Below are 144,179 nucleotides of genomic sequence, written 5' to 3' on the forward strand. Positions count from 1 at the left end.
AGTGCTGCTAATGGGGGAGGAACGTCTGCTTCCTTGGCAGTGGTTGGGAATGTATGATCCTTGTGCAGGGAAGGGAGGTAAGAGTTGGATATAAAATCGTGGCGGATGAGTGTATAATATGCCACAAGGGGGCTAGGTCACGTGTAAGGACGTGGGCTTTTACTCTGAAGGAGGGGGCAGCCATTGGATGGTTTTGAGCTGAGGAGTTACTTGACTTGATCTGACTCCCTATGGCCAGTGTAGTGAAGACTGCAGCGAGGAAAGAGCTGAAGCAGGGAATCCAGCTGGGAGACATTCAGTAGTCCGAGGGGGAGGTGAGTGTGGAACGGAAAAAGTGGGGCGCCTGGGTGGCTCAGTTGGTTAAGCGACTGCCTTCGGCTCAGGTCATGATCCCAGGGTCCTGGGATCGAGTCCCGCATCGGGCTCCCTGGTCTGCGGGAAGCCTGCTCTCCCTCTCCCACTCCCCCTGCTTGTGTTCCTGCTCTCGCTGTCTCTGTCTCTGTCAAGTAAATAAATAAATAAATAAAATCTTTCAAAAAAAAAGTGGCTGGAGTCTGCATATGCTGTTCAAGCCCAGGTGATAGGATTTGCTGACGACTTGGATGTAGGGTCTGACAGAAAAAACAGGACCAAGGAGGACTTCAACAGGTTTTACCTAAGGACTTGAAAGCATGGGGTTGCTATTTATTGAGATGGGGATCCCAGGGAAAGAGCAGACTTGAAAGGGAAAGGGAAAAATTCCATTGAAGGCATGTGAAGTGAGACTGTACAGTAGGCAGTAAACTCCAGAACTGGCACAGTGTACGTGCTAAAAAAAAAAAAAGAATTAATGACTCCTTGGTGTCCCCTTTCCTTCTGCCATTCTTAGCTTATGCATTTCCAGTCTGAACAAAAGTCTTTTGTTTTCATTTTCTATTGCTGCTCCAACAAATTACCAGAAATTCAGTGTCTTAACACAAATTCATTCTCTAATGGTTCTGTAGTTCAGAAGACTGACATGGCTCTCACTGGGCTAAAAATCAGGCTGCCAGCAAGGTGTCAAGAAGGCTGTGTTCCATTCTTTCTAGAGTTCTAAGGGAGAATCTGTTTCCTTGCCTTTTCGTCCTCGAGGCCACCAATATTTCTTGGCTTGGGGGCCCTCTTCCTCCATCTTCAAACAACCCAACAGTAGTGGGTTAGATCTTTCTCACAGAATATACTCTGACCTTCTCTTCTTATTCCCACTTCCACTTTTTAAGGACCCTTGAGATTACACTGGGGCCCACCGAGATAATATAGGATACACTCCCTATTTTATTTATGGTCAGCTGATTAGCAATTTTCATTTCATCTGCAACCTTAATTCCCGTTTGCTATATATGTTAACATATTCACAGTTTCCAAAGATTACGAGGTGCTGCATTGGTGTTCAGTTTGAATAGATAGGTATCAATCGAACACAGTCACCCCAAGAAATAGTCAAAGTAATCACATGTGCCCAGTTCTTTTCAAAGGCTGCTATAAAATGATTTGTGGGCAATCTGGTTCCATTTCCAAAATTCAGGGGAAAACAAAGTCCATTTTCCACCAGTACTTTAGAAAACAAAATTGGAATAAACATTAAACGTGTGCTTCCTTATCAGAATAGCTCACTTACTATTTTCACAAATATTAATCCCTGTGTCTAAGATGTTGACTAGTGACCGAGGAAAAAGGAAGACCAGGTTGTTCTACAGGCTTTTAGAGGTCCCAATTATTCTTGATTGAAAGCACAGTATTTAAGTTGCTAGGCATCATAGATGTAAAAAGTCATTAGCTGAGGTCAGCCTGGTGAATATAGTCTAAACTGAAAAGAAAATGATTACTTTGGGAGTAGCTACTTTACATTGTATTTGTGTTTCAGGCAAAATTTCATAGTTTATTTTAGTAAATTCGAATAATAGAAACCCTACCAATGTCCTGTGTCTAGAAAATAAATCACTTTTAATTGAAGATATCTAGATCAAATGAATAATGTACTCTATGGAATTTCAATAAGCCCACTTACTTATTCACCGTTTATTTTTTACGCTGATTTTCTTTGAAAAAGCAAATCCCAAATAAAAGATGTTGCTTTAAAATTACAGCAGGTCTTACTAAGATTTTTTTCATAAAATCAATTGCATATTTCATGCAATGAATGTGCTATATCATATTTTCCAATTCTTTTCCCTACTAAAAGGTCATACGAATTTTTCAGTACAGACACCACTTTATTTATTATTTAATTTTATTTATTTATTTATTTTTAAAGATTTATTTGAGAGCGAGAGTGTGGGGGGAGGGAGGAGAGGTGCAGAGGGAGAGAATCCCAAGTAGGCTCTATGCCCAGCATGGAGCTGGACACAGGGCTCAATCCCACCACCCTGATATCATGACTGGACCTGAAATCAAGAGGTAAATGCTTAACTGACTGAGCCACCCAGGCGCCCCTAGACATCACTTTATTAAGATGTCTCTGAAATACTCACATTTTTCCTGTTCTCAACTCTTATTATTAAGAGCAGAAGAGATGCTTCATCTATCCCTAGAAAAGGGTTAGCCTCCTCCAGTAGCTTGTATTACATTTGGTTTTCAAAGCCACTATAACTGATTGAATTTCAAAACCGAATGTGTGAACTATAATACTGATAAATATTTAAGCATTCCATTTAAATATATTTTTTTAAAGATTTATTTATTTATTTGAGAGAGCGAGAATGAGAGAGAGTACATGAGAGTGGGGAGGGTCAGAGGGAGAAGCAGGCTCCTCGCTGAGCAGGGAGCCCGATGCGGGACTCGAATCTGGGACTCCAGGATCATGACCTGAGCCAGAGGCAGTCGCTTAACCAACTGAGCCACCCAGGCGCCCCCATTTAAATATTTTTGATATTAAAACCACTTATATTCTTTGTAAATGAATCTACCCATTCCAGAGTATCTTTTTACTACCAGTGTACCAAAGGACACATTTTTTACCTTTCTTGTTAGGAGCAAAGGCAGTAGGGAGTGATAAGAGAAGCAAGTGCTGAGTAAGTCCTCCATGTAACAGTCCAAGACCTGTGACGGCACGCCACTGATTCTGAGGACACTGCATTCAGAGCTGTCTCTGACCTGGTTCCAAACTAACTTCCAAGACTTGTTCATGACTGTATCTTTTTATGACATAATGCGGCAATTTAAACGGTTATTAAGCTCCCTCTCTTCACTCTATTCCACTGTAATCCATGACACCTGTTTACACATTCTCATTTGTTTCCTGTGTGGATGTGTGGCTTACGCCCAGCCATGAGATTTTTAATTCTGAGAAGACCTGTGGCACTGGCACCTCTTGACCTAGGGTCTTCCTTAGAAAGTATTACTTCTCCAGTGTACTTCAATTAGCTGACCTTGTCCGGGTGGTCGGAATCCTCTTTTCTCTTCCTGAAGTATTTGTAAGCTCATCATGCTTGTGTCCCATTTTTTTAAAAAAGACATTTAGAATAAGATCCAGAACTAACATCTTGGGAGCCTGGTAGATGTGTCTCCAAGAACTGCTGCTTCCTGGTCGATCTCCCCCAAGACCCTGACTAAGCTTTAAGATTCTCCTCGGTGCTTCAGCCTTCTTCTGACGAGTTCACAGCATGCACCCTCCAGAGATGAACTGTTCCCACAGTGCTTCCCATTAGTCTACTACTCTGGTTTCTCCCCTTCCAAACTACTTTTACCTCTTCCCAAGATTAGATATTTACTTACTAAAGTCCATGCTCTCCCATCACTCTGCCTTTGAAATTTCTCCTGAATTCCATGCCCTCCCCTCCATAGCCTCCTCTGGTTCAGGCCTTCAACATGTCCTCCCATATCAGTAGCGCCTGTTTTGTGCCATGAACCCCTTTGGCAGCTTGGTGAAGCCCATGCATCAAATAAAAAACATGAGCTTATAAGGGGGACAGTTATCAAGCTGTTTTGTTTTTTTAAAGATTTTATTTATTTATTTGACAGAGAGATAGAGAGCACAAGTAGGTAGAGAGGAAGGCAGAGAGAGAGAGAGAGGGGGAGAAGCAGGCTCTCTGCTGAGCAGGGAACCCGATGCGGGGCTAGATCCCAGGACCCTGGGATCATGACCTGAGCCGAAGGCAGCCGCTCAACCAACTGAGCCACCCAGGTGCCCCTCAAGCTGTTTTTTAAATTATGATATAATTCATGTGCTTGTTTATTAACACATAAATAACAAGGCCTAGCAGTGGTTCTAATTACTACCTTGAGTTTGAAGAAGTGATGAGCATAAATAATACATCTATAATATCCATAATGTATATGAAAAGAACCATAATTTCCTTTGGGGATAGTCACATGCCCTGCAAATACTGCTGCGGTTTGTTACCAAATGCATACATCTCAATTAGCGGTTTGGAAAAAGAAACAGGTAATTTTTTTCTATCCATGGATTCTCCACCTCCCACCCCCTGACTAGGTTATGAACATTTAACTTGCCTCCCTGCCTCCGTTCCAGCCAGAACGGTCACCCACAGGGCAGGCCTTCAGAGCTCTCTTTCTAAAATGCAGATCCTAACAAGTCACTTCCCTGTATACTGTGGAAGATAATGTGGGTCCTGATTGTCCACAGTGGCATTCTCCTCCAGTAGTGTAGAAATGGAGCTCATCTGAAAAGCAAACTTTCCGGACCTACTGTGATTCTGCATGTTGGGGTGAGCCTGGGACGCTGCATGTTAAAAATCACTACGAGGCAGTCTGGTACTAGTGGTCTGCAGATGAGACTTTGGCAAACAGGATAGAGCCCAAATGTGTAAGTGTCACCTTGAACACCCTTCACGGTCTGCCTCGCCACATCCTCCCTTCCAGTTCTAGTCCAGCCTCCCAGGATTACTATCATTCCCCAAACAGTCCACATACCTTCCCATCTCCCTCTCTGGAGTCCTGTCCCCGCTGTCCCCCACCTCGCACACATTTCTCTGCTTGCTTAAATCCTACTCATTCCTCAAGGCTCATCTCCAATATGACCTTCTCTCTGAAGCCTCCCCAACTTTCTCACTCAGGCTGAAACAATCTTAGTTCACCCTGACACTTTCTAATCAAGTTCCATGTAATTATACCAGGCCTCTGCAAAGGCAGAAGGCCTCAAACTCAAGAGCTTCCTGAAGGATTGCTGTGAATTCATTCAGCATGCAGCATACACCGTGGAGAAGGAGAGAGAAATTACTGAGCAGCAGTTAGGCACTGGTGGTCATCAGGAATTAGACAAGGCCCTTACTTTCAAAGATGTAATGTTCTCCCATTCATCTTCACTCTTCAACTACTCCAGCCCTTTTGTAACAGTCCTGAAGTCAGCTCCCCAACTACGATAGCCCATGCTAATCTTTTCTTCTTCCATCCTCTGTGCCAGAATCATGCTGTTTTCCTTCTCCTCCCTCCCTCCCTCCCTCCCTCCCTCCATCGTATTTACCGAGCTCCTACCATTGCACCGCAATGAGCTAGACAATGCTCTGTACAACCTGTGAACGAGTCACAGTACCGGCCCTCACAGTTCTTAGACTGTCGTTAACTGCTCTCTCTCCTTGCTATTTTTGTCTCCTGGCTAGGCTGGACATTCTTTGAAATCAGGGAAAGTTTTGTCGTTTTTTGCAGTCTTCACTGTGTCAAGCACATCGCTGGCCCAGGGAGTGTTCCAAACGCCGTTGGAAGAAGTAAAATATTTGTTTTCCAAGCCTCCTTTCCCATTCAGACCTCCCCTTACCTGATACTGCTAAGCTGAAGGGAAAAGAAGCCTCTTTGCCGTACCCTGGAGAAAGCTCCTCTGGGAGCTGGAGATGGAAGTTTGACTCTCCACTCAGAAAAGCAGGTCCCAAGAGCTCAAACGGCCCCTCCCCCGCAAGCTGTTGCTATGACACATCCGTTGCTAAGAGGAAAGAGGCGGCTCCTCTGCTGAGAGTGACAAAACACCACCACCAATACAGTGTCCGCTCTCTAGCCGCCTCTTCAAGAACGCACTTATGATTGGCTGCCATGATGCTGACGTCACGCAACGTGAGCAGCGGCGAGGGCCTGTTTTCCGCTAGCTAGAAAGGAGTTGTGCGCTTCAGGTTCGTGTATGAGAGGGCGGTGGCTTGGCTTGACCCCAGGACCGACAGCCATGCCTCGCACCCAAAGATGCGACAGTGCCACGGTACCCAAAGATGAATCCTTCTAGGGTGTGGTCTCTAGCAGCAGGGGGTGAAGGATGAAAGGACGATCGAGGGCTTGAAACCCCTTAGGGACAGCTCTGCTTACCCCATTTGCCGTCTGGGGGCAGTCCCGGGAACCTGTCCTAGATGCCAGTGTGAAGGAGAGAAAATCTGGCTTGACTGGGTGTCGTGGGTGTCCTGGAATTCTGGTGTGTTACATTTTCCTCTTGCCAAAGTAATTTTTGTATACTTTGACTCATACTGGAAGTCTCAGGGGGAGGAGGATTAAATCCCTTAGTAACTCTGGTTCATTTTATCTGTGGTTATGGGTCCTATGGGATTCATACAGTGAAGCTCATCTCCCTGAACACTGTTTCTCCCTTTCCTTTAGAAATTAATTAAAACTGCCTAATTTGTAAGCTGGCAGAATTTAATAAAGTATGCAACTGACTGCTGTAAGTGGTCCAAATTAATTTTTTACACCCAATTTGAACGAAAATATTTAATTGAGAAGAGGCTTACAGATTCATGGCATATTTAAGATACGGTCCTAAATAGCATGACTTGACATGGTGTGCAGAAAGATCACATATATTCTTCAAAATTTCTGAAGAATTTGTTTGCAAAATGCAAATAAATTTTACTGAAGAAATCATTAAAAAGAAAAAAAACAACCTGTAAGGAGGACTTACCATTCTGACATTTTGGCAACCTTTTCCCAGGCTCTTCTACTCCCTGACACCGAAAGGTTAGTTTTCCCTGGGCTCAGTGCTGAGTCTTCTTTTCTTACTCTGCACCTTGCTGGTGGCATATTCAGTCCCTTTAGCTTTAGCCATCCTGCAAAGCACATCAGTGACTTCCATTTGTATATTTTCAGCCTCATACATCTCTTAAATTTCATTCAGACCTGAATTTCCGCTACCTACTGGATACTTCCAAATGCATGTCTCACTTAGTTCATGGTGTTTAATAGTTGCCAGATAAAGATATTGAATGAATAATTACTGTACCACAGACATTGCAGCTTAGCAGAGGCAAAAGTCAATTCGTTGTATTTCAGATATCTTTCAAATATTTTTTGGAAACTTTTTTCTTCCTTTATTTTCTACCTTAGGTGATAATATCCACTGTCTATTGGTCTGCAAAGCTAGAAATCTGAGAGTCATCCCTGACTCCTGCTGCTCACAGTGAACAGGTCACTAAGTCTTGTCATTTTCCTTTCCTAAATTATCTCTCAAATAGTTAATCTCTTCTTAGCCATCCTCACTGCCTCTGCCTTATCTCAGGAAGGCCTCATTTCTCACCTAGATAGTGGTAATAGTCTCTTGATTTGTTCTGTTTCCTCCTCTCTCATTTATTTTCCATGTTGCTACAGAGGGTTCTACAACAGAGATTCAATCTGGACATCAGCTTGCTTAAATATTTTCAATCTGGCATATGAAACCCAGTACAAATAGGGTTCTGAAAGATGCCTTAAGGATATCTAGGAGATAATGAGTTATTTTTCTAACCTCATTTCCTGTTCCTCATTTCCCCCCATTCAACCCATGTGTTAGTCCAATGCTTCTCAAGTAAAGCCCCTAAGAGCCGAGGGGCATAACGACACAGGGGTTGGTGATGATAGGCTGATGGTAAGAGAGTTACAGCTTAAAACAGACTTCTGAAACTCAGGCATATTCGTTTCATATAAAGAATTCATGAAGTTTTTGCATTCTTCTTCACAGATGTATTCATGTTTATTTTCATTTTTAAAATGTCTAAAATCCCTACTCAATGTTGTATGTCAACCATATTCCAATAAAACTGGGGAAAATGTCTAAAATCACTATTTATTAAAATTGACATGAAGTTGAATCAACGCAAAGAAGCCCCAGGCAGCTGGGACATGCTTGTCCCATGGTGGGACAAGGCCCAGGGACTTGTCCCAGGATGAGAGGCAGAGCCCTGCAGAACTCTCTGCTGCTCCCCCGATCTGCCATGCCCTTTAATAACTGGGCATCTGTTCATCCCACACCTCCACTTCTAGCTCTACCTCAATCTGTGGTGCCTTTTTTCATCTTCATTACCTGGTAAACTCCTGTTTATTTTTCAACACCCAGCTCAAATATCACCTTCTCTGCAAAGCCATTCAGGCACCCAACAGAATTAGTCACTCTTTTCTCTCTTTTTCCATTATAGCAAGTATGACACTGTGTTGCAATGACTTGTTTACACGGATATCTTCCCCAATGGACTTCAGGGTGGAGATGGTGTCTCTTTCTTTCCTATCTCCATTGTCTAGCACAGTATCTGACATGGGTATTTAGTAAAATAGATGTGGAATTTTTTAATTGATTGACTACTCTTGAGAACCCATCTAGAAAAAGCTACCTAACAAAAGTGTCTTTGCATTCTTCCAAAGAATTTCCTTTTCTTAAAAAAAAAATTCATAATCCTTTGCAGTCAGATTTAAGGAAGTAAATACTATGACCTTGTGATTTGGATGAGACATCAAGACTTCTTGTCATCTTTTCTTTAGAGACACCATAAGGGGATGACCATTGGAGGAATGAGTCATAAGTCATGATACCGAGAAAGTTAGAAATTAAATGGAAAATGCTTAGTAATTTCTTCATGTTACAAATTTAAGTTACAAATGATTGACTGAACATCTGTTTTCTCATGGGAGTGGTCAGAAATGAAACATCCGCATGGTGGCTAGTGAACACTTACATGCTCTTCCAGAGGATGCTGAATTAAATTTGCTTAAAATTTGAAGATATTTAAAAATTAGTTTCAGTTTTACTAGTTGAGTGAAAATGTAATGAGTCAAGAATTTGTAGTTGAAAATACTTCTCTGATTATTTAAGGACATCTTGATAAGTTTCAGATTGGATTTATAGAAGGGTAATCTGACAAATTAGATATGAGGTGGCTCTTTACTAATTATTATTTTAGTGAATGACTCCCCCACCCCTTTTAAGAATTTTTTTTAAAAAAAGAGTTAAGTTAGCTCAGAGACTAGGGGCTGAGGACTCTAGGAGTCATTATGCCTTTTTTTTTTTTTTTTTTTTTGCCTGCGTCAGTATGCCTGGGAGGGAGAGAGTGGCAGGGAAGGAAGGGTCCTTGTTTGAACCCTAAACTGCTGGGATTCGACATGTTCAAAAAGTGCTTGAGAAAACTATCACACCTATTGCATGAGGAACTGAGGAGCACCCTAGTAGAATACTCAGCTTCCAAAATGAGAAAACAAAACAATCTGACCTGGAGACAAAGCTTTAGCTTTTGGAGGAGAGGACCAATTGTGGCAATTTTCAAAAAAATGAGCTAAAACTTCAATAAGAAATTGGAATATATGCAACATTAAATGAGGAGATAAGCATTTCTGATGACTTCTACACAGAATAGCTTGAGTCTAACGGGGACTGAAGAGGATTACCACCCCCTTCCCCCGCCACCGCCCCCATCAGAATTGCTGGTAGGCTGCAGGCAGCAGATATTCCTGGAAGAACCAATGCAGGAGCTGAGAAGGAAAATATGGGGCCATGTGGTAACAGAGTGGTCTTATTTGTAGGTATAGATGCGACTCCATTCTCTACACCCAGAAAGAGTTGGTGGTGGGGGAGTCTTTGGTGGTGATAGTCCTACAATATCAATGGGTATCAAGAGCCAGTGAAATATCAGCTCTAGATGTGTAATGATTATTATTATTAAGCACTTTAAACATTTTTAAAAGTAGAATCATTCAAATAATACTGTCTTTAAAGTTAGAAAATTATGTTGGAGACTAAATTTGGCACTTTCTGGATGAGTGACATCAGACAAGCTATTAAACTCTATATCTCAGTTGGTACCTCTGCAAAATCTGGGATGACAATGCTTTCTTCAGAGCCAAGCCAGATAAAGGTTGAGAGCAACTACATTGCTGCCATAGTGGGGCATTTCTCAAGAGACGAAACTTCACAGTAGTGAATTAGAAATAGGTTGTCAGTTAGTTCAGCTTCCCACAAGGGACTTCTTCCCTACCAGGAGAGGGAGAAAATTGTTTCTTCTGTCCGCCAAGAAGACAGCTTTAGATTTGAAATAAAATCTGTGTGGAATATTTTTGTCACTTGGTACAAATCACAAGGTTTGACCAAAAGGTAATGTTCCCATCTCTGAGTTCAGCCGGTTTGAATGTTTAAAATTTGAACAGTATAATATGCTCTCCAGAAGTTGTTTAGCTTGGAAAATTGTGTTTAGTAAGTTATTTCTACTGTAAAGAAAAAGTATATATGTTTGTTAACAGAAATCAGTTTTTTCCTATTTCCATTAGATATACGGTGAATAAATTTTTAAAGAATATTATTAGTATGGGGGCACCTGGGTGGTTCAGATGGTTAAGCGTCTGCCTTCAGCTCAGGTCGCGATCCCAGGGTCCTGGGATCGAGTCCCACATTGGGCTCCCAGCTCGGCGGGGAGCCTGCTTCTCCCTCTGACCCTCTCCCCTCTCATGCTGTTTCTCTCTCGCTTGCTCTCTAAAAAATAAATAAAATCTTAAAAAAAAAAAAGAATATTATTAGTATGAAGGGATGCCTGTCCAGATTGCCCCACAGATCTTAATCTGTCCCTTCCCTTTGTCACTGCCATAAAAAGGCCAGCATAGTGACTCAAATGTGGTGCATCCTCAATGAATAGTTGTTGAATCAGAATTGATCTTAAATTCCATTCAATTTATAGACATTGCCTCTGCCCTTTGGTGATGATTAAAGGTAGATTTGAATATTCAATGATCTGCTAGACATTTCTACTTGAATGTCTAATACAGGGTTATCTAAAGTGTGGCCCCTCAGATTACAGCTGGCCAGGAAATACTTGTTGCTAGTCCACTAGTCCATGAAAAATTTTCACCAACAAAAATTTTCTGCAATAAAAGTACAGAGATTAAAAGCACTTAAAAACTTTAGAGCAATTTGATGGAGTAACTACTTATGTTACATACGAACAAAATTGAAGTTTATATTTTAAATGTCTTTATTTCATTTTCTAGCAACTTATTTGTGCTGTGTATTCTGGAAGTATCAGCCTGTGAGAGAAATGGAAACAAAAGCAAATTAAGTAGCCTCCAGCAGTCTGAGAAGCACTGAGTAGACATCTCAAACACACATTCGAAACCAACTCCTGATTCCCCCCACCAACGTGCTGGTCCTGCAGTTGGCTTCCCCTCCACGGATGGCTGCTCAGGCCAACATCTGTGAGTCATCCTTGACTCCTTTGCTTTCATCTTTCACCCTTTTAGGACATATTTTTAACACTGCAGCCAGAGGGATACACTTTTAAAACATAAGACAAATCATGCCAGTCCTCTGCTTAAAACCCTCCAATGGCTCCCACTTCATGCTACGTGAAAGCCAAAGTCCTCACAATGGCCTACGAATGTGGTCCAGCATAACCTGGTCCCTATGGTTAACCTTGTTTCCTACTAGTCATCTCTGGGGTTCCCACTGCTGCAGACACACTGGCCTCCTTAGGGTTGCTCAAGCAGACCGGGCCCACTCCCGCTGCTGGAATACTTAAAGCAGATAGCTTTCAAGTTTTTGCTAAAATGTTAACTTCTCAGTGAGGTCTGTCTCCATGCTATTTAAAATGGCATCTTCTCAACATTCCTCATTCTCCTTTCTCTGATCTGTTTTTATTTTTTTTAAAGATTTTATTTATTTATTTGAGAGAGTGTGTGTGCAAGTGAGGGGAGGGGCAGAGGGAGAGGGAGAGAATCTCAAGCAGACTCATGCACTGAGTGTGGAGACCATGGTGGGGGGTATGGGGGAGCGATATCTCATGGCCCTGAGATCAAGACCTAAGCTGAAACCAAGAGTCAAGGGCTTAACGGACGTGCTTCTGAGTTATTTTTTCCCCACAGCATTGATCACCTTCTAACATACTCTATAACTTACTTATTATGGTCATTGACTGTTTTTGTCCACTAAAATATAACTCTGCAAGGGCAGAAATTTTTGTCTTTTTTTACTGCTGATCCCCAATGCCCAAATCTCTGCCTGGCATATAGATGATACACCCTATAATATTCAATAAATGATTTGGAACAACCACTTTGGACAGTAATTCGGAAGTACCTATTAAAACTGAAAATGTACATATCCTACAATCCAGCAATTCTACTCCTGGATATATACCTTAGAGGAACTCTTACATACGTGTATGAGGGAATGCGTCATAGATGTTTACAGCAGAATTTCTTTGTAATGGCAAAAGATAGAAATAACCTAAATATCCCTCAGTAGGAAAATGGATAGTGTTTTGCTTTAGTCAATACATTACCATAAAGCTTCCAAAATAAACAAACTTGTGTGGATATAGCTCAGAACCAAAACGGTGAGGTAAACAGAGCAATGCCATCATTGTGAACAAAAACATGCACAAATTATTTCTACTTAGTATGGGTACATATGTGAGAAATATCACAAATGAACTACTGCAATGATTTATACCAATTTATGACAGAAGGTTACTTTTGGGGAGGGATGGTTAACTTTATAAAGTTTTATTTGTTTGTAAAATAAAAAGACTGGAAATAAATCAAATGATGTGTAAAATTTGTTGAATTTGGGGACCGTGAGTATTTTTGTGATTTTTTTGTGCTTTTTGGTATTTGAAATTTTCATAAAATTAAAAAATTGTCTTCTAGACTATAAAACCTTTAAAAGCAGGAGCTATGTTTTATTCATATTTCTATCCATCGGACCTAATATTCTTACTAGAATATAGAAGATTGTTGAATATGTATGTGTTGATAAGTAAACATTTTGAAGATTCATTTATTTATTTTAGAGAGAGAGTGAGCATGAGCTGGAGGGGCAGAGAGAGGAACAGAGGGACGAGGAGAGAGAATCCCAAGCAGTTTCCATGCTGAGCACAGAGCCCAACATGGGGCTTGATCTCACAACCCTAAGATCATGACCTGAGCCAAAACCAGGAGTCAGATGCTCAACCAAATGTGCCACCCAGGTGCCCTATAAGTAAACATTTTAATTTAAAGAAAGAGAGAGAAGGAATTAAGGGGGAAAGAAGATAAGTGGTATAGATATAAAGAGAAAGGTGAAAAATATTTGGGGTTGACATATGTGTGACTTAACACTCATGCTACCTGAGACTTTCAGCTTGGCTATGTTACTCTGAAACAGGATTTCTAAGAGAGTAAGAAGATAAAGATGAGAAAAAGCTCTCTTTTATCCATCAGATACAAAGAATGCTATTAGGATTCATTGGTTATTGTGGTAATGTTTCCCAATTCCCAACAGATATTAACCTTTGGGATTCAGGAGAAACGATTTCTGGAATTTTGATTGAGATTGGGTTGAAACTGTAAATGAATTTGGTGAGAATTGATATATTAACAATATTGAGTCTCATAATCTGTGAACATGGTTGCTCTTTTCATTAATTTAGATCTGCCAAAAATAAAAAATTTTTAAAAAGACCAATATTTATAAGCACATAAAGTATTCCAGGCACAGTATTGGGTGCTTTACATGTATACTATTAATTAAAATTTCTCATTCCTTTCATTAGACAGATTAAACACAGAAAGAAATAGGGAGGCGGAAAGGCTCAGTAATTCTGCAGTGTAAATGGAATTAAAGGGAATGTAGGCCCCATTTGTCAGACTCAATTTTGTATTCTTCAGTTTACTTAACTCGGTTCCAACGAGGGTTAAGTGTGGGCCATCAGTTATGCCTGTGAACCTCTTCAAAGCTCAGATTGTTCCTGAACAATCAAGCATTTCAAACTCCCACTGTCATGAGGACTTCACTGTTATGGTAAGGAAATAGTGTTAAATCATTGGCGGCATACAGGCATTAGAGATTAAATTATATTTTCCAAATTACACGAGAATCAAGTGTGCCAATTGCATGCTTTTTAATATCTACCATGTTCACAGCACCTGGGATTCATTTCTTGCCCCAATGCAAGAAAATATATTTCTATTTATAAATTATCCATGCAAACTGGTTTAGGCTTTTATCTCTCTCTTTTTTTTTTTTTTAAGATTTTTATTTCTTTATTTGATAGAGAGATAGCGAGAGTAGGAACACAAGCAGGGGGAGTGGGAGAGGGAGAAGCAGGCTTCCCGCGGAGCAGGGAGCCCGATGCGGGGCTCGATGCGGGGCTCGATGCGGGGCTCGATCCCAGGACCCTGGGATCATGACCTGAGCCGAAGGCAGACGCTCAATGACTGAGCCACCCAGGCGCCCCTGGTTTAGGATTTTAAAAAGTTTTTATAAAAGATCTGACAGCTCTGATGTAATTTGGGGGGAATTACCTTTTATGGATATTCGGTGACCTTTACAAACATCCATGGCCCCCAAAATAATAAAAAAATCAATTAAAACAAAACTGAAGTGGTTGTAATTAAAATTAATCAAAGTTCCTGACCTATTCCTGATAAGAAGTAAGCTTAGGTTTAATTTTTAAAAAGAATTCATGAAGAGAAACGTTATAATTGAAGAGCTACTCTTAAGGGAAAAAAAAGAGTGGATGACACTATTAAGATGGTAAGGCAGGAAAAAAAAAAAGATGGTAAGGCAGAGTTTATTTAGGACAATCCAGATAGTTATAGGAACGCCTGCAATGGGATTTTACCGTGGGGGAGAGAGAGGAGGCTCAACTCATAATACAGCATGGGCAAGTGGAAATAGATAGCCCAGGAGCAGAGTAGGGGTCAGTGAATGGAAAATTACTAAGAGCAAAGAACAAGGTTGTTTTGACTAAACCCACCTAACAGGATTCTTGCTGAAAAGAGCCCAGGGTGATCAGACTTCACCCCGGGGGTGGTGGAGGATAGGAACCTAAATACATATTGAAGATGATCAGATATTGAGGGGTGTATGGGGGGGAGTGTTTTGGTCAAACTGACTTAGGGTTCTTGCTAAAACTGGATTTTACAAGAAAATGCAGAGATGAGCCTAGGAGGTTTAGCAGCATGGCTAATGTTTGGTCAAGCAAAGAATCTTTGTCACTACCTCAAGTATATCCAGTCACATTTCTCCTAAGAGCTTTCCAGGGCTTTCTGTCCCCAGCACCCGGTCTAGAGGAGTCTAGTTAACGGTCTACAGGCAATTCTGCAAAGCCTGAAGGCCTAGAGGAGGTACAAGGCTCGGGCCTGCAAAGTCTTACACTTGATGATTTCCCCTGTAGGCAGACATGAGAACGGACTGCCGCTGGAGAGGACTGAGCACCCCCCGCAGCCAGGCTCCTTCCAGGCTCCATCCTCGTGTCCACCCCCCACAAGCAAGTGAGAGGCCTGGGCCGCGAGGGTTGCCCCTTTGCGGTCGGAAGCGCACAGCCCACGCACTTGCACCGCACAGCGCGTCACCTCGGAGCACCGGAGAAACGCGAGTAGGGCTATGCGGGTTGTTTACGCGAACAGGGAGGGGCGTGAAGGGATGTCCAGAGACGCGGACAGCGCCGGGCTCAATCGGAGGCCTCCTTTGCCCCACCTGGCCGGCTGAAAGACTACCCAGAAAGGGCGTGGAAAGGAGTGGGAGGAAAGGGGAAGCGGGTCACGAGTCAGAGCGGCCGAAGTGGGGAGGATGCCACCGGCGGCAACTCGCGGCCGCCGGGCTCCGGTTGGACGGGGTTGAGCGGAGTCTCAGGCTTGCGGAGCGGCGCGCCGACCTGCCGCGCCCCCTGCAGCTGCGGAGACCCGGCGCCCCCGCCCCGCTGACGCTGCCCCCGAGCCGCAGGTGAGTCGAGCCCGGCGCCGCCCCGAGCATCATGTGTCGTGGGAGCGGCGCCGGCGGCGTGCGGGGAGGGACGGCGATGGGGCGAGCCGTCGTTGACACAAGCGGGCGGATCAGGCCCCCGGACGTCGGCGCCATGGAAGGGACACAGGTGGGAGCCGGGTGCGAGCTGCAGCGGTTCGGCACGGCGCGCGCTCCGCCGCCCGCGCAAGGTCAGTGGCGGCTGGTGGCGGCTGGTGGCGGCCGGGGCTCGGGCGGGGGCCCCGCGGGGTGGGTGGGCGCTCGGGCTGGGGTGGCCCGCACCTCTGCCGCGCAACCCCGCCCGGACCGTCGCCCACCCGGAAGCCTGGGGCAGGGACCCCGAGAGCAGAGAGCCACCTGCGGCAGAGTCTCGCCCTGGAAGGCCCGGGCGGGGGCTCAGAGACGGTCCTGAAGTTGCTCAGCCAGCCTCTCTGGACGCGAGTGGCCTTTATTAGAGGCGGGGGGGGGGGGGGGCGATGGAAATGGGGGCCAGAGCCAGGGTCCCTGGACTGGGCGAAGGCGGCCTCCAGCCAGGCCCCGCGGTGGAAGTTGCCCGCGGCGCGGAGGCCGGGGAGGGGGCGCGGCGGCCGGCGGGCTCTCGGGAGAGCCGCTGCACCTCCTCCCCGCCCCGGACCGCAGCGCTTCGCGCGGTCGGTCCCGACGCCGGTGAAACGAGGAGGGAGGCAGGGAAGGAAGGAAAGAAAGGAGTTTCGTGTCTGGTGAAGTGAGAAAGCGCTTCTGAAGAAATTAGGTTGTGTTACTTTATCAACTGTGAGGTTTTTCTAAATATACATATTCCCTGGTTTTCTCTAACTTTCTGCAGCTCAGTCCAGTAAAGCCTCTCGTCGCCGTGAATAAGTAACCTGTGTGTGTCAGTCTGTAGATTCTAAGAGCGCGCCTAGTCCCTCGGATGGACTCTCCTGACCCGCGTCTCCGCCTACCGTGCATCCCGCGCACAGCTCCGGGGCTGTGTGAAGGGTGGTTGGCACTCCCTCAGCGGCTAGGGGTCCCGACACTTTGCTGTTTTTAAAGTGCACCCCCCGGACGCCTGGGTGGCTAGTCGGTTAAGCGTCTGCCTTCGGCTCAGGTCATGATCCCGGCGTCCTGGGATCGAGTCCCGCATCGGGCTCCCTGCTCCGCGGGAAGCCTGCTTCTCCCTCTGCCTCTGCAGCTCCCCCTGCTCGTGCTCGCTCTCTCTCTGACAAATAAATAAATAAAATCTTTAAAAAAAAAAATACGGTGCACCCTTCCAAGGGCCTCTGTGACTTGGTAAAGCTAAGCGCTTGCAGTGTAGTGGTCAGTCCTTGTGAATGAAATGCCTTGCTTCGGGGACAACTTGATGCCATGTGCTGAATAAATTAATTGTGGTTGGCTCATTTTCTCTTTGTTCCTGTGGGTTACTGTTACACGGCGTGTGTTGTTTGTTTAAAGTTTACTTTTCCCTGTTCAAAATAGAAAGGGCTTAATGTGTCCTCAAATCTGTAATTCACCAACATGCCCTCAAATCTGTAATTCACCAACATGTTTTGTTATTACCAGCTTCATTACTGTTGTTAGTATTCATGTGCCAGTTTTGATTAACATAAAATCACCTTCATTTTACATCCCATAGATAATGTCTCTTTAAACGCTCGTTTTTGAAGAAGGAAATAAAATGTTCTTGAATGAAAATCCTAAGGGATTAATAACTTTTTTTCTCTCCCTTATGTCTTTACCTGAGAGTTTCTGTACTCATACTTTGACAGGGATTTTAAGACATAAGAACCGTACCTGAAGGAGTTCTATCATAATTATTTCACTTTGAAGATACTGCATATGCTATTTTTATGCCATTGGAAATACGTTTCATGCTTTACTGACTCAGCACTATCCTTGTTAGTCTTTTCATTAATCAATATTGTAAAAACTTTCCCCATAGCTAGTTTTTATAGCCAATATCTATTACTTGGAGATGTCGGATTTGCTAAGAATGTTTGAATCAGAACCAAATGTGGGATTCTATACTTGAAAAGCAGGGTGATACCTAAACAGCGACTTGCTAGATGTTGTATTACTATAGTTTGATTCCCTCCTACCCCCACCTTGACTTCTGAGTAGAGAAGTCACTGTAAAAATATCACTACAGAGCCAGCCTTTCTAGTCTACATGGAAGCACTCTACTCTCCCATGTGGTTTGGGGTTTCCATAGTATTAATGAATCTGAGTGAAAATCCAAGAGAAGTCCCCACTTCTGGAGTGACATCTTAGTCAGTTTGGAAAAGCTGACTACAAAGACAATAAAACTAGCCCCATCCTTTTCAAAGAGACAAAAGAAATAATAGATCCGATGTACTTTGAAAAGCAAAATGTACTACATAAATATAAGGCCTCCAATAAAAATCAAATACAAGTGATGTGGCTGATTGGGATTTGGACTTAAATTGAGCTTCTGTGTTCCCCTTGGTAGAACAGTTAAGTTTCCTGAGCTTCCACTGCCCCTTAAGAATCTTGGTGCCTGTTTAGGAAGCTGCCCTGGCTGCTGGGGCTGCAGGGAGAGTGAAGCTGTTTGCTCAGTGTTGAACCCTATGCAAGGGCTTTATTTGCATTTTTATTTAATCAGAATCATATGAGGATAGGTATTGTTATTACCAATTTGTAGAAGAAAAAACTGAGGCTCAGAGAGGCTGAGTGACTTGCCTAGGGTTACAGAGGTGTCAAGTCATAGAACCAGGATTAGACACCAAACCCGGCCTTAGTTCTCTACATTACACCTTGATACCTTTAACTCAGTGGTTTTAAACTTATTTTGATAATCTGATAAAACTTTATCACTGCAGGGAAAGTGGCCATATTTTCATGTATATAAAATTTTGCTTCTAATTCCAGGGTCCAACCTACCTTCTAAAACCCTTCCATAAGCTTTCAGGTCACCCTGCTCTAACTATATCTGTTACTGAATGAGGCAGAGAGTGTATACATTACTGCCTATATGTGCATATAATCCTTACTAATAGAAGCAGCCCATGAATTCAGTAACTTTCAACTGGGTGAAAATTTACTTAGTAACTGAAACAAAAAGAAACATGACATGTTACATTCTAGTTGATTCTGTAAACACCTAAAGTGCAGTTTAGAACAATGGTGCTTACTTGAAACCAGATCTTTTGTTTGGGCTTCTTCAACTATCCTACTATCGCGAAGAATATGGATTTGTGCCTTTAGTTACAGAATGGAAACAGTCTTTTTTTCCCTCTCCCCAGAGATGGCAAATCCTGTGGTTGTTATAAGTAGCTGCAGCTCTCAGGAAGAGGAAAATCGCTGCACTTTTAACCAGCATACCTCGCCCTCTGAGGAGCTTCTGTTAGAAGACCAGATGAGGCGAAAACTCAAATTTTTTTTCATGAATCCCTGTGAGAAGTTCTGGGCTCGAGGCAGAAAACCATGGAAGCTTGCCATACAAATTCTAAAAATTGCGATGGTGACGATACAGGTAAGCATCTCAAATCATGAGTTTAATGAGGCCTCTTTTAGTAACAGGAGGAGTAAGGACAGTGGTTTTTTCTAACTTTGAACTGTATGTATGATGGAGAATGATAAATAAGGAAACATACAATCTTAAACTCCTCTCCCTTCAATATTTGTGAAAGAAGACTGGGTTTTTTCCCCCCCTTACTTTTTTTCCTTCTCATCTTTCATTAAATTACAATTTTAGTCACATAATGGAATCAGTTTTTAGGAAAAGAAAATTTTAATATTGGGTTTGTAATAGAGAAGCTGAAGGTTTCTAAATCAGCTGTGAAAACTAGCTGTTGCCCTACCAGAGGATTATTTTCCTTCCTAGTTTCCTAGGAATTTCTCTCTCTTCAGAAACTTCAAGGGTTTTCTGTTAAGGCAAGTGCTTGGATTCTCATAGCCCTGCAGTGGAAAAATGTGGAGGTAGCTAAAAAGGAGTGGCATAGGTAGTGAAATACGGGACTTCATTTTAGGAGAGTTTGAATCTCATGTCCTTGACTTTGTTGACATTTCTTGGGGAAATCATATTTTGCAATTCTTTATATATAGTGATTATGATTTACTCTTGTGAAGATATATTTTCCTACTGGTGAGAGTAATTATCCCCATTTCACAGATGAGAATATTGAGGCTTAGTGAGGTAAAATAATCTGTCATAGTCAGGAAACTAGAAGAGTGGAGCTGAGATTCAACTCAGATTTTATTCTAAGACCTGTGTTCTTAATTACTCCTAAATGTTTTAGGGAGCTCATTTAACCATCCTCTGTTTCCTAGGGTGGTTAAGAGGAAAAGTGACCAATGATTTAAGATGTTAAGCCTGTTAGTAATAAGCATATAAAAGGCATTCTTAAAAGGAACTGAGGGGTTGTTTTGTTTTGTTTTGTTTAAGATTTTATTTTTAAGTAATCTCTGTACTCAATGTGGGATGAGAACTCACAACCCTCAGCTCTTTGGCTGAGCCAGCCAGGCTCCATCTGAGGATTTTTCTTTTCTTCTTCTTCTTCTTTTTTAGATTTATTTATTTATTTATTTATTTATTTATTTATTTATTTATTTATTTGAGAGAGATTGGGGTGGGGGGTGAAGAGGAGCAGAAAGAGAGAGAGAGAATCTTAAGCAGACTCACCGCCAAGCACGGAGCCCAACAGAGGCCTCGATCCCACGACCCTAAGATCATGACCTGAGCTGAAACCAAGAGTCTATCGCTCAACCAAGTGAGCCACCCAGGTCTCCCAGAGGGTTTTTCTTAATTGTGATGTTTCCTTAACCTGTATTAGAGCAACCAAGCAAATATTACATGAAGACTCTGTAACCAAGCAAAACAGGGTGCCTGGGTGACAGATCCCCTCTTCTCAGGGGAAAGTAGTTCATTTGGAGATTTTGTGTCTGCAGCGGTAAAAGAAAGACAGGTCTGATGATAGGCACCCTACTAAGTGTTCCCTTTCCCCAAGGCCTGGTACAGTCTCTGAGTTACAGGGATTTTCTCTCTGCCATGGGTACACCCTTGAGGGCAGGGACTGTTGTTTCTGCATTGCCTCCTTGGGACCCAGCTCGGTGCTGGCATGTGGGGGGTACTCATTTGTAATTGGTCTTTAGGAATTCTCTGGAGGCTTTTCAGTCATCTGCTTCATTATATGTAAAATCCCTGGAATATCAAGCTGTCTTCTTCTTGGGATTTAAATAGGACACTTGGCTTAAAGAGGCTCTTTGGAAATAAAAGTCCAGTTAGATGGAGAGCACTGGCATGTGTGGGGTGCAGGGCATACATCACAAGGAGAGGTGAGAAAAGAAAAGATTTGCATGCTCAATTTTTCCCCAGTAAGACCCTGTACTACTTTGTGTAGCTTGATAGGGTGGCTAGAGCTTGGATTATTTCTGTTAGACCTGGGTTCAGATTTTGACTATACACTTGGTAGTGATGTGTTGAAAAAATTATTTAACTTCTCTGGGCCTTTATGTACCCATCTCTAAAATGGGTATGTTAGGAACTGTACTGTGGGATTAGTATGCAGGAAGTTCCTGGTATGGCACATAGGTGCTCAGTGTTGTTTCCCTTTTCCATATAAAATACACCCTGTTTCACTGTGAGATCCAAGTCAGAGTGTATGTTCTAAACTTACAGTGTGTGTGTGCGTCTATGTGTGTGTGTGAGAGAGAGTGAGGGCAAGAGAGAAAGAGAGAGAGAAGGTGAGAGCAAGAGAGAAAGAGAAAGAGCAAGAGAGCAAGAGATTGAGATGGTTTCAGAGGGAAGAGAAGGTGAAAGAGACACCTGGAGTGAAGTTTCAGGTATGATTGAAAGAGCTTATGTTAAAATGACAGCAGCAAAGGTAAACAACTTTTTGTGCGTGAATAACTGAGTTTCATGTAAAACTCTGGGGTCAGTCCTGCATGAATAGTAAGGATATATTATGTTAATATTCTTTAATTTAGAGATCAGTTGAAAGGATGTTTTTTATGTTTGGTCTTATTGTCACAGTTTTGATAATTAAACTGACAATTAACTATAGTCATTTGATTGGAGGCTTAGACTTATTTAAGGAACTTCTTATATTGCCTTGTACACCTGCTTCAAAGCCTTCTTGATGTCCTGCACAATTCATTTTAAAATCTACTTGCCATTTAAGCCCCTGCACCATCTGCCTCCAGTTTTTCTGCCGACATTTTTTTCTTGCTGTTCCTTCAGTTGGATTGTGCTGGGATCTTCAGTGTTTCCGCCGCCCCCCCCCCCCCCCCCCCGCCCGCCAAAGTACTAAGTTGCACTCTACCTTCTAAGCCTTTTTCCTGTGCTCCTCAAATGTCCCCACCCAAGTTATGCACATGCTTCCAGGGGTTTCTATCATTATTTCATTCTTAAGGAAACCTTCCCATTTCTTTAGCCAGTGTGACCTTGCTTCTCTAAACTCCTAAAGGAGGACTTCTCTGAAAGTGGTGGTGGGGGCAATGATGTAAGTAAGATCATACATGAAAATGTGCAAAGCCACTTTCTTTTCATTTTAAAACTAGAAGCTCACTTTATCTTTAAGGCCAGATTAATTTACAGCTACCAAAAGTTTAATATATATTGAATATATTCAGGACAAATTAGACTTGAATAGATAAATTGATTGTTATATGGAGACCTTTTATTCCCTTGCTTTTTCAACCCCTTTTTTCCCCTTCTTTTAAGCTGGTCTTTTTTGGGCTAAGTAACCAGATGGTCGTAGCTTTCAAGGAAGAGAACACTATAGCATTCAAACACCTCTTCTTAAAAGGATATATGGACCGAATGGATGACATATACGCAGTGTACACACAAAGTGATGTATACGATCAGATCACCTTTGCAGTGAACCAGGTAAATCCAAGTATGTGTGTTCTTACTTGGGAGAAAGAACAGACTGGGAAATTGTTAGCAATGTACATAATAGAAGCTGACATTCCACTGTAGAAGGGTGAACATTTTTGTGATGATATGTATAAATGATACGTATAAAACCATTTTAAAATTATTTTTTCAAAAAATCACCATCGAACTTCCACGGAACACGAAATTGAGAAAAGGTTTGGTTTAGTAACAAAGAGACAGAAACTTTGGGCGCCTGGGTGGCTCAGTTGGTTAAGCAACTGCCTTCGGCTCAGGTCATGATCCTGGAGTCCCAGGATCGAGTCCCGCATCGGGCTCCCTGCTCAGCAAGGAGCCTGCTTCTCCCTCTGACCCTGCCCCCTCTCATGTACTCTCTCTCATTCTCACTCTCTCAAATGAATAAATAAATTTAAAAAAAAAAGAGAGAGACAGAAACTTTAAAGAATTAATTAAAAGAATCAGAGGGCGCCTGGGTGGCTCAGTTGATTAGGTGACTGCCTTCGGCTCAGGTCATGATCCCGGAGTCCCGGGATCGAGACCCACATCGAGCTCTCTGCTCAGCGGGAAGCCTGCTTCTCCCTCTCCCGCTCCCCATTTGTGTTCCCTCTCTCGCTGTGTCTTTCTCTGTCAAATAAATAAATAAAATCTTAAAAAAAAAAAAAAGAATCAGAGCTAGGGGTTGGCATGAGTACCTCAGAGATTTAAAATTATTAACCATGGCCCTGGTTGTAAGTAGTCATTAAGTCTTCAGAGTTTATACGTTCAGGGGCCCTTAACAAATAATGAGAATATTAACTTTGCAGAGCATATATAGCAACTAAGACCTGAAAGCTCGTTTAAAAAATAAGTAAGGCCTTTATGTCATACATGACAATGCTTTTATTGTAACATTGATTAACTGCCCCCCGAAAGTAAAAATTACTATAGTGCAATTATGGTTCTTAATTATCTAGAGACAATCTATGTACAGTGAGGTAGTAAAGTGCTAGGATGACATATGTGTTTATGGCATCAAGGCTTTCTGTTAACCCTTGGACTGTGTAAATTGGTCAGAAATCTACAGTGATGGAAGTAAGCTGCGTAAGTTACTAAACAGAATTATGGATCTGTGTGAAAAATTCCTGTCAAAGCAGAGCTGCAGAGGCAAGTGAGGACAGATGCCCAGTCTGATTAAAGCCCTCAGAGGCCACAGCCACTTGGGGGCCCCATCGGTCAGTCCCATAGGTCACCTGCCTTCCAGCCCTAGTCCCACACACCCCATTCCTGTCCTAGAGTCCTCTGACTCAAGCTCCAGGGCTTCCCTTAGTTGGACACAGTCCTACCACTTGCCCCTGACCTAGCTCTTGCACAGACCTCCACGACGAGTCTTATTAGGACAGCAAGGAAGTTTGGCCAGAGCCTATCTTATAATGTTAGCAGGTTACCTGCAGCCCTGCACCTTGGATCTTCTATGTTTCAAAATCTTACAGAGTTCAAGACACACAAGTTTCTGTGGTCAGGAGGCTCAGATCTTTAGGTAATTCCTGGGAGGATGGCTTCACAAATAGTGGGCGCTCAGAGGGCTACAGGACCCCATACTTGTATGACTCTAGCTCATGGCCCCTGCTTGTCTTTCCAGCTCTATTTCCCATCACACACCATTGCAGGCACACTGGTCTGTTTGGGACCTCACCACACTCAAGATCTTTTACCTTTGTTTTCATTTAAGGGACTGTTTACCTCTTACACCCTCCCACCCCCAATATAAAACTACCAGTTTGGCTCAGAGTAGCTTTAGCAAGGCTTAATCCACTTACTTCCTTGAATAGAGAACAAAAACCTCAAAACCGAGTATCTCCACTGTTATACTATTTGCTCCCTACACGTAGGACATAATGCTACTTAACAACTTATGCAGCTTCTTTTTTTTTTTTTTTTTAAGATTTTATTTATTTATTTGACAGAGAGAGACAGCGAGAGAGGGAACACAAGCAGGGGGAGTGGGAGAGGGAGAAGCAGGCTTCCTGCGGAGCAGGGAGCCCGATTCGGGGCTGGATCCCAGGACCCTGGGATCATGACCTGAGCCCAAGGCAGACGCTTAATGACCAGCCACCCAGGCGCCCCTGCAGCTTCTTTTTATTACCGTAGATTTCCAGCCCCTTTCCCCAGTCCCGGTGCTAACAGAGTTTAGTGCTGTAATTACATACCCTGTCCTAGCGGTTTACCATCTCACTGTGAATAGATTAGCTCTAGTAATGAAGAGCAACTATTACATTTTAATAATTTTTTGACCTTATCATAAATTTGACAAATATCTGAGTACCTACTCTATGCCTACTACTGTTTTAAGTGCTGGGGTTAGAGCAGTGGCCTTGATAAATTCCTTGCCCTGTGGAATTTATATTCTAATGGAGGAGATGGATTTTAACAAGTTTAACCAAAATCATTTGGTTTCAGGTAGTGATGAGTGCTAAGAAGTTAACACTTAAGTTAACATAAGAGCATTAACAGTTGCCTCAGGGTGGTCAAAAAAGGCCTCTCTGAGGACTTGCAGTCTAGGAAAGAATATTCCAGGCTGAAGGAGTAGCAACACAGCGAAGGCTCTCAAAGCCAGAAAACATTTAGTATATTTGAAGAATGAAGGAGGTGGGTATGGCTGGGCTAGGTCTGGTCTCTCAGGCCTTTATAGGCCCTGGAAAGAAGCTTTGAAACATTCTAAGAGAGACTGGAATCCATCGGAGGGCTTTCAGTAGGGGAGAGACTATAATATACATTAGCAAAGGTTAATATTTATTCCCTCAAATATTTAGTATCTGTTGTGTATCAGATACTGGTTTTTTTTAAAGATTTATTTATTTATTTGAGAGAGAGAGAGTGGGGGGGGAGGGGCAGAGGGAGAGGTAGACACAGACTCCCCACTGAACAGGGAGCCCGACGCAGGGCTCAATCCCAGGACCCCTAGATCATGATCTGAGCCAAAATTAAGAGTCAGATACTCAACCAACTGAGTCACACAGGTACCCCTCAGATATTGTTTTTGGTGCATGGATACTACAGTGAACAAATAGACAAAGTTGAGGAAGTCATATTCTAAAAGGGAGAGATAAGCATTAAGTAAATAAATAAGGATATCATTTGTCAGTTGGTTATAAGTATACAAAAGTATACAAAACAACAACAACAGGCAGAGTGAATGAATGGAATGAATGGAGGTGGTCAGGAGAGGCCTCTCTGATAAATGACAGGTGGGCAGGGCAGACCAGAGTATGGGAAGGCAGTCTGTAGCTGGTTCAGGGAGGAGCCCTTCAGGGAGAAGGGAGGGCATGAACAGAGCACAGAATAGATTTGTGTTTTGGGTATCGCTGTCCTAAGGGCATTACATGCATTAATTCACTTATTCCTGTAACAGTCCCCTTAGTTCTATATGGGGACTGGGCTGTGGTGAGAGGCAGATGGCCAGCAGGAAGACCACTGAAGAGATTCAGTTTGGCAGGGGGAGAGATGAGGTGGTATGGACAAGGGTGAGAGCATTGAAGGCGATGAGAGGCAGCAGATTTGGGATATAATCTGATAGTAATGCATGGCTTTCTGAGGGACCAGAAGTGAAGTATGAGAGAAAGAGGCTAAAGGACCATTTCTAAGTTGTGGCTTCTACGCGAAGCTGAGTGGCTTATGGAGTCACTGATTGAGAAGGGCATTTTCACGGAAGGAGTTGGTTTTTCTATTTGCACATTTATGTTTGAGATACGTCTTAGACACCAGAGGTGTCATGCGGGCAGACTGCTACCCATGTATGGAATTCAGTGGAGAGGTCAGGAGATATAAATTTGGAAGTCATCAGCATATAGATAGTGTTTCAACATGGGACTGGTTGAGATCACTTATGGAGAGAATGCAGCTGAAGAAATCAAGGACTGAATCCAAGGATACTCTGAGACGTAGAGGTTGGCAAGAGCAGAATTCAGCAAAGGAGACTGAGGTGGAGAGCCTGTGTCTCAGAAGTCAAGTGAAGGAAGTATTCTGTGAAAGGGAAAGCACTCAGCTGCATCAAACACCGTCGGCAGACTAAGTTAAATGAGAACTGAGTACCATGTATCAGATCTGGTAAAATGCTGCTCTTGGTGGCCTGGACGAGGCCCAGTTCAGCATTCATCCCATAGGCTCAGATTATAAATGATTTATTTCACTTAATTTAGGCATGTTTCACACGCACTGTTTAGTAGGATTATTTAGCTCTGTGTCCATCCCCCTAAATTGTTAATTCCAGGGGACGGACACCATATCACTCTCTTTGTATCACTAATTGTGCCAAACAGCATTGTTCATAGTAAGCTCTGAAGCACGTTTTTTTCTTCTACAGAAATCCATTCAGAGTTTATTTATTTATTTTTTTAAGATTTTATTTATCTGACAGAGAGAGACACAGCGAGAGAGGGAACACAAGCAGGGGGAGCGGGAGAGGGAGAAGCAGGCCTCCTGCTGAGCAGGGAGCCCGATGCGGGGCTCGATCCCAGGACCCTGGGATCATGACCTGAGCCGAAGGCAGCGCTTAACGACTGAGCCACCCAGGCGCCCTCATTCAGAGTTTAAATTGATGATTATTCCAAAGTACCATGAGATCCTCATTTGTAAAATTACATTTTATTTTATTTATAGGACTCCCTAGGACGAGGGAATATTGCCGTGAAAGTGACTAACCTGTATTCTTGCAGTGATAAAGATGCAACAGTTTTGTTTGTTTTTTGAAAAAGTTTTGCAAGTTAGCTTGGAACAATTGTATCCCCCTTCCTATATTACAACAGCAAAGCGGAACTCTGACCTTAATAAGAAATGGTTCAGAGATAAAGTTTGTATTCACACTGAATGCGAAAAATCAATTCCTGCGCTTAGTTCTTTAAAGAAGGAAGGATCACAGAGTTGATGTGCTGTAAGTCTTTAATTTTGTAGACAAGGAACCAGAGGCTCAGGAAATTTGTGACTTGCCCACACTCACAGAAATGAGACTGGAGCCCAGAACTCTAATTTGGGAGTGCTTTCTGAAGGCTACTGTCCTGGTGCACAGTAGCATGTCATGTGCTCTGCATATCGACGTGAACGTGAACGGCAGCGTCTCCACCCAGAAAGCAGGTTAGAACCTGCCCGTTTCATAGGCAGGGTGGGTAGGCAATCATGTCTTCATTTTTGTCTGGCTGGTGTTCCCATTCTGTTTCTCTTTTCGGTTTGAAGTACTTGCAGCTCCGCAACACGTCGGTTGGGAATCATGCTTACGAGAACAAGGGCATGGAGCAGTCTGCTCTGGCCATCTGTCAGCACTTCTACAGGCAAGGAAGCATCTATCCTGGAAATGATACCTTTGACATTGATCCAGAAATCGAAACTGGTGAGGTTCTTCAAGAAACTGGAGCTTCCATTTTTCTTTTAACTCCTTGATTTATCCTTAAAATCAGTAATTTCATCTCTGAAGATGTTCATTTGGTCTGTGCTATTAGGTCATAGTAAGAATATTTGTGGGAGTTATTATGTGTCAGGTACTGTCCCAAGCCCTTTACTGTAACTCATGATTTTTAAAAACAACAGCAAGAACAAACCAATAAGGCAAGATATATTATTTTTTTTAAAGATTTTATTTATTTATTTGAGAGAGAGAGAATGAGGGACAGAGAGCATGAGAGGGAGGAGGGTCAGAGGGAGAAGCAGACTCCCCGCTGAGCAGGGAGCCCGATGCGGGACTCGAACCCGGGACTCCAGGATCATGACCTGAGCCAAAGGCAGTCGCCTAACCAACTGAGCCACCCAGGCGCCCCAAGAGTCTGATGCTTAAACTCACCCAGGTGCCCCAAGGCAAGATATATTATTATCCTCAATTTAGAGAAGACTAAAGTATGGCTCAGAGAGTTCAGTGATATGGTCCAGATGGAGCTGGTAAGAGGTAGTGCTGAAATTTGATCCAGGCTATCTGTGCTCTGAGCTACATTCTTAGCCTCTATATTCCAATTCCTCTTGCATTGGATAAGCCAGTTATATAAACTTATACTATCCTTATAAAACATTGTACTTGCAAAGTCATCATGTATATAAAACTCCCTCCCCTCAACTGCACTTCTCTACTTAGTATCTTTGATGGTGGGTTTTAGGGAGGAACCAGAACCAGGAATTAGAATAGAATGGCTTATTATTATTATTATTTTATTTTTATTTATTTATTTTTTTAAGTAGGCTCCATGCCCAGAGTGGAGCCCAGTGCAGGGCTTGAACTCACAACCCTGAGATCAAGATCTGAGCTGAAATCAAGGGTTGGTCACTTAACCAACTAAACCACCCAGGTGCCCTTGAGTGGCTTATTCTTATTAGCAAAGTTCTATTTACAATGTGTACCTAAAATACTAACTTAAGTCTTTGAGTTAAAAATTAAGTATCCGGATACTTTTAACAATAGTCACTGGGACGGTTTTTGGAGAGGGATAGTCAAGGATTACAGTACAGATTAGTGAAATCTCCTAAAATGCTGTCTTCCTTTTTTTTTTTAATTTTAAAATAAAATAGTATTTTAAAAAATAGATCCTTTAAATTTAGAAAATTTTATCTTAGGTACTGTAAGTGCTTCACACTTATGCTTAGGATACAAAAAAGGGAGAAGGGATGCAAAGTTTAGGCTCACAAAGGCAGGAAGGAAGAGAACATTCTATAGGAGACTAATGAGACAGAGTTCAGGTTCAGGTCTCCTACCCTTCACTCACTCCAGAAATGTAGCCACTTGCATCTTAAAAACAAATGACTCATTGTAACCAAGCAATATTGACCTTTAGCTTTTAAATCTTAATTCAGAAGAACGGTAGAATCTGAATATCTAGTCTTAAATATATTATCCTTCCAAGATGCAGTTCACTTATTTATTTTAGGCAATATACATAATGTTTTGTTCCTTTCTATGGCAGAATGTTTCTTCGTAGAGCCAGACGAACCTTTTCACATCGGAACAGTGGAAGGAAATAAATTCAACTTAACGCTGGACTTTCATAGGTGAGGGAAGCAGTTGGGAGTGTACCTTGTGTGTCTGGGTGTGTATGTTTTCACTGCACTAAAGCCTCCTCTGTTTCCTAGACTCCTAACTGTGGAGCTGCAGTTTAAACTGAAGGCCATTAATCTGCAGACCATTCGTCATCACGAGCTCCCTGACTGTTACGACTTTACTCTGACTGTAAGCGTGGGCTGGGCTGAATTTTGTCCCTGGCTGAAGAAAAATTGTTTGATTTCGTTACATGTTTCATCTACCCCTATTAAAGCGTGGTCAGATATATAGGATGTTTCCACTTGAATGTGCCCAGGGGAAACATTGGTACAGCTGGCTCTGTTTTGTTACGGTAACTTGTTTACTTGTTAATTATCTATCCTCTGTACCTCAGTGGAAGTCCTGTGAGGGCGGGGACCTTGCCTCCAGTATTCGGACCAGTGCCTGGCACAGGGGAGGTGTTCAATACAAAAGTAGCAGAGAGCTTGTAGGTCCTCTGTAGTTGGCTCATACCAGTCTGTGGCTCTCTGCTTACGGTCATTGCCAGGGGTTCTGGCTGCTGAGGCTCCTCACTGTAGATGTGTGCAGCCTTTGGGTTATTGCTCACAGTGCCTTTCTTGGGCCACCTCCGGATGCTCTGGTTCCTCCCCCTTCAGCCCACCCTGCCACATCTCTGTTCTCTACATTCCAGTTGCAAAAGGAGCTATTAATGCTCTCTAGATAGCACAAGGTGCCTCCCATGTGAGCTCATCAGCCCGTGAGGCTCAGGGTCAGTAATCCAGTGCTGTGTGGGGCATACGTGGAACAGCATTTGATACAACTCGCCTTCACACAGTCCAGATTGCTGTTACTTCAGCAGCAGTTTGTACCAGAGCTCTGTCCTTGATATTCAACTAATGGGCTATGAGAAATCAAGTTTTCAGAGGTTGAGGTTAAAAAAATTTCCAAATATAGTGTAATTAAGAATTATGCGTATTATTTAACAGGAAAAAGCACTAATACTATATAAGACTATTTTGTGTTAGGCTACAAATTTTGATCCTAATATTAACTGGGAAGTTACGAATTTTCAATATTACTTGACTTTTTTTTTTAAAAATTGAGCTATTAGGGGCACCTGGGTGACTCAGTCGTTAAGCGTCTGCCTTTGGCTCAGGTCATGATCCCAGGGTCCTGGGATCGAGCCCCTCATTGGGCTCCCTGCTCGGTGGGAAGCCTGCTTCTCCCTCTCCCACTCCCCCTGCTTGTGTTCCCTCTCTCACTGTGTCTCTCTCTGTCAAATAAATAAATAAAATCTTAAAAAAAAAATAAAAAAAAATAAAAAATTGAGCTATTATCCAGTCTTGTCTCTTCTCCCTCCTTTCCCTTACCACCCCCTGCACCACTCTCGAACTGAGAAGTGGCACTTTTCAGAAGTTTTATAATCCTCAAGGCTCAGCTCAACTGACACCGTCTTCCTGGACCCTCTTTGTGATGCTTCAGTTAGGAACACATTCTGTGCTCTGAACTCCAGGGTTTTATTTTTGGTTTTGTTTTTATATTTTAATGGGCTCACCCACCTTCTCTTTTGTTTTAGGATTTTCTAGGCTTTTGTCATCAACTCTGCTAGACTGAAAGCTGCTTGAAGGCAGGGATCATTTTATTAATCTTTGCATCCCTCAAAGAACATAGTAGGTGACTCAAATATTTGTGGAATGAATAAATGAAACATTTGTAAACTGCAGACCCTTTCCCATGACTCAGTACAGTGGTGAGAGCAAACTGGCCCGTTAGCCACAGGTGGATGTTCTGTTTTTCCTGTTACTGCAGATTTGACCCAACTATGCCTGTGCCTTGTGGATTTAACGGTGTGTCTCACAGAACTGTAGTGGAACTGATGCCCTACAGGGTAGTTTATTTTTTTATTTTTTATTTTTTTAAAATATTTTATTTATTTATTTGACAGACAGAGAGAGAGAGAGAGAGAGAGCCCAAGCAGAGGGAGTAACAGGCAGAGGGAAAGAGAGAAGCAGGCTCCCGGCCAAGCAGGGAGCCCGATGTGGGGCTCGATCCCAGGACCCTGGGATCATGACCTGAGCTGAAGGCAGACGCCCAACCAACTGAGCCACCCAGGCGCCCCAACAGGCTAGTTTAATAATAAACACAATTAGTGCAACTTTATGGTTATAAGTAAACATGAACTGGGGCCATATATGCCTGATTTAAAATGCAAGGGTTTTGGAATCAGGCAAGCCTAGATTTGAATTCCAGCTCACCAGTTAGTAGCTTGTAACTTTAGGTAAAATACTTAATTGGTTTGAATTCCAGTTTTCTCATTTATAAAACAGAATTAATGCCCATCTACCTAACAAAGTTGTTGTCAAGACACCTGTCTATCTAATATACTTCATGTATATGAGATATAAAGCAGATATTTGACTCATGCAACAACTGTTTATGAAACCTTCCTGTGTGTGCCTATCATTTGGATTTATAATGTAAAATAGTACATTAACATTCATCCATAGCAATTTAATATATTCTTGCATCATGTATTTTGAAGCTCTTTATTAGGTGTACAAACATCTAGGATTCTTGTGTTCACTTGAGGAACTGACTCTTACATCATTAAGAAATGGCACTTTTTACCCCAATATATATCCTTTGCTCTAAAATCTACTTTGTTTGATCTTAATATAACCACTCCAGCTTTTATTTATTTATTTATTTTTAAGATTTTATTTATTTATTTGACAGAGAGAGAGAGAGACAATGAGAGAGGGAACACAAGCAGGGGGAGTGGGAGAGGGAGAAGATCGCAGGGACCCTGGGATCGGGACCTGAGCCGAAGTCAAACGCTTAACGACTGAGCCACCCAGGCGCCTCTCCAGCTTTCTTTTAATTAGTGTTAGTATGGTATATCTTTTTCCATCCTTTTGATATTAACCTATTTGTATCTCATGTTTAAAGTAGGTTTCTTATTAGGCAGCATAGAGTTAAGTCTTGTTTTTTTACCCAACCTCATAATCTGTACCTTTTAATTGGGGTGCTTAGACCATTTAAATGACATGTGATTATTAATATAGTTTCTCTCTTTTCCTGCCTGAATCGAGTATTTTTTGGATACTATTTTAGCTCATTTGTTAGCTTATTAGCTATAACTTTTTATTGTATTATTTTTAGGGTTTACAGTACACATATTTAAATTATTATCACCTGCCTTCAAGTGATATTACACGGCTGCATGTAGAGCACAGGAATCTTGTAACAATCTATTTCTGTGTCTCCTACCTTGGCTTTTATGTTGTTGTTGTCACACAGTTTACTTCCAGATGTGTTACAAACTATATAATGCACTGTTAGCAGTTTTTATTTAAACAATTATCTTTTAAAGCAATTTAAATAATAAGAAAAAAAGTATATTGGCCCATGAAGTAACCATTTCCAGCACGCTTCATTCTTTAGTATAGCTCTAGGCTTTCATCTGGGATCGTTTTCCTTCCATCTGAAGGGCTTCCTTTAACATTTTTTTTTTTAAGATTATTTATTTATTTATTTATTTGAGAGAGAGAATGAGATAGAGAGAGAGAGCATGAGAGGGGGGAGGGTCAGAGAGAGAGGCAGACTCCCCGCCGAGCAGGGAGCCCGATGCGGGACTCGATCCAGGGACTCCAGGATCATGACCTGAGCCGAAGGCAGTCGCTTAACCAACTGAGCCACCCAGGCGCCCTCCTTTAACATTTTTTATAGTGCAGGTCTGCTGAGAGACTTTTATATGCCTAAAAAAGTATTTATTCCTTCTTCATTTTTATTTTATTTTTTAAGTAAAGATTTTATTTATCCATTTGAGAGAGAGACAGAGCACAAGCAGGGGGAGTGGCAGGCAGAGGGAGAGGGAGAAGCAGGCTCCCCATGGAGCAAGGAGCCCGGCGCAGTGCTCAATCCCAGGATCCTGGGATCATGACCCAAGCTGGAGGCAGATGCCCAACCGACTGAGCCACCCAGGTGCCCCTCCATCTTCATTTTTTTTTTTAAAGATTTTATTTATTTGACAGAGAGAGACACAGCGAGAGAGGGAACACAAGCAGGGGGAGTGGGAGAAGGAGAAGCAGGCTCCCTGTGGAGCAGGGAGCCTGATGCGGGGCTTGATCCTAGGACCCCGGGATCATGACCTGAGCCGAAGGCAGATGCTTAACGACTGAGCCACCCAGGTGCCCCCCTCCATCTTCATTTTTAAAGATGGTTTCACTGGGTATAGAGTTCTCGGTTGACTGTTTCTCCCCCAGGATTTTAAAGATGTTGTTGCTCTTCTAGCTTGCATTGCTCTGATGAGAAATGTGCTGTGGTCTTCATCTTTGTTCCTCTGCAGGGGATGTATTCCCTCCTCCCTCTTGCTGCTTTTCAATTGTTCTCTTTATCTCTTTGATTATGATATGCCTTAGTGTAATTTTCTTCAAGTTTCTTGTGTTTAAGGTTTATTAAGCATTGATTCTGTGGGTTTATAATTTCCATTATATTTGACATTTATTAAACGTCACTTCTTCAAATAGTTTTGTCTCTTCTCCTTCCTCCCCCTTCAGGATTCTAATTCCATGTATATTTGGTCACTTGAAGTTGTCTCATAGCTCGCTAATGTTTTGTGTTTTTGTTTTATTTTCCAATCTTTCTTCTCTGTGTTTCATTTTGGAAGTTTCTATTGCTCTACCTTCGAATTCACTAATCTTTTTTCTGTGCTATCTAATCTGTTCTTAATCCTATCCATTATTTTTTCTTCTTTGTTTAAAGAATTCAACTTCTTCAAGCCCGACTGAGATGTGATTGACATTGAGCCAAAGTATATTTACTCAGCAGATATTTAGTGAGCACCTACTATTTATAAGGCCCGGACACCGTCTGTGTGGGAAAAGCATGGGTTCTCCTCGGCAAAGATTTCTGACTCATTCAAATAATATGAAGCATCTTTCCTTTGTGAGGCCATGGACTGGGTCCTCCAGTGGATGTGGAGATGTGCAGACACTGACAACACTTTTAGCTGCTTGTCAAGGAAAGAAGCTTACAGTCCAACATGAGGAGAAACAAAGTGACCAGACTCACTAAATTTCTTTGAAATCTTATATCTGCAGGGATGTCTAGTTACCCCTCATGAAGAAGCTTCAATAAAATTCATTTAAATGGCAGACGTTTTTTTTCTTTTTGAGAGAGAGAGAGAAAGAGCACAAGCAGGGGGAGCAGCTGAGGGAGAGGGAGAAGCAGACTCCCTGCTGAGTGGGGAGCCCGATGTGAGTATTGATCCCAGGACCCTAGGATCATGACCTGAGCTGAAGGCAGACACCTTGACTGATGGAGCCACCCAGGCACCCCTAAAGAGCAGACTTTTGAAAGAATGTTTTCTCTTTAAGACTTGAGCGAGGAGGCACTAAAAGCAAACCAAACAAAACCACGGCTGATTTCCGTGCTTTCCCCGTCCCTGCATGGGGCAAGTGGAGAGAGCTAGAAAGGGAAGACAGTAGGATTATGGAAGGTGTTCTGGTGTGGCTTTGTCCTGCTTGGTGCCTGGTGTCTGAAATGGTGATCCTTGCAGCAAAACATGGCTGTCGACTCCCTGTTACCACATCCTTTTTTATACATATGGTACTAGAGTGACTAAGAAATCTAGGCCCAGAATGAAAATCAGAAAAGCTCCACCTGAAGTGTTTCAGGCCTGAGATAATTAACCTCTGTGTTAGTAAGAATTGCCACAGCATTAACAAACTATCCCCAGCTGAGTCCCGGGGAGGGGGGGAAGGCACACTTGTACCAGCTCTTGTTCATATCAAGAGGGCATCTAGAGATACTTAGAGTGGGAAGGAGAGAGATCTCTTGTTTTATAAATTGTCCAGGGCTGGGGCGCCTGGGTGGCTCAGTCGTTAAGCGACTGCCTTCAGCTCAGGTCATGATCCTGGAGTCCTGGGATCGAGTCCCGCATCGGGCTCCCCGCTGAGCCGGGAGCCTGCTTCTCCCTCTGACCCTCTCCCCCGCTCATGCTGTTTCTCTCTCTCTCTCAAATAAATAAATAAATAAAATCATTTAAAAAAAAATTGTCCAGGGCTGGAATACTGTCCTAGAAATATAGGGTTTTAGAGACTAAAAGGTCTCGACAGAAGATCTTGTCCAACTTTCTCATTTCACATAGAAATAAAGGGCGCTTCCCAAAGTTAAACAGAGCTAGCATCAACTCGGGGAGGAGAGTCTAGAATGAGAATCTGGGTGGATATCCTGTTACCTTGGAAGATCTGTTTCCTAATTAATGCCTAGAGACATCTTGGCTTCAAGAACTATCGGTGTGTTTTGACCCTTTTCCTGTTCTTCACAGATAACACTTGACAATAAGGCCCATAGTGGAAGAATTAAGATAAGTTTAGATAATGACATTTCCATCAGAGAATGTAAAGACTGGCATGTATCCGGATCAAGTAAGTGGTGAATTTTACTAGTTTTCAAAATGGTTATTAAATAAAATAAAAGGGTTATTAAATTACTGGGATGTGTGGAGCATCAAATGAAAGAATCAGAGCATTCCCAAGTTCCTAATTCTCTGCAAATAGATCAACTCATTGTGGGTGTCTGATGTTCCAGGCAACGCATAAGTTATTAGTAATTGAAATGACTTTTGCTGACCTCTACGTGTGCCCTCACTAGCCCAGTTCCTACCAAAAAATGCACATGATCCCCCAGGAAAAATAATCACATATGCCCAAACTAATATTTTTTGAGTGTTTACTGCATAAGGACTTCCACCTACAATTTAGTAGTTTTAAAATATCCTTGAGATAGGCAGCATCCCTATTTACACAAAGAAACTAAGGCTTAGAAGTGAATCTTGGTGCCTGTGATCATACAGCCATGGAGAGGTCAGGTAGGATTGGACCCTGAAGCATCCCGCACGTTATATTTATATTCAGGGATGAAGAAAGGGTACATTCTTAGAAATATGGACATAAATTCAGGTATAGACTAAGTATGATTGAGAATTTGGGGGCTGAACTAGAGAAAATTGACTGGAAAAGAATTGATCTTTCTCATTTTTTAGGCCCTTTGGTATGCTGTGCTGGATTAGGTCAGAGGTTCTTAGATTCTGGTGAGCCTAAGAATCACCCCAGGTCCCTGCTTAGATGCAGGTTCCCCAGCTCCCTGCAAGGCAGTCAGCAGGTCTGGGGTGAGGCCTAGGAACGTGCAGGTCATCCTTATTCATGCCATACTTGGAAAATCATTGCTTTAGGGCTTCCTACTGGTTGATTCACACAGTTCAGAAGTGGTAATGAGATATTAAGGATAAATGAAATTTCTTCATTCTAGCGTTCTTTTCATTATGAGGTAACTTCAAATATTTAAGGCTTGTGAATCACAAATTTTATTTTGTCATCTGTAAACACTACTTCTCCACACACTTTGGAATAGAGAAAATGAGAGCATATGAAAGTACCTGGCACGCAGGCTTTCTCTCAAATGTTTGTTTCTTAGTTTTTAGGTTTTTCTAAAGTAGATGCAGACATTTTGGTAACAATTAGATGTCCCTTGGCTAATATTAATAGGATGCTTCATTACAGAACTTTGAACTACAGAACTATAGTGTTAAGTGCTTGTCTTTTTATCAGTGGGGAGCAGTCTACCTTGTCAAATAAAGACAGGCTCTGTAGCACAGCATATGAGGGCTGAGACCTCTGCTCACCTCTCTTCACCTGACTCCACTCATGCTGGCTGACTCTGTGCTTGCAGTTTTCCAGAATCTCTGCGTGGGTGGCTCTGTCTTATCACCCAGGTCTCACCTGAGACCTGCTGCCCCTTACTGTGCCGCATAAACGAGCCTCTTCTCCCCATGCCCCCACACCAGTCTCTCTCATTTCGAACAGTGGTTCTTGAACTTCTCTGCCAGCTGAGAGAGCTTGTGAAAATGCCGTTTCTGATTCAGTGGGTCTAGGGTAGGGCTGGAAGGTGTGCATGTCCACCAGTTCCCAAGGGATGCCAAGAACCACTCATACGCAGTGACAGATGCCGGACACAGACTGCAAAGGTTTGAATCCTGACTCTGCCAAGGACTGGCTATGTAGCCTTGGGCAAGTTTCTGTGACCTCCTTGTGCTGCATTTTCTCACCTGCCAAGTGGGGATAATCACAGCCCCCTGGTTGGGGTTGCTGTGAGGATCAAATGAGTTAATACGTATAAAGTGCTCAGGACTGTGTGTGGCATAGCAATACCTGTTAGCTATTATGCTCATTTTCTTCATATCACTTACTCCTGTCTGCAAGTATTTTGTTCATTTACTTGTTTACTTCCCTGTGTGTCACACTGAGTAGAATAGAAATTCCCCAAGTCGGGGGCCCATCTTGGTCACCACTTGTATGCTCAGCATCTAGAGAAACACCTGACACATAGTGGGTTCTTAACAAGTGTTTTACATCCAGATAGTATATTTTAATAGGATGTGCAGGAAGGCTAACTGTATTAAGAACAAAAGACCACAGGCTGATAATTAAAGATCTGTTATTGATGGCTGTAGTAATTTTTAAAAGAAGGACTTTTAACTTTTTTAAATACTCATGTGAAGGACACTTACCAGGGCCTTTTCTCTCTGTTGTCTTTGCAGAAAGAATGTCTGAATGTTCTAAATTATTCTAAAAAGCAGTGTAATGGGTTCAGATAAAATTTGAAAATGCTTCTGAAGGATGCAAAAAGACCTGAATCAGTGGAAAGGCACATCATATTCTTTTGGACAAGAGATTCTACATTACATATATTCCAGTTCTCCCTAAATTAATTTATACATTTAATTTATAAATTTTAATTTAAATTATAAATCCCCCCCCAAAATTACCAGTAGGATTTTTACTGGAATTTAACAGTCTGACTCTAAAGAATATATGGAAAAATAAACAAGCAAGAATAGCCAACAAAAGTTCCAAAAAAGAGTAATGAGAAGTGTTTGCCTTAGGCATTAAAATACACTCAAACATCAAAAGGGTAAGAGATGGTTCTTGAATACATACAGTTAATTTGGAACTGATAAAGATGGCATTTCAAATCACTGAGAATAAGATTTGCTCTTTTGATTGGCAAAAACAAAAGATTATTAATTTCCAATGGTGGACAAGATGTGGAGGTATGTGTAAGTATGTAAACTGGCGTGATCTTTTTGGAGGGCAATTTCTTAGGATTTCTTTTTAGAACTATGTATATACCCTACCCCAACAATTCCATCTCTAGATATTCATTTGCCTAAAGAATCACTTGCACCTGTGCACAGAGAGGACAGATTACAATCAGAGTGTCCTCATAAATCTTATACATCTATCCTGTGGTATGCAATGCAGCAGTTAAGCAGGTAACACTTTTTCCTTCCAGTTCAGAAAAACACTCACTACATGATGATCTTTGATGCCTTTGTTATTCTGACAAGCTTGGCCTCACTAATCCTGTGCCTTCGATCTGTGATTAGAGGACTTCAGCTTCAGCAGGTAGGGCTTGCTGCTTTCTAGGAATGCTACGGACACTGTGATCGACAGAGAAATTCATGGTGCCTCCCCTCTTTTCCCTAAAGGAATTTGTTGGTTTTTTCCTCATCCATTATAAGAAGGAAGTTTCTGTTTCTGATCGAATGGAATTCGTCAACGGATGGTACATTATGATTATTATTAGTGACGTATTGACAGTTATTGGATCAATTCTGAAAATGGAAATTCAAGCGAAGGTAACTTTTTTCCTATTTATGCCATTATCAGTATCAGATTTGCACTAATATTTTTCCAGAATGTGAACATTGGCAGAGTAAACAATTTCTTTCAAACATTGTGTTGAGTAAACTTAAAATCAATAGCAGTAAGTTTCTTAAATCTCGTCAGGAAATCTCTCAGGCAGAGCTCTCCAAAGGTGATACACAAGCCTCTGTGTCAGAATCATTTGGGGATGTCATCTTGACCTATCAGCAGATTTTAACACTGCAAGCACTCCCTCTTTGTTGATGCACTTCTTCACTGGGCTATCACTTACCTGGTTTCCATCCTAAATCACAAGCTGGTCTTCTGACATCCTTTGCTGGATCCTTCTTATCTCTCTAACTGACTAAAGTGACAATGCCTGAAGGTGCAGTGCTTGCACATGTGCTCTTTTCTGCCATTGTCTTGGTGATCTCACCCTGTCCCGTGGCTTTAAATAGTAACTCTCTGCCAATGATTTCAAAGTCTGTATCTCCAGCTTGGAACTCTTCTCTGAACTCTAGTCTCAAATATCCAACTGTCGATTTCGCATTTTCATTTTGATGTCTACTTGGTCTCTCAAACTTAACATACCTAAAACAGAACTGCCCAGTCCAAACCTGCTTCTCCTTTCTGACTTCAGTTAATGGCAACTCTTCTCAGTTGCTCAAGACGAAAGCCAAAGATGCATCCTTGACTCTTCTCTTTCACTAATCCTCTCTCCCCTCCATCTAACCCAAGAGGAAATGCTATCCGTCTACCTTCAAAAACCACCTCATCGCCTCCACCATGACCAGCCTGGTCCCAGCCACCATCAGCTCTCACCTATATTATTGCAATAGACTTCTCACTCTTCTGACAGTCTGCTCTTAACCATAGCAACCCAAATGGGATCATATCACTCCTGTTCAGAGCTTTCCAATCTCCCCAGCCTATCAGACTAAAATGCAAAGTTGTTAAATTACTCACGAGGCCCTAAACTCCCTACCCCCTTATCTCTGTGACTCCATACTCTCCCCTATTGCTCACTCCCTCCAGCTTGACTCTCTATCTTGCCAGGCATCCTCCTGCTGTGGGGCCTTTGCACATGCTTGTCTTTGTGCCTGGAACACTCCTCTCCTAGATTTTTGCTTGGCTTGCTCCCTCACTGCCCTCAGGTCTTTGTTCAAATACCACCTTCTTAGTGAGACCTTCCTGATCACCCCACTTAAAATGCAACCTGGATAGCCATTCTTTCTCCCCTCCCCTGAATTTTCTCCTCAGCACTTACCATCAGTACTGAGGGTTTTGTTAATTTATTTCTGTTCTCTCTCCCCCATACACACTAGAAAGCAAGCTTCATGAGGGAAGGACATTTTGTCTCTTTGTTCATTTCTTTGTTCTTAGCACCTAGAATAGTGCCTGATTCATATCAACCCCCAAAATATTTTTTTTGCCCAAATGAATTTCTGCTAAATAATCTGTTTTTTCCCCCCACACTGTTTTAGAGTCTAACAAGTTATGATGTCTGTAGCATACTTCTTGGGACTTCCACCATGCTTGTGTGGCTTGGAGTCATTCGGTACCTCGGCTTCTTTCAGAAGTACAATGTAAGGATTCCATGGATCTCCACGCTGCTGGTATTTCTATCTTTCTGAGTTAGTGCACTGCTTTGGCTGAGGGACGAGTGGATTCTAATGGCCTCTCTTCCTTTCCCAGCTCCTTATTCTGACCCTGCAGGCAGCGCTGCCCAATGTCATCAGGTTCTGTTGCTGTGCTGCTATGATTTACTTAGGCTATTGCTTCTGTGGATGGATCGTGCTGGGCCCGTACCATGATAAGGTACCAATAAACAACTCTTTCCTGTTACCATTAAGCTCCTAAAATAGTGCCAGTGGCTCATTATCCTTTTAAAATGGGCTCCTTCCATTTTGTGACTCAGCCTGAAAACGTTGAAGGTAGAATATATCTAGTATCATGTTTATAAACTGGCACGGTGTGACCAACTTGAGAGAATGATTGATTCACTCAACTACTTCACCTCCTTTTGTGGAATATATCAGATAATTACATCTCTTTTTTTTTTTTTTTTAACCACCTATGAGGTCAAGATTAGTGGGTTTGACTCATCAATATATATTAGAGTAAGCTATTTAGGCAAGACTTTTGGAAGTGTGACTTTATTAAAAAGATAGTATGGGGACAAACTTGAAGAAATATTTGAAAATTTTGTTACCAGAGTTATTGTCTTGATTATAATGCCATGACCCTAAGTGGAATGAGCTTTAAGATAAGAAGTATGAGCATGCACGGTTAGGACTTGGGTATCTCTACAGAAGTGTTTCTAGGATCTCTTTCTATGTAGGTAAAGGGGACGGTAAGACTCGAGTCAGAAAAGCACTGAGAGTGCAGACCAGCCCCTTCTTCAGTTCAGGCTCTCCCATTAAGGGGAGCATCAAGAAGGAGCTGCTTATTCCCAGGCATTATACAGGTTGTGTATTCACACAGCAAATACTTGTAGTTTTGTCAGATTAACTACATAGTTTGCAGGAGGAACTTGGGATATCTGGTCCCATTATTTTTAATATGCTGTCATGAACAAAATCTCCACTGGGAAGGAACATGGAATAATGTGAACTTTTCTCTTTTCTTTTTCCAGTTCCGTTCTCTGAACGTGGTCTCTGAGTGCCTTTTCTCTCTGATAAACGGAGATGATATGTTTGCCACGTTTGCAAAAATGCAACGAAAAAGTTACTTGGTCTGGCTATTTAGCAGAATTTACCTCTACTCATTCATCAGCCTCTTTATATATATGATTTTAAGTCTTTTCATTGCACTGATCACTGATACATATGAAACAATTAAGGTAGGTTCATTAAGAGCCGTAAGTAGCAACATTTTTCCAGAACTTCTAGAATGGCAGTAAAATATGGTACCTAAGAGAGAAGAGAACTGATAGAATGTCAGTTTTTTCAGGGTAGAAAAGACTTCAATTTTAGATACTGAGCCACAGAAATGAAGAATTAGAATTTGTAGAATGTTGAAAGTTTTATCTCTAAGTAAGCTTTTTCCAACAAGCTTTCTAAACTTTTATTAGAATTATAAAGATCCTGACTCAGTCAGGAAAGCATGTGACTCTTGATCTCAGGGTCATGAGTTCAAGCCCACATTGGGTATAGAGATTATTTAAATAAAAAAAAAAAGACTTCTAAAAATCAGTAGGCTTTGATTGAGCAAAACATATGGCGTTTCAAAATTTTATGGGGAATTTTTAAAATCCAATTTTCATAAAGAAAAATTGACCTCTTAGTTTGGAGTGTGCTGTGACTGAACCCATACTCTTTACAAGGCCCTGCCTGGGACCATCCCAGAGGCCTGGTCTCCAGAAGAATGAAGAGATTGATATATCAAATACTAGCCATGTATGCTTTATACATGTCAGAAATATGATTTGAAAAGCTGTTATTTATATTGTCACTCACATGGGATATTTTCAAAATCAGTCTGAGCCCTTTGAAATAATGGAAAGGCAGGGTAAATATCCATATATATTTAAATTTCTAATAACTTTATACTATTAAGTATACCATTGACATAGACACTTCCACTTGGGGACTTTCTGCGTATGAAAGGGGTAATGAAACATGATGTCATACAAATATAGTCCCAGGGATTAAGCAAAGGTTAGCAGGAGTTAATGGGTTATGAGTTGACAATTATGAGTAACTTGCTTATGAAGCCTGGGCCATGATTTCAGTTTTACTGAATCACATTTCAAGAACTGGCTATCCTCAATACTTGCTTGGCAGATGTGTGCTTAGAGTCACCAAGGCCGCTGGGAAAGAGTGTAGTTGTACTTATCCAAATCCCTCCCCACTGTGCTCTAAAAATTCACTGCCTTTAGCTTTGCATGCAGAGAACTATATGTTATTTAAGGGTGATATCCAAGGTCTCAAAGAGTAGTAATATGAGTTGACAACTCTTGATACAAGTCTGAGACTCACAGTTTAGATGTTTACCTCTTTCCATGATCTCAGAGCACCTGTCAGGTAGGCAAGTGATGCCTGATCCTATCTGGTCAGGGCACGTTCTCGAGATCTTAGATCCAAAACTGATGTTAATACAAGGCCCTTAAATAAACCTGTCTGTCTGAAAGGGAGACTCCAAAAGGGTGTGCAGGCTGGACTCTCCCTGGAAAGACAGCTCAGACTCAGATTCAACATGCCCATTTTGGGTTGAACTAGACCCACAAAAGAGCCTATGAGGACACTGCAGAATTCTAGACTCGCTTTTCCTTAGCTAGACTTAAGAATGGCTCTAAAGGCTATATCTACCTGGAAATACTTGGAAGTGACTGAACTATCCCTCTAGAAAGATCCCCCTCCCTGGACAAATGATCCATTTTGAAATTGGAATAAAGCTGTTTTCAAGGTACTTATTCATGAGAGTTTTTTTTTTTTTTTATTCTTCTGTGTAGCATTACCAACAAGATGGCTTTCCAGAGACTGAACTTCGTACATTTATATCAGAATGCAAAGATTTACCCAGTTCTGGAAAATACAGATTAAAAGACGACTCGCCAGTATCGATATTCTGCTGTTGTAAAAAGTAGCTATCAGGCTAATCTGTGCCCTGGAGGGAAATATAATGTGTAGCTGAGTTGGGAAACTATATGGATATTTTAAGATCAGGTGTCGTATGTTTAAAGACTATTACTTTGAGCAAACTGATAGCTATAATTCATCAAGAACTATTTATATTTTTAAAAGCAGTATTTAATGTCTTTTGCAGCTTTATGTTGGGTTTATTTATTTTAAACTAACTTTGATGAGAGAAGCTATTGAATTCTTGTTATTTCTTGTTTATTTTGCCATAGCTTTAGAATGTGTTCTCCATCCCCCTCTTTAGCTCTTAGCTTCCAGCTCTTCTGACTGGGCTGATTGTATCATCAGTGGAGAATAACGCCTGGTCTGACTTAACACAACTCACTAACCCTGGTCTTAACCACTCTCTGGGGTACATCCCTGAGAGAGAGGGTTTGTGGTTACTGTATATCAATAACCATTGCATTTTAAAATCTTCTCTTAAAGGGCAGAATAAGAAAGAGACAACTGTCACCAGCTAACAGTCTAAATTTTGGTTCTGAAGGACAACTGTTATATGATGCTGCTTTTAGTTCTGTAAAGAATCAGGTTTTTTTATTATTCATGTATAAGTTTTCTCTCCTTCAGTGTTAAAGTATGTAGTTGAAAGAGTATCCTATACATATATAGAAATTAAAGTGCAGGGCGCCTGGGTGGCTCAGTTGGTTAAGCGACTGCCTTCGGCTCAGGTCATGATCCTGGAGTCCCGGGATCGAGTCCCGCATCGGGCTCCCTGCTCGGCAGGGAGTCTGCTTCTCCCTCTGACCCTCCCCCCTCTCATGCTCTCTGTCTCTCATTCTCTCTCTCTCAAATAAATAAATAAAATCTTAAAAAAAAAATTAAAGTGCATACCAAATGCATATTCAATCCTGCAAGGATTAGTTTAGTGCTTGCATGGCCTTGCTCAAACTGTGTGATGTACTCTGCCCTTCACAGGCACATTCAGTCTCATGGAAGAGAGTGTTTGTTTTAGGGTCAAGAACTGTGGTTTCAGGTTTCAGGGGGAGAGGTTCTAAAACTCACATTAAACATATTTTGAAAAACAATTATGCTTAAAACGTAAAAATAAGTGGGAAATGTATGCCTTAAATAGACACAGAAACAAAGTCTCCACTCTTTGGATACTGCTGATTGGAATTTCAGGGATTTTTACAATGTGTATCTTTGTTTTGAGTGTTATTTATTCAAGTAGAAATGAATTCAATGATGTGCAATAAAGGTTTTCTCAAAGCAGCTCTTTTTTTTTTTTTTTTTTGTAAAGGAAACCTATTTGTTAATTTGTAATTTTGTTTTAAGGGTTAAATGAATATAGCCTTGAGATTCTGAAGTCTTACTATTTAACATACTGACAATCCCAATAACACTCCAGGTGTTGAAATGTGAGGTTTTACAATGAGTATAAGCTATTCTTGCAGAACTTACGGCTTTTAAAAAATGGAAAATCTAAGTCTCTGGATCCCCTGGTGTTTCATTTGCACACTGAGATTTGAGATACTTGGAGTTCCCCATTGCAACTATTTCTCCCTCTACAGTGTTTGATAAGAATTTACTTACTGTTTATTTTTAAAATAATACCTTTATAAAAACTAAACAATACCTTTTTACCTATCAATAATGTATGTATCACCAATTACAGCTGTTTCTGTACATATCTCTCTTCTCCACTTTGTGAAACTAAGGAAACTTCTCCAGATCAGGAAAGCAATTCAAGGGCAGTAACTGTTAATTATGTCTCTGTCAGTGCAGCAGTGTGGTGAGAATAAAGACCTGAATAGAAATCTTGGACCTACTACAAATTGTGTGGATGACCTCAGGGCAGTAACTTAAACCTCTCTGAACCCATTTTCTTAATTTCAAAAGGGGATGACAGTACACAGAGTGCTGAGTGTTCAGTGAGATAACGTGTAAATCAAGCTTCATACCTAGTGGGCACTCAGGGTTACTCCTGGCCCATTGAAGCGCACAGCCCTTGCAGATGGTAAATGTTCTTAATGAATGCACTGTTAACGATGACTTTTCTTTTTAACCACCCACTCATGGGTTATTCAGTAAAAATACTGAAGTTTTAGAAAACACCCATAATGAGTAGTTGGCTGATACAAAAGGAAGTTATCCCAGTTTACAGTCCCCTTCTGAAGGGATTGTTGTCCCTAGTGGAGTCCTAGCATTTTGAGGTTAATAAGGTAGTTCTTTGTGGTGGTTTTTCTTTGAATTAAAGAGGCTTAAAAATTCCTTAGTGTAGGGGTGCCTGGGTGGCTCAGCCGGTTAAGCGTCTGCCTTCGGCTCAGGTCATGATCCCAGGGTCCTGGGATCGAGTCCCGCATCGGGCTCCCTGCTCCTTGGGAGCCTGCTTCTCCCTCTGCTTCTCTCTCTCTGTCTCTCATGAATAAATAAATAAAATCTTTAAAAAAAAAAATTCCTTAGTGTAAAAACTGTGTGTATACATATACTATATATATGATATGTAATGTATGTGTACATATTTACACAATATCTATAAGCATAATATGTCTTACTTTCTATATACTTCCCCCAACACTTTCCAGTCAAGCCACAGTCTTTTTTTTTTTTTTTTAAAGATTTTATTTGACAGAGAGAGAGAGAGACAGCGAGAGAGGGAACACAAGCAGGGGGAGTGGGAGAGGGAGAAGCAGGCTTCCCGCCGAGCAGGGAGCCCGATGCGGGGCTCGATCCCAGGACCCTGGGATCATGACCTGAACTGAAGGCAGACGCTTAACGACTGAGCCACCCAGGTGCCCCCACAGTCTGTCTTTTTCACGGAGTCCACATCCTCTCCAAAAGAACACCACTGTACCGTTTCCTCTCCTCTTCTAAAAAGGAACCTAACCAAACCACCCTTGCGCCCACCTGTGGGGACGGTACTACGCAAACGGGATCTTCCAAGCCTGTCCGCACCCAGTGGGCACCTCTGATGAAAGGGACTCTAAAATAAGGCATTTTTGCCTTAAAAGCGACTTTCAAAAGAGGGTCAATTATGTGTATCTATTTACATCATTCTGTCCAATTACGTCTACCTGCAGACGCATATTAAAATAATTACCTGGCAGAATAGTCTTTGCCCTAGCTAACCCCAGAAACCTTTTAAACACTTGCTGATGCAGATCGCCCGGAACTCAGCACTTCGCTGCTACCGCTACCACCGGGCAAGAAGGGTTAGGGTTCCCTGGAAAAGAGGCTGTCGGCCGGGTCTAAACTGCCAAGTCAACATCACCCGCAGCTGAACATGACACTGGGGCATGTGCCCGAGACCCTCATCCCTAAGATTCATGCCTGGTTTCCAGCAGGCCGCTTGCCCTCCGTTTCGTGCTCCGGGAGGGAGGAGCCGCGGCAGCTGCAAGCGGGAGCGCGGGCTTACCCACCCCGCCGCTGGGGTCCTGCAAGTCTGCGCCCGCCCTCCGTCCCGCCCACGGTCGCGCGCACACGCGCTCCCCGCGCAGGGGCTCCGCTCCAGCTTGCCCACGCGAGCGCAAGGCGATTCGTTTCTCTTTTCCTCGTGCGCGCGTAGCTCTTAACATCTCCGAAACATGAGCCTTGTCAGTTTTGTGATCGTACGCTTCGGAATACATACGCGGTCCAATGAATGGACTTAATCCGAATGAACTTGCCAGTGTACGTAAAGTCCTAGAAGACAGGGCCATCTCTTTCTTATCCCGGCGTCCACAGTACCCAGCCCTCGGCTTGGCACTGAGTGTGTCCCGAACGCATCAAAATAGAAATGACTATTTCTACAGTCATGAATGGTGCAGAGACCCGGAGCAAAGGAAGGCAGGAGCCTCGAAGGGCAGGGAGTGCGCACCCCGCCGCCGGGGGGCAGTGTGGAGGGCGCGCGGGCCGCAGCGGCGCTCCACCGCCCGGTTCCCTTTAGCATATGTGCTGCCGAAGCGAGCACCCGCCCGGTTCCCTTTAGACGGCGCTTCTCCTCAGCCCGACCTCCGGGCAGACACCCAGGACGCCGAGCCGGCCGGCCGCAGCTCCCGACACCACCGGGCACCAGAGGGCAGGGGCCTCGGGCCGGCACCTCGGGGCCGAGGCAGGTGCAGCCGTCCCACCCTCGGCCTCCTCCTCCTGACCCGCGGGGGCCGCACCATGCCTCCCGGCGTGGAGGCACTGGACCTGCCGGCGTGGAACGGAACCTCAGGCCGGTCCTGGGGGCCGCGCGGCAGGTCAGTACCCCCGAGGCGCCCTGGCCGCCAGCCCCCCTGCATTCCACGGTCCCTCCCCGGGGACCCCACCGGTCCTCCCCGACCCCTCCCCGGGCTGCTTTCCTCCTGGGGTCTTCTGGCTCCCGCACCTCCGCGCCATCTCCCACCGCCCCCGCCGGCCTCCGCTTCGCTGCCTCCCGCCCCCGGGGCTCCGAGAGGCCCGCGGGCTTACACGTGGAAAAAGTGCCCCAGGGCCCAAGCTGAGGAGCTCTCCGCCAGCCCCGCCGTCTGCCCTGCCCCGGCGGGAGGCGACGCGGCGGAGGTGGTGGCTCGGGAGGCGGGAACGCCCGGCCACGCGCCCCTGGGCTCCCGGCGCGCACTTCAGCCCTGCGGTCCCGCCACGCCCCGCGCCTCGCCGTGCCCACCCCCGGGCCCGGGTCTGCGCGTCCCGGGCGGCTGCCGGAAGGGTAAGAGAAGGGAGCGTGCCTGGAGGGGCTCCGACTTTGGGGAGGCGTGCCCGGGAAGGCCGAGATGCGTGTGCGCTGAGCGGTTTTTCCTGCTCGGAAACTCGAACGAAAGCTGTGGAAAGTTTTGCAGGCGGAGGCATGGCCCCGCAGCCTTATCGGTTTGCCCAGGCCTGGAAGCCGGAGAGAGGATCAGGGGTTTTCAGGCTAACCGTCAGGTGAGGCGCCTGAGCTGTCTCTTGGAGGATGTCAGATTCTGGAGGAATTCTCATCAAGCGGACGGCTTTACTGTTCTAGACTAGAGCTTCCTTGCTGCCTTGGGAGTGCTTGTATTAACTGCTTGCAGTTGGTTAAATAAGGCTAGGCTTTGCCTTCCGGAACAAACAGGCCTTTTCCTCAGGTGGGAGGGTCACAGTGTGGTTCCTCTGCCTTGATGAAAAGGCGTACAGTTCAGCCGCATGATGCTGCCAAGGGGCCCCACCTCCGTGGTCAGAGCTGCAACCACCCAGCTGCGCCGCTGAGCCCGGAGCGGGGTGTGTGTGTGTGGGGGGGGGGGAGTACAAACAGGCCGTGGCTCCCCCTCCTCTGCTCACAAAACAAATATAGAGGTGGGGCGTTAAATTTTCTTAAAATAGTGTAGAGACTCTCCTGCTTTTCCTGCGTGGCATTCACAGGATCATAAACGAACTTAATGCTAGCAAGGAAAGCCAGAATTCAGAAGGAGAATTTACTTGATCTCTGGTGTCTGTCCAGATAAGTATTTACCTAATTCCAAGCAAGCGTGGCATATACTTTTTTAGACTTTTGAAAGGCCAGTTTTTGTTGTTTTGTTTTGTTTTGTTTTTTGGCCAGTTTTGAATTAGAAGACATAACTTTGGTACAACTTTTTTGACAACCGGATACTTGTGAATGTTACAACAAAATGACCATCTCTCTTAAGACTAGATGTCTAGGGCGCCTGGGTGGCTCAGTTGGTTAAGCGACTGCCTTCGGCTCAGGTCATAATCCTGGAGTCCCGGGATCGAGTCCCGGGATCGAGTCCCGGGATCGAGTCCCGCATCGAGTCCCGCATCGGGCTCCCGGCTCGGCGGGGAGCCTGCTTCTCCCTCTGACCCTATCCCCTCTCATGCTGTTTCTCTCTCTCTCTCTCAAATAAATAAGTAAATAAAATCTTTATAAAAAAAAAAGACTAGATGTCTATTTTTAATGGGGCAGATGGGCAGAAATTATACATTTCTTCCATCTGCCTTAGCTCTAAAAGCCTGTCCGGAAAGGTGGAGAGAAAATGGACTCTGGCTTTATTTATTGTGTTCTGCTTGGACTGATAAACAGGCTTGTGCTTACGGTGGGTGTGGTCTATAATCTTTTTCTTTTAATCTTTATGCCAGTATTTTTCTTAGCCTATTTCCTTCAGGGCTTAACCATTTGTATCCTTTCCGTGAGTATCTCCAGAGGCTCCCATTCTTACAGTATGGGACACATACTCAGCGGTGAAGCTTTTATGAGGATTCAGGTTTGACATATATATATGTGTGTGGGTCTGGTTGTGCAGTGCCAGTGGGAAAGAGGATTGTATCATTGTAAACTGAGGATGGAAGAAGGGGTCATTGAGGGAGAGGTGGGAGAAGTTGTCTAGACATCAGAATAGGAATTCTGATGTTTTATGTGGAAGGGACCAGATAGCTCGTTCTCCGCAGAGCTGGGATGTTGGCTTCACACTTTCAGGAACTGCTCACCACCTCTGTGATGTGCTGACCAAACCGCCCAAGTTTGGGGGAATCCGGGAGCTTCTTCCTTTTGAGTCAGCAGTCTCAAGATTTTAGCTCATCTTCCTCTTCATACTTTGAGTCAAACTCCCATTACCGTAAACTTGGCCTTCTCCTGTAGCAAACCTTCCCTAAACCAGGTTCTGTGGCCTGGACCCTTTAAAAAACACACACGTCCCACTCTTCGCCTGACTGTTCTCATGCAGAGGTCAACCTAATGGTGCCAATTTTATTTAATTTCCTGCACTTAAAAATCAGTAAATCCTGATGAAGTGTTTGAGGAGGCCATGTTTTTTTCTCTCAAAAAAACATATCAAAAGTGTTGTTTTTTAACAACAGAATAATAAATATAAAATCTCTTAATGAAGCAAGGAGGAAGAGTAGGGAGACAAATTTCGAACAGAATGACAGAGAATAGAGAACTGAAAGTCAGGAATGATCGTATTCACAAGCTGAGCTCTTCAGGCTCGGTCTCTATTAGTGAAGTGAAACCCAGGATAAGACAGTCCTCAAAACTTAGTGGGAAAACAGGTGGCTTCTTGTGGCTACAACTTTCAAAGTAAAATCAGTGGCCAAAAGAAACCCTTTTGGCCAGGAAAGTTAGAAGTGGGATTTTCAAAAAAAAAAAAGGAAGTGGGATTTTCCCTAAGGCTGCGCTTAGCAGAGGCCAGGAGTCTAGGTTCCATGTGTCAGTTCAGAAGAATGAGATCACCCTTCAGGGAGCTCTTACATCACCTCTTGTGAGCTTCATAGAGAAAAGAAATTTTATTTCCAGACTTCATTCTTTTTTACGCAGACTGCAATATTCTTTTCAGGGACAAATGTTTAAAGCCAGGTTTTAGTTGGTTTATTTGTTTGCTTTGGCAATCATCTGGGGGGTTTTCTTCTCATTTTCCTTAGCCTACCCCTAGCTGAGCTTTCTACTCTGTTTTGATCTTAGGTCTCTGCCTCCTTTCCCCCCTTCCCAGCTCCCAAACCCCGGGTGACAAGACAGCTTTGGGGGGGGAGGGGGTGTGCCAATATTTCTGTCCCCTCAGTTGGGAGATGGCTCCCTTTCTTTTTCTTTGAACGTTGTCTTTTGTGATCTCCCCTTGAATACATCTGGTGTTTCAGCCTAAAACATCTGTCAGGCTGTAATTGGTGACTAGTGAAGCTAAAGGTTCTGAAATATTGTCCTTGCTATAATTCCAGGAGACTCATAATTTAAGCAGTGGGCTTAAAAAAATCATGTCACCTATGGCGACTAGAGGGACTTGTTAGAGATAGAGTGAATCTAGGGATTCCCTAACTGACACTGAGGTGAGCTTGTCTGAAAATAAGGTCAATTCATTCAGTGGTTTGAGGAGAAGAGGATTAATTATGGCTTTATGGCTTTTAATTTCACTTTTCCTTAGGGATAGGCATCAGCATGACTCTGTTAAATTGGGCACTTATTGATATGTTAGAGAAAGCAAAATGTAAGGAGTGTCATAATTCCAGTCATCTTCTCAAGCTTTTTTTTTTTTTTTTTTGAGAGGGAGAGATTGAGAGAGAGGATGGGTGGAGGGAGAGGGAGAGAGAATCTTAAGCAGGCTCCATACTGAGCACAGAGCCTGATGTGGGGCTTGACCTCACGACCCCGAGATCATGACCTGAGCCGAAATAAAGAGTCAGAGGCTTAACTGACTGAAACACCCAGGCACCCCATCTTCTCCAGCTTTAAGTGCCTTTGGAATCCTGTATTGCTGAGAGATGGAGTTTTGCTTTACTTATCTCTGACCTAGGAACCTGATTGGTCAGGATGTGCTTTCAAAGGGGGTGTGACTTTTTCAGAACAAGCACTTTTAAAATGTGCAGCCCTAGTTCTGCTTTTCTGTTGCCCAGAGGCAGCAAAGTGGTGATGGGAGATGATTTTATAGGAACTTGGTGGCATGGTTGGTCATCTCTAGGGAAATTCCTTAAAGTTGTAGCATGCACATTTTTTATGAGTGGCTCGAGTGGAAAATGAAAAGCCCTACAGGCTTTCTTCCCAGTGCTTCTCAGGATTAGAATGAGCACATCATTTATGTTCTGAGAGCTATGCTTAGATGGTAACCAAGGTTTCTCTCTTTGACTTTCTTTTCTTTTCCTTTTTTTTTTTTTTGGCTCCTGACTTCCTTTAATTGGGGCCTAACTATCCCAGAACCTCAGCTGTCTGGATCTCTCTCTTTCTCTCTCTCTCCCTCTCTTTCTCCCTCCTCTTCCCTCCCTCTCCCTTCCTTCCTCCCCTCCCTCCCTCTGTCTCTCTCTCAGCAACTCAGCAAGTCACAACAAAATCAGTTCATTTTAGGAACTGGAGTAGAAGAAAAAACCCAGTGTGTGTTGTTGGGATTGTTCTAAAGTCTTCCATCTGCCAGATTGCCCTGTGACACCACCCCCCGCCCCCCAACACTGAAGTTCAGTCTCTGCATGACTTCCCCACTTTCTCCCTCCCATATAAATGTTGGGCAGGGAAATGCTGGATTACCTGGTATGTATTATTAGATCCTTTTTGACATACCTTATTTTAACTCATAATGATAACTCAAGAATCTGTATGTCGTCACCGAAAATCAAGAAAATGTGGAATACTTAAGAAAATTAAGATTACATATAACATGACTTCAAGAGATTACTAGGATTTTTTTTTTCTGGTTTATGCACTTTCAGACTTTTAAGATGTCTACATACAGATATAAATGTCAACATTTCTTGGAAAGATGGAACCTCAATATATTTATTTTGTAACTTAAAAAAAATTAACAATATGCATAGACATCTTTCGGCCAATACAAAGTTGCCAGTAGGGTTACAATGAACATTTTTGTAGCCATTGTTCTGACTGGTGCTTGTTCTAAAAAACTCACACCCCCTTTGAAAACATACTTTGAGGTTCACAAAGTTTTAGACATTTGTGGCATAAATCCATAGAAGGTTGATTCCTAAATCACAGTTACTCTCCTAGATACTGAGTCCAAGTGCCCTTCAGAAATTTTCATTTCCATCAATAGAGTTTTGTTGTCATTATTGATAAATAAAACTTAAGATAGATTTTCATCAATCTTGCTGTTAGTACATTTTTATTGTTAAATGTTCGCTGTCCTGTTCAGATCCTCAAGCCTGTTATTACACTGGATTGTCTTTTTCTTACTTATAACTCAGAGCTCTCTACAGATAATAGGTCGTAAGCTTTTCTGCCTGTTTAAATATATTACAGACCTTTTCCCCATTCTGTCTTTCAACTCCTCAAAATTGTAGATATTTGTATTAAGATCTGTCAGTCTTTTTCATTGGCTTCTAAATTTTGTCATCCTTAGAAAGACATGTCAAATTTGGGGCCCCTGGGTGGCTCAGTCGTTAAGTGCCTGCCTTCAGCTCAGGTTATGACCCCGGGTCCTGGGACTGAGCCCCGCATCGGGCTCCCTGCTCAGTGGGGAGTCTGCTTCTCCCTCTCCCTGCCGCTTCCCCTGCTTGTACTCTCTCTCTCTCTGTCAAATAAATAAATAAAATCTTTAAAAAAAAAAGTTCTATTTTATGCTTCAACCAATTTTATTTTTTTAGATGTATCTAAGTTTTACTTTTGTGTTTGGTTTCAAGGAGGACACTCATTTTCTTTCTCCCCAGTGGATTGCAAATTTTCATGATAACAATTCATGGAATCATTCATTCTTTGGAAAGACTTTAGGAATATTAATTGAAACACAACAGGGTTTCTATCAGCAAACCAAGCAACTAAATTACCTAAAACTCTCTTATGTATCTTGACTAAGTGAGCCTTTTCAGTATATTTTTAATTCAAATTTTCCTACCTGTGTTTTAGACTTTGCATTCTTGTTGTTGTATTGTTTTTATTATATTTGTTGCTGTTGCTGGCATTATTATTAATTCACCTTATCAGGTACCGGCCAAGGAAATGTTCATGTTGTCAGAGTTATTGTCTCCTTCATTGACTCATTTCTTCCCACCAAATGTTCCTTGAAACCTATTATGTATTAGGTGCTCTGCTGTATGCTGGGGGATATAGTGATGAGCAAGACCAGGCCTTCATGCAGTTCTCTTGTAGAGAAGACCAATAAAGAATGTGATCTCAGTTATAAAGGAAATTCAGTGATGGGAGAGGCAGTGGGGAAAGATGAGACGGAGCCAGACATGCAGAGAGCTGGGGGCAGAGCAGAAGGACAGGTGAAACAGCAAATGCAAATGTCCAGATCAGGGACTGTTCCAGGGCCAGGAAGGAGGCCGTGGGGTAGTGAGGAAGGGGAAGGGTGGGTATGGGAAGGAGCGGGTCGGAGACTTTTAGGCAATGATAGGGGGGTTGGATTTTAGTCTGAGAGCAGGGGAAAGCCACTGTGGAGTTTTAAGCAGGGAAATGATAACTGACTTGGGCTTTTAACATTACCCCTCTGGCTACCATATGGGAAAGTGGGAGGCTGTTGAAGTTGTCAGGCGAGAGGTGACAGGGCATGGACCAGGGCGCTGCAGTGGATAGAGAGAGATGGGGACTAATCCATGACGTGCTTTGAAGGAAGACTTGATCAATTGGGTGTGAGGATTGAGGAAAAGGAGGAGTCAAAGTAGGGCTCTGGAGCACAAGTTCCTACACTTACCTGCGCATTAGAATCACCTGAAAAGCTTATCAAAATCTTGATGCTCAGCTCATAACTGGGCCCCAGTTAAATCAGAATGTCTAGGGGCTGGAAGCCAGGCACTGAAACCTTTTAAAAGTCTCCAGATGCTTCTACTGTATAGCCAAGGGGGAGCACCACTGATAGGGGAAGTGATTTCAGCTGAAACATCTGGATAAATGTGTGTGATCACTGCATTGAGCAGATGGGTGGAGAAAGGGGTGGGGAGGTGGTTGAGAAATCTATTAGACACATGGGTGGAGTTTCAAGGAAGAGGTTGGATAAGGGAGCCCGTTCAAGAGAGAGATTTGCTGGAGTGACAAATGTGAAAAGTCCACATCATGTGGGTAGTATTTAAAGCCACAGGACTGGGCAAAGTCTTCTAGAAGGGAGGACGGAGGATGGAGTATGGAAGAGCCCTGGGCTGTGTCCTGAGGCACTCTGGCAGCTGAACTCAGATGGAAGAGGAGCCAGCAAAGGAGACTGGGAAATGCCCAGTGAGGTAGGCAGAAAAAGCAGGGGAGTAGAGTGTCCTAGAAGCAGAAAGAAGAAGTTGTTCCAGGGATGGAGTGGTCAGCGGTGTCGAATGCTGCCAAGCCCCTAAGCTGCAAGCCTGAGTAGTGGCAACTGGAGTCCACAGCAGGAGAGGGTTCACCTTGAGCACATCCACTGGGGTACAACAGATGGAAACCAAGGGTTTGCTCTAGACAATCTGAAGCCCAGAGAGACCCTGAGCAAAGTAAATGTTGCATTTCTTCCATCAGATGGCTTTACCTGTTTTTTCCTTCTCATTTGGATAACATGACCTTTTAGGAGTCTCCTGAATTTATGGATTAGGATGCTATTGTCTGCTAAACACCACACATTTCTAAATAAGAGAAATTATATCTGAAATACTAGTTTATTTGAACGTAACATTTTTTTTTCTTCATTCCTGACTATCTTACAGGCCATGACTCCTTAAGAAAAATTTAATTCCAGGATCAGGAAGGAATACTGGAGGGGGTCAGTAAATTGGACTCTTTGGGGGCAGGTTGCAACTTTAGGGGCCCTTAGTTGCCTCACTCATAAAATAAGGAGACGGGAACAGGTAATCTCTAAGGTAGAGGATTTCAAACTGAGTGCACAGTAGAATAACTTGGGGAGCTTTTTAAAAGCCCTGATGCCCAGGCTGCACCCACACCAATTATGCCAGAATCTCTGTGGTTGGAAGCCAGGCTTCAGTGGTTTTCAAGTGCCCCAGGTGACTCTGTGTGTGGCCGATTTGGCAAACAGTGGCTCTGTGTTTTTGTCTAGCTCTTATATTGAATTACCCTATTCTTGGGTATTAATATATTCCCTACCTTCAACAAAATCAGGAAGAAGGGAGGAATGGATACTGGGTAGGCAGTTAGCAGTGTCTATCAAGGGAGGTCTCAAAATTTACCTTCCAGGTTTCCTTTCACAGGAAGGGAATGAGGGATACTCTCCATAAAAATGAGGTAGCAAAGGAAGTCCAGGAAATGCGGAATCCAATTTGGGAAGAAGGTGAAGAGAATTCCCAAATTGATGGCCCTGAATAGGGATTAGGAGCAACCAGTGTGTAGGCTGGAGCAGGAGGATGAAGCTCCAGGAATGATGGGAAGAAACAAACTGACAAGTTGCCCGACTTATTTGACTGTATTGAAAGGAGCTGGTAGATTCAGCCAGTTTGGTGATAGAGTCCTTATTGGTATGTTGAAAACTAAGCAAATGGGGAAAAAGGCAATTAATGCCAGAACCTTCTTTTTACAAGAAAGAATAAAAAACAGGGCGGTTGGGGGGGGCGGTGCCTGGCTGACTCAGTCCACAGAGCATGCCACTCTTAATCTCAGGCTTGTTAGTTTAAGCCCCATGTTGGGCATGGAGCCTATCTAAATATATATATATATGAGCCTATCTAAATATAGATATATATACACACACATACATATATAATCACAGTGTGCTAGTAGCTCAACTGTGAAAAGTATTTGCATATTCACTTTGTAAATTTTAAATATTTATCCAAAAGTTTTATTAAAATTTTATTGGGACAATGAGTGGGGGAGGTGAATGTGTATATTTGCTGGTGGGGAGCAGATATAAGAGCTAAAATCATCTTTTCCATGGGAGGATATAAATTGATGATATCTAAAAGAGTAATAAATAGTGGGACAATACTGAGAAATATTAAAATAAATAACTGAAGAGAAACATGAAAGAAGTTGCCTTGGAAGGAGTGAAAATCGGGAGTGGGGTTTGTTACAGTTCCTTTGAAATTATGTACACTATTAAGTTTGAGGGGAAAAAAGATGACATTGCGGGGGGTAGGTGAGACCAGATGATGCAGAGCTACCCAGATGTAGGTTCCTGGAAGGCTGGTGGTACTTACTGTTCCCTGTGCTAAGGATACAGGAAGGATAGATTTGGAAAGTGGTTCCCTGCTTCTACTGTGTCATCCTCTGGGACTAGTAAGAGAGTTGTGAATTAGGAAGACCACTCTGTTCTAACACCAGTGCATCAATACAAGATACCTAAGCAGTGATGTCTGTCAGAAGCTGGGGGAACAAACACCAATTTCTCCCAAGCTAAGGAGTTTATAATAATATCAGCAGGGATAACAAAAGAACAACCACATCTAAGCTCTGAAACACTAGAGAAGTCATCCCAAATATTTTTGATAACTTATCCCATCAATTTAAAGAACATCCACCCCCTCTGAATGTATATTTGTATATTGTATATAGAATCATATATACTATAAAACAGGTAAAATAAACATTTTTTGGGGGGGAGGGACAGAGGGAGAGGGAGAGAGAGAGAATCTTAAGCAGGCTCCATGCCCAGGGTGGAGCCTGATTCGGAGCTCGATCTCATAACCCTGAGATCATGACCTTAGCCAAAGGCAGACGCTTAACCAACAGAGCCACCCAGGCGCCCCTAAAGAGTTTTCTTGATAAATCTGTTTCTTTTTTCCTGATTCTTTTCAGATCAGATCTGCTTTTCATCTTTTTTTAAACTCATGGCAAAGTTTGCACGAGGAGAGTTTTCTTGTTAACTTAGGTCCTTATTAGTTTCCCAGTGAGTCTCGTTTTTTTTGCCAGGATCTTTATGTCCCTTGCCCACCTTGTGAGGGTTGACTAAACTGGATAGTATACTCCAAAAGTGCTTAAATGGGCCCACATAAGCCTTTAGTGTTAGGACTGTGCTGAAAATCAGTGAGGCCACCACTGCAAGCCCTATTTTGGGAACTCGCTTTCTTTCCCCCAGGATGCATTGCCCACCTATGTGAGGCACGGGCATCCTTCGGTCTGACCAAGTGAGGGCAGTTTCGATATGCCAGACAATGATCCCTGTATTGAACCTTCTGTCTTTGCTAGGTTGTCCAGTTAGAAGCCCTAACCCTTTCTTCCCACACAGCAGTGAATGGTCTTAATTCTCCCTTGTAGGCACACACCCCTCTTTGGAGGCCACTGTGGGAGAAAACAATATTTTCTACCTCTTTTTGAGTCATGCAAGCTGAAAAAGTAGCAGCCTGGGCTGGTTAGCTTATTTGCTGAGCTGATTGTACTAATAGGAACAAGGTACCATCATTGAAACTGGTGTGTGCGTTTTTCTGAGGTAATGGTCAAAAGCTTTCACTGGTTCTCATAGGGGGTTATGACCCATGTGAGATTAAGAATTGCTGGTAACTTGTTTTCTTTTACGTTTTTTAAAACTTCAAGCTTCCATAGGCTTTCTTAGTCATTGATTTATTAAGGCTGGAATTGCCCTTGGTCACACGATAGCCTTAAAATTAGCTGACATTACACAGTCCTGATTATCTGAGGGAAGAGTAGGTTTTCTGAATAACAGACAGTAACTTTGATGTGCTTCCTCTCTGACTTCTCCCCATAGTACTAAGGCTTGGGCTTCTTTCTTTCCCAAGTCCTGTTTACTTTGCCATTCTAGCATCTCTCGCTTTTATTTAGCCCATCATGTGGGTGAATTTCCATTCTATTCCAGATCTTGTTTTTATGTTCACCAGTACTGTGCTTTTTCCCTCTGATACTTTGGTCTTTAACAGTGCTCTTTATTAAGCTTATATAATCCAGATCCTATAGTTTAGCGAAACATAAATAATTCATGAGTCATGATTGTTCTTATTTATTTCGTGCAATTTCAATTTCACGACTATGCTGCAGCTGATGCGTCAGATTTAGATCTCCATTGATTTCTCTTCCTTAACTGTTTTTATGGTGCAGTTTCTCTTCCCCCGAATTGTGTTACAAGTTCTCTGCTCTCTGTCCTTTTCTCAGTCCGCTGGTGATTTTCATCATTTGTGATAGAACTTGCAGTGTTTCTCCTGCTGACTTAATTCTTGCTTATAAGGTTGTGATTGCAGCTTCAAGCCTCCTGTACCAAACACCCAGCCTGGTGCTCAGCACAGGAGGGTGTTGGATGAATATGTGTCAAATGCAGGGATGTTTTAGTCCTGTGATACTCTCTTGCCTCTCTTGTTTTTTTAGTTTTCCTTCTTTTTCACTTTGCCCCATTTGTTTGTTTGCACCATTATATTTTTGTTATAAGATGTCTAGTTGTATGTGAGTGTGTGTTTAACACCCTTCACTGACTAGGGAAATAGGGCAGATCTACAAATTGGGAAGATCAGGGCAAGAACGAGCCCTCAGAAAAGTAAAGGTTAGCAAGCTTAAGCATTTACGTTATCCTTGAGATTCCGAATTCTTGAACCAAAATATCATTACCTTTTCTTCCAAACTTAGGTGTTATTTTTTTTGGTAAAGATTTATTTATTTACTTTGTGGGGAGGGGCAGAGGGAGAGGGAGAGAGAATCTCAAGCAGACTCCCCGCTGAGCACAGAGCACACTCCGGGCTCCATCTCACAACCCTGAGATCATGACTGGAGCCAAAATTGAGTCCGAACGCTCAACCAACTGAGCTACCTGGGCGCCCCCAGATGTTATTTCTAAACTTAAGTTGGACTTACTAAAAACAGCCATCTCATAACTTTATTATTCATATTAATTTTTTTCTGTATTTCTATTGATTACATTTGACTAGTACTATCCTTTATTTCATCAGGTGGTTCCTGTATGCTTGAGGGGAAAGTTTTTCATGCTGTCTTTTCCATTTTTCTTTTTTTTTCTTTTTTTTTTTTTTTTAAAGATTTTATTTATTTATTTGAGAGAGAGAGAATGAGAGACAGAGAGCATGAGAGGGAGGAGGGTCAGAGGGAGAAGCAGACTCCCTGCCAAGCAGGGAGCCCGATGCGGGACTCGATCCCGGGACTCCAGGGTCATGACCTGAGCTGAAGGCAGTTGCTTAACCAACTGAGCCACCCAGGCGCCCCCCATTTTTCTTTTCATCCTTCACCGTGCTAGAATTATTACAGCTGCTCTGTAAGTGAAAAACTTCCGGATGGACAGAGCTCTGTAAATAATTTAACACCATAAATGCTGATGTTTGTTCTCTCTCACTTTGTGTGTGTGTATGTGTGTGTGTGTGAATTACCTTTTTTTTTTTTTAAGATGTTATTTATTTAGGGTGCCTGGGTGGCTCAGTTGGTTAAGCGACTGCCTTCAGCTCAGGTCATGATCCCAGGGTCCTGGGATCGAGTCCCGCATCGGGCTCCCTGCTCTGCGGGGAGCCTGCTTCTCCCTCTCCCACTCCCCCTGCTTGTGTTCCCTCTCTCGCTGTGTCTCTCTCTGTCAAATAAATAAATAAAATCTTAAAAAAAAAAAAGATGTTATTTATTTATTTGACACACAGAGAGAGCACAAGCAGGAGGAGCAATAGGCAGGCAGAGGGAGAGGGAGAAGCAGGCTCTCTGCTGAGCAAGGAGCCCGGTGCAGGGCTCGATCCCAGGACCCTAGGATCATGACCTGAGCCGAAGGCAGATGCTTAATGACTGAGCCACCCAGGCGTCCCTGTGGATTAGCTTCTTAATAAGGTTTCTTAGGGTAATGTTAACATCAGTTACCATTTTTTGAACATGTAGTGGCCAAGTAGTCAAAGAAACCAGCAGCTGAAAGAAGTACTCGACGCCACTGGAAGCAGCTGGGGCACTGTCTTCTCTGGGCCTGGGGTGTTCAATGCGTATTTCAGTTACAACACAGAACATGTTTTATTGTGCTTTCACGTATTCATAGCTCTCCTTCCCACTGCACTGAGCTGGAAGACAGGAAGATGTCTCGGGTGGAGCTGGGCTCACAAGGCGTTCACTAAGTATTTGACCTAGCGCCCTGTGTTTCACACCACTGTTTTTGAGAAAACCATCTCTTCTTTCTTCAGTATGGTGTTTCTCACATTAGAGACCAAGGCAGGAGTTTCCACGCCGTGTTCTGAGGGTTCTATCACAACTTTCCAGATGCCTTTTTCCTTTTATTAAATGGAAAAAATACCGTGACTCATCAGGATGACCACATTAGCAACACAGATCCACTAAAGTGATGGTGGTTAACTCTAAATTTAGTACTGCTCAAACATGCCCACGAAGATTTCTTCTGGCATGTTCTCAGGGGTCTGAAGGCTCGTGTCGGAGGATGTTGCAGTCAGGCACAGTTAAGATGCCGCGTTGTTCTGGGAAATGCCTCCCTCTGTGCTCCTTGTCGGGGGCCGCCATGACACACCCCCCCTGTGTGTTCTGATGGGATTTCCCCTCTGGCTCTGTGAACCCCTCTGTCAGAGTTAGGCCTGTTTCCACAGTGCTTTTCACACTAGCGTACAGCATTCACTGAGCTATGTGGTAATTTGGGAATATGCATTCACGGGTCTCTCTGCTATCGGATGCCGAGCATCTGCAGTCAGGGACGCTCTCCAGCGTTGAGTCCCAAGCACCCAGCTCAGTCTCAGTAAGGCGGTCCGATCCAATCCAAAGCTGACTAGAGTGGATGCAGGCAAACACATTTTAAAGGTCTCCTCATTCTTTTGAGATTGAGACTCATGTGGTCACTGATTTTTCATTTCTACAAGTATTTTTTGTTTTTCCCAAATTGGTCTTATAGATATTTTTACCTGTTCTTGTCTTTCAATATGCCAAACATGATCATCTTCCAACCCGTGTCTGATTCTTATGGACTTGGCACTGTTTCTGCTCCCTGTTTCCAAGTAGACTCTTCATGTTGCTTGGTTATATCTTACAACCTGCCGATCAATGAGTTTTTCAAGTTATATGTCAGAGTGGCCAAGTCTTAGGATGAACCTCTGGAGAGGTCTGAGTTTGCTAGGAGACAGAACAGTCTCAGTCTGGAGCCCCCTGAACCGAGCAAGCTCATGGTTTGATGTTCTCTGGCTCATCCAGGTGTGAGGCTCAAAGGGCTGTGTTGTGGGCATCATTTCTCACGATGAGCCTATTTTTTAAATTTCCTTTTTCTTTTCTTTGATTTGAAACTACTCTGGCCTTCTCCATAGTCCTTTAACTTTGGGGACAGGCCGTTGTGATGCTAGGTACTTTTCTGAGAGGGTGGCTCTTTGGGACCCCCATCTAAATTTGAGGAGGATCTCCTGTCAGATCTTGGATGGGCTTTCGGCCTTGAGTCCTGGCTCCCTCATTCCCCTTTCCTGGGGCCGTGGACTGAAGCCTAAGTGGGCATGAATGGCAGTGGGCCCCCACTTCTCCAGGATCCCCCCAAGACTAGACTGGGAGTTCCTTGCTCTTAAATTTTTAAGTGTTCTTAGAAATACCTTTATTATTATTATTTTTTAATTGAAATATATTTGATGTATAACATTGTACAAATTTAAGGTGTACAACATTTTGATTTGATACATTTATATATTGTAATATGATGGCCACTGTAGCAATAGTTAGCTCCTCTGTCACCTCACAGAATTATCATTTCCTTTTTGCAGTGGGAATAATTAAGATCTAGTCTCTTGGCAAGTTTGATGTTTATAATACAACATTATTGTCTATATTCACTGTATTGTGCATTAGATCTCTAGGACTTATTGGTCTACGTTTAACTCCTCAGTCTTTTACAGGTACTTCCTCCACCTACCCCCCCAAAAGAAGTATGCATTTTATCCAGCATCTGTCTTTTCTCTTTTCTTTTTCTTTTCCTTTCTTCCCTTTCTAACCTCCCTCTTCCTCCCCTTTCCTTTCTCTTTCCTTTCCCTTTTCCCCTTCCTTCCTTCCTCCCTCCCTCCTTCCATCCCTCCCTTCCTCCCTCCCTCCCTCCTTCCCTTCCTTTCTTCTACCCAGCAGGAAAATTCTAAATAACCTAGCCTACTAATTCTGGAAATAGGAGATCTAAAAATCAATTTAAAGATAGAAAATTATTAACTGAGTGTAAGTCTTAAATAGTCTTAAAATAAGCCTTAAAATACTCTTTCCCTTTTAGTCGTCTTTTTGTTTGTTTGTTTGTTTGTTTATTTATATAGACTCCACACCCAACATGGGGCTTGAACTCACGACTCTGAGATCAAGTGTCACATGCTCTACTGATGAGCCAGCCAGGCACCCTCCGCTTTAGTCTTCTTTAAAACTTGTTAGTTGAGGTAGATAATGTAGATCTGAAGTCAGTATAAAAATAGGTCATTTAGATATTTCAGGTGAAGAGTTGTCCCCAAATGACCCCAATTATAAAAACTTCCCTAGAAATGGGTACCTTGAATGATTGGCTGAACTTAGTAAAATTTAATCCTTAAATTTACCATCAAGACACTTCCTGTTGTATGAAGCACGAAACTAACTCAAACTACCATAAGCCCTAAAGAGTATTTATTAGCTTACATTGCAGGTCTTGGGATGAATGGCTTCAGGCACAGCTGGATCCAGGAACTCAAGTATTATCATTAGGCTTAGTGTCTATCTTTTGTCTGTTCTGTGCTAGCTCCACTCTCTGGCATGCTCTTTTATATGGCAAGGTGACTTCCACAAACTCCAGACTCACAGCCTTTGCTTTAAGTCTATGATCTCCAAACTTTGTTGATTATGTATCCAGTGATAAAAGTTAAGCACATGTTCTCAATGTGTGTATATTTACTTATAAATTATATGTGATTATATACCACTGTTATTCTATATGTTACATTAGTTATTAGTAGAGTTCAGGTTTCTTTTGTTTTAAGATAAAGAAGAAAATAGGGGCACCTGGCTGGCTCAGTCAGTAGAGCTATGACCCTTGATCTCGGGGTGGTGAGTTCCAGCGCCTTGTTGGTCATAGAGTTTACTTAAAATAAAAAAACTAAAGTATAGAATTAATTTCTAAAAAAGATAAAGAATAAAATAGAAGTACTAATACTTTCTGTACTGCCAGTGGATTGTTTTGCATACCCCAATTTGGAGACAGCTTAGTGGACATCTCTCCCATCAGATATAATCACAGTCTTGGGACCACAGCTCATTAGTTCTCTTTGGCCTAGCTTGAGTCACATGCCCATTCCTGAGTCCAGAGCTGTCAAAATAGTAAAAGCAAACTTTTCTAGTGTAAAGTGACACAAATATCTGAATAGGTATAATTAGATAATATTTTAACTTTTTAAAGGTATTTACATTTTTGAACCTTATTTGAACCCTTATTTCATTGCTATATTATCAAAAAAAGGGCATAATCATTCAGTACGATGTTATAGAACAAAGATTCTCTATTTTCATAGCAATTTAATTCCATTAGTCAGTACTTAATTTCTGTGATGTCATACCCAGTGTATCATGAAAGTATCCAATCTAGTTTTTGTTAATATTCCAGTGACAGGTGAATGCTTCATGTTAAGATATAGGAACTGATGACTCTTGCAAATAAAATCCTGTTCTTATAAATTTTGACAATGGCCATTTTGCACAAGATGGATAACTGTGTGGAAAGGCAAGTGATAGAGGGTCCTGAATAATTTTCGGATTTCTAAAGAGAAGAGGAGGTCACTGGTTGAACGGAGAATTTTGCTTGTAAGAATGGGTAAAGAACATGAACAGAAAATATTATTCAGAAACTTTCTTTTTTAAAAAAATATTTGAGAGAGAGAACAAGTGTGTGTGGGGGAGGGGCATGGGGGGAGAGAGAGAATCTCAAGCAGACTACACGCTGAGCATGCAGCCCCACACAGGGCTTGATCTCATGATCCTGAGATCATGACCTGAACTAAAACCAAGAGTCAGACGCTTAACTCATTGAGCCACCCATGTGCCCCTCAGAAACTTTCTGATGAACAAGATGTTCTCTTTTTTTAAAAATTGGTCTTCTGTGGCAGAAATGCAATGGCTCATCTTGATTCTGAGGTGAGAGAAGAATGTCTGAGGGAAGACCTGAAGTTTTACTTCATGAACCCTTGTGAAAAATACCGAGCCAGACACCAGATTCCATGGAAGTTGGGATTGCAGATTTTGAAGATAGTCATGGTCACCACACAGGTAATTCATATTATCAGTTTTTTTTTTACCTTATCCCACGATGAAATTGTTTTCATGTGTTCTGCCCTTGACTTTTTTGTTCTGAAAAGTCCACAGTCAAGTTCATAAAACTATAAAGTTATGCTGACTCTGGAGGGCAGATGATAGGTTGAAGTTCAGTTTCGATGATGACCTTGTTTTAGTAAGGGCTTCTGAGGCCATCTTCCCACAGGTTCTGCAAATAGAGATGAATAGTAGGTCTATATAATAGCAGATCGATATGGGGTGGGGTGGGGTGGAGTTCTGTATCTGAATGAAGCACACAGACTGGTGAAACCTGCTCAATCCCAAGTGAGGGTGTTCTTGAAATTTCTCATCTTCTTTCAAATACACTTTTGAAATCACATTTTTGACTGTTTTGACTTGAGACTTGACAGAATTCTGTTTCCTTTCCCATCAGTAGCTAAGCTGGTAAGTAAATGCTTACGCTTGGGCCTGTCAGGAGCATAGGAGGGCTACATTGGGATCTTCTGTTGAATTTCATATGGTTGAGACTTTACTCTCAGGATCACACCAGCCATCAGAGTTGTCATCTAATTTTTGAAACTGTGGTTTGGAACCCGTTTCAGGGAGGCTCCTTTCTAGGTAACCACATTTGAAATGTGTGCCCTTCTAAAAACACTACCAATTTGGGGTGTTTGGCTCCTTTGGCAAATCATCGTCCTGTTATCAATGTAAAGATGTTCTTTCTGGAACATAAAAATGAATACCTTTCTAAAAATACCTTCGTATAGTTTTAGAAATGAGAGGAGGTTCCTGTTGTAACTGAAGTTGCATCTTTATTCTGTGATCATAAAGAGGTCTTTTCATTGGATGTCATGCTTTCCACTCCACCAAGTTTTAGGGTAACCAAGTTGCTTTAAAAGAAACAACAAAGTTGAAAAAAATCCAACAAAGTTGAGATACAGGGACCCCGTTAAATGTGAATGCTTGGCTTTTTCCGTTTAAAAATCTTTTCATTTTAATTCTTGGTTTTGAAGTTTTAATTTTGGCATCCTATATACTTGGAAGGAGGAGAAATAATGTCCCCTTTCTCATTTGGTTAATTTTAATTGTTTCCCAATTTCTTCTCTGGACAAACCAACTTTCAGTTCAGCTTCTTGATCTGTTAATGTTACTAAAACTCCACCTCATCTAGGTATAGAACATCCCGATCTTTGACTTAACTTCTTTGTCCTGACGTCTAGTAAATCTCATGGATTCTTCCTTAAAACTGTGTCTACTTATGCTTTGCCATACTCACTATCTTCTCTCTCTAGGACAGACTCTTATCTCATTAATTTAAGATATGTATGAAGCACCTCCCATGCTGTGTGTCTTGCTGGGAATACAGCTGGGAATAGGTCACTGCTGCTGAGAGGTAACCTAACACGTGGCATAGCATTCGCCATGTGCCAGGCACAGGTGCTCTCTGCATGTTCATTCATTTCATCCTCACGGTAACCCTGGGAGGCGGGGTCAGTTATTGCTCCCTTCTTGTGGATGAGGAAATGGAGCCAAAGAGAATAAGTAATTTGCTTATGGCCATTCAGTTGGTAAGTGGTAGAGTCGGATTGGAGCCCTGCGGTCTGGCTCTAGAGTCTGCACTCTTACCTTCAGATTGGTTTTATTCCAAACGTGGGTGCTGTCCTCAGTTTGCAGTCTAGGAATACAGACAAGTTGATAAGGCTGCTTCCAGACTTTGTCTTATGCCTACCTTCCTTATCCACACCCACACCAGTGCATTCAATGCTAATATCAAATGAATTTTTCTTAGAATGCCTTAATTGGGTCACTCTCCTGCTCAGAAACTTTTGTGGTCCCCATTTTCCCACAGAAGAAAATCTTGATTATGGAGCTTGAAATTCAGATTTCCACAGTCTCCTTCGACTTGCCTTTCCAATGGGTTTTCATCTATTTCCTCCCCAATCCCAGCCAGCTGGATGCACCCGGGGATTCTCATCCCTGCCCTGTTTGCTCCACGAAGTCCAGAGTGATTCTTTTTCTCCATCATCTTGCAGGTGCCCTTGGAAGTCCCCCACCGGTCTTGCCTGACCACTCACCACATGGTTTTCCTGGGGACACTAGTACCTGTTGCTATCTATCTCGCTGCTTTTGCTTTTAATAGACTACTTCTGGGAAAAGATAATTTACTTTTTGTGTGGGTATATCTTGTCTTCCCTAACAGTGTTGGGAGGGATTAAACTCTTGTCCTGCTGGAGGACCATTCTAATAAGTTTTGCTACAGGGGTGATATCTAATTGGCGCAGATTTCTCGAATACCTTTCCTTCTTTCAGATCCCACTTGTCCCTCCTCCTCTTTTTCTGTCTCTTAGCACTCCATCCTCAAGTCTATTGGGATGGGTGGCATTTTATCAGGGTTGATAGGGAGGAAACTTTTTAAAAAAAAAGACATTCCTACTCTGCATTCTGCAGTAATTTATAATTTTGAGAGAGGTGTCCACATTTTTTTTTGCCAGTTCTACTTGTTCCTTCCCATATTTTTTTGTATATTATTAGAGCAGTATCTTGTTTTTATCTGGTACAGAATATTTTCTCCTACACTGATTTCATAATCAGACCTTCACAATCTTTGCCAGGCTGCACTTAATGTGTAACTATTTTTCTGTCTAATATCATAATCTCGGCAAATCTTAAGATCCAGTTAGTGGGGCAAGAGTGCATTTTTCTGTCAACCATTTGACCAAATCCATCATCTTACTCTTGCTCCATAGGGAATATTTGGTTCTGCCATAGCAGGAAGGGGATTTATGATCTCCTCCTGAGGGTTTCTCTTCTCTACTAACAGATGCTTTGAAAATCCCAACCCTGACCTGATGCTGGGCCATATAAGTGGATCTTAGCTTATTCTAGGAATAATGGAATGGAGGACATTTCTTGTTGCTGATGCCAGATGGGGGTGGTTCTAAGCAGAGATTACACCTTCATGTTCTCTCATTCCCAAAGTTGGGTTGATGAGCTTTGAGTTTAAATAAGGTGGTAGCTTAAAATATCAGCAAATAGTATGCCACTTTCTTGGTCAAGTTATCCATTCCCCATTCTGATTTTTTTGGTGTGTTTTTTTGTTTTGTTTTGTTTTGTTTTTAGCTCAAGTCTGACTGTGGGAGGAATGGGTCAAATATCCCTGCTTCTAGAGTTAAGTTGGCAACATCTCTGTTTGAGAGGTGGTGTGGCCAGGTGGTCAAGAGAAGGGATATGTAAGCCTAACAGACCTCACTCTGACACTTTCTAGCTGTTCCAACCTGAATAAGTTCCCTGACTTCAGTTGCACGTGTATAAAATGGGATTCTGTTCATCAACGGATTCAGTATTTGACCCTGGCATTGTGATGGGCACTATTCCAGTTCCTGAGCGGGGGGGGGAAAGCCTGTCCTTGTGGAGCCCAGTGTAATATCCCCCTCATAGGGGTTTGGCGAATTAAATTTTTTAAAGATTGTAAATTTTAGGCATGGTCCCTGATACTCAGTAGATAAGAGCTGTTATTCAACACCATGCAACTTGATCTTGCCCCCATCATATCCCAACTCAGGACAGAATAAGCACTCAGCAAACTTTGACTGAAAACTTAATTCATGTGCGTGTATACCAGTTTTTTTTTTTTTTTTCATTTGTGTGTCAGTATTTAATAAAACCTTGAAACAATCATGTGTGTATTGGTTCCCTGGTTTACTTTTGGCTTTCAAAAAGCAACATGACCTTTTTTGGCATCTCCTACAGCTACCATTGACAGATGTTGTGTGCTTGGAAAAACCTTTAGCTTCCAGTTGCTTGATTTCTAGCACAGGTTGGAGGATGTGGGGTTTCTTATCTGATATTTTCCTTAGACTAGCTGGGTTTTAACAATTGCTCAATCCTTTGACTTGGTATTTGAGGAATGTGACCTGGTGAGGCTCAGATGCTAAAGAGTGTCAACTAAGTACGTTCTCAAACAGTAGTGGCAATTCTCAAAAGCTAGCCCTTAAATTCTTTTCTATAAGAAGAGTCCCAAAGGCAGATTCTTCAACAGAGGTAAATTGTATAGCACAATAGAGTGACTTTGGAGTTAGACCTGACTTTCATTCTAGTTACAGGACTTAGGGCAATTTCATGGGGCTACATCTCAGTTTCCACATGCTTTAACCATAGTGACGTCACCTTAGAGTTGTTGTGTTAGTAACGGAGCTAGTGCTTGTAATGCAGTTCAGTAAGCACCTGGAGTATAATAGTTGCTGAAAATGGTAGCTAGTATTTTTAATTATTCAGCCTTTTCAAAAAGTCAGACAAAAACTTAAAAGCTAAAAAATAGTATATACATTTGCATATGCAGATTACTGTGTGTTTATCTGAAAGGTTCATTAGTTGAGGTCTGGTTCAGTGCCATGCAGTCTCTCATATCCAACCGTGGAGTGACAGCACATAGCAGAAATGCCACCGTCATCTAGTCGGACTTGCTGATTTCACACATGAAGAAACAGAATCCCAAATTGCTTTGGAGACTTAGTGGGATGAAGATTTAGGGCACAATTTTTGGACTTTTATTGTCTTATGAAGCAGATGAGGAGATAAAATAGGTAGATGGGGAAGGGTATGTGGGACAGAGCTTATAAAGGTCTGACTTGTCTTCTGCCATTGCGTGCGTGTGTGTGTGTGAGAGACAGAGAGAGAGAGAGAGAGATTGTTGTTGTGTGTATAATTTCCTGGGGTTTTTTGGTACACATTTAGTGCCTGCTAATTTTCCCCACTTATTAGATTCCAAGATGGGCAGGAAGAATACATTCCCTCCTGGTAAAAAGAGCTCTTGGTGCCTAAGCTTGGACTAGGATACAGTGTAAGGAAGAATAAGTAGGAGTTTTATTGCAAGAAAGTGGGTGCTTGCTGCCAGTGAATGGTTTGAACTCAGAGGGGTAAAGCAAGCCCAGTTCTTCTTTCTGGTGCTTTGATGCTATTGATCTTAGAGTGGGAACTCCTAGGTGTAAATCTTAGATAAGAGTTCTTGCAGAGCTGGAATCACTGAATTTCTTTGACAACTCTTACCTCTTAGCTGGAGTAAGTATCATATAATCCACTTTTCAAAAACATTCTTAAAAGCTATATATAAAACATAGCTGTGATTTTTAAAAATAGTTACAATTTCTAAATGTTAAATCAACAAAAAATGACTTACTACTTTATTGAGTACATCAATTTTTAAAACAATTAATTTGAAATCCAACTATACAAAAAATGAATTCCGACTTCACTGATTTGGATTTCTCCTTTTTCTCCTTCATTAAAGACCAGGAAGGTTGGTAGTCACTGGGAGTGATAATTTCCCCTAATTTTATGCTATTTTGACTTGCTGATGTAGTTTGATGAGGCTATTCTTTTTTGGGACTTGTATTTTGACATTAGGTTAGTAAACACTTGCTGAAGTTTGTAGGCGGGGGGTTGATGATAATAAGAATGCATTTGCCTGCCCTGGTAAATGGAAAATTCACATCTTCCTATTTGATTTTCTTTTCTAGCTTGTTCGTTTTGGTTTAAGTAACCAGATGGTGGTTGCTTTCAAAGAAGAGAACACTGTTGCTTTTAAGCATTTGTTTTTAAAAGGATATTCTGGCACGGATGAAGATGACTATAGTTGCAGTTTGTATACTCAGGAGGATGCCTATGAGAGCATCTTTTTTGCTATCAATCAGGCAAGTGTTTTGTTGTGAATGACCTACACTTGGAGAAGATGTTGATACTTGTTGTTTTAGCAAAAACAAAATTATACATGAATTAAAATATCTTAATTTAAATTTTGCATAGTGTGCCAAAAAATGTTCATTGCTATTTGTCTAGCTACATTTCCACATGATAGATTTTGCTTACTTAAGTTTTTTCTTAAAGATTTGTATTTTTTTATTTATCCCTTTACACCCACTACTTTTGGGAGATTACCCAAGTTCAAATTGCCAGGAGTAGATTTATAATCTCAGAAGTTTTGGTAAATGAGATACCAAATCTAAGACTCAAGAGTCTCAACTTTGATGTCTTAGCATTAATAAGCCTAGCTGAATCTTGAGAATATAGAGTAGGATATGATATAGTTGTATCTAAGCAGGTATTGAGAAACCAGATTGATAGGCCTGAAGAAAGCATTTAGGGGGAGAGAAATCGTTATTCTTATTTTTTCTTTTCTCATTTATTCAATAAATATTTGGGTGCCTACAATATATGAGGTACTGTTCTAGACACTGAGAATGCATCATGAATAAGATGGACAAAAGCCCTGTCTTATAGAACTTCATTGTAGAGGAGAGAACCAGACAAATGAAAAGAAGTGAAATGTATAGCACTGAAAGCTAGCTCCCTGAAAACACCACCAAGAAAACATGTTGATAAGCAAAACTGAGCTTATTGCTTACAGAGGTAAGGGAGATGCTCCCTTGATCATTCTCATTAGTGCCTTGGGTAAAGAGGGCAAAGTCCAAATTCAGATTTTGAAGACTGATGTAGGGTGGATCTTTCAGTGTGAGGGGAGCTCAGTTAGAATTGGGTAAAGATATGATGATGTAATAGTTTTGTATTGGTGGACATAAGAAGGTGAGGGTTTTTGGGGAGAGGGGCATGGTTTCAAAGAGTCTTGGATTTATTAAACTAAATCTTCAAATTGATTATCTGTCTAAATGAGTCATTTTAGATGTTCCTGAAATGAACAATAGAGTTATTTGTAACTTATGTTTCTGAGCAAAAGTTTCCTGGAATAGGGGAGTCTGCGTGGCTCAGTCGGTTAGGTGTCCAACTCTTGATTTCTGCTCAGGTCATGATCTCATCTTAGGGTCCTGAGATCCAGCCCCAGATGGGCTCTGCGATGGGACTCAGAAATGGGCCCTGCTTAAGATTCCACCCCCGCCAAAAAAAGTTTCCTGGAATAATAAAGTCATGAAGGTGGGAGCTAGTAAAGCCCTCTTAACCCTCTCAGTGCAGATAGGCGAATGGTAAAGTCATGTGATGAGAGCTGCTTTAAGTTCATGTAAGCAAAGGCCAGTTGTGTTCATGTGAGCTGTGGGGTATGGATGGCTTGGGTCTTCTGTGGTGTGTCAGAAAGTGATAGATGCTGTGAAATAAAGCAGGGGAGGAGATTGCCAGTGCCTGGTGGAGCCTGTGTGCTGGGGATGGATGTTTGCAACTTGCACCGAATGGTAAGGGAAGGCCTCACTGTAGAGGTAATTTTTGACTCAAGATCTGAAGGAGTGAACCTAGCAGATAGATAACACGGGGTTCCAGGCGGGGGAACAGCAAAGGCCCAGGCAGGAATGTGCCTGGCACGCTCCAGGAACCTCCTGGAGGCCCGTGTGGCTTGGGAAGGTGGGGCTTGGAGCCAGGGGACAGAAGTCTGCTGTGAGGTCAGAGCACCTCGGCTTTGGCAGTCAGCGAGGTGGGAGCATCTGTCAGCAGGTTTACTTTAGCTCTGAGTTCTGTGAGGCCGTGTATTTCCTGCCCAACCATGAGAAAATTACCTTGTGGTATTTTACACAGGGGGGTTCTAGTGAGGGATCTCATATAAACAATTTAAAATAGCTAAAAGTGTATTCCATATGCTGTAACTTCTGATGAAACTCTTAAAAGCTAATTTTTTTTTTAACTATTTTTAACAGTATCATCATCTAAAGAACATATCCCTGGGGACCCTTGGTTATGGAGAAAATGAAGACAATACAATTGGCTTAAAAGTCTGTAAGCAGCATTACAAGAAAGGGACCATGTTTCCTTGTAATGAGACACTGAATATTGACAGCGATATTGAAATAGGTAATGCACTGATAATTTCATTATATGCCTTTATCATCTTCTGTGGTAAGAACAAACATCCCCTCGTGTGCTGACAACCCAAATGGAACGATGTTGCTTTTGTGACCGCTAACTTAGTTGGAGGCTTGAACACACACCTGCAAAGGGCTTTGCCTCAGGGAACTGCGGGTCTGCTGAGATAGGACTGGGGAGCATTTGTGGAACTTCTTGGTACAACTCAAGATTGTTGGGGGTTGAGGTAAATGGACAGGTGTTTCCTGTTTGTTGAGGTTTTTCCCTCCACGAGGAGGCAATTAGGCTTTTGAAGAAAAAAAAAGTATTTATAAATGAAATAATGTATGTTAAAATGCTGGGTACTCTTGCAATTATATGTTAACTACATTAATGCTCTTCAAAGATGAATTGTGGTTAGTGACTCATTTTCTCTTTGAGGAGATTGCTTAGCAAAAAGTTAACATCTAATCAAGTAGAATTATTTTGTGCCACTGTTAAGAATTTAAAAACACATTATATGTAAGTGCAAAGTGGTTGACTTAAGGCTCCAGGGGTTTTGTCATTCATTCAACAAATCTCTGGTGTAGAACCTATCATGCCCAAGGCACTTCCTGTTTTATGTACTGGGGTTATATACTACCAAGATTAATCAGTCATGACTCCTCAAGAAGCTAACAGTTTAGGAGTGGGGGTCCTAGGAGCAGTTTAAATGTGGAATGGTTTTATTAAGAAGAGAGCATCACAGAGTTCATTTGACCATACTTCCTATAATCCCATCTTAAGACGCTTTGGTAAAACAATCAAAGACACGTCTATAAAATAGAGATTCTGAGTCTGTTTCCACAGGCTGCCTGTTGAGAATCTCTACATGAGTAAATGTGTCCCATGCTCCTGACTCTGAAAGATGCAGCCCATAGGCCAGCACCACCAGGGGCCTCAGGGTGCTTTCAGAAATCATCTAGGTTGTCAGCAGCTTGGTTCTGTGGCCAGCAGCCTTGAAGTGCCCCTTGTCCTCTTAAAAACGTGTGACTTAATTAGATGGATCTTACAACTATTTTCCAGTGATTCTTATGTTGCTTTCCTCAATTGATTTTTCTTGGAAAATCGATTAAAGAAATGTGGCCCAAGTCAGTGTCAGTGGCTAGGTAGGACAGACAGTGCCAGAGAGCAGGATTTATTACCTGACACCTGGGCAGTGGTGTCCTTGTTCATTTTCCTTCTATCAGAATATGGAATAGTTTTAGAGAAGTTGGTGATTAATTTGACTTTATTTTAAGAAAGACTGCCTTAGCAAGTTAATTGTATTTTTGACTTATGAAATGTAACTCGTCCAAGAGAACCCTTTGACATATCTATTCAAAAGATGTAAAGAATATTCTTAGAATGTTTGATACTGGATCTTAGACTTTCTTTTCTCAGATATAGTGCAGGAAGCCTGCACATGATAGGAATAGGAATTGGTGAGGCATTATAGTTTATGTAGGTGAATTAGCAGAAGCTGTACTAGATTACCTATTCATGAATTTTGCATCATCTTTATTATTAAGAGAGTCATCCTTTGGTGTGCTAAATGCAGAGGTCACCCTCCATGCCCACTTCCTCTGTGGGTCTCTGTTTAGTTGCACAGCTGATTGTGTAGTTCAAGCTAAGGGTTTCCATTAAATCAGGCTGTGGGCATATCATGCCTCTAGACCTATAGCTTTACAGTTTAGTCTCATTGGGGGGGTCTGTTATAAATCCTGTTTTTAATAAATGTTGTACAACATTTAGATGGCTATCATTCTAATACAGTAGTGCTTCATTTTCTAGAACAGATTTTGAATTCATGTTCTCCTTTCCACATATTCTCAGCATGAGATGTTACGAGCATTTCATCATTTTCCCTGTTGTTTTAAGAACATGTAAACTCTACCTTCCCTTTATCTCTAAGAGCTTTGTTATTTCATTCGCTGGAATATTCTGCCCTGTAGATGAGATTCTTTGAGGGACGAGGCTGCTCCTCTAATACCAGTTTGTTCTATCTGAGGTTTGATGTTTTACTTAAGGCTTTTGCAATCCTTAAAAAAACCCCAAAACTCAGTTCTTAGGTTTTATTGCCACCGGGTGCTTGGTGGCCTCATTAGCAGTGTCTGTAACCTAAGGTTGGCCAGACTTCAGAGAGTCCTGAATGTGTATTTAGAGAAAGTGTAACTCCATACTTACAATTACAAAACTTGAGTAACCAAATAGGTTTTATAAGGCGAATTTTGTGTAAAGTATAAAATTAACAAATGCTATTATATTTCTCTGAATCTAAGATACCATCAATATTGTTTAAAACTCATCTTTTTTTTTTCAATAGTTTTGGGTTTTTTTTAAGATTTTATTTATTTATTTATTTGAAAGAGAGAGAGAGAGCATATGAGAAAGGGGAGGGTCAGAGGGAGAAGCAGACTCCTTGCTGAGCAGGGAGCCTGATGCGGGACTTGATCCCAGGACTCCAGGATCGTGACCTGAGCCGAAGGCAGTCACTTAATCAACTGAGCCACCCAGGTGCCCCTAAAACTCATCTGTTTTAGAGGTATTTAAAAGTGAAAAAAAAGAAATATCTTAGAATGAGTGAAATATAGAAGAAAGAGACCTGAGACAGTACATGGCACATAGATTTTGAACATGTTCTTTCTCTTTTCAGAATCTAGCACTTACTCAGATCAATTTAAATGTTTTGTTTTCTTTTACTTTGTCTTCAAATGAGGATGTGACAGGTGGAAGGACCTTAAATATCATCAGTTTGGCTTTTACTTTACAGCTGAGGAAACTGGAGTTCAGTCAGGCTAGGTGGTTAAGCCAAGGTCATGGACTGTTTAGTGATGGGAGGTCATTGCTACACCTGGCCCAGTGGGAGAAGACGCTTAAAGAATCGGCCATCAAGTCTAGTAAGATTCTCGAGCACCTCCTGGGTATTAGGCACTGACATTTCCATTTCAAAGGCAGCATGAAGGGGCAACAACAGCCTGGGGCGACAGTCAGCCAGGCTGGCTTCCCCCCTGTTCCATGTCAGGGTTCTGTGACCTTGAAAGGCATTCACCATTTCTAGACCTCCTTGGTTTACTGCCAAGATGTTGAGCTACACAATGATGAGACTATTTTTATGTGAGCTCTTGGAATTATTCTTTTATAGTTTACAGCTCATAATTTGTTTTTACTTGAATAAAACCTAAGTTTCTTTTCTCTTTATTTTTTTTTTGTTTTGAAAAAGCATCAGACTTAACAGAAAAGTTGCAAAATAGCACAAAGGTTTCCTTGTGTACTCTTCATCTGGATTTTCCCCAAAGGCTAATGTTTTACCACATTTGTTTTATCATTCTTCCAATGTATAAATATTTCTCCTGAAGTGTATGAGAATAAGGTGCAGACATGATGTCTCTTTATCTCTAAATACTTCAATGTGCATTTCCCCCAAACAAGAACATCCTCCTACATAGCCACCATACAGTGCTCAAAAGCACGAAGGAACATGGATACAGTACTGTAATCTACAAACCCTATTCACATTTCACCCATTGTCCTGTTCTTTATAGAAAAAGAAAACTGCCTGACCATACTACCCCCTCCATGGCCCCCTCCCCCATCCCCTGCCACCTCCCCAGTCCAGGATCACATAATGCATTTAGTTATCAGGTCACTTTAATCTCCTTTAATCTGGAGCAAAATAAAATTCCTTAGCCTTTTTTTTTTTTTTCCAATGACCTTGACATTTTAAGAGTAGAATGTTCCTCACTTGGGTTTTTCTGTTTCTTTATGACTTGATTGAGGTTATGCATTGGGGGCAGGAACACCACACAAATGGTACATTATTTCAGGAGGTGCATGATGTCTCTTTGTTCCATTACTGGTGATGTTAGCTGTGATTATGTGGTTAGGGTGGTATCTCCAGGTTCTTCCCTGTCAAGTTACAGGTCTCGTTACAATGAATACGGATTTTGTGGGAAGATATGTTGGAACTTTTAAGTGTCCTGCTTCTCAGCACACCTTGTCCCAGCATTTGATTGTTGTCTGAAACAATCCTTCTTGTTGTTTCATTGCCCTAGATTGTGTTCACTTAGACGTCTCCAAGTCCCCTCAGGACTGGAAGAACTCGTCATTCTTCAAACTGGAATTTTATCGGTAAATAAGTTTCTAAGTCTCATTTCTCAGGAGACAGGGATGGGGAAAGCAGAGGAGGAGAGTAAGACTATGACAGTTTATACCTTGTAATATTTTTTATTCAGGCTCTTACAAGTTGAAATTTCCTTTCACCTCAAAGGCATTGACCTACAGACGATTCATTCCCGAGAGTTACCGGACTGTTACGTCTTTCAGAACACGGCAAGTGTCTTGTCACACTAAAGCTGGATTTTATTATTTTTCTCTACTCCTGTTGCAGATGCCAAGTGTAAAACTCATCAGCCTATATAGATGTGTCAGATGCAGTTGTGTTTAAAACAGCTTAATGACACTTTCTAGCCTTGTTGGTCCAGAGACCGTTACTTCGGAAAATGAAGCAAGCCCTTTCCAACTTTCTAAAACCGGATTCCTGGGCTGGAAAGTGGAATTTTCAAAATTGGCTTTGACCTCTTACTCCCCTAATACATTAGAGAAAAAGTTGATGACAAGTGTCTTAAGTGTGTATGATGTTTTTCCTACTTTCAAAGGAAGGTCTTTGCAACTGTTGTAGCAAATGTTTTCAAACCTCCAGGCAGAAACTGCCCCCCCTCCCCACATCTGAGGGCCAGTCTGCAAAGGATTAGGTGTTGCTTCTTTTATTTTGGGAGGAGGCACGTGCAGTAGAGGAGAATGTTCACTTCTGTGGGGAGAGTAACCCGCCTTCTTGTTCCATGGGCTTCTGTGCTTTCCCTCTCTCCCTCCCCCGTGTTTATGGAGGGGCAAAACCTAACGCTGAGCTGACAGTTGTGTGTGAGCGCCCTTTGAAACAACTCAGAGGAGTGCCTCTTCAACAACAGTCAATCAGTACGTAATGACACGGCCATACCGCCGGGGTGCAGCAGCCCTCAGGACGCTTATAGCCCAGCAGACGAGCTCGAGCGGAAAACAAGTACACGAAGAAACAGAAGTAATTATAAATCTTTTTTTTTTTTTAAAGATTTTATTTATTTGACAGAGAGAGACACAGCGAGAGAGGGAACACAAGCAGGGGAGTGGGAGAGGGAGAAGCAGGCTTCCCGCTGAGCAGGGAGCCCGACGCGGGGCTCGATCCCAGGACCCTGGGATCATGACCTGAGCCTAAGGCAGACGCTTAACGACTGAGCCACCCAGGCGCCCCAGTAATTATAAATCTTGACATGTGGTGAGGAAGAATGTCTCTGGCACAGAAGAGCATGATTAACCTTCCTGGGGTGACCTACATGTTACAAAACACATTACGAAATCCCCCCAAATTCACAGGCAAAGAGCTTGCCAGCTGCATGTGTAGGTGATCTGTAATTAAATCCGTGAGTGCCCGAGCATCTCCTCACATGAGCCACACTCCGTGTAATCCAAGAATATCCCTCTGACCAAACCAGAGGCTTGAGAATTAAACCTGTTGGCCTTGTTTCAGTGCCTATGAACTATGAGGACAACTCCGCTGACCCTGGCTCACTCACGGCCTCATTCTCCCCTAAGAAAGCCCCCCAAATACTTCTCTCAGGCCGTAAGATACTCAGCATATTTCACTTGGAAACAGCATGGCTGAAACATAATGTGGAACGTCGAGGCTGTTTGGAAATCTTAAATTCAGCCTGAAGCCTGGGAGCAGTCTTTGTCACTTCTGAAAGCATTATATGCAGCATTTGAAACAAACAGGAAGATAATTTCTAGCCTAGTAAAGACCTAGAATTTCGTACCTAAAGGACTAAGTTGAAGCAAATGCTTTTACATTCCATTCAGTATAATAAATGAGATCATTGTAATCTCTTGTCAAAGATTGGTGAATCTTGTTTTTGTTCCTGGGACCGGTGAGTTGTTATGCTCTAAGATTTCTCTGAACCCAAATGGGATTCATTAGAACCTCACATATTCACCCTTTGGATCATATTTTTTCATTAATAATAGAAACTTGTGAAGGAATCATGTGACGAGGACATTTTCATCAGTATAATTATTTTTGAGTCGGCATGCTATTTGGATGCCAGTGAGTGATATTGGAAGCAGAGTTCATCTTGTGTGCCATACTTTCTGCTGGGCAGTAACCTTTCCATACATTTGTGTCTCCAGATTACCTTTGACAATAAAGCTCACAGTGGCAAGATCAAGATCTATTTTGACAGTGATGCTAAAATTGAAGAATGTAAAGACTTAAACATATCTGGATCTAGTAAGTATGTTACCTGCTTGCCCATTATGGATTTTGGATGGTTTTTAACACATTATTTTGGGATTTGGGGTGTTTAAATGGTGATGGGAAGAAAGAGCTCCAAAAAACTCTTGAGCATTCAACTCTGTACAGCATATCCTAAAGCTTTGCCTTTTTGTTCAATTTCGGCAGGTGTTGATTACATACCTCTTAGAAGAGGCAGTATTCCCAGTCCTTAGGAGCACAGTTTCTGGAGCCGGACTGCTTGGGTTTGGGTCTTTGTTCTGTTCACTATGCCTGTGATCTTTTTTTTTTTTTTTTTTTTTAAAGATTTTATTTATTTATTTGACAGAGAGAGAGATAGCGAGAGCAGTAACACAAGCAGGGGGAATGGGAGAGGGAGAAGCAGGCTTCCTGCCGAGCAGAGAGCCCAATGCAGGACTCGATCCCAGGACCCTGGGATCATGACCTGAGCCGAAGGCAGACGCTTAACGATTGAGCCACCCAGGCGCCCTATGCCTGTGATCTTGGACAAATTACTTAACCTCTCTATTTCTCAGTACCTTTCTCTATAAAATGAGTACCTACCTTCCAGGATGTCGAGTAGTAAATGAATTAGTGTGTCAAGGAAAGCACCGAAAACAAGAGTTGGCACCCAGTAATTGCTAGGCACTACGGAAAAAGAAAGAAAATGCCACAGTGAGAGAGATTGACGTGCTTGTGAAATCTAAGTGGTGGAGGTAGAAAGGGATGCGGATAAAGAAAGCAAATGTAACGTTGGGGTAGAGTGAGAAATAAAATCTAGCAGTAGTTTTTGGAGAATGTATGCTTTGAGCCGAGCCTTTGACAATGGACAGAGATCAAGGCCTCTGAGCTCAGAGAGCAGCCTGTACAAACATTGGGTCGTTTACTCAGTTGTTACTCAGAAAACACCTCTTCATCCAAAGTTTAAAATGGGTTATGCAGAACTTCTCAATGAGGGGGTCGCGATGGTGTTAATAATGGATTGTCAGTACTTTTTTAAAATTTAAATCCAATTAATTAACATGTATTAATTTCAGAAGTCAGTATTTTTTTTTAAGATTTATTTATTTATTTGAAAGAGAGGGAGAAAGCATGAGTGAGTGGGGGAAGGGGTAGAGGGCGAGGAAGAGAGAGAGTCTCAGGCAGACTTCCTGCTGACCACCAAGCTGGGCTCGATCCCATGACCCTGAGATCATGACCTGGGTGGAAATCAAGAGCCGGACACCGACCTGACTGAACCACACAGGCGTCCCGGATTGTCAGTATTTTTTAAATTAAAAAAAAAAAATTTTTTTTTAAATCAGAGAGAGAGAGAGTGAGCACAAGCAGGGGGAGCGGCAGGCAGACGGAGAAGTAGACTCTCCACTGAGCAGACAGCCCAGTGTGGGACTTGATCCAGGGACCCCAGGATCATGACCCCAGAGCCGAAGGCAGACGCTTAATGACTGAGCTATCCAGGTGTCCCTTGGCAATGTTTTTTAATTTACAGGTTTTGTTGAAGTGAATTTGCCTTTGACCAGATTATCAGAACCAAATAAAATGTAAAATACCTGTGGTTTTTAACTATTTTAGATTTGTTTTAATCTAGATTTGTGTGTGGCCTGTGGCTGTTCAGTTCTATAATATATCCTAATGATTCTGAAGGTTTGGTGTCAGTATTTCCATTAACCTACTCAAGGCTCTGATCAGCATACACAGTTTTAGTTTCTTTCTGCTTGAAAGTGGTTCCTATTTCCCAGCAGACACACCACCCTCCCACAGAAACACACAGATCACATGTGTATTTGCCAAGCCCGAGTATAGGTTCAGCCATTTAATGTGAGAAAAGCTAACCTTTGTCACAGATGAAATGTGGTTTGGAACAGTCATTCTGACCGAATGAGTTAGTGGGTCAAACGTGTTGCCAAAACCTGGTTTCCTTTCTCCCCACAGGGCTGCTAGGATGTTTTCCTTGCCTGTTCTCAGGAGAGAAGAACTCTGGCTCCCTTCTGTGGCCAGTGAGGAGAAACACAAACCTCACAGACCGCTGAGTAGAAACACTAACATTTATGTTTCTCCCAGACCTGTGTCCTAAGAAACCAGATTCTGTTACTAGGAGAATATGAATTTTAAATGATGTGACGTGAAAACCTTAAAAAGCTGAAGTTTGGACACCAGCTTGGGAAGTGGATCTTTTTTTTTTTTTTTTTTTTTCTGTCTATGGAAGCTGTCTGGTTGATTGATTGCTCTGGCTTTGAGGGAAGCGGAAAAAAGGCAAGGGTGACCTCTGGTGGGATCTTTGTGCTATTTCCAGAAAGTTCTGAGGCTCCTTCAAGTCCATACTCTTACCCTGAGGTTTTTCTTTTCCTCTTGTCATTACCTATGTTATCTCAGGAAGAATGATGAGGGATTGTCCATTTTCACATACAAACCTCATGTTGCCTTTTATGACTTCTCATACCTATTCCCCAAGTTTGCCACTAATCTTCACTTTAACTGGATTTTATAAACATAGCAAGTTGGACATGAGGGGCTGAAGGTGGTAGGGACTGGTGGGCAAGATCCCCCACTGATGGGTGATTTCCCAAGTGTCACAGGGAAAGGGGGTTCAGCAAGCAGGGGAAGCCCTGGGTTAGAGTCCCTCAGATGGGCAGTAACAGTGCGTGTGAGACTCCTCAGGACCTCTGGGAGGAGGGATGATATGTAGGACTTCCCTAACCATGTTGACAGGGATCTCTCTGGATTAGTATTTTATAACCAAATTTTAAGAACTGTTCCCCTGGAGGTAATATAGATTCAGTGGAGTAAGAAAGCAATTGCAACATTCATAAACTACTTTTTGTAGCATACCAGCTAGTCTTCTCAATAGATCAAATTAAAACAGAATATGAGAGAGAGAGAGACAAACCAGGAAATGGGCTCTTTTTTTTTTTTTTTTTTTTAAGATTTACTTATTTGAGAGAGAGTGGGGGGGGGGGAGGGGGCAGAGGAAGGAGAGAGAGTCCTAAGCAGACTCCACACTGAGCGTGGAGCCCAACACAGGGCTCGATCTCAAGACCCTGAGATCATGACCTGAGTTGAAATCAAAATTCGGACAAACCAAGAGTCAGACATTTAACCGACTGTGCCACCCAGGCACTCCAAGAAACAGACTCTTAACTATAGGTGATGGGGATTATGGAGTGCACTTGTCGTGAGGAGCACTGGGTGTTGTATAGAAGTGTTGAATCACTGTATCATACACCTGAAACTAATATTACACAGTATGTTAACTAGAATTAAAAGAAAAAAATAATAATAAAAAGGTGTCTGAAGCTAATATGACGACAACAACAACAACACCAGAATATTATACTGGTTTCTCTGTTAGGAGGGATGGTTTATCCTTTTAGATATGGGCCTCTATTTCCCCATTTGTAAATAAGACCCAATACAAGTAATCATAGAGGTTTTGTTCTGTTTGTATGTCAGAAAGGAAAGCACTAGATGCTGTCCTTGCATTTCATAAGGTTTTCAGTTCCATCTTCCCAAGAACTGTACCTATTCCCTCTGTCCCATTCCATGGCTCCGATAAGTAGATAGATAGAAAGAAAGGAAGGAAGGAAGAAAGAAAGAATGTCAGTCTTGGGTTCTGGTTAAGTTGTTTTCTTACCTACCCATCAGATGATATCTCAAGATAACTTAAACTTCATAATTGCAAAATGGCTATAAGTAAGTGTAAATGCTAGGTGCTAGGCGCTGTTCTAACAAGCATTTGACATGGATTATTTCACCAGATTTCCCGACAGCCCATGAATAGGCACAGTTGCTGCCCCTATTTTGTAGTGGAGGCATCTAAAGCTTCGCAAGACTAAGTAATTGGCTCAGGGAATTACATCTACTAGCTGGCTATGCTCGTAACCCACAGGATGAGCTGTTTCGCCCTCAGACCGACCGGCCACTGTTGCTCACGCCCTTACGTTACTGAGTCCATGGACACGTGGTCTTTTTGTTAAAGGCCTTTTTGGCAGAGGTATCGCTGTGGAGTGCTCCACTTTATAATCCCTCCTACGGGCCCTTCCTAGCCCTTGTTTCCCTCTGTGGTCTCTCTCAGTGGCCGTGTCCACACCCATGGCTTTAACTGCCACTGAGTCGCCCTCTCTTGTCATGAATGTCCAGACTGAGCTCAGTTCACCCAAGACAGAAAACCGAGAGTCGTTCTTGGCTGGACCTTCACGGGTTCTAACTTTTGGGTTATTCAGGGGCCTTCTCATATGCTGAAGGCTCTGCATGCCTCTGTAAGCACACTGAAGCATTAGGAAAGCACAGACACTGTCCTGTTGAGCAAACACATACAGTCCCTGCTTCCGAAAGTCAGGCCTTTCGTGGGAAAGATAGACCTCAGGTGATACCCAGTAGGAGGCACTGGAGATGCTGTTCCAGGGGCTTTCATATATGAACTTGTTTCATCCTCACAACAGCCCTATGATGAAGGGTTTTTTTTCCCCCACCTTTTTTTTTTTTTTTGGATGAGGAATCTGAGGCAACTTCCCCAAGGCTCCACAGCTCCTGAGTGCAGAACTGAGATTTAGACCCAGCTCCTTAGGCTCCTGAGACTGTGTCTTTCCTGTTCTGCCCTGTCTCTGTGCCCCTTGCTGTGCCATCTTAGAAGACACGATCACAGGGGCGGTGGCCGGCCATCAAACAGAGAGGGATAAACAGAGCCTTGGGTGTGTATACTTGTGGAGGGTGCTATGAAAGAGTATAAGAGGGGGCTGATACAGATGGGAATGTAGGGAGTTCTCTTTGGAGGAGGAAACTATTTCATCTGAAACCCAAGGCTGAAAAAGAAGAATCTAACTTGCAGGGTAAGAAGGGCCCCCTGCTCCAGGCAGAGGGATCAGCACTTGCAAAGTGCTTGAGGCAAGAGAGCGTTGGGAATGCTACCCTCAGGTCTCAGAGGCGCTGGGGTTCCAGGTGCATCTTCCTTCAGTACATTCCCCCATGCTACTATGTATTCCACCACAAAAATTTGATTACTACTGTTCTTGCTTCCATTCCAAGAGGCTCTCTGCTCCATGTGCAGAAGCAGCTAATTGGATTGGCACTATTTGCTGGTCAAGTACACAGTAAGGTTGAGAAGCAGAAGTGGGGATTCTGAGGAGCGGTGTTTTATTTTTTATTTTTTTTAAGATTTTATTTATTTATTTGACAAAGAGCGAGCACAAGCAGGGGGAGCGGCAGGCAGAGGGAGAGGGAGAAGCAGGCTCCCCCCTGAGCAAGGGAAGCCCGATGTGGGATTTGATCCCAGGACCCCCGGGACCATGACCCGAGCCGAAGGCAGTCGCTTAACAACTGAGCCACCCAGGCACCCCTGGAGTGGCGTTTAAATTGTTCCTTTATTAATGGAGAACTTGGTGTTTGTGTTTTTATGAAAAAGAACTCAAGACTTTGTCAGTTTTGCCTCTTGAATAGAGCCCATATGGACCACCTTTTGTTGAGTTCTATTCAATAGAAAATATTTTTAGTACATTTAGCAGAGAGTTTATATGTTTTTAAATGTACAACTCATAACATCAGAGAATGTTTTACCCTATTTAAAGACTTCTGAATGAATGCAGTGTGATTTGTTTCTGATGTTTAAGCATTTATCAATAGAACTTCTTCTCAGACTACCATTTTGCTTGGAAATTATTCCCAAGTAATATGAATTTAACATTTGAATTCTGTTTTTGTTCCTCAGTTCAGAAAAATACTCAGTATGTCCTGGTGTTTGATGCGTTTGTCATTGTGATTTGCTTGGCATCTCTTATTCTGTGCACAAGATCCATTGTTCTAGCTCTCAGGTTACGCAAGGTAAGTGTGTGTTCAAATATTCTCCCTCCCTTCCTGGCCTCTGCCCTGTTTGTCCAGACAGTGGACCCTTGATGTTGGGTCATCCTGCCCTTTCTGGAGCTCTCGACTAGATTAGATTCCTTTGAACGATTGTCTCCCTACAAGGCATTAATCAACCTGAGGTGTAGAGGGTGAGTAAAGGCTCCTGGCGTGTCAGGTGGGATCAGATAATTATCCTGCTTGAAACTGAGCTACTAGGCAGAAGTGCACAGCGGTGAACTCTCCAGCTTTTGAGTGTTTCCAGAATAAAGGAGACCCTTTTAAATTCAGGAGTGATCTTAAGAACAGAGTAATGGCATGTGTGGGTTACATCTTTTGTCTTCAAATCAGGGTTCATTTTGACAGGGAGTCATGGTAAATGGGTTATAATGCGGCATCAAATACTTTATTCCGTTTTTAAAAATAGTTTAAAAATTCTCTCTTGAGTTCCATTTTACCTTTTTACCCTCAGAGTTCTTGTGAATACATACTTCAGCTTCCCACAAATCTTATTCTGGTTTGTAGCATGTGAGTAAATGCAGACTGGGGCCAGGGGAAATAGGAAGTCATCCGTTGTGGGCATCATTTGTAGGGCAAGAAAACGGTCTACGTTCTAGTTTTCTTATTCTTGACCTTTGTTGACTTACTTTGTGAATATCCGCTTCTCTTACCTGTCCCCCAAGCCTCTTGATATTCTGAACCCAAGGTCAGGGTCCTGGGTCTGCCAGAATTAGGAACCACCACTGGGAGCACATATTCGGAGCCAGGCTGCCGGGACCCAAATCATGGCCTAGGCTCTCTGTTTCTCAGTTCCCTTTTCTGGAGAAAGGCCTGATTCATGGGGTTATCGGATTGAACGAGTTGATGATAGGTAAAAGATTGGGAGTGTACTGCGTGTTAGCTATTATGACAAGAGTTTCTTGGTGTTAGAACATAAGCCTTTGATGTGTGAGTTAACTCAGCAGGTACTGGAATGGCTTAACTTATAGCTGCAGTAGATTATGGGAGAAAGTGGGGGCCATGATCGCCACCCTTGGAGTGGATCTATCCAGTTGGGAAAGGTAATGCCATTTCACTTTACAGGCAAGAGCGCTGTTTGCACTTGTCTTCTCCTTCCAGAGGGCTGTGTGGTTTGTAAGAAATGCTTTTTAAAATGTTTGCCACAGAGATTTCTGAATTTCTTCCTTGAGAAGTACAAGCGACATGTGTGTAACGCCGACCAGTGGGAGTTCATCAATGGATGGTATGTCCTGGTGATTATCAGCGACCTAATGACAATAATTGGATCCATATTAAAAATGGAAATTAAAGCAAAGGTGAGGGACAACTCATTTTAATCTTCTGTTCTTCCCATTCTTCTGGGTGACCCCAGGCACTTTGAGATGTAAAATCCTTATGGAGACTATCTTGAGTCTCATGTTTTCTCTTTTCTCACATCCATATAACTGAAGCTTCCTATGACTTCATTCCTCATCAAGGGAACATAAGAAAGCCATTGTTCTGTGGAAGATGATATTCCTATGAGTATCCCCCAGGAGACTCAACAGCATCTCCAGAATAGGAACTGAAGTTTGAGAAGATTGGCTGTTTGGGTGGGCTTCATTTTTTTTTTTTTTAAGTTGCAGAAGAAGAAGCTGACCCAAGAACCAATTATATCAAGAACCAGTAGTGACCCTCCAGTCACTTCCTTAGAATCTTGGAGGGGAGTGAGGGCAGGAGTATTGAGTGACCTCCAAGCACCTGATGCTCTCTTGTTGTTATTCGTTGATTTAATCTCATGACTACATCTTGCCTCCTCCTTCATCCGGCTGTTTTCCCCTCTGTGCTGTCAGCCAGCAGGTCTCACCACCTTTGCCTCCTGGCCACTTACCATGCCTCCCTCCTCTCTACACTGACTACTCTGCCTCCCTCAGGCTATCTTGCTCTCTGGCCTGGGTGCTACAACAGTCTCCTCATTGGCTTTCCTGCCTTCCGCCTTATATGCCTCAGATCCATCTTTCGGACTCATTTTTCTCGAAGTATCAAAACGCTCTCTGCCTCACAGGGCCCCCATTGGGATGAAGTGGCTTCCCTTCACCGTGGCCTCTGGGGCTCTCATCCTCTTGCTCTGCTTCCCTCCCTGCCCTAGCTCTCCTGAACCCATCAGGACTCCTCTCTAGGACACCTTGCCTGTCCTTGGCCTTGGGCCTTTGTTCAGCCTTTGTCCCTCGACCGGCAGTGCCCCCTCCCACCCTGTCCTCCGGGCCCAGCTCCATTCTGGAGTCACACCGTGGAAAGCCCTATGTGACAAGCCAGGTGTCGTGGCTCTTGTTGAACTTAGCATACTAAGTTAGAGCTGCATGTGTGTGTGTGTGTCTCCTCCGTGAGAACTGGAAGGCCTCAAGGGCGGGAACTGGGTGAGCAAATCACGTTGGAGCTTTCTTTCAAAAATAGCTGAGTGGTATTGTTTGGTATTTACCAAGCACCATTACTTTATATTCTTTAATGCCTAGTTCAGTAGTCAAGGCAATTTCTCTTCCAGGATATTGTTTGAACAGAAATTCAGTTCAACCAATTCAAATATGAAGAGGAAATGAGAAATGCATTTGGAATTGGGCTATTTTCTTCTTCAGTTTACAGTTCTTGGTGTCACCTAGAGAAAGGCAGGCAGTCCATTCTTTTGCAAGTCCCTTCTTTGCAATTTAAAGTGAGGTCAATAAGCTGAGTGGAGTGGAATGTTTTACTCACGTCTATTTTTTCATTCCTTAGAATCTCACAAATTACGATCTGTGCAGCATTTTGCTTGGAACGTCTACGCTCTTTGTCTGGGTTGGCGTCATCAGATACCTGGGGTACTTCCAAGCATATAATGTAAGGATGTGGCACTGGGTAGGGCATGAGACTCATTTCTCCGTGGGTCCTAGTAAGCCACTTTTTAATTTCTCTCATTCTGCTGATTTTTATTTCAGGTGCTCATTTTAACGATGCAAGCCTCACTGCCCAAAGTTCTTCGCTTCTGTGCTTGTGCTGGTATGATCTATCTGGGCTACATGTTCTGTGGCTGGATTGTCTTAGGACCATATCATGACAAGGTGTGTAGCACTAATTCTTCCTTCTGCACATTAGGCACTTGGGGCCCTTCCAAGAGGGGCCCCAAACTACCCTCTTCCCACTTTGCTCTAGCATGTACCATCGATGTCAGTAAGACGTATCTTTGCATTGGTTTTCTTTGCCTTTTCAGGATATTGAAGTGACTTCAGGATATTGAAACAAGAACTATAGAACTGTAACTAGAGGATACATTTCCTAGTTGTCTGGGACTGGCTTCAGGGGGCACATACTAACCTAGCCGATCACCAGCTGAGAACTGTTTGGACACGAGATTGCTATATTAAAAATGAAAATTAAATGAGGAGAATTATTCCAATATCCTTCTCACTTAAAGTATTAGGGTTTTCATCCACATTAATTGAGGAGAATGAAGATGGACAAAGACCGCCCAGAAGGACCATCTTAGGTCTATGATTACAATGATAACAGATGTTGTCTTTGCAGGTGGTTTTGATTACACTGTCATCTTAGTGCCTTATTAAAGATCAGTATCTGAATTCTAGACTATCACTGGGCTTTGGTCAGCAGCAGCACCTCAAGGACGTCAAAGTTACATTCAGATGTTCTTGTTTTAAAACGATAAATTTGATTGATAGATGCCTCAGGAAATGAAATTCTGTAGGCCTTGTTTTCAAACCAAAAAAGGTGAAAGGAATTATTGTATCTTATCGTTTTTCTTCCATGGGCCTCTGGCAGTTGGAATAACAGAAACAACACAATGAACAATAATAACAGCTATTACTCGATGCTTGTATGTTAGGTACTATGCTAAGCATGGCTGTCTTCTCTTATTTCATCTCTACAGCCCAGGGGACTGTTATCTTGGCTTAGATTCTCTGTAGAGAGAAAAGAGGTGAACATACAAAGGATGGTGTTGAAGCTTGTAGAACAGCTTAGCCTTAAGTTTTGACCTTGATAGTTGCATTAAACAAAACATGATCAAATCATAGAAAGTGGGCAGTCCACAAGGTTCCACCTTTCTGTGTTCTCATACTAAAATAAATCCTAGTAACTTGACACACAGGCAGGTTTTCTCCCCCGTAAGTGTTACATTTAACATGTCCAAAGAGAACTACTGTTTTCCTATTTGAGCAACTGTATAATTAACAAAGTGACAATCCCTGGGTTAATAGTAAATCTGGATAATCTTATTGCTCTTAAAATTCCATGCCACTGCTTTAAAGGTGACTCATGAGTAAAAATTGTCCTTTGATATAATCTCTCTGATCTGGAGAACTTACTGTCTTAGTACCCAGGAAAATTTCCATTTTTCTTCCTTGCTTGCCTCCTGCTCTGAGTGCTTCTCCACATTTTTGTCACTAGAGGGCAGTGTTGCACTGTGGAATAAATACTGAGCCTGACTTTTATGCTTCAGTTGACTGGCTCCCAGGGCTCAGGATGAGTGCTTCTATCTCCTTTGCCCTCCATCTCCCCTACCCCATCATTATTCTGGAAGGTGATCAGATAATGTTGCTTGAATTTTACTAAGAGAGCTACCATTCTCAAGCATTATCTGCTAATAGACATAGTGCCCAAGTTCTCTACCTCTTGCTATGTCAACCCTCCCAGCAACCCTGTGGGGAAATATTATATTTCTTTTACAGAAAATAGGGCTCTTAATATGTTAGTTTTCCCAAGGTTACACAGCTAGAAAATGGCAGAGATAGGATTCACACCCAGGTTTGTCTGATCCCAATACACATGCTTTGACCAATACCCTGCAGGGGTTTTCTTGGTATTATCTAAAACTGGTTATTACAAAAGAGCATTTAGTTTGATCTATGAGTAGATCAACTGTGAGAGGAGAGCTGTGTAATCAGTCTTATTTCCCTCAGTGTGTCAACCTTGAAGAAAAGGATGTTATTTGTTTTGTGGGTCTGAGTGTGTTTTCATATGTTGGGTTCTGTCCTTTTAAGAATCCAGGCGAGATTGGGATGCTCTGGACAACACTGTCCAGTAAAAATATGAAAGCTACAAATGAGAGCTGCATGTGTCCTTTCACATTTTCTAGTAGCCACATTAAGAAAAGAAACAGATGAAGTGATTTAAATTATATAATTTATATAGATGTAAATTATATATTTGTTAAATCCAATATATCTAAAATATTAATATATTACTTTAGCATGTACTCAATATAAAACATTGAGATAGTCCACATCCCCCCCCTTTTTTTGGTACTTTGAAATCTGGTATTTTATCCTGATAACGCAGCTCAGTTTGGACTAACTGGTATATATCAGGTGCTCAGTAGTCACATGTAGCTAGTGGCTATCATATTGTACCTTGCACCTCTTGACTTGTAGCTCCCACTAAATGCCAGCCTTCCATTTCTCCCCCAGAGGACCAGAGGGATAAGGGCTGTCTCTAGGGTTGTATGGCAGATGTTTATGGCATCTATCTTTCATCTTTAGCCAGACTGATATATTGGGGAAATGCATAGTCGAATTAATCCAGTGGATGCATTAGTCAATGGAGGGAGAAAACCTTCAGTCTGGTTCTGGACTTCTGTGATTTTCTTCTGTATTTTGCTTTTTCTTCTTCTTCTTTGAATCTGAAGTTTAAAATGTCGACTGCCCCCTGCACCCCTTCCCCTGCAAATTAATCCAAACCGTCAGAATTTGTAGATTCTGTCAGCATCTGTTGCATCAGAAGATCTTTAGAATTGCCTGAAGTCTTGAGAAGCTGGGCACCACGGCAAGCATTTTCTAGGATTTCTAAAGTACAGCAACCTTGGGTGTGGACGCGAACTCTTCCTTTACACGAACAAAGCACTCCAAGAGGAGGTATTGGGAAAACTAGGTCCACACTGCAATTTGATCAGCAGCAGGACTGCCATATTTCAGCTTCCTGTTTTCCTGTCAGACATTGGCTTTCAGTGGTTCAGCTGGAAGGGAGTAAAGGTACCAGTGTCCTGCCAACGTTTATCCCAACACTAAAGGACTTTGGCACGGCGCCCTTTCAAAATGTCTGGGCACAGAGGACTAGAGATTGGTGTTTAATAATTGAAGATGAGATTTGGAAGAACATTATTCTAATGTGGCTCTTCCATTTCCAGAGGACTTCTTCACTGTGAAGAATAAATCAGCCTTACCTTGCCCTCATTTTACAAACGAGAAGTCCAAGCCGTTGAAAAACCATTGGACTTTGCTGATGGCCCTGGGTAGAAGTTCAGCAGAACCCACATGACATCCTCATGCTTTTAGGATTTCTCTTTGTAGCCAAGCTCCTTTCTTATTCAAAACAATGGTTAGCCAGTTAAAATATTTCACCTGAATGTTGCATGAGGTTCTCAGTACCAGCTCTTGAAGCAAATTTTTATGTCATTCTCCCTAATAAGCCACTGTAGGTTATGTGTTCATCCAAATGAAAGTTCTTTGTGGCTCAATCACAAAGTGATTGTTTGTGGAACAAATACTCGAATTCTCACTCTGGTCCCATAGAACCTAGGGGGACTCTTTATGGAAGTAACCAGTTAATGTTTACGAAGTGTACACCAAATCTTGTCAGGTTCTTCTAGATTAAGTTCTTCAAGGACAGTGACTATGGCTCCTTGCTCTTTGCATTCCCCATGTCCAGCATGGTGTGTAGAACGTGGTAGAGGCTCAGCAAGTTTTTTAATGAACAAAAAACAGAGAGACAGTAGCACCCACTGTTTAGGGGCTTACAACCTCATAAGAACCATAGCAATTCCCTATAAATGTAGTCCTTTTAGACCAGAAGCCCATGAGAATCTTCTTCCTCTTACCTTGGGTATTATTAAAGTTCACTTCTACTATGGATTGTGTGGTTCACAGCCACTTCTTGAGGTACAAAATGGCAGGCTGTGTACCACTTATTCTATTGGGTCTCTTTTAAATTTCTGGTGGGTTAAAATAAATCTCATGTGCATAGAGGAGAGGGAAGTATAATGGTTGTGAATGACATTAACATTGAGGCAGGTATTACATCTAGGATGATCCTAAGTAACTGCACAAGAGACTAAGGAATGAATTTGATATGTACTTACCAACTGGCTATTTGCACTTTTGGAACCCGAAGTACAGACTGTTATGGGTTCTTGAAACTCAAGAAGGGACTTGACCCGATTCCAAAAGAATTATTAATGGTGCTGGCAGAGTTTTAATTCATGTCCGTAGAAACCAGCTTTGATTTTATTGTCTTAAGGCTGATAGGGATGGAAAATATTTACTCTGAGAACTGCCTGCCTTACTGTTAAATAATCTGCATATTGTTAAGGGATTTGCTCAAATGGATATTCCCTCCAGATCTCTGTGGAGACCAACTTGAGAGTTTTTCAGAGTTGTTGCTGATGTGCTAAAGGCATATGGGCATGATCTCTGTTTGGGCTACATTTGTGTCCTCTCCCTTGGTTTCAGGCTTTACCCTGGGGATTCAGTCATGGAGCAAGGAGGACGTGGTGTGTGTGATCTAGTTGGGGTATGGAGAAGTATATAAACCAACTAGAAGACAAACTAGTGGTTTCCTTGGTGGTTCTTACTGATGCAGAGAACAGGGGAGGGACTAGAGCCGCCAGGGCAGTCTGGCTTGAAGTAGATGTTGAGGTAGCCCTTCAACATTGGCTTAATGGGACACAGGGACGGGGAGGGAGAAGAGGAGGGGGAGGAGGACATCCCATCAGGTGAAGAGAACCCATCCATGAGGAAAAGAGAAAGAAGTGGGCCTGGTGTGTGGGCGCAGACAGGCCCAGGATGCTGATACTGACAATGAGGAGAGGGGAAGAAGCCAAGTGAAGAGGAAATTTATCCCAGCCTTCTTGGTTGGGATGTTCACTTTGCATCCTAACTTTGTACATCCTTAAGCAAGAGAAATGACCTGAAGGCTATATTCTATGAGGTTTAGATTTTCCTGAAGTGTGAACTGCAGGATGAAGAGGTTGGAGTAAAGACTCGCTTGGAGGTTTCCATAATAATCTGGGTGTAAGTGCTGACATCGGAGCGGTTCAGAAAAACATCCTAGGAGCCGACAGACCTTAGAAGATTGAAGACAGGGGAAGACTAATCAATTCGACACACAGTTTTAAGTACTTGATTATTTTGGTATATGTGCTGCCGAAACGAGCACAGTACTTGATTATTTCGGAGTAAATGGTTTTTTTTTTTTTTTTTTTTTTTTGATAGGAGACTGAAGTCACTGACAGCAATAGGGAATTTGGAGGGAAAGGCCAGTTTCCGGGTCAGGGGGTGGGAGGTTTTGCCTTGTGACATGTGAAATAGTACCACGACCTCTGAGTGGAGGCACCCCGTAGGCGTTCATCAGGGATGGGGCTATCCCCAGAGCCACATGGACTCCGTGGACATGTGCGCCTTGTGCTCGGGACAGAATCGGGTTCAAAACTCTACACTAATGTGGCCCATCTGTGTTTGAAAACTGCATTGTCTTTTGCCTCTTAGGTCATTATTGTTCCTTAGATAGAAGATTTTACATTCCACTAATGTTTAACCCTCTGGCCCTGGAGACGTCCCTTTATTAAGCACCTGCTGTTTGTTGTTAGTTGCCGTGGCAATAGTTTGTCAACCACTTCAAGCCAGGACGGCTGCCTGTGGGGTTCCAGTGGGATCCCCACTGCGCACACTCAGCTCCTGAACCTCCCACTAACTGCCACGCAGCAGCATTTCTCCTGGCACCTCAGACTTGCCTCACCGAAAACGGAGTCCCCTAGGTGTCTGTCCCTTCCCAGACTTATGTTCATCTCCACTTCCTTCTCCTCCTCCTCCCAGTCTCTCCAGGATTCCTTGCAACCCCAGCCTCCTGCACTCCCTTCTCCCTGGCCTCCCTGCCCCTAGGCTTTGCTCATTCTAGATCTTCCTGAGTGCCATGGTTCCCTTTAACATAAAACAGATCAGATCCTGTCACTGCAGCATGAAGCATTTTCCCGGTTTCGAGTGATGGTCTGTATTAGTCTGAAGTGTGGAGATGACCACATGGCATAGACACACCTCTGCAGCCACTGCTTCCCAGGCTGAGAACCCTATTTCTCCTGTGTTCACCGAGTAAACCCCCCCTTTCTCCTCTCACTGGGGAACCACTCAGCCTTCGGGCCCCAGTTCTTTTTTTTTTTCTTTTTCTTTTTAAATTTTATTTTATTATGTTATGTTAATCCCCATACATCATTAGTTTTTGATGTAGTGTTCCATGATTCATTGTTTGCATATAACACCCAGTGCTCCATGCAGTACGTGCCCTCTTTAATACCCATCACCAGGCTAACCCATCCCCCCACCCCCCTCCCCTCTAGAACCCTCAGTTTGTTTCTCAGAGGCCATAGTCTCTCATGGTTTGTCTCCCCCTCCGCTTTCCCTTCCTTCATTTTTCCCTTCCTTCTCCTAATGTCCTCCATGCTATTCCGTATGTTCCACAAATAGTGAAACCATATGATAATTGACTTTCTCCGCTTGACTTATTTCACTTAGCATAATCTCCTCCAGTCCCATCCATGTTGGTGCAGAAGTTGGGTATTCATCCTTTCTGATGGCTGAGTAATATTCCATTGTATATATGGACCACATCTTCTTTATCCATTCATCTGTTGAAGGGCATCTCGGCTCTTTCCACAGTTTGGCTATTGCGGACATTGCTGCTATGAGCATTGGGGTGCATATGGCCCTTCTTTTCACTACATCTGTGTCTTTGGGCCACTTTCCTTCCACAGCGCACCCTAGCCCTCCCACAGGGTGTTCTGTGTCTAGGTTATGGCATGTCCACTGTCAGCACGGGAGCCCCTCGAAGGTATGAGCCATGATCCTTCATCTTTTGACACTTCCCCAGCCTTGGAAATCTTTAGTTTTTAATGTGCGGTTGGAGAGGCTAAGGTAAAACCCTCCATGTAGCAACACTTTCTTGAGCCTGGGCTATGTCTCAGCCGTTTCCCTCTCTGCTGGTTGTAAAACACAGCAGCTGCTGTTCTTTCAGAAAGCGGTCTGGCAGATTAGGCCCAGTAACAGGAAAAACACTGTGCTGAGAAATGTTTATTACATTGTCTTTTATTATTGCGAACATTATCGGGATTCTAGCCAAAGGGAAATAGTTAAATCTGACATCCAAGGAATGAGCTGTTAATTAAAAAAAAGAAAAAAAGGCTTTCTAAGTGTGAGTAACATAAGACAATGTTCAGTAGAAAAAAAAATCAGGATTCTAAATTGTTAGATGATATGACCACAAATATACACAAAGTGTAAAGGAAAAAAACTGAGGAAAATATCGAGAGATTATCTTTGTAAGCATGGAGGAGAGTGTTTTTTTTTTTTTTAAGATTTATTTATTTATTAGAGAGAGTGTGCACAGGGGGAGGGGCAGAGGGAGAGGGAGACAAGCAAACTCCCCACTGAGCACAGTGCCTGACAAGGGGCTTGATGCCAGGACCCAGCGATCAAGACCTGAGCCAAAATCAAGAGTCAGACACTTAACAGAATGAGCCACCCAGGCGCCCCAAGGAGAGTTTTGGATAATGTTTTCTTATTGTGATATATTCTAGATGTTTTATTTATTTATTTTTTAAGATTTTATTTATTTATTTGAGAGAAAGTGAGAGAGAGAACGGGTGGTGGGGGGGAGACAGAAGGAGAGGGAGAGGCAGACTCCCTGCTGAGCAGGGAACCTGATGCGGGGCCCCGGGGCTCGATCCCAGGACCCTGAGATCATGACCTGAGCCAAAGGCAGACGCTTAACCGACGGAGCCAGCCAGGCGCCCCGGTGGTGAGCATGGGGCTCACTGACCAGAGGGACAAGTCTACTTGTCCCTCTGCCCCTCCCCACCTGCTCATGCTCTCTCTCTCTCTCAAACAAATAAATAAAATCTTAAAAAAAAATAAAATGACTGTTATTTAATAATAGTGACGACGACAACAACAAAATATGTTAACTAGATACTTCTCTGCTTTTTTGGATCATACCTCTTAAAAACTAATTTTGGTTTCTCCCCTACAGTTTGAAGATCTGAACACAGTTGCTGAGTGTCTGTTTTCTCTAGTCAATGGCGATGACATGTTTGCAACCTTTGCTCACATCCAGCAGAAGAGCGTCTTGGTGTGGCTGTTCAGTCGTCTGTACTTATACTCCTTCATCAGTCTTTTCATATATATGATCCTCAGCCTGTTCATTGCCCTGATTACAGACTCCTATGACACCATTAAGGTAAGTCATATTTCCTGCCGAAGAGCGACCACCAATTCTGTATGGATTGGAACATAGGAAAATACTATGCCTTTTTATTTAAAGTAGTACAATTTTACTTTGATTTCAAGGTTTTTTTTTCTTAGAAAAGAAACTTTGTAGGTGCTGGTGGTGAATTTTTTTTTTTTTTTAAGATTTTATTTATTTATTTGACACAGAGAGAGAGCGAGAGCAGGAACACAAGCAGGGGGAGTGGGAGAGGGAGAAGCAGGCTTCCCGCAGAGCAGGGAGCCCGATGCGGGGCTCGATCCCAGGACCCTGGGATCATGACCCGAGCTGAAGGCAGATGCTTAACGACTGAGCCACCCAGGCGCCCCCTTATCTGGTCTTATAATTAGGATTAAAATTTTAGACTTTTGACTATTTCCTTCACTCCCCTTATTAATACACCCCTCCCCTGCCCAGCCATGGCTTTCTTTCTGGGATTTTTGGTTTGTTTTTATTCTCATGGTGGCCCTGGCTTGGCTTTCTGGGACTGACAGATTGATGCATCACTGTTAATATCAGTTTTTGCATCTGACCTAGCAATGTGGGAGAGTTTTATTTTAGCAAAGGTGGGTGTGATGTGTTGACAAAGGGAGCAGTTTCTCATGTTCTATAAATAAGGTAACAACATTGTGTACTTTTTACAGAAATACCAACAGAGTGGGTTTCCTGAAACGGATCTTCAGGAATTCCTGAAGGAATGTAGTAGCAAAGAGAAGTATCAGAAAGAGTCCTCAGCCTTCTTGTCGTGCGTCTGCTGCCTGAGGAGGTCAGTACTGTGTTTAAGCAGGTCTCCATGCTCCTAAGGTGAGCTTCTCCGTGGCCTTAACAAAGAATTCTTCCAAGGTTTACTCTACACTCAGAAATCAGCTTGTTGTGGGAAATAATTTGTCTTTCATTTTCTTTCCTCCCACTGAAACTGGCTTCAGAAATGAATTGTTTCTTCTAAAACAGGGTAGAAAGCTACATGACATGGTTGAAATCTCTTGGGAATACATGAGTTATGTCCCTAAAGTCAAGAAGGTGAATTCTGAGGTGGCCAAGTAAGAGGTCAAAACACTTATTTTTAGAGGTGGACCTCTGGGAATTTCAAAGGCCTTTTCCCTTGCTGCAATATTTGGTACCAATAACCTTTCTTGAGCAGAGTAGGAAACCTCCTTGAGAGGAGGCTGTGCATAACCTTGGCTGGGAACACACATCAGAAGCTCTGCCTTGACCAACGGCACTTTGCTCATGTTCAGCCGGACACTTATGCAAATGGTCTGCACCTCAGTGGCAACACATCCACATGGTGTTTTGGGGACTAGAATGGAGGTCAGATGAGGATACTTTTCTTAATTGTACCCTTATTTGTTTTCATGTGAAGTCAGAGGTGGGGTGTTAACTAAAAATATCCCCTACCCATGTTTTTCGAGAAGAATTCTCTAAACCAAATTCCTGAAGGAAGATGGAAGAACATAATTGCTACTTAAAACCACAGGATGTATTTTCTGTTAATCAATTCATACCACATCTTGGGATTTTGAAATGATATGATTGAGCATTTCCAAAGAATGAATGTCTGGTAAATATGAAATGAGGTCTTCTGAGAAAAGTGAAGTTTCTAAAAATCACATTTCTTCCTCTTAGAGCATTAAATTATTGACATAGGAGCTGGGATAAGGAGAAATTAATTTTCCTAATAGGCAGCTGCTTCCTAAGAGGCACCTTGTATAAGGAAAAGTCTCACAAAGTTGCTTTTTCTGATGTGTATTTAACTGTAAAGAAAAAATATTCATCAGAGGATATAATTGTGAATTCTGGAAAGTAACCAATCAGTCTTAGGTGTTTGGTTTTTGGAACTTGGTGTGCATCACAAAAAGCCACAGGAGGCGGTTAAATGTTTTCTAGAGCAGCCATATGGAACGAGTAGAAGGTTTAAGGGGTGGACGGGAAAAGTTCTTGATCAGATTGGGTCTTAGAGCTGAGAAGAATTGGCAGCATCAGCAGACTGTCCACTGTATGGTGTGCTAGGGGCCGTCGAGAAGATGCTGGTTCAGGGGGAGCTCTGCTCGTCATGATGAATGAAAGAATTAAATGGAATGAGGGAGTCTATCAAGGAAGTCAACTGAAGAACTAAAATGTTGAAAGTTTTGAACAAAGGGATATCAAAAATAAAAACAGTAGTGTCTGTTCCCAAAGATGGTTATGGGTGAAATCAGCTGGAGCAGTTTGAGTTGAATCATCAGATCAAGGCCTGGATCCCGGGCAGATTTGGATGGACCCTGCCGAGAGTAAGTGAAGATCATGGGACTGATGCAGGAAATGGATTGTACTGAGAATAAATGATGGCTTTGACTCCATCAAAACCTCAGTACACCTGAATGTGTTTAAAGGCTACGAAGCTACGAATGGTTTAATTGAGGAAGGCCATAAATGGAGAGTAAATATTGGAGCAGGACCTCACTGAGGGAATCTGGGGAGGGAGGGCAGTACAAATGTTGGTGTCTGGGGCCCCTGGCTGGTGCCTGTGACTAACAGCCTCAACTATCACAGCTCTGTCTCCTGCAGAGCAAGATGAAGGTCATTCTTTTTTAATCAAGCAGTCCAGCAACCACCACAGACTGATTCCCCTTCAAATTATTGCCAGAGCCTCTAGCCTGATCATCAGAACACCTGGGTTTCTGTTTTGGACCCTACCGGTTACTGAGTGTGTTCCCTGACCTCTCCTTAACCTCCTGGTCTTTCCAGTGCCACCAGGCTGCAACATGACCTCTGAAACCTCTTCCAGTTCTAATGTGATGTGATTCTTTGGAAAAAAATCTACTGAGTTGGACAGATGCAGAGTTAACCTTTCCCCTTTCTCCACTGCAGCGAAGGGGAAAATCTGTTGTAGCCATCGAGGGAGGCTTTGTCAATATAGGGAGATGCAGGGTCCCAGGACAGGGACAGCTCTTCAGAATTGCCAAAGGCATCTGCTCAAACCAAAAATAATGTGCACTGTCCTTCTTAACCTTTCTTCCTCTTACACGTGGCATTCAGCAGGTCTAGAACCTATACATGCCTAGAACGTTAAGTATTCTTATTCCAGCTCCAAGATTTTGAAATCATTGTTTTCTCTTTCTCCCTCCCCCTTTCTGATACAGGAGGGGAAGTGATGACCACTTGATACTTGTCAACTAAAGTCCTTCTGCTAAAGATAATCAAGTCTCAGGCCTTTCTACCCAGTGACAGTGCAGAGGGACCCCCAACAGCTTGGAGCAGGACTTCCAAAAATACTGACTTATTACTGGTGGAGCAGGAAAGAGGACTGTCAGCTGGTTGAACACAACTGAAGTTCCAAAGTTCCTTTTATAAACTTGGATGGGATGAAGCATAGACTACAGTCAACTACTGGGCATGAGTGCAATAGAGCAGAGATAATGACATTCTGCACGGGACTTTAATTGATGACATCACAGTGTGGGGCTGGAAAAAAATATCACATTTCAGAGCGTGCAAAAACAATGGCACTTAAAGCCATGCAATGAAAGATGCGTGTTTATCATCCACTAGGTGTTTGTTTTAAAAGTGATTCTTGGGTTAGAAGACATTTGTTAATTCATGGTGTGCACAGCAATGAAGTTGGTTGTGATACTAAATTAAAAATTCCAGGTCTCGGGGCGCCTGGGTGGCTCAGTCGGTTGGGCGACTGCCTTCCGCTCGGGTCATGATCCTGGAGTCCCTGGATCGGGTCCCGCATCGGGCTCCCTGCTCGGCGGGGAGTCTGCTTCTCCCTCTGACCCTCTTCCCTCTCGTGCTGTCTCTCATTCTCTCTCAGATAAATAAATAAAAATCTTAAAAAAAAAAAAAAAAATTCCAGGTCTCTTGCTGCAGCAGCCGAGTGGGAGCACCAGGTGCTGGCTCGGAGCGGAACTCCACGGATCACTTTAAGAAATGGCAGACAAGCCGGACATGGGGGAAATCGCCAGCTTCGATGAGGCCAAGCTGAAGAAAACGGAGACCAGGAGAAGAACACCCTGCCGACCAAAGAGACCACTGAGCAGGAGAAGCGGAGTGAAATTTCCTAAGAACCGAAAGGATTCCCCACCCCCATCATCTTCGAGACACCCCAGTCGGGATGTGCAGGAAGAAGAGCCACCTGCAAGATGGACACGAGCGACAAGCTGCACTGTGAACCCGGGCACTCCGTGCCGGCGCCACCGGCCTGCGGGTCTCTGAGGGGACCCCCCCCAATCGGACTGCCAAATTCTCCGGTTTGCCCTGGGATATTATAGCAAATTATTTGTATGTTTAATGAAAATAAAACACACCTCGTGGCAAAAAAAAATAAAATATTAAAAATTCCAAGTTGGAGAACCATTAAGCCTTTTATTTTTTTTTTTTTTAAAGATTTTATTTATTTATTTTTAGAGAGAGAGAGAACACATGAGAGGGGGGAGGGTCAGAGGGAGAAGCAGACTCCCTGCCGAGCAGGGAGCCCGATGCGGGACTCGATCCAGGGACTCCAGGATCATGACCTGAGCCGAAGGCAGTCGCTTAACCAACTGAGCCACCCAGGTGCCCCCGTTAAGCCTTTTAAAGAACACACTTACATCAACAAAAAGACCTCTTGTAGTGGACATTTCTAGGCCTGTTTGTATGTGTGTGTGTGTGTTTCAGCATGACAGGAAGCAACTGTTGGCATTGTCAGTGGGATAAATTGGAAAGAGAGTCATTTGGACACCTTGTCACTTGTGCTAATTGTTGATTGTACACATGACATGTGGAAGTGAACTGTAACAGTGCTCACTCATTTTAACAGTTGAACTCTACTATGGTGGTGATTTGCCCTTGTCAAGCAAGGAAAGATGGTATTTTTTTTTCAAATAAATTTATTTTATCACAACAAATGGAGCTACTGCTTTTTTTTTTTTTTTAATGTGGTATTTCTTAATATCTACCTAGTGCAAAATTCAGATCACATCTCTTTTAACTATCTGGTCTCCAAAAAGGATTTCTCACTTTCTTAAAGGCAGTGAAGGAGGGGTTAGTATATAGAAGTTATTCAATAAATATTTATGATAATGACTTGAGATTAAGATCACTTCATGCATCGATTTATCTCATACTTGTGCTATCTTTTAGGGCTCAACTATTTTAAATTTATTAGTGAAGAACAGAATTTGAATTAAGCAGGACCCTCATCCCAAGCCTCTCTCTTTTTTCCCTGCCCCTCCTGGCCAAGCTCCTATCAGATTTACTTTCTCATACCCCTCCCTTTGCCCCCCCTTCACCAAATCTAGGCCAGGAAAATCATTCACTTAATATCATTAAAATAAGTGAGTGACTCATGTCTACACACAGAATACTTTGCCAAAATGATCATTTTAGTTAAAATTTTTTTTAAAAAAGATTTATTTATTTGAGAGAGAGCATGAACGGGGTGGGGTAGGGGCAGAGGGAGGGGAAGAAGCAGACTCCACACTGAGCAGGGAGCCCAACTTGGGGCTCGATCCTAGGACCCCGAGACCACGACCTGAGCCGAAGGCAGACGCTTAAATAACTGAGCCACCCGGGCGCCCCATTTTAGTTAACTTCTTACCAAAAAATGTCAAGGGTTACTTTCAACTTTTAAACTAATGACCATTTAACTGGTGGTTCTAGGGTCATTCCCAAGACTCCAGAATCAGGTATGCAGTTAGATCACTCGCTCACTTCTGAGTGCACCCCCAGTATTTAGCTTGTCTCTGAATAGAAGTGCTATTAAAGCCTTTCTGTAATCTGCAGCAATGACTGCCATTTGAATAGAAGATGAATGATGGTCTTCCATGCTTGTGTTTTTCTTTTATTGGCTTTCATGTTTCCTTTTATTTCTTTTCCCTCCAGCCGAACAAAACCCTTTCAGGAAGAAAAATCTTTTTCAAGGTGACCCTCTCTCCATGGAAGCCTTGTTTTCTCTCTTTTTAATAATTTTAAACAATTATCACTTTACCAAAGGTATTATCTGTTTGGATTTTATTGAACAATGTTGCTCACAGAGCTCTGCTAATAGACACATCTGGGACAAACCATTTTTTCTCCCACCTAGGCCTCCACTTGGAAAGTTCACCCTGGAAGGTGGGAGACGTGTTCTGTCTGGTTCTGCTGGTTTCATCCTGGGATCTCCATCTCTTGACAATGTACATTGTTGGCTTGCAGGGACTCCCTCACAGCTGGACGCAACCCCCTTGAGCTTGTTGACCTGGGGCAGGAGGAAAGGGCACAGGTGTGGGAGCCATCTGGACTGACTTGAGTGAAAGTCCAAGTCTCCCCTGGAGCTTTGTGGCCCTGGGCACATTACTCTCTGCTTCTAAATGATGACGATAAACTTCAACGGACTGTGGGACTCGCATGTGAGTCAGAGAACTCAGACAAACCCGGCATTGAAATCGAAACCTGAACCATTCTTTCCTTTTGATTTTTCTGCCATGTTTTTAAGTAGGTTCCATGGGACCAGGCAATAGTGAAGACATTAGATGTTTAGTCTGCATCCCTTCTTCCTACTGAGTCTCCTTGGACAGATCCCACAGGGCCTCAGTTTCCTCTTCTGTACAATGGGGACTGTGAGGATTAAATGAGTCAAACATGAAGTGCCTTGAACTGGGCATGACTCCTGAGTGCATGGTGAATGTTGTATCTTCGAGATGATTTTCTTTTTTCTTTCTTTTTTTTTTTTAATATTTTATTTATTTATTTGACAGAGAGAGACACAGCGAGAGAGGGAACACAAGCAGGGGGAGTGGGAGAGGGAGAAGCAGGCCTCCCGCGGAGCAGGGAGCCCGATGCGGGGCTCGATCCCAGGACCCTGAGATCACGACCTGAGCCGAAGGCAGATGCTTAACGACTGAGCCACCCAGGCGCCCCGAAGATTTTCTATCATAGTCTACAAATGTGCAGATCTATTCACCTCGGCTGGCCAGGAAGATCTTTATTTTGTTGTGAACTCACCACACACTTTTGGTGGACTGTTCCAGTTAGGACTTTAAGTGTGTAAATACCCCACATCCAGTCCTGTGTAACAGTAGTGGGAGGGCAGCCTGGCTCAGGGGAGGCCTAGGCTCAGCATCTCAGGGTTAGAAAGAGCACAGCAGGCCAGCCTTTTACTCTAGGGACACACAGCCAGTCACCCTGCAATGCCCGAGGGCCCCCTGTAGAAGTGGCCCAGCGCTCTCACCGACGGGCAGGGGCCCTGGAGTCACTGGGGGAGTATGCTCGGTGAACTGCTGCTGTGGTCTTGACCATGGATTGCTCCTGCCACTACAAAGATCCATGCTGTGTAAAGATAATGAGTCCCGTCATCTGAAGGATTCCCCTGTAGCCGCCACTTATCTCGGTAACTTTGGGTAACTAGATCGTGCTTTATTATTAACCATTTCCACGTAACTCGAGCAAATTTAATTTTGCTACTCCTCACTTCAAGTTTGAACATCTCAGCCATAACGTTAGCTGAGTCTCTCTACCAAATCCAGAAGTTCGCACTGCTTGTGAGACACACAGGAGCAGCTCTTATGGGACCGAGGGACTGAGAGCCCCCCAGATGAACCCCTGAGCACGGTGCTCAGATCTGAGGCACTCGAGGAGGGACAGTGAGCTCTGGGCACCGGAGAGGAAAGGTCCTGCGCCGAGCTGGAGCCAGTGCCGAACACCTCTGCTTTTTGGCCCCTTCCGTCTGAGATGCTTGATATCGATGCTGTGCAGGTTTGTGGCCATGTGACCTGTGCGTTCCCAAAGGACCCCACACGGTGTTTCATGCTTTGCCCTCACAGCCTTGCAATTCTTAATATTTTCTGAACAAGAGGCCCCACAAGTCACCTAGCAAATTCTCATGATAGGACAGTGTAACTCAGTGACGACCTCAGCGATTAAAGCCTGGCCCTTCAGGAAAAAGCTAGGAACCCAGCATTGTACTTTACCTTTAAACCAATTGAAATTTAATGAAAGGAAAGAGTGAACCTGAGTGCATCGGCAGGTTGGATGCTGGGCGGCTCACCTTTCCCCCCATGCCTCATTTTCTTACTTTCTGTTCCATGCGTTTCCCTTGACAGAGAGGCAGCTGAGGGCAGTTCGCCGAGGTTACCATATGACCTCCGACCTGGCTCAAGAAAGGCTTGTGGGACCTGTTCCACCGGATGGTCAGATGCTCTCTCCAAGCTCTTTGCAGCCATCTCCCATTAGAATGAAGGGCCTGTCTTGAATGGGGAGATGTAGGATTGTTCAATATGCCGTGTGTTGGAGAAAAGGACATATTAGCCCTGGGAAGATATCAAGATGAACCAAATCCCAAAATAGACATTCAAGTTGTTAGGGAAAACAATACAACTCATGGCCATCCTACCATGGGCTCATTTACAGCAAATGCTGTGGCAAACCAGTGGGTGGAAATGGTGACAAGTGTCTCTCCTGCCATCTGTCTTTGCCAGAGAACCGGGGAGTGAATGAGAAGCTGAATGAGTCACATACAACATTTCCACACCGTCTTGTATAACAAGGACAGCAAAACTCTGACTTCTTAAAGACCCCTGGGAGCTATTGGTTGTGGTGAATGGGAGAGACAATTTATTAGGGTGATGTATGTTTCTTAGTTTCTAATGATACATAAATTATCCCATGAGCCATGATACACATGGTTTAAAGAGAATTTTAAATGAAAGCAATTTTTTTTTCTCGCAACACTAATTGCCTAGCAGCAGTAAATTACTCATCCCCCGCTGCTGTGGGCTGTGGTCATTATTCTCTCCTCGAGGTTGAGCAGATGTCCCCCAAGAGGAATGTTTGCTTTGACAAAGTGAATTGACATCCTCTCTTGTGAGCCTGCCATGCTGGGCCTACCAGAGGAGAGAGTATTAATAGCACCATTTGGACTGAGCACCGTGGTTGTGCCAGCCCGCATGTGTTATCCATGATAGCCAGACAATGAATTGGTCTTAACTCTTGGTTGCCTTTGGGGGGAAATCAGGGAGCTGTTATCAATATTTAATTTTCTCCAGCTGGGGGGTTTGAGAGGTAGACTTGGCTAATAAGTGTGAAAGTTTCCTAGATGACAAGTTAGGCAAGGGAAGTGATAAGCACCACTAATTTGGGGAAACACTAGGTAACAACATGACGTGTAGATGGAAAATGGAGATGCTATTAAACACCATTAATTCAATGCATATTTGTTGATTTCCAATACTGTGCTAGGTACTAAGGACGTAAGGAATGAATGCCACGACCTCTGGCCCCAAGAAGTTTGGAGTCTAGTGGGAAAGACAACAATGTACAAAGCAAGGATAAGACAGGGTCACCCCGAGTGCTATATGAGAGCAGAATGGCCATAGCTCCTGCCTGTCTGAAGTATAAATTAAGTCTAGTCTAGTCTCTCTTAAGGAGAACTAGACAATGTTAGAACTGAGACTTGAATAATACATTGTGCTTGACCAGATGGCCATGGTGTGGGGTCAGCATAGAGCTTTCTGAAGAAAAGCAATGGTAGGCCAAAGGCATGGACATCTGAGAGAGAACCCAGCCAGTTACAAAAGCTGTTTTGGGGTGGTTAGAATGTAGATTATGTATTGAGGAAAGTCACGGAAGACAAGACCAGAGAAGTGACAGGCAAGGCCACAGGGACTGTGAACACCAGGGGAGCTACACGACCCTAAAAGGCAGAACCATGAAGGACGGATTGGGGTTGGGTGAGATGAGCAGGGGAATTAGTTACAAAGCTGCTGCTATCATCCCAATTAAAACAACAAAACAGTGATGCTATTTCCCTGTAATTACACCCAATAACAAACACAAGGAGAAATTTGCCTGAAAACTGTCTCTAGGGAATATACTAGATCTCATGTATATGTTTTATCTATCTGTATACATATTTTTTCTTTCTCAAAAGACTTTTCTGCTAAATACTCTGTCATTTTCTTGGGAGTTCATGCTTTTGGACTATGCATTTAGAGAAGAGGGCCTGTTTTCATAACTCCTGTTATGGAGAAATACACTTATTAGGATGAATGGCTTGAATGCATGTTTCTATCACATGGGCATTTCTCCTTCCCACATATTTAGAAGAAGCTTATCCAAGACTTTCTGTTTCTGCATCGTCTGGCCCCTCCTACCCCCTTCTCCCTCGCACACGCCCATGCGCACACACGTGCATGCACTCTGAAGTACTAGGACCTTAAGGCCAGCCACAGTTTGTGTCTATAAAGGCAGCAATACGTGTGGGTGTAACTGCCAACAAAGCCAGCCTGCTATCTATATTCTGAAGCTTACAGATTGCACAGAGACTCTATGAAGAGTCCATCCTCCTTACCCCCCGTCCCCCATGACCGCCATGAAGATTTGGGTGTGGAATCACAAAGGTTCAGAACTAAGTGGGGCTCCCTGAGAAAGGGGGGTGTTCCAGGTAAGTACTAGGAGGTGCTTTGCCTTTATGCCTCCCTTAGGCAGGGGCAGCATGTGGGGAGGTTGAGGATTAGGAGTTGGGGAGACGAACTGACTGAGGGACTCAGAGAGAGGATTATGTTGTGCTCACCCCCACTGCCTTGATTTGGGGGGTGGTAGTGAATGAGGTCATGTTAGAGGAGTATTCCTGCACCTGGTGGCCAGGGGGAGGGGGCAGGGCAAAGAGGGTGGTGTGGCCCCCACCTCACAAATGAAGAAAACATGGAGTTGTCCAAATGCCTGAGTGCACGTGGAGCTGATCTGCCTATTTCCTTCCAGAGCCTTGCGGAGAAGGGCAGCGGTTTGTGCCAAGACCAACCCCAGTGATACCTCTTTGCACGCTCTACCTGACTCCAGTAAAACAATTCCGTGAGTATTGTGGGTGGTAAACTCTTAACACTCCCTTAACATGTGGAATGTGTGGGGCGGCAGGGTAGGAGGAAACCCCAGTAGGAGCTTCTGCACCTCCCAAAGCAGGAGGTCAGAGGAGCCCGGTTGGGCTTCAGTGGCGAGGGAGAACTCTCGAAGCTCTGCGGGCTGACCATGGAGCAGGGAGCCGATATGTGCCCTGAGGGGCGCCGTGGGCAGTTGGCACGGGCTGCATGCTCAGAGGACCAAACCATGGCCTTAAGGGGATCCACACCAGCACTGTGACCCTGGCCGAGCAGCGAGACACTCTGTGGGGAAACTGCCATGTCCATACTCATTCTTGGACAGTGAGGCCACCCAGCCCAAGTCTGATCTCTGGAGAAGGTGCATTTGAACTGCCAGCCAGACTAACATGGAGATTGCTTCCCATATCCTTTCTTGAGTAGGTCATGTTCCTGGAACGGCTTTTAAAGAACCAAAGTAACAGACTGAGAAAGGGGTACGATTCTACTAGAATTTTCTTTCGCTGGCATAAATGATTCCATAGTCCATCTGGAAAAGATGACCATAAGATGACAGGCAGATGAGAGAAGCTTTAATGTGAGTGTCTGTGGCTCATTCGGTGATGACATGACTTAACCTCTCTTACACGTTTCTCTGGGCTTATTGTGCCTCTGACCTTTAACCCTTGTACAAAATATTCCATTTAAGTTTCCACATTTATATGATTGAGACAAAAGAACTGACATTTATTGTTCTGCCTTAAAAATGAAGCAACTAAATGGGATAAAACCCATCGATATACATTTTTCTCCTTTGGCCTTTTCAATGAGTGGCAATTCACATTCACGGCAGGCGGCTCAGAGGGGAAGTTATTGAGCCAGAACTGGGTACACATCATATGAGTTACCAGTATCATCAACCAGTGTTATCAGGAATGTGTCTTAAAAAGATGACTCTTCAGCACCTTACCACCATGTAGCCAAACAAATTCCAAGTGGATTAAAGATTCAAATGTGAAGAACAGTCCGTAACAGAACTAGAAACAAATACAGATGAACATTGATCTGATACAAGAAGTAGAGAAGGGCTTTCTGGGTTTAAGGCTATCAGGAAACCATAAAAGAAAAATTGTTTAGATTTACTCCACAAAAATGAAAAACGTCAGAGAATTAAGAATGTAAACAAAAGGGGAGCCTGGGTGGCTCAGTCAGTTGAGAGTCTGACCCTTGGTTTTGGCTCAGGGCTCAGGTCATGTCAGGGTTTCGAGGTCGAGATCCCCCTCAGGGAGTCTGCTTGAGCTTTCACTTCCTCTGCCCCTCCCCTACCCCTCTCTAAAATACATAAATAAATCTTAAAAAAAGAATGTAAACAAAATTTAAAAAGCATACCCGGAAGAAAATAACTACAGCGTATACAACTGGCTTACTATCCTTGCTAGATGAGGAAGTGTTACAAATTCCTGGAGGGTGAGCCCCTGACAGCAGGGACTACATCTTCTGTGTCTCCATGTTTCCTGTGCATAGCAGGGTCCCTGGCAAGCAGCAAGAGCTCAAAAATTAGTATATATTTAAAAAGCTCTTTTGTTTGAATGCCTACTATGTGCATGTAGTATTGCTACTCAACCCAACATCCGAATTTCCATTTTACCAAAGAGAAAACTGAGCACAGAGTAGGTGGCAGTAGCCTGGCTCAAATCCGAAGCTTCTGGCCCCAGAAACCTCTCCCATCTCCCCCTGCTGCCTGCCTTCTAAATATTGCATGCTGAATAGAATTGAATGGTAGAAAATTGTCACCTGCTTAATGAGAAATGTGACTTTTATTTTTGAATAACACCTTGTCAAGGAAACATTCCTTGAACTCACACAATGCTGGTGCTAATGGAAAACAAATCTGTATCTTTGTAGGGGCGTTGAAAGCTCCATAGAAGTTCCCAGCTCTAACAGGGAATTGCCAAGTGATTTAGATAACTTGCTGAGCTGCTCCAAGCCTCAGAGTCCTTATCTGTAATGCAGGGATAATAAAATCGAGAATACCAGGAGGTAAAGTAACTTGTCCAACGTCACACGACAGTAAACACTGGAGCTGGGACACAGATCGAGGGAGCACATCTTTAGAGCTGGATTGTTTACAAGGTAGATGTCTTGTCTAGGAGATAATGGACATAAGGAGCTTTAAAAAGGATAAACTGGACGCAATGGTGAGTGGAGGTAAAACTTAAGGTTATAAGCCTGTGTGTGTGTGTGTGTGTGTGTGTGTTTAAGAATTATGAAAATCAAAGCTTGGTAGGGACATTGCAAATGTCTGGGTATGTCCTTCTTGACCTACTATCTGTCTTTCATTTTTTTTTTTTAAAGAGTTTATTTATTTATTTGACAGAGAGTGAGAGAGGAGAGAGTGAGCATGAGCAGGGGGACCAGCAGAGGGAGAGGGAGAAGCAGGTTCCCTGCTGAGCAGGGAGCCCAATGTGGGTCTCAATCCCAGAACTCCGGGATCATGACCTGAGCCGAAGGCAGATGCTTAACCAACTGAGCCACCTGGGCGCCCCTAATACCCGGCTCCTTTAAAAAAAAAAAAAAAGAAAGAAAATGAAAATAAAACAGATAATCGCAGACAGTGGGGTGGAGTTTCTGGCAAGTGCAATAATGATTCACCACATAGTTGTGATTGAATAATGAAAGCCACCCCATAAAACTTTGACTCAGCATGTCTTTCATTTCACTGGCCAGAAGCCAGGAGAGCGGGTGTTAATACCGTGTTTTAATATCACTCATGTACTTTTCATGTCTCGGTGCAGTATTTGACCATTGATGAAGTCAGCAGTCGTACATGTGACTAGTCTGTGTACCTTTCAGAAATGTCCTTCATATTCTCTGTATCTCTAATTTATAGAACTTATTTTTCTGAACCATTTGAGAAAAGGTTGCATATATTATGTTTCCTTATACCTTAATACATTAGTATGTATTTCCTATCAAGAACAGCCTCTTACAAAATCACAGTACAATGATCAAACTCAGGAAATTTAACATTGATACAATGATTTTATTAAATCTTGCAGTGCATAATCCAATTGCATCAATTGTCCCAATAGTCTTCTTGCTGCCCCTCTTTCCCCTCAGGTACAGGATCCAATCCAGGGTCACTACTGAGTTTAGCTCTCATACCGCCTTAGTTTCCTTTCATCTGGAAAAGCTCCTCAGCCTTTCTTTGTCTTCCACGGCACTGAGATTTTTGAGAACTACTGGTCGTTATTTGCATGTAGCCCCTTAATGTGGATTTGTTGCTGCTTCCTCGTGATTAGATTCAGGCTATGCATGTTTGGTGGACATATCACAGAAGCATTGCTGTGTCCTCCTCCAGGTATCATGTCCAGAGGCACATGATACCAGTCTGCCCCTCGTGGGTGATACTCATTTTGATCGCCCAGTGAGGTGTTCTCAGGTCCCTCCATCCTTGTGGTGGCCACAAACATGCGAGCCCTGGCTCTCCTGCTGTGAGGAGCCTCCTGGAGGCTGCCTCTGCTGCTGGGCTCTGCTCAGAATCTGTCTGCACCTGCCTGGACATGAGCTTTCCATGGATGGCTTGGCCAGTGAGGGGATGCAACAGTGGTCCTAAAGCAGGCTCATTTCTGCTACACAGGGGACCCTCTGGTGGACTCCCCATCAGCTCGGCTGAATCCCTCCCAGAACTGGGCTGCATCTAAGACTCTCCTCCCTGGCCCTCCCCCTTTCCCTCTCTCTGTCACGGGGTCAGACCTGCACTGCAGCCTCTCAGCCCTCCTGGCTGCGACTGGCCCACTCCCCTTTTTCCCTTATAGGAGCTGTCCCACAAATTCTCTTCCATTTCTAGTCCTGTCTTGGCAATCTGCCTCTTGGAGGGTCAGAAGTAACACATGGTACTGAAAACCATGGTTGAATGACGTGGTAAGATGGAGATTTGGGCCTAATTTACTCATCCCTAGTGGGTGAAGAGGATACTGTCTTGAGCAATAGGTGGGGCACAGAGAGTCCCTGATACAAGGCAGTGGCCCAATTGCCGAGGCTTTCCCTGGTGGTGACCTGGGAAAGTGTCCTGGTGGTGGGGACTGCTGTCACAGCTGCGATGATTCGGGATGATTCCGGCATTTAGAAGACATGGCGAAAGGGATGCTTACAAAGACAGTAGAGTTGTCTCATCACTGCTAAGTTGATTGACACTCTGCAGATGGATGAGAAACTGGGGGCTGCGATCAAGTAGTTAAGGCCAAGTGGGAGAGCGGAGGTCTTGGTGGAAGCCTACATAGAGGCCCTGATCCCCCGCGGTGTAAGAGCACACAGGCTGGGCAGCAGACCGAGCACCCTGTTTAGGAGACTTCCTCAGCCCTACCCTGTATGTCGGCAGGCTTCCTCAGCCCTACCCTGTATGTTGGCAGGCTTCCTCACCCCTTCTCTGTATGTCGGTAGACTTTCTCACCCCTACTTTATATGTCGGTAGATTTCCTCACCCCTACATTATATATCAGTAGACTTCCTTGCCCCTATTTTAAAATGGAGGCTTGAAGAGATGATGTAACTCACCTTTCTTCACCCAGATTTCTGACAGGTCTGCCTGCCTCCACAGCACTTAACTCTTTCTGCAGATGCCTCTGTACGGATTCTACGGAAGGAGAAGAAGGCCATGGCCTTCGGAAGGGAACACTGCTATCTCATATCTACTGTCTATTCTGCCTCATCCCCTCTTCACTACAATTTGACTGAAATTTTTTTTCTTACCAGACTCACATTATTTACTTCAAGAATTCAGTGTTACCTACATAAGAGTAGTGAATCAAATCATAAGAAGGCATAGCAAGATAGTCTAGCCCTGCTTACAAGAGCTTCAGAACCCGTTATTAAGAAAAAACATTTCTTCACACTAAATACTGAAGCAAGGTTTCCTTGTCTTCGGGTGTCCATGTAGCTGTGTGGGGTGTGTGCGCAGCAAGAGAAAGGTGAGCGGCTGTTTTACTGGGCCATGGTTTGCTAATATTTGTGTAAACATATAAATGGGAGTAGCTTTACTCTTCAAGATCAGACAAAACCCAATAACAGAAAATTGAGATTTTTTTTACAGGAATGTTCAAGAAAGGGTAGGTAAGGCATTTTAATACTTGCACTCCATCCCAGGACCACGGATTCATAATGATCTCTTACATTACATAATGCTAAAAGGTTTGCAGAGGGCTTTCCCATGTATTATTTAGTTTCATCTTCACAGTAACACTGTACCAGGTAAAGCAAGTTTTATTATCCCTAGTGTGTGTATGGGGAAATTGTATTCTTTCACAAACAGAAAAACTGAATGAAGAAAATTAATTGAAATGCCCATGCATTATGGGAAATGTATCTGAAACCTGGCATAAGAGGAACTCCGTTTTTGAAATTACCCACTGTTTTGCCTAGAAACTTTCATTTCTTTTATAATATTTAATGTAATTGCTAATACACTGGAGTCAGTGTTTCCAACCTGCAGGGAACCCTCACGTAAATCTATAATTCTTTTTGCTGCTCTTTGCAATAAGGATTTAATAAAGTAATAGGAACGCTCAACATGAATCCTTTTCCTTTGACATTGCTGAAAAATTTAAGTGACTTTAAACCTTTTAGATTGCCATGGGGTTAATTAAAAAGGAGAGAGAAAAGAACCAAACTCAGTCATTTAGATCTGATTTATTTGGGAAGTTAGATAGGAAGGTGTTATTATTTTTTCCCGGTAGGAATACTTCTATAAAAGTTGCAATGGAAATGGTGAGAACACAGTTTTATGGAGAAAACTTTGCTTTTTAGCAAAGTAGCTCCTTGGAGAATTATTACTTTTATATAGGTGGTGATTCTCTTTATCCCAAATAACACTTTTTGCCTTAAGGTTTCTTTTGTTTGATATTAATAGTTACACAGGCTTTCTTTTGGTTAGTATTTCCTAACTCTATATTTCCTGTCCTTACCAATTAAATAGATCTCATTCACACAGCATGTAGCTGGATTTATTGGTTCCATTACAATCTCTCTATATCAATTAAGTTGTTTGTTTTGCTTACATTGTTATGATAATGGATATATTTGGACTTATTTCTATAATCCTAATTTGTGTTTTCCATAAATTATACTCTTTTCTTTCTTGTTTCTCCCCTTCACCGCCCTCCCCCCCATCTTTCCTTCTGTTGGATTAATGGAGCTTTCCTTGATTTAGCTCCACTTCTTTTCTTTTAGTATGTACTCTTAACTTGTCACCTTCTTAACTGACTTAGAAAACTCTAAAGCTAATCAAAATATCTCCGCTACTCTTCAATAATATAAGAACCTTTGGTCTTTTCCCCCAGATCACCTTCATTCTCTATTTACTTTGTCTTACATGTTTTTCTTGTCTAGTATGTTAGTTCCTTTTTCCATTTTTCTTCCCTCATTAATTGTTATTTTTACTTACTGTCTGGTACAGACAATGTTTCCTCAGATTCACTCATGTTTTTACCACTTACAGTAATAAAAATGCTTTCTGCAGTCCACTTCTTCTTTCTGAGTCCAATTTCCTTCTTTCTTTAATAGTTTTTTTTTGTTTATTGAGGCTCAGTCTTCATCTGAAAAACATTTTTATTTCACCCTTGGTTTTCAATAATTCTTTTTTTTTTAAAGATTTTATTTATTTATTTGACAGAGAGATAGACAGAAGAGCACAAGCAGAGGGAGTGGCAGAGGGAGAGGGAGAAGCAGGCTCTGCACTGAGCAGGGAACCCGGTGTGGGACTCGATCCCAGGACCCTGAGATCATGACCTGAGCCGAAGGCAGACGCTTAACCATCTGAGCCACCCAGGCGCCCGGTTTTCAATAATTCTTTAGCTGGACATTAAATCCTAGGTTACCCCTCTTTTCCCTCAACACTTTGGTAATGGAATTCCATTGTCTCCTGGTCTTTATTGTTGTTGAGAAGTGTTATCAGTCCAAGTAATCTGTCTTTTCTCATGGGTTGCTTTTAAGATTTATTCATCTTTAATACTTCATTGTGTGTATTTGTGTGTGTGTTTTAAAATTTAATTGTTTGAGGCACTTGTGGTTTTTGAATAAAAAAATTCATGTCTTTCCTCAGTTCTGAAAACTACTGAGTCATTAGTTTTTGTTTTTGTTTTTTTAAAAATATTGTTTCCTTCTGCCCATTCCCCCTCATCATGCTTTCTGATGCTCTGATTAGAAACATGTTGAGAGGCCCCTGGCTGGTTCATTTGGTGGAGCACACAATTCTTGATCTTGGGGTTGTAAGTTTGAGCCCCACATTGAGTGTACAGATTACTTTAAAAAATAGAATCTTTAAAAAAGAAAAGAAAGAAACATGTTGAACCTTCTCATTTTCTCCTCCTTCTCATTCCTTCATCTCTTAATCTCTCCTTCATATTTTCAATCCCCTTTCTCTTTCTGTTATAGTCGAATGAGTTTCTTTAGATATATCTTTCAGTTCATTAATTCTCTCTTTAGCTGCTTTTAAGTTTTTATTTAATTGGTTCATGAGGGTTATTTGTTTTGTTTTGTTTTCGGCATATAAGCAACACAAATTTATTTCTCGTAATTCTGGAGGCTGGAAGTCCAAGATCAAGGTGCTGGCAGCTTCAGTGTCTGGTAAGGGCCCACTTCCTGATTCATAGACAGCCATCTTCTCGTTATAACCTTACTTGATGAAAGAGTCAAGGAAGTCCTCTGGAGCCTCTGTTAACAGGGCTCCACTCTCATGACCTGATCACCTCTTAAAAGCCCCACCTCCAAATATCATCACATTGGAAATTAGGTTTCAATGTATGAATTTGGGAGGTGGGGGGACACCAACTTTCAGTTTATGTACTCCCCATTGTCTGCTTCCCTTTCCCCATCAGCCCTATAGACCACCACTTTACTTTCTGTCTTTATATATTTGCCTATCATGGACATTTAATTCAGTGAGGGTTTTTTTTTTTTTTTTTTTTTACAATGACTTTTTTTCATTTCTAGAAGTTCCTTTTGGTTTTCTTTTCTTTTTTTAAAAGATTTATTTATTTATTTGAGAGGGAGAGAGAGAGAGCGAGAACATGAGCAGGGGGGAGGAGCAGAGGGAGAGGGAGAAGCAGACTGCCCACTCTGCAGGGAGCCCGACGTGGGGCTCAATCCCAGGGCCTCAGGATCATGACCTGAGCTGAAGGCAGATGCTTAACTGACTGAGCCACCCAGGTGCTCCTATATTTTCAATTTCTTGTGTGAGCTGGACTCAGTAAGATATGAACAGAACATAAATTTAATCTTTCCCCAACTACCCATTTAAACCCAATATATAATCTGGACTTTTTCTTGCCTTTTGGGTGAAATCTTAGGCAAGTCTCATAAATGTTCTAGTTATTATTAGATAATCAGGCATCTTGTGATTACTTTTAGAAACAAGAACAGCCTTATTGCAGTAATTGTAATGTCCTACCTGGTATAATAGTTAAATTTCTGAATTTCATTTAAAGTTAAAATTTCTCTCCTTCTAAGACTTGTGTTTTTCCAGCTGGAAAGCCTGAAGTAGGAGAGGGAAACCTGGTGGTCTTTGTTTTTCTTTTTCCTTTCTGTGTCCCTCTACTCAATTGTCTTAGTTTCTAACCTCTCGGGATCTAGCCAGGAGGAATACAAGTAAGGGGACATTCTTATATGGCTGGTGCTATCTTGTCTGGCTTTGGTACTCTCTGGATAGTAAATATTCAATAGTTGTTTCTTTCTCTCACAGGACTTTTCTGGGTTTCTCAGAGATGACTCACTTCCCCAAAACCCCTGCCTCCCAAAACCTTTAGAAAAAGATAGCTGCAATTTCCATGAGTGGGCAAAGCCTTATTCGTAGCCAAGTGCTTACTTTCCCAGTCTTGGCCCTGGAGCCCTCATCGTGCACCCCCATGGACTACTTTGCTCTCAAGCAAAATCCCCTTCAAACTAGCCTCAGACTGACGGCACATTGTGTGGATCTTGTTTGATTCACGGAAACACAACTCTGTGCTGCCTTCGGTGAAAGTGCATTTGGCTCCCAGTGTAGCCCTCTTTCCTCCTCTGTGCTACCCGCAGGGTGACTTGAACACAGTTCCTCATTCCAGTCCAGATGTTCCCCCCAAATCTAGGATAGTGTCTCTCAACATTTAATGCACATACCAGTCCCCTGGGGAATACTGTTAAAATGCAAAGTCTGGTTCAGTGAGTCTGAGTTGGGGTTGAGATTCTGCATTTCTCACAAGCTCCCAGGTGATGTCCATGCTGCTGATCTGTGGACCACAGTTTGAGGGTCTAGGGCATATATGTCAAGTTCACTGAATGGTGTTCTCATTTGCTTGAGACGAGGAGGAAGCACCTTGGTCCTTTACCTGAGGTCAAGGGAGAGAAAACATCTCCGTAGCTCAGTAACATTTTCCAAAGAAATCCCTTTGCTTGACCTCTTCCACTTTTACCCTCTTGTAGGTTGTGGGGGACAGACTGCCTGTGTTGGAAGAAACAGTTGTACAGTCATTTATATGTTGTGCAACTGCGGTCTAGCAGGTCATCTTAGACTACAAGGTCCTGCTATCTATTCTGTTCTGGGCATTTGGGGCTTCAGTCAAATCTGATAAGGAGAGGAAGCTACTAAAGCAACTTATTAGAATCATTTCATTTTTTATTAACTTAAAATTTATGTTATGAAAATTTAAAAATATCTAAATGTAGAGAGAGTCATAATTTAATACAGACGTTCAGTGTGAAGATCACTGATTTTTGAGAAATCAGGATATAGAACATTTTATCCCCAGAAGTTCTCTTGGGCTCCTTTCCAATGAATCCTCTGACTCTGATTTCTATCACCATACCTTGGTTTTGTTTGTTTTAGAACTTTGTATAATTAGAATCATATAGCATGTCTGGAATCTTTCATGCAACCTAATGCTTTTGATATTCTTCTCAGTTGTTGCTATGTCAATAGTTCATTATTATTTTTATTGTCAAGTAGTATTCCATTGTGTAGTTATACAAAAAGGTATTCATTTAACTGTTGATAGACATTTGTGTTATTTCCAGTTTTTAGCTATTACAAATAAAACTGCTTTGAGTACTACTATACAAGTCTTTTTGTGGGCATGTGTTCTTACTTCTCTTGAGTAAATAATTACAATTGGAATTGCTGAGTCATAGAGCAGGTGTATGTTTAAATATATAAGAAACAGTCAAATAGGTTTTCAAAATGGTCATACCATTTTATACTCCTATTGGCAATATACAAGACTCCCAGTTGGCTCACTTTTTGCCAATATTTGGTATTTTTAATCTTTTTACATTAGTCATTGTGTATGTGCAGTGGTTTCTCCTGACAGTTTTAATTTGTGTTTTGCTGTTGACTTTTGATTACCTTTTCGTGTGCTTATTAGCCATTTCATTTATATTCTTTTGTGGAGTATCTGTTCTAACAGTGTGCCCATTTTTAAATTGTATTTTTTTAATTATTTATTTGTAGGAGATCTTTGTGTATTTCAGATGCAATTCCTTTGTCAAATTCTTGTGGGACAAATATTTTTTCCCAGTCTATGGATTATATTTTCATTTTCTTAATGATATCTTTTGAAAAGAAGTTTAATTTTGAAGTCCAATTTGTTATTTTTTTTTCTTTTCTGTCAGTGCTCTTTGTTTCCTGGCTAATAAATATTTACCTATATCAGTATAGTTTCCTATAGTTTCTTCTAGAAGCTTTATAATTTTAGCTTTTTTGGATAGGTCTATGATTCATTTTGAAATAATTTTTGACATTAGATTGAGGTTGAGGTTCATTTTCTTTCCACATAGATATCTAGCTGTTCTGGGGCCATTTGTTGAAAGACTATGCTTTCTCCACTGATTTACCTTGTTGAAAATCAGTTCACCATGTGTGTGATGACCTGCTTCTGAACTCTATTCTGTCCCACTGACCTACTTATCTAACCCTGCATCACTATCATGCTATCTTGATTACTGTAATTTTATACTCTTGAAATCAAATAGTATAAGTCCTCCAACTTCGATCTTTTTAAAAATTGTTTTGGCCATTTTAGGTCCTTTGCTTTCTCATATAAATTAAGAATAAGCTTTTCAATGTCTATCAAAAAAGCCTAGTAGGATTTTAATTGAGATAACTTTGATTATAGAGATTGAATTGGGGAAAATTAAAATCTTAACCCATCAACATGGTATACCACTCCATATATTTCCAATCTGGATGGCCTTTTATTTTGTTTAATTGCCTTTTTGCACAGCTAGAATTTCCTGCAGTATTTTGAATAGAAGTGGTAAAAATGAACATTCTTGCTTTGTTCCCAATCTAAGGGTCAAAGTGTTCATTGCCATTAAGTATGATGTCAGCAGTAGGTTTTTCGTAGATGCCCTTTATTAGAGTGGGGAAATTCTATTTTATTTCTAGTTTGCTAAGAGTATTTTTTTATCATAAATGGGTGTTAAATTTTGTCAAGTGCATTTTTTGCATTAACTGAAATGATCATGTTTTTTCTTCCTATTCTGTTAATATGGGGAATTACTTTGATTTTTCAAATGCTGAATCAACCTTATATTCATGAGATAAATTTTACTTGGTCATACTGTATTATCTGGATATGCTGCTAGATTTGATTTGCTAATTATTTTTGAGGATTTCTTTTATATATTCATAAATGGCCTTGGTCCTTCACTTTTCTTGTAGTCTTCTTGTCAGTTTTTGCTGTTAAAGCTATTCAGGCTTTACAAAATAAGTAAGGAAGTTTTCCTTCCTCCTCTATTTTCTCAGGAAGTTTCTATAAAATCAACACTCTTTTCTTCTTAAATATTTGATAGAATTGACCATTGAAACTATCTTAACCTGCAGTTTTGTTTGTGAGAAGGTTTTTAATTACATATTCAAATTATTTGCTAGGCATAAGGCTACCAATTTTCTATGACTTTTTTTGTCAGTTTGGTAAGTCATGTTTCCTAAGGGATTTGTCCTTTTTATCATAAGTTGTCAAATTTGTCAGCATAAAGTTCTCGTGTTATTTTATTATCTTTTTGTTATGTGTACACTTGATAGTGATGTCCCTCTCTCATTCTTGATATTGTTAATTTGTGGCTTTCTTCTTCCTTACCTAGACCAATCTAGTGTAGGCTTATCAGTTACATTGATCTTTTCAACTGCTCAGTTTTTAGTTTCTTTGATTTTCTCTGTTTTTGTTTTCTATGTCATTGTTTCCATTTTTAAAAAATTATTTCCTTTCTCTACTTTAGGTTTAATTTGCTCTTCTTTTTCTAGCTTCTTAGATTGTTAATTTTTAAACTCCATTTCTTTCTAATAGAAGCATTAAAAGTTATAAACATCCCTTTAAGTACTGCTTTGGCCAGCAGCCCCTAAATTTTGATATGTAGTGTTTTCATTATCATTCAATTCAAAATATTTTCTAAATTCTCTTGTATTTCTTCTTTAACTCATAGGTTTATTTTTAGGTATGTTGCTTAGTTTTCAGATATTTGGGGATTTTCTAGACATTTTTTTTGTTTTTGGCTTCTAATTTATTACCCTTTTGGCCAGAGAATAATTTCAGTCCTCTTAGATTTACTGAAACTTGTTTTATGACTAGAATATGGCCTATCTTCTGACTGTTACATGTGTACTTAAAAACATATATATTTTACAGTGCTATTTTATAGCATTATACCCATAACATGGGTTTATAAATAATAATAAGGGGTTTATAAACCCATAATAATGCTTTATAAATGCCAATTAAGTCAAGGTCAGGTTGGTTGATAGTGTTGTTCAAATCATCTATAACCTAATTTTTTATATTTTATATGTTTTATAAATATTTTATAAATACTAAGAAACAGTACAGTATAGTCTCCAACTATGTGGATTTGTCTATTCTTTTTAGTTATATTAATTTTTATTTCATATATTTTGAAGGTCTGTTATGTGATGACTCCTTTATCATCATGAAATAACACTTTTTTTTCCTAATAATAAGCTCATCTTAAAAATTGCTCCAGTATACTATTTCTTTTTAATTCTCACTACATTTGGAGGTAGGTAACTTTGTTCCACTTATAGCTGTGGAGACTGAGTGAAACTGGGCAAGACTGTGTAACCTAATAACTATGGTGGAACATACTAAAGTTTTTGAACTTGACAGCAAGTCTTAGAAGTTATAGATACTTTGATTAATACAATCTTCTATGATAAAGTTCTATAACATGTCTTATTTTTATCTTTTTGGTTTTCAGTACTTTGTAATTGATGTTTATTCCTACATACATGAGTCATTATTCTCCTTACTAATAGTCATAATTCCCCCTCATAGTTATTTGCCTCCACTATATCCAGTCCTACCACAATACAATATAATGAAAGGAAATCATACCCCAGTAATAAAAAAATTAAGATTTGAGCCTCCTAAAATATCTTCTATTATAGCAAAATAATTTATCATGACATCTTCTTGCTTGTAAGTAAAATATTTAGTAATGATTGAAAAGCCAAGTATAAAATTACTTGATACAACTATTATAAAATGCTTCTTTCATAAAATTACAAAATCCCATTTTATTTTATACTATATTTTATTTTATATTGTGTTTTATACTATATTTCTAATTTCAAACTTAATCACATTAAAAAGAAGACTCAAAACTTCTTAGCCCTTGATCTTCCATTTTAAATGAATCTTCTATTTTAAATGGACTAAAGGTTAACAGCTCAAGTTGTTTTTATTTTTTTATTTTTTATTTTTTAAAGATTTTATTTATTTATTTGACACAGAGAAAGAGAGGAATCACAAGTAGTCAGAGCAGCAGGCAGAGGGAAAGGGAGAAGCAGGCTCCCCACTGAGCAGGGAGCCCGATGCGGGACTCAATCCTGGGACTCTAGGATCATGCCCTGAGCCGAAGGCAGACGCTTAACTGACTGAGCCACCCAGGCACCCCTCAAATTGTTTTTATAGTGCATTCATGTCTTTGTCAAATGTGTTATCATTCAAATTATTCAAGAACATTAAATATTAATCTGGCCAATATTTATCAAATCCAATTGAAAAGATCAATCCCGGATATGAGAATGTTAATGTCACATTACAGCTTTCTTTTGCAAAACAAGGAAACAAGTTTAGTGCATAGAGTGCAGAAAATTCTAACAGAATTTATTTACAACTACTTCTTTTTTCTTTATCAGGTTTACCAGAATAAATATTTGTGCAGCTGAAAGTGTTGCTAATAGCAAGTTCTTGGTGCCTGCCTCAGGCAAGGCAAATACCTAGTTGATAGCTTGAGCACCAGGTTTGAGAGAAGTTAGCCTACAATACAAGGGGTTATCATTGTCCATGGCTTCAGCCTTGTCTGAGTGGACTCTCAGCACCCCACGTTGTTGAATATATGCAACCTCCATGATGCCCTCTTAAAATATCCCGGTGTAGTGTATACACATTTCTCAGGCTGCAAACTTTGCAGGAAAACATATAACTATTTTTCTAAAAGTGAATCTAAATTCTATCTTGAACCTCCTATTTCTGTCATTGACAGAGAATTGAATCCTGTTACCTTCCATGTAAACTCAGGCCAATTCAGTGGCCTTGGTCATTTGAAGTTTATACTTTGGCTTCAGTCCCTCCCATTTCTTTCCCTATTGTGGGTTCTAAGTTCTGAATGGACTTCGCTGGGTTCAGATGTTGGGGTGGAGCGGGTGGATAATGAGAACCTGCTTCACTACATCCTTTTGAGAAGTGATCCCCCATCCTAATCATACTGACGTCTGTCCCTGCTGCATCTTCTGCCTTTATTTCCCTTTAGGTACTTTTCTGCAAGGAACTGACTTCGGTGCTGTTCTGCATCACTCTGGGGCCCACAGAAAACTCAGAGAGAGTGGATTCAGTTCGTCCTGTGTTTGGCTATGCCATGTCTCCACTCTGGTATCCTGTTACCCTCTCACAGTGGCGTGGAGCTCACATGTAGGAATGGTTCCTATACAAGTCTCAGATGGACGGCAGGGCATAGGACTCTGTATTTGTGCTGGTCAGGATAGGCTAGGTTATGCTGCAGTGACGAATACCCCCGGATCTCAGCAGCTTAGAAGGACAAAGGGTTACTTCTTCCTTGGGTGTCATTCAGGTCAGCCATGGTGCTGCTCCACACCCCCTTCCCTCTGGGATCCAGGCTGATGGAGCTGCCTCTCTATGGGACAGCACTGATGCCAGGTTAGGGAAAAGAGAACTCAGAGAACTTTCCCTGCTCTGCAGGGAGCCCGCTTCTCCCTCTCCTCCCTGTTTGTGCTCTCTCACTGTCTCTCCTTCCCTCTCTCTCAAAGAAATAAATAAAATCTTAAAAAAAGAGAGAGCGAGAAGTGCAGTGTTTGCTTGTGGTAGCTCACTAGCCAAGCTCACAGGTGTGAGAAATCAATATTCCAGTGAGTCCCCACAAAAATGAGTCAAGCAGAAAGTGAGTAAAAGAAGCTAATCTTTCCCCCCTTAGAATCTGGTTTCTCGGACTATGTAAAATTGAACAAACCCTCACAACTCAATTTGACGATATGTTTTTTTTTATTCATAGTTATTTATGTTTGAAAAGGCATGTGATCCACATGACTATTTATTTATAAGAATTTAACACTTAAAATATTATTTTTAGAAAATTTGGGTTACAAATGTTACACATGTTCATGGCAGAAAATTTTGAAAATATAGCATATAAATATAATATATAATATAGTATATAATATAGTATGTATACTATATAAATATAGTATATAAAATATAAAGTATATAAAAAATAAAAATGTGCATAATCTGGCCTGCCCATAATATCTACAGTTAACATATAGGGGTATTTATTTGTGGTAGTTTTTCTTTTATGTAGGCAAACACATTTTCAAAAGAAAGAAAACAGATTTAGTTAAATAGTTTTGTATTCTACTTTTTATAAAAATTTAATATGAAATACAATGGGTATTTCAAAATATTCAATAATTATAAAATAATTTTTTTATTATTGATTATTTTATGTGATCCCAGGAAAATGAGGAAAATGATGCCAATTGAACACAATGCTTTCTTATCACTATACCTTTTATAATTATTGAAAGAGTTTTCTGAACTTATCTCAAAGTACAATTTACTTACTTTTATTCTTTTTTTTTGTAAATGGGTATTGTAATTCCTTTTGTAATACCCTTATGAAATACAATGGGTATTGTAATTCCTTTTGGGGTGACAGGAATGTTTGGGGACATAGAAGCATTGTGAATGTACTAAATGCCACTGAATTATTTATTCACTTTAAAATGCTTCATTTCATGTTATGCAAATTTTGCTTAAATAAAACAAAAATAAGAAAATTCAAATAAAATAGACACATTGAAAAAAATCAGCATTATGATGAGTATCTTCCTATGTCATATATTCTTTGAGAATACCATTATTAAGGCTGGATACCATTCAGTCCTATGGATATATGATAATTTATTTTTTTATTTTTATTTTTTATTAATTCATTGAGACACAGAGTTACAGAGAGAGAGAGAGAGCATGAGCAGGGGGAGAGGCAGAGGGAGAAGCAGGCTCCCTGCTGAGCCAGGAGCCTGACATAGGGCTTGATCCCAAGACCCTGGGATCATGACCTGAGCCGAAGGCAGACGCTTAACCATCTGAGCCACCCAGGTGCCCCTTATGATAATTTATTTGGTCAATTTCCTATTGGGCTTTCAGGTTAGACTTTTAGGTTGTTTTTAACATTTCAGTTGTATAAATAATACTGAAATGTTTGTATTTGTACTAAAATCTTTGCGTGCCTCCAATGGTGTCTTTAGGATAACTTTCTGGATATGAATTTGCTGGGTCAAATGGTATGAACAAATGGTATGTGTTCTTGATATATCATAGTTCATCATACCCAAGGTCTCATAAATTGTAACGTGCGCCACTGTTTTATGTGATGCCAGGAAAATGAGGAAAATGATGCCAATTAAACACAGTGCTTTCTTATCACTATACCTTTTATTTTATAATTATTGAGTTTTCTGAACTTATTTCAAAGTACAATTTCCTTATTTTTATTCTTTTTTTTTTTTAAGATTTTATTTATTTATTTGACACAGAGAGAGCGCGCAAGTAGGGCGAGTGGCAGGCAGAGGGAGAGGGAGAAGCAGGCTCCCCGCTGAGCAAAGAGCCCGATGTAGGACTTGATCCCAGGACCTTGGGATCATGACCTGAGCTGAAGGCAGATGCTTAACAACTGAGCCACCCAGGAGCCCCAGCTTATATTTTATTCTTGTGTATCCAGAAAGAAGAAGCAAAAACGCTGGCTAAGGTATTCATTCCTGAACTTCCTCATTCTTTGGAGTCACTTTTTGACTCTCTGTGGTCCTGGGCCTGAAAGCATCGGAAGCATTTGGATGCAGCGTATATTAAAAATGTGCTCCACTCTTGGCTCCAGGATTTCTTCCAAGAGCTGACATCCAGTATTCACAACTTGGTGCATATAGGCAGCCAGCGGTAACTAAATCACAAGTGCTGCCTGGCTAACAGGAATGGTAAAACGCATCTCAATTTAGAGATATTAAAATGTGAAAAAACTGTATTCCTGAGAATGAATGGAAGATACTCTATTGCAAATTGTCCACCAGAAAAGTTTTCCCGATTTGTATTCCCACCCACACCACATGAAGTCACCCATTTTCCTTACACCTTAGCTCACACTGGGAATCTCTGTAATCAAAAACCTTTGCCATTGGTTTAGGTGACAAGTAGTCTCCCATTTTCATTTATACTCTTCTTACTATTAGATCGGTTGAAATTTATCTTCATATATTTTTGGTCCTTTGTATTTCTTTTTCAGTTGTCCATATACTTGCCTTATTTTTGTTTTGATGTTAATCTTTTAGTTTTCTACATGCCTCTCAATAACTAATGTAGGAAGGGTGTTCATCTTTCATCTATCATATGTTGCAAATGGTTTTTCCCCTAGTTTTTAGTTTGATTTTTAAATTTAAATTTATAGGACTGCTTTTATTATGTGTGGGAGTATCTAATTTGCATGCAGTCAGTTTAGTTAATAATTTCTTCTGTGATTTCTTCCCTTGCTCTTACGTTTAAAAAAGTTCACCGCAAACTTTATTTTTTTGCTGGAAATTTTTTCTAAAACATTTTTTATTTTTTACAAACTTTAAATCAGATAAATATTAATCTTTATTTGCTTCTGATTGTTTTATGGTTGTTTCTCGTTTTTAACTAACTCTTTCATGCATATGAGAATTACTTTGATAAGTGTCTAAACTTATTTCTCCCTGAAGGGTCAATGAATTATAGCAAGGCAACTGACTGAATAGACCTTCCCTTCCCTACTGGTTTAGGATGCCAGCTTCTTCTATACTTACTATGATTTGTATATGGGATAGCTATTCTGGTCTAATGTTTTGTCTTCCTAGTTTTGTACCAGTGTCATATTGTTTTAATTATTAATTAAATTCACCATATAATCTAACCAACCGAACTAGGCTGCTTTTGCACGTGAATTATGCCTGCATGACAGGCTCAAACCTGAGTCTAGGGGCACCAAGTCGGGATGCTTTTATAATGTATTTTCATTTTTGCCACAGCAAGATTCTCATCATGACTTTTGTTTTCAAAATTGGTTACTCTTTTCTAAAGCATAAAAATACACAGAAATTAAGCAGTGATAAGATGAGTATCTAAGAAGTATTTTTGAATGATTCACACACATCATATGAGATGGTTTGCTCAATTTAAATGAGCTTGAGTCTGATTTTTTATTTTTTGGTATTTATTGACTATTTCTGTGACTTTCTGTTGCTTTCCACTTCGAGTTACATGCAATTGAGGGGTACTCTACGGGGCCATCACCTTACTTATGCCATCTCTCTTTTCCTTTGCATTCTACAGAGTTAACCTTCTGCTCAATCTTTCTCAGAACCTTCTAGCTAACTGTTATTTCAGGTACCACTTACATCCCTCATGCCCTTCCACTTTCTCACACTATTCATCTGCTGTAGGCATCTTCATTGCCAATTAGTCCAGAGGAGCAAAAATTTAACAGAGATTCAGCTCAGACTTCCCAAAGTTGAGAATGACAAGTCTATGAATTTCTGCTCATGCGATCAGAGGTCCAAACCAATTAGGGGGCAGAGGAACATGAACCTCTTACCATAAATCCTGAGAGGGAAAGAAGTCTTGCCTGAGTCCTGTATTGCTTCTCACTGTAGTAGGTGGCAGGCTGGGTTTTAGTTTTATTTGTTTACATATTTATTTTGCCGCATTTATTCCCTGCTAAGTAGACATTGGTGGGCAGTTTCTCCAAGGCTATAATTGCTCCTTAAGCCATCATAATTCCTTTCCATCAAGCACTGTGGAATGCCCCTTTCTTCCCCTTATAGAAACAATGTTATAAATTTTTGTATCTCCAGGAACACAAAACACAACACTCAGGACATAAGAAGCTGATCAGCAAATGTTTGTTGAAAAAGTTTTGAATGACTTTCCAGCCGATGATCTTCAAGGCAAAGTATACCTTCAGCCTTGGTGTTCGTCATTTTTCATGTTAACTTTAGTTTTACTAATAAAAACATTTTGGTAGAGAAGTGAGACACCACAGAGACCCTACAAGGACTTAAAGAAGGTTCTGGTGGATAATCCCACCAGAAGCTTCTTTTCAAAAATGAGAATTTAGGGCCACATCTTTCTTTTTTCTTGTGCTTGGCCTCTTGTCACTTTTGTCCTTTCCTGCCCATAAGTCTATAAGCTGGATGTTCTCCCTGCCTCTTTCCCTCTGCATTTCTTTTCTGGCTCACTTTCTTGCCTTCCCCTCACTTCTGACCCACATTAGTTAAAAAAATCATCTAGCTAGAATGTCTGTTTCCTTTTGCAACCCAGCTCACCATGTTCCCTTGTCCTTTCTCCTTTGTTTAGGACTCATATATTAAAGGTAATCACATTTGGCTTTACCGAATCCCCGTTCTCTTTTGCAATGCTCAAGTTCAGGAAGTTCCCAAGTTACAACACAATATGTTTCCCCAGTGCTTTTGCTAATAAGTTGTTTGGAACCTGGAAAAAATTTCCAGCAAAAGAGGGCTTTAACTGGTGTTAACAGTTGCCCATTTACAGTTACAACAACTTACTCAACATACTACACATTAGCATTTGCTAAGTGCTGCTGGTTGCGAATTTTTGTGTTCACCCCGTTGTTGCCCTGTGCTATTGGAGTTGAGCTGTTCACTCCCCTGATCTTGTTCTCATATATCATCTGCCACGTTTTTCCTTGTTCCGGTAAACATGATCTTTCTTAAGCACTAGCTCTGCAAGTTGTAGCCCTCCCTATACTGTTCATCTGTAGGACGCCACAGGAATTTTCTGAACACCCAAGTGAAGCAACAATAATTTGCACATGTCATTCAAAATTTAGCCATATCCCTGTGAAAGCTGGAGGTGTAGCAGAATGTCATGCCCTCTGGGATGAGGTCCATCACATAAAGATTAAAACATTATTAAAATATTATCTTCAGGGACGCCTGGGTGTGTTAAGCGTTGAATCGTTAAGCATCTGCCTTCGGCTCAGGTCATGATCCCAGAGTCCTGGGATCGAGCCCCGCATCAGGCTCCCTGCTCCGCGGGAAGCCTGCTTCTCCCTCTCCCACTCCCCCTGCTTGTATTCCCTCTCTCGCTCTCTCTCTCTGTCAAAATAAATAAAATCTTTTTAAAAAAATATTATCTTCAGAGAAAGCAGCATTTCTTGGATGGTAGGGGGCAGTTTACCATATAGTCCGTGTCCTGGGATATGGTTCCTAGTTGACATACAGGAGGTCCCAATATCAATGTCGAATGAACAATGAACGAATGAACAGCCAAGGGCTACAGGCAGACCTCTGGTCACAGGCTCTCAGCGTTTCCCGAGCTTTTGAAGCATGAGTAGGAAGGAATTCATCTCACCGTATTTCTCTCTGTGAGGTTACCAGAAAGGCCCACACCTTTAGCACGTCTGTGACTTCATTTTGCTTCGCAGAGTTCAGAGAGAACAAAGTCTTGAGCACATTGTTTCACTTCGCATCTTTCTTTACCAAAGGTGGGTCAGTGGAGGCTTTATATTTCAGCTTTGAGAAACAAAGTATCCAGGGCTATTTACCCCAGGAGCTTAAGATGCCTCTTTCAAGAACTTGAAATGTTTTTGAAATTTCCTGTTTCGACAAAAAGGTGCCCAGGAAAGGCTCAGGTCAGAAGTACGTGAACATCCTGGGCCTCTGGGGCCTGCCTGCACCCTCGGGTAGCTTTAGGGTTCAAGTTTTAGAGCAAGCATTTGGCCTGGCAGTGAGCCTGCCTCCCCTGGGAGGGTGAGTGTGGGCTGCACTCACCCGCAGCCACTTCAAACAAATCTCTCCCTGGAGAGTGAGGAGAGAGGGACAGCGCTCCAATACCGCGCTCCGAGGTAGGGCTCTCTGAGCCCCGGCGGGGCTCGCGGTCCTTTAGTGGGTGCCATCTCGTCCTCCAGGCCGGCCACGCTCCTGGGGACCAGTCCCCGGCAGGCTAGCATCCGCAGGAGCGCCCCGGCGCCCCGATCCTGTGCCTCGCCGATGGGGGGCGCTCTCCCGTGGGAACGGTCGGACGCCTGGGGCAGGGCGGGGCAGGGCGGGGCAGGGCGGGGACGCGGCCCCTCCGCCCCCTCGGCACCACCCCTCGCTCCGCCAAACTTTCCTGGGGCTCCGGGCGTGTCACAGAGGCCGCTGGAGAGGAGGTGCGCCGCCGCCCGCCCGCCCGCCCGCCCGCCTTGTCCTCCACTGCTCCCTGCGCCCGGCCGGAGCCCGGCCCCCGGTCGCCTCGTCGCGCTCGGCCCCGAGGGCATGCGGCAGCCACAGGGGGCCCCGCTCCCGGGCTCGGCGGCGGGCGAGCGTGAGCGGTGAGTGCAGGCGCCCGGCGCGGGGAGGGTTCCCGGAGGCCGGGCCGGCCGGGGCGCGCTTGGGGGAGGCTGGGGCGCATCTCCGCCGGGCCGGGCCCGCGGCTCTTCTGGGTTGCGTGGCGGCCAGCCGGGCGCCAAACCCACTCGGAGCTCCTGGGACAAGACCGTCTGGGGGGGCGCCTCTTGCCCGCCCCGACTGTTTTTCTCGGAGTGGGAAGCCACCGGGATGCAAAATCGGCGTTGCATGGCGCGTGCTGTGGGCTGGTGGGCCGGGCGCCGGCAGCGCGGCGCAGGCTCCGCTCTGCTTTCGCACAGGTGCTTCTTTTCCAAGTTCGGCCGTACAGCCGTCGACGGTGAACTGAGATTCTCCGGCGGGGCCCAGGGATGTCAGATTTTTCAGCCTCCAGTTACACCCGGTACGATGGTGTGTCAGGGAAAAGCTGGAAGTCTGCAAGGCATAAAGATTCCGGAAATAGTGATTATTAACTAACTGGTGACACTGTGGGGGGTGGTGCTTTGTGAGTAAGCGAAGGTCCCCGCGATCCCCCTCACCAACGGCAGACAAAAATGCTTTGTTCTGTAGCAGTGTTACTTTATTGCTTTCCCGCAGCAAGTTGCGACTACCCAAAATTGCTTAGAAGTTTCTCAACTTGTAATTTGAGTAGTGACGGTGAATATTGGAAACAACTTAGTCTTATTAAGGTAGTCATTAAAACGGCCCTCAAAAGCAATTTTTAACTGAGTAATTTCCACGAAATGTGTCCCGGTAATTTGTTATTGTCCTTGCAACGCATTTCTCCCTCCTCACCCCTTTGCTGTCCAGAGTATTACCTGGTCTTGGAATGTTACTTTAGAAGTTAAGAGCCACTTAGCTTCTCACGGTTCCTACTTGTTTGTTTGTTTGTTTATAAGTCGGAGAGTAAAGTAAATGGCAGTTACAGATGGATGAACCCTTCTTTACCAATAGGTTATCAGTCCCTACACTGCATGACATTTCATTAATGCACGGACTTTCCTGTTGCTAAGCAGAGTTGTCGGATTTTCCAGTGAACTATCAGTCGTTGCTAACCCTGCTTCCCCTGAGACTTTGGATCCAGTTTTGTGTGGTCTGAGTACAGGGAATAGAATTTTCCTTTTTTTCAGCTGGAAGTCATACAGTTAGAAGCACACAGCCTTGGCTCTGTTAACATCATGCTTGTCTAAACAAACTAGACCATTCTAAAAAGAGCAGCAAACAAATCTTGACAGGTTTATGTACTTGAGATAAGCTTCCAGAGTTGTCTCTTGTGTCTTGAGACTGTATGGACCTAGTATCATGTGCTAGGACATGTTAGATCTGGACATTTAACCATCTGGACATAACTGATATTGATCGTCACTGCCATATAACTAGGAAAGTAGATCATTTGGGCACATTTTAAAAATTTTCTTTGTTATCATTAGCATTCCAAACTTCCTAGCTTTGATTTAACTATAAATGACACGTCCTCTCTTCTAAATGTGTAAACCAACTACCAGCCTCTTTATATTAGATCAGATCTATTTTAGGTATCTGGGGGTTGTACAGGATGTTTTATAGAACGGATCTGCCTATGTTTTCTATAAATGAAGACTGAAATGAAAACAGACATGTGATTGTTTTTTTGTGTACGTTCCTCAGAGCCTGTTTGAGAGTCTACATGTTCATGCTTTCCCTCATTTTTCCAAAACACACACACTTAGGGGGACATGTGCACACACAGCATTGTAGCCCAGCAGCAACCAAGGCACACCCTCTCAAAGTCATACATACATACCCAAGGCAGGCTGCTTCTCCCCCAAGTTCTCCATCTTTTTGATGAGGGGCAGGAAGGCACCATAACTTAAGTCCAACCTCTTATTTCTTTGGGCTGGGGCAAGGGGAATCGTTGTAACTCGAATGGGAATTATTATAACTCAAATTACCTATTAGCCATTCTCCTTGGAGGATACATTAGTTCAGAATGCTTTCTGGCCTGTGATTATCCCCAACAGAGTGGTTAAGTCTGATTGCAAGCTTCTAAATGGCAGAGCCTGGGGCCCAAGGCATTATTAATGTGGTGTAAGGAAAAGAGCAGGGCTTTGCAGTCAGGCCAGCCTTTGTGACCTTGGATACTTGTTCACTTCTCTAAGCTGTAACTTCCTTGTCTATAAAAATGAAGATTATATCCACCTCCCAAGATTAGAAGAGAAAGCACTTAGCAGAGTCTCTGATATACAGGAAGTACTCCTTAAATGCTGGTTGCCATCTTTTCCTCCAAGATAAACACTAAAATATTGAAATTTCTGTAAACATGGGTGCAAATGTACGTTGTTCTGGCCAGAGTGCAAATGTAGATCCCCAAGGTGTAGGTGACTTAGAGGTGTTCCCCATACTTTCCTTGCTTGCTCTCCCCGCCCTCCTGGTCCTTTTGCTCTTCCCTCCATCATTCCTCCTACAGGTACTGAGCCTCCTCCCCTTTGGCCTTGCTGGTCCTTTGTTGCTCATCCTGGATTCTGCATGGACATGGAGGTGTCCCCTGGAACTTAGTCCTGCCGGGGATGGGGAAGGTGGAGGTGAGGGGTGTGGCCCTGTCCACAGAAGCCCTGAGATTTTGTGCTTTTACAATGCTGGATTAGAGAGGCAGTTGGAGTACAGGGGTCTGGGTTCTAGTCCCAGCCCCACCTTTGTGAGTTCTTGTGACCTTGAATAAATCGCTTGTTGTCCTTGAATCCATTTCCCCATTCATGTACCAGGGATGATAATTCCTTTTCTACCTACGTGCATGTGTTATTGGGTGCCATGAAGTCGTCTATGTGAAAGAGCTTTGCACCCAGTGAGGACTACATAAACGTTGTGGGACACCCCAGGCAGGCTGCATGGAGGTGGTGGGGTCTCCGTGTAGGTGCTGGGTGTGCTGAGCACACACTGCTTCGGGCCCCCCACACCCTCTCTCCTGCTGGAGGGGACCTCAGGGAGGAGATCCTGCCAAAGGTTGCACAACTGCCGTATGGGGAATACACGAGGAACAGAAGTTTCAGGACTGAGATGACCTAACCCTGTGTGATCGGAGGCACAGGGCAAAGTTCCGAAGAAACTGTAATTCCCTCGTAGAATCACCTGTACTGTCTGCAGTGCTTGGTGGACAAAAACACAGAGCCGGCTAACCAGCCAGTGAGTCAGAAGAGCATTGTCATGCAGCTGCTGGACATTGAATGGGGCTGCCTGATGCCATCCTCACTGACCTGTGCCTTCTTGCTAACTCGGGTCTTTAAGGTTCGCTCTGCGAAGCACGAACCCAACTCAGTGCATTTCCATGCTGCAAATAATTAAGCTAATTATTTAATTGAGTCTGAAAGATGTGTTGCTCTCCACCTGCCCAGCCTGGTGAGCCAGGAGAGGAGTGCCCAGTGCGAGGGAGGTTCTGATTTCCTGGGGTGCACCTACCCCTCTTCGCTCCCCAGGCTGGCGTCCTTCTTATTCCTCTTCCCTCTTTATCTGCTGACCCTGCCTTTGCAGTACCTGACCCCTGTCCTCCCGACCTGTCTGCCTCTTGCCTTGAACTCCTCCCTTGCCTTGACCCCTGACATCACCCAGTTCCCATGGACCTTGCCTCCCCTCCTCAGATGTGAATCATCATCCACCTGAGGCTGGGCCAGACTGGGTGTCACTCTGAAAAACAACCTGCCCCGGACAGCCTGCTCCACCCCTTCCTAAGGATGTTAGTCAGCCCCCCTACTTACTCATCAACTAGTCCTGGGTCTTTGTTGTTCTCTGGGACATTAGGCTGGAGGTGCTGCTAGCCCTGGCCTTTACTTAGCCCCATGCAGATTCTGTGGTATCATCGGGGATGGCTTGGCAGGTGGCAGGGCTGGGTTGGAGGGCACTTTAGCCCCTCCGTAAATGCCACCAGTTGGTCCAAATAAACATGCAGTCTAAACAAAAGCAGTGGGCTTGCTTTGTAAATAAAGCTTTAAGGTTTCCCTGGTCTCCCCTTACAAACAGGCTGCCCCAAAGCCCTTCCTCTACAGAAATTCTGCAGCTGGGGGTGCCTGGGTGGCTCAGTTGGTTAAGTGTCTGCCTTCAGCTCAGGTCATGATCCCAGGGTCCTGGAATCGAATCCCACGTAGGGCTCCCTGCTCAGTGGGGAGTCTGCTTCTCCCTCTCCCTCTGCCCCTCCCCCCTGCTTTCTCTCTCTCTATCTCAAATAAATGAATAAAAATCTTAAAAAAAAATTCTGGAGCTGCCCCCAGATAGACTCAGACCATATAAGTCAAAGGTGGGCAGTAGAGTCAGTCAGAGGCATTCGCCCCCGAGGAGAGCTAAAGAAATCCAAAGTTAAGCTCTTGTGGGTAACTGGTTGTTGAAGACCAGTTACCCAAAGTTCAGATAGAGAACTCACTGACTCATTTGCCTCCTGCCCTGGTTGATTTTTAATAGGTTAGTCCTTTGAATGGGGGCCCTTTCCCTGGACTAAACTGAAAATAAGTATGACCTTTTTCTATATCCGCATGGCATTTGGATTAGTCAGGGTTCTCCAAAGAAACAGAACCAATAGAACATAGATATAGATAGATAGATATAGATATAGATATGTGTGAGGATGCTTATTATAGGAATTGGCTTATAGGGTCATGGAGGCCGGGAAGTCCCATACTGTGCCATCTGTAAGCTGGAGAACCAGGAAAACTGGTCATGTCATTCAGTCTGAGTCTGAAGGCCTGAGAACCAGAAGCACTGATGTCCAAGGACAGCAGAAGATGTATGTCCCAGTTCAGGCAAGAGGGCAAATTCGACCTTCTTCCACTTTTTTTGTTCTATTCAGGCTCTCAGTGGAAGATGACACCCTGTCACATTGGTGAGGGTGATCTTCTTAACTTAGTTTACCAGTTCAAATGCTAATCTCTTCCAGAAGCACCCTCAGGGACACACCCAGAAAATATTTTACCAGCTATTTGTGCATCCCTTAACCCAATTATGTTGACACACAAAATTAATCATTGTACCACCAAATCAGGAAATTGACATTGGTCCAGCTCTCTACGATCCAGTCTACAGAAAGCATTCCGATTTCATCAGTTATCCCCCAGATGTCTCTTTTCTTGCTTTATCTAGGATCCGAGCTACATTTATTTGTCATGTCTCTTCTGGAATAGTTCCTCCGACTTATTCCGTTCCTGAGGTCCTTGCAGGTGTTACAGGTCTGTAGGCGGTCCATCTGGGTCGAGCAGGTGTTTCTTCAGAACCAGACTCAGGTCATGTGTCTTTGGTGGTCCCCTGCTCTTCTCGGCACATCACATTAGAAGGTGCGCCATGTCAGACTGTCCCACCACTGAAATATTGGCCTAGAGAGCCTGGTTATGTTGGTTTCTGCCAGATCCTCTCACATTAAATTCACCATTTTTCCCTTTGAAATCTGTTGGTGTTTGTGGGGAAGTAATCTGAGGTTATGTTAATAGCCTGTTCCTCCTTAAACCTCCACCTACCACCTTTCCCATTCATTGATGACTTCTGCCTGAATCAGCCACCTCTCTGAAGGTTGCCACATGGTGATTCTTTATTTCCATTACTCCTTCTATGTTTACTCATTGGCATTATATTCTAAGGAAGAACTTTCTTTCTCTCTCGTGTATTTATTCATTTCTATTAGCACATATTCATGGATTCCTTTTGTATTCAAAATGTTGAAATATTACTGTTATTATTTATTTTGATGCTCAACTTGTCCTCATTTGGCCAGTGGAAGTCCCTCTAAGCTGGCTCCTGTGTCCTTTTGATATCCCCATTATTCATTGAGCATTTAAAATGTTTTTTAAATTTTGTATACTTAGAGAGAGAGAGCACAAGCATGGGGGATGGCAGAGGGAGAGGGAGAAGCAGACTCCCCATTGAGCAGGGAGCCCAATGCGGGGCTCGATCCCAGGACCCAGGAGCATGACCTGAGCCGAAGGCAGATGCTTAACTGATTGAGCCACCCAGGCACCCCTCATTGAGCATTTAAAAATTTTCTGGCACCATAAGATATTCCAGGCTTACGTTGTACTTTCCCTGACCTAGTCATTCTCCCTTTCGGTGAAGAATGATATAAAGATACGGAAGGTTGATATGCCCATTGTTTCTGGGGTGTCATTGCTTTAGACCTCTCAGGGGACAGAGGTAGGAAATAGACATATATATGTATACACACGTATATGTCCATAAATTTTTCTACATTAGGTCATGTGTTATAAAATCATGAATTCATAACAAATATCTCCACTCCAACCCAACCCTCAGGGATCTTTCTATTCTCACCCCTTTATATCTTTGTCCATATCTTCTCTGGCAGGAGGAAGCTTGTAGCCCATTATCTTCAATATTTTTACTAATATTTTACTTATTTTTACCCCGTGTCAGTCTTGCTAGCCTGTCTCCCAACCACAAAGGCCATCCTGCCTCCTCTGGGCCTGACTCTGTCGCACTGCCCCTTGTCCTCAGCTGCCAGGCCTGCTCCCCCAGGCCTCTCTGCAGCTTCCTTAGCAGCCTCCGGTCTCTGTGGCTCCCCGGCCACAGCCCAGGCCTCGGTGGTGCCTCTCCCCGCACTGCCTTCTCACTCATGGGCTGACCCCTCAGTCCTGGGGAGGGCAGGAACGAGAAGGCAAAGGAAGAGAGAGAAAGATGGGAATGGAAAGAAAGCAAAGATAGAAATAGTTTACAAACGTTTTTAAAGCCTTTGGTGCATGCTGCCCCATGGCACTCCCCACAAGCTGTGTCACTTTCCATTCTCACCCATGTGGTCTGCAGATGCCATTTTCCCTAGACTCTTACCAACAGAGTTTCAGTCACCATCTGATGTCTCTCTGATAGCTCACACCATATTCACCTCACAGCAGTGTGACATTCCGAGTTGTCATCTGACCCGTTAGACCAGGCTTTCTCAAGCTTGGCACCGCCGACGTTTCGGGCTGTGTCATTCTCGGCAGCGGGGGCTGTCCTGTGCCTGGTAGCTCGTGTGGCAGCACCCCTGGCCTCCATCCCCCGGATGCCAATAGCACCCCCGGCCGTGTCTGCCACATGTGTCTCCGGATATCGTGAGATGTCCTGGGGCAGGGATGTATGGAGGATTGGTTTGAGCACCCACTGCTCTAGATTATGAGCTTCCTGGGGGATTTCACATCTTTAAAATGTTTGCACATCTCTGTCTCTCTCCTGCATAGAATGAACACTGAGGAAATGTTAACTGGACAAGGATGAGAGGAATCCATGGTGGGGTAGCATTCACCAGGACAGGACCAGTGGAACTCACCCATTACATACTTGGAACTCATCACGTATGCAAACTCCGTGAATATCCAACAGCGGGAAAAGAAAAGGGATGTCAGCACAGCTAAGTCATTACTAGTCTTTCTTAGTTAATTTCCAGTCTAATTTCTTATAAGTCAGGTAATTGAATTCTGTGGTCTAGTTCAGCTGGTAGACTATTGTGTTGATGTGGAAAGCAAAATGCTTTAGGAGAAGGCCTTTCTTCAGTTAGATTGTTCAGTGCGTTAGAGGTAAAGCTGGTTGCTTGTTCTTCCGAATTTTCTCTGAAGCAGGCAAACTGAGTCATCATTGCTATTTTCTGTTACGGATTTAGAGTTTTATTCTGTTGTTTTCATTGGATTATATGGACTCTTTCCCATAAACTTTTGTCAAAACTTCTAAGTAGAGATACACTTACAAATTTTATTGACACTTGCCGTAATCATATTTCTTCTGGAATCAGTAAATGCTTGCAAAAGGCATTAATGTCATTATGGAGAACAAATATGTGTATTTCATTTCTCATGAGGGCATAGAATTAAGCACCGAAAAAAGGTTCCAGTGGTCAGTGTGGCCCAAGAGTCCGGGGCCAGAAGGATGCGTGCTGGTGAGAGTGAATCAGGCTGTCCCAGTTGTAGTTTTCTTCTCTGTAGTGTGGAGAATGCTACACTGCTCATCTCACTGTGGGATCAAACGGGAAAAGAGATGGGAATTCACTTTGACCACTGCTCAGTGGTATGTCAATGAATGTGTTTTGATGGATTATTCTAAGATCCAGACAGAGTGGCCCAGAACAAGCATGGTTGCATAATTAGAGTGTTTCAACCCAGCTGGCTAAACTCCTCTTACAACATATTCATCTAAATGTTTTCAGTGGTAGTGAAAAACACCAGTTCATGACTCTGGACAGGGTGGTAGAGGAGAGCAAGCCTTGGCTTTGGGGTCATTATACTGGTAACCCACCCATTCTGAGGGAGGGGTTCCCTCTTCTGGCCTCCCCTTCCCAGAAATCTCTGTTGAGACCCCCCACTTCTCGACCTGTTGGAAACAGACTTTCCTTGAAGTTTACTGGGCTCTTCTGACTCCTCTGGACTTGGAAGTGGGCTGAGTTCTTTACATTGGCTACTTCATTTTGTCCTCCTTACCCAGTAACCCAACAAGTTAGAGTTTGTCTCCCTTTTACCACAGAGGAAATTGAAACTCAAAGAGGGTAAGTAACTTTCCCAAGACCCTATCGACAATAACTTTAAAGGAATGTCAGATTTAACTCTGTTGACTGTCTTAGGAAGAAGATACTGTTATTATCCCTGTTTTATAGATGAGGAAATTAAGGCATAGAGAGGTTAACTAACTTGTCGGTAAGCAAGGCTTCAGACTCAGGCCGTGTAGCTCTAGAGGCCATGCTCCTTTGCATGTGGATGCCCAGTTTCTCCAAGACCATTTGTGGAAGAGACTGTCTTTTCCCCACTGTGTATTCTTGGCACCCTTGTTGAAGATCCCTTGACCATATACGCATGGATTTGTTTCTGGGCTCTCTATTCTGTTCTGTTGGTCTCAAAGTATGTCTTTTTGCCAGTACCATACTGTTTTAATTACTGTAGCTTTGTAATATGTTTTGAAATCAGGAAATACGTAGCCTCCAAATTTGTTCTTCTTTCTCAAGATTGTTTTGGCTGTTTGGAATCCTTTGTGTTCTATATGCATTTTAGGATTTTTTTAAAAAGTGCCATTGAGATTTTGATAGGGCTGGTTCTGAATCTTTAAATCACAGACTAGGATGGACACTTTGACAGAATTGAGTCTTCCTACCCACTAACGTAGCATGTCTTTCTATTTATTCGTGTCTCCTTTAATTTCTTTCATTGATGTCTTATAGTTTTCAGTGTGTAAGTCTTTGCCTCTTTCGTTAAGTTTATTTCTCAGTGTTTTACTCTTTTTGATGCTATTATAAATAGGATTGTTTTCTTAACTTCCTTTTCCATTGTTAGTGTATAGAAATGCAACTGGTTTTTGTATGTTTATTTTGTATCCTGCAACTTTACTGAATTCATTTATTAGTTTTTTGTGCAGCCTTTAGGGTTTTCTCTATATAAGATCATGTCATCTGTGAACAGACACAATTTTACTCCTCCTTTTTCCACGTGGATACCTTTTCTATCTTTGTCTTGCTCAGTTACCCTGGCTGGGACTTGCAGTCCTGTGATGAATAGAAGTGGCCACAGTGGGCATCCTTGCCTTGTTCCTGATCCTGGAGGAGAAACTCTTAGTTTCTGACTGCTGAGTCTGGTGTTTGCTGTGGGAGCCATGCTCTCTAATCACTCTTCTCACCTGCTTATCTGCTAGTGTTTGAACCCAGACCTGAGGTCTGTGTTCTTCTACCACAACACATTGTCTCTGCTCTCCCTCCTCCACCCCCTTCTCCATTCCTGCCTCCCTGCTTTGTTTCAAGCCGCAGCAGAAGGAAGTGCCTGTGCCTTCAGCTTAGTCACTGTGGCCCTGGGCCCCTTCTCAGGCAGGGAGAAATTCGTTCCTGGACTGTAGGTATTTTAGGGTAGATATGGGATGATTTTGTCATCACTCCTTGTTAAATGAAGGTGTCAGAGCATGAACAATTAAACTTCCAGAATGCCAGTTGTATATTCCATGAACTTTTTAAAAGAAATTGAGAGTTACCTACTTTCTTGGGAAGTACTGTCTGCCATTTATTACCTCCTATGTGCTAAGTGTCTTGCTAATCCCTTTGTAAACATTGCTTTAATCCTTCAACAGTCCCATATAGTCGTTGCAGTTATGGTGTCATTTTTATAGAGAAAGGGAAAGGCTCTGGCTGGATCAGCAGTGTGCCAGGTCAGAGCCACTGCTGAGTGTGACGAGCCTCCATCTGCCTCAGGTCCCGCTGATGCCCAAGCTTCTGCTCCTTGCCCCTGATTACCCTGCCCCACCTGTGTCATGGCCTGCTGTGCTTGCCTTGAGAGGGTTTAGTTTACCAGACTCCACGGGTGTAGCCTTTTCCTCTCTAACCTCTGTTTTGTATGCCAGGCTGAAGTGTTCCTTTCTCTCTTAATTCTGACCGGCCAACATCCACTTATGATGGAGGAGGAGAAATGAGAAAACCGCATAAATAAATAAAACAAATAAAACAAACTCGCATTCAGAAGAAGAGGACACCTGCAGCAGTCACAGGCGCCTAGAAATAATGAAGCCTGCTGGGCAGGAATTACAACCTCCCTGCCCCGGCGGTGGAATCATCCTGTGGCTGGCCCCTGCTTCTGCTCTGCAGGAGAGGCCTCACGAGGGCTCTGACCTTGACCTTGTTTCCTGTGAAGTTCATCCTGTCCATCCCCCTCTATGGCCATATCTGATATGTGGGGGAGGGTGTGCTCCTTGCGGGGAGAGTGAACAGGGGCCTTTTCAGGCCCAGATGTGGCTTCTGTGGCAACATAATAACCTTAAGAAGTTCTAGTCTTTCCGGTCTGTTTGCTTCTAGTCACCCCCACTCATCAGTCACCACATTCACATTGCTTTCTGGACCAAGTTCTTAAGCTTGTTTGACTTCCCAGCTTCTGTGGTTGGCCCACCTCTGTCTTCCATCTTCATCAATCTCTACCTTGAGGGCCTCCAAAACATGGACTTGAGCAGGAAGGCACACCTTCACTCTGCTCTTTACTATAGGCCTGTCTTCCTTTGCTTCTGTGCAACATCTGCTTGAGAGGCCTTCGAGAAAGGCTGTGAGTGGTGATGCTATCTTCTGCTCTTCCCGGTCCCAGGGCAGTTAATGTCTCTCATCTCCCAGTCTCCAGATGCTGTGTGTTCTTTTACACCGTTGCTCACAAACTTACCAACAATTCTTGCCTGAGCTTATCTCTTTCTTGTAATGCTTTGCTAAGAGCTGCAGGGAAGGAACAGCCAATGCATGTTCCCATTCTGTTTCCTTCCAGCACCTTCACCTACAGCTGCAGGCTTCTTGGGCAGAGTTCCCAAAGCACAGTGGCTTGAAAAAGACAGAAGCTTATTTCTCTCTCTTGCTCGCAGTCCCAAGGTGAGTGGTTCGGGTTTGAAGGGTCCCTTCCATCTTGTTTTTCCACCATGTGCTAGGGCAGTGCTTCTTAAACTCGCTTTGTTTAGAGACTGGTTTTCTTTATCTTCAGTACAGCAAAGAGCAATAGCTGTGGTTTATACTCCACTGATCATGCACTTTGTCTTTCACAGTAATGTCAAAGTGCCGTAAACATTTCTAGGTGTTTATTTGCAATTTTGGTACTTATTTCCTCATTGATAGAAACTTGTCTGTGAACTATGTGGAATCAAGCTCCTCCTCAAGCTTCGCCCTGGTCTGAATGCTGAATGCAGAATCACAGGCCCATCTGTACTACAATTTGCAGGAAGAGCATGGAGGGGCACACACGGTGTGTTTTAGGGCTAACCTAGAAGTGGCGAACTTCATTTATGTTCACATTCCATTCCAGAAACTTAGTTCTGTGGCCAACCTAGCTGTAGGGAGGCTGGGGAATGGAGTTCGTTACAACTGGAAAACAATTTGGCAGTCTGTGCCATAGAACATAAAGCTAAATCTAGATACAAAAAAAATAATCATGAGAGGAATGGCAGGGGAGTATACAATTATGAGCAAATGAGTTAGCAGGATGAGTTCGGTGTCCTACCAGGCAGAACAGGACTTCTGAGAAATGGAGTCAAAGGTCCTGCTAGTCCTTTGCAGCCTGAGGGTCAGAGGCCTGCTGCGTGGTAAGGTCAACAAGGGGGAGTTCACTTGAGAAGAGGCTGAGAACCATTCTCGGGGGGAAGCCCAGCAAGGATATACTCAGGTTTGGAGCTGAGTTAGAATCCCCAATATCCAGAGGGCGGGAGCAAGAGCAGATTGAGAGCCCAGAACATTATAGTAGTGAGGACCCAGTGGGGCATCAGGGAAAGGGGTTCTACTAGTCTACCCTGAGCTTAAGCCAAACACCCAAGGTCCTGGCCAGTATGAGTGGGACAAACCCTGTCCCATTCCAAACCTCTCTGCCAACTTCTGAATGCTGTACTACAAACAAGGAGAGAGGCCTGAGACCACCATCATTCTAGCTCCCTACATTAAAAACTGGTGTTTAAACCTGCAACTTTATTTTTTTTAAAGATTTTATTTATTTATTTATTTGACAGAGAGAGAGAGAGCACAAGCAGGGAGAATGGCAGGCAGAGAGAGAAGCAGGCTCCCCGCAGAGCAGGGGGCCTGATGCGGGACCTGATCCCAGGACCCTGGGATCATGACCTGAGCCGAAGGCAGCCGCTTAACCAACTGAGCCACCCAAGTGTCCTGAAACCTGCAACTTTATTTTTTATTGTGGTCTCATTATCTCCAAGAGCTGAAATGAGGGAAGTTGAGAGTTCCAACCTACATATATACTATCTTTAGGGTGACTTTCTTCTTGTTTATCTTGAAGGCAGTCTGGGAGCTTAGCATGAGAGGGGGAGCGTGAGAGGTGTCAGGGCTTGAGATGGTTATTCAGGAGTCACCCATATAGAGAAAATAATTTAAGCAATAGTAGGGTGGAAGGAAGCTTAAAGAGAAGAGAAGAGGAGGCCGAGAACAAGTCTAGGAGTGTATACATTGTGGGGCTGCTGGGAGAACAGGGGACAGAGGTATTGAGGACAATGGGAAAACACCAGGAAAAGATAGAGCCCCAGAGGCTCAGGTGGGGAGTTTCAAGGAGGGAAGAACTATTTGTCAACCTCCACAGTGAACCAAAGGAAAAGAGGGCTGGAAACCGAGGATTTGAGAATTATTCAATGAAATGGAACACATTTTTATTTTGTGCTGATTACAACCAAGTACTTGTTTGTGCTTCAAAGAACAGGGCGAGAGGATGCCAGCTGTGCTTCCAGCAGGTTTGGAAGTGATGTCAGGACAAAACAAATATGCAGGAAAGCATGTGCAATGCCATAGAAGAGGTATCTAATATTTCTCCGCCAAATTTCTTGAGAGGATAGCCTACGCTTTCTTCTCACTCCTGGTTATTCAACATAATGTGATCAAGTTTCCAACTCCTCGACTCCCTACCAGCTAACTGAAACTAACCAGCACATGAACCAAACATTTATTGTGCATCTACTCCATGCCCCTCTGTCGGGCATCAAATGCACAAGCGTAAGTAAAGAAACCGTTCTAGCCCTTGAGAAGCTCACAGTCTGGTGGGAAAGGCTGACTCTGGGGTAGAGGATGCTCCTCCCGTGCTCCTCCCTGGAGTTCTCCCCAACAGTGCCTAAAACAGTGTTTGAATCTAGTGCATAAAAAGTCAGTTCAGGAAAATCAGGTTGTACATGTAGGAAAGTTCCAGTTGTATAGATTTGTCTAGGTTCCAGAGTCAGGGATGGCCTTGGACCTCCCCCAAGCATGTCTGTATTCGTACTGGAGGGGCTGGTGGAGGAGCAGAGGTGAAGAATGCTAGGGTACGAGGAAGCTATTATTGGGATAGGGATGGGTTTATTCCTGAGAAACCCCGCCCCCCCGCATGCTTTGAGCCTCACAGCTTCTTGGCCTATTCAGGGACTCTCAGGCTCATGTCCCCAGAGTCTCAAGACTGTCTGCCATGTAGCCTGGTCAGCAAGGCGGCGGGCTCCGGCTCTTCTGAGAGGGCAGCACTGATGCAGGACTGCTCCCAGCTGGCCCTGCCACCGGCCCTGCCACGGATGATGGCTCGGCCGTGCCCTCCAACACGTAGCCCTTGCGGCATGTCTGCATTGGTTTTGCCTCGCATAAGGCTACAGTTGTCTCTACCCCCCCCGCCCCGCCCCAGGCATTATAAAGGAAAGACTACTGATTCCTTTGCCATACCATCGGGTTTCAAACCTGGCTAATCCTTAAGCCCAACCTAACACTTAAATCCGTGGCATCTAAGACCAGCAACACGGTTGGAGTTGGGACCGATCCTGGATGACACGGAAGGACATCAGTGACGTAGACTCCAGTGTGCAGGGATCTGGTGGAATCCAGTGCCGTCACCTGTATTTTATAAAACCCCTATCAATGGGTAAATCACCCATTGATTAAGTCACCTACCATGTGTAGAGAAATTTAGTAGGGTTCTGGTCCAGGTAAAGGGGCACTGAAGGCATCAAGAGAATTGTGATACTGGTCCGTGCCCTCAGGAATATGATTTATTCCTCTTTCCTTCTCTGGGAGTTGTTATATTCACAACCAAGAAATGTTAAAGTGTACTAAATATTACTAAAAGATTTAAGAAAATCCATAACATATTAAAACTTTAAAACAACACTTTTTGTTGTATTACAGTGTACTGGAAAGGGCGTCTGTATTCTCAGTGTTCCACAAGAAACACATGATACAGTCAAACTGGTAGCTGGAGCAGGGGGACGGTAACTTGGTAACTGGGGGAGGGCAGAGTTTACGGAAGCCAACGAGAGATGGCGCAGTATCATCCAAGAGCTGGAAACAGCAAAGAGCAGTTAGCACCCCTCAACCTGAAAGCCAAGGGGAGGGAGGAGGGGAGGGGACAAGGAAAATCAGTCTCCCAGCCTCGGCCTCCTGCCTCCTCCAGATCTCTTGC

General features: G+C 42.7%; 3 protein-coding genes and 1 pseudogene across 3 annotated transcripts in view; all 4 read left to right on the plus strand.

Annotated features, from left to right (window-relative positions):
- The first annotated feature begins 15,861 nt into the window (after nt 1-15,861).
- On the plus strand, nt 15,862-44,857 carry MCOLN3 (mucolipin 3). Its single transcript, XM_035018146.1, has 13 exons — nt 15,862-15,880; nt 19,138-19,367; nt 22,557-22,724; nt 27,939-28,092; nt 29,648-29,732; nt 29,814-29,910; nt 36,053-36,152; nt 39,079-39,191; nt 39,275-39,424; nt 40,916-41,017; nt 41,127-41,249; nt 42,067-42,273; nt 43,885-44,857. The coding sequence occupies exons 2-13, from the start codon at nt 19,140-19,142 to the stop codon at nt 44,017-44,019; spliced, it is 1,662 nt and encodes a 553-aa protein (XP_034874037.1). The 5' UTR covers nt 15,862-15,880; nt 19,138-19,139; the 3' UTR covers nt 44,020-44,857.
- Nucleotides 44,858-48,818: 3,961 nt separating this feature from the next.
- Nucleotides 48,819-100,270, plus strand: MCOLN2 (mucolipin 2). Its single transcript, XM_035018147.1, has 14 exons — nt 48,819-48,895; nt 65,258-65,417; nt 70,940-71,113; nt 73,058-73,211; nt 77,276-77,351; nt 77,456-77,552; nt 79,440-79,539; nt 85,244-85,356; nt 86,541-86,690; nt 88,123-88,224; nt 88,323-88,445; nt 96,412-96,618; nt 97,290-97,411; nt 99,768-100,270. Exons 1-14 carry the CDS (start codon nt 48,819-48,821, stop codon nt 99,802-99,804), a joined length of 1,692 nt encoding a protein of 563 aa, XP_034874038.1. The 3' UTR covers nt 99,805-100,270.
- A 201-nt stretch (nt 100,271-100,471) lies between these two features.
- LOC118019213 lies at nt 100,472-100,951 on the plus strand (annotated as a pseudogene).
- Nucleotides 100,952-129,296: 28,345 nt separating this feature from the next.
- LPAR3 (lysophosphatidic acid receptor 3) overlaps nt 129,297-144,179 on the plus strand; it is a 74,027-nt gene continuing 59,144 nt past the window's right edge. Inside the window, exons 1-2 of the mRNA XM_035018148.1 lie at nt 129,297-129,335; nt 136,530-136,643. Of these exons, the coding sequence (XP_034874039.1) occupies nt 136,563-136,643 (81 nt within the window). The 5' untranslated portion in view covers nt 129,297-129,335; nt 136,530-136,562. The remainder of the gene's footprint in view (nt 129,336-136,529; nt 136,644-144,179) is intronic.

The sequence above is a fragment of the Mirounga leonina genome, unplaced genomic scaffold (genome assembly GCF_011800145.1).
Source record: "Mirounga leonina isolate KUSES-001 unplaced genomic scaffold, KU_Mleo_1.0 Mir_173, whole genome shotgun sequence".
NCBI lineage: Eukaryota > Metazoa > Chordata > Mammalia > Carnivora > Phocidae > Mirounga > Mirounga leonina.

Coding starts and splice junctions, on each gene's coding strand:
- MCOLN3 (XM_035018146.1), top strand. CDS start 19,140: ATGGCAAATCCTGTGGTTGTTATAAGTAGCTGCAGCTCTCAGGAAGAG. Junction 29,911..36,052: donor GTTACGACTTTACTCTGACT/GTAAGCGTGGGC, acceptor TGTTCTTCACAG/ATAACACTTGACAATAAGGC. Junction 41,018..41,126: donor GCTTCTTTCAGAAGTACAAT/GTAAGGATTCCA, acceptor TTCCTTTCCCAG/CTCCTTATTCTGACCCTGCA.
- MCOLN2 (XM_035018147.1), top strand. CDS start 48,819: ATGGCCCCGCAGCCTTATCGGTTTGCCCAGGCCTGGAAGCCGGAGAGA. Junction 65,418..70,939: donor TAGTCATGGTCACCACACAG/GTAATTCATATT, acceptor TTTCTTTTCTAG/CTTGTTCGTTTTGGTTTAAG. Junction 71,114..73,057: donor TCTTTTTTGCTATCAATCAG/GCAAGTGTTTTG, acceptor TATTTTTAACAG/TATCATCATCTAAAGAACAT.